Source organism: Corvus kubaryi, unplaced genomic scaffold (genome assembly GCF_017639235.1).
Source record: "Corvus kubaryi isolate FWS band 111438036 unplaced genomic scaffold, C.kubaryi_AGA036_p1.0 129, whole genome shotgun sequence".
Taxonomy (NCBI): Eukaryota; Metazoa; Chordata; class Aves; order Passeriformes; family Corvidae; genus Corvus; species Corvus kubaryi.
This window is the reverse complement of record NW_024580664.1, coordinates 1790254-1934432: the sequence shown is the minus strand read 5'-3', so window position 1 is coordinate 1934432 and position 144179 is coordinate 1790254. Positions and strand designations below refer to the sequence as shown.

The 144179-nt window shown below is 37.6% G+C and overlaps 2 long non-coding RNA genes across 15 annotated transcripts; both read right to left on the bottom strand.

The window, feature by feature from the left end:
- Nucleotides 1-23219: 23219 nt before the first annotated feature.
- LOC121663683 lies at nucleotides 23220-100363 on the bottom strand. Of its 4 annotated transcripts, none has more exons than XR_006015713.1 (7): nucleotides 100233-100363; nucleotides 77099-77237; nucleotides 49627-49830; nucleotides 47213-47397; nucleotides 30140-30237; nucleotides 26936-27095; nucleotides 23220-26843 (listed from the first exon to the last, which is right to left on the bottom strand). It is a non-coding gene; the product is annotated as an uncharacterized LOC121663683 (long non-coding RNA). The 4 variants fall into 4 exon arrangements; XR_006015716.1 differs by having other exon boundaries at nucleotides 47213-47381; XR_006015714.1 differs by lacking the exon at nucleotides 100233-100363 and adding an exon at nucleotides 95391-95764.
- A 921-nt stretch (nucleotides 100364-101284) lies between these two features.
- On the bottom strand, nucleotides 101285-137738 carry LOC121663695. 11 transcript variants are annotated; one of them, XR_006015722.1, is made up of 17 exons: nucleotides 137518-137738; nucleotides 135116-135266; nucleotides 133918-134057; nucleotides 129373-129541; nucleotides 126949-127098; nucleotides 124221-126578; nucleotides 122716-122800; nucleotides 122577-122638; nucleotides 119380-121744; nucleotides 118353-118455; nucleotides 117575-117657; nucleotides 116487-116591; nucleotides 113871-113984; nucleotides 112358-112484; nucleotides 112062-112091; nucleotides 110260-110393; nucleotides 101285-101622 (listed from the first exon to the last, which is right to left on the bottom strand). It is a non-coding gene; the product is annotated as an uncharacterized LOC121663695 (long non-coding RNA). The 11 variants fall into 11 exon arrangements; XR_006015717.1 differs by having other exon boundaries at nucleotides 119380-120280; XR_006015728.1 differs by having other exon boundaries at nucleotides 101285-101434; nucleotides 119380-120280.
- Between the last annotated feature and the right edge of the window lie 6441 nt (nucleotides 137739-144179).

Below are 144179 nucleotides of genomic sequence, written 5' to 3'. Positions count from 1 at the left end.
AGCTGTGCATGCAGGCAAAGCAAAACAAGGAATTCATTCACCACGTCTCATGGGCAGGCATGTGTTCTCAGCCATCTTCAGGACAGCAGGGCTCTATCATGCACAAGGATTACCTGAGAACAAAGTCAACAAATGTCATGATTGCAAGCATCCCTCCTCTTCCTTCTTCTTTCCCCAGCTGTATATGCTGAGCATGATGCTATTTGCTATAGAATATCTCTTTGGTCAGTGGGGTCAGCTGTCCTAGCTGTGTCCTCTCTAACCTCTTGAACACCCCCAGTCCCCTCACTGGCAGGCTGGTGTGAGAAGCAGGAAAGGCCTTGACACTATGTGAGCACTGCTCAGAAGTAATCATAGAATCCAGAATTGCTTAGGTTGGAAAAGACTTTAAGACCATCAAGTCCAACCAGATAATGCAGCACAACACCAGGACACAGTGCACCAAAAACTTTTGGCCATATACCGTAGCTAGGGCCACCTACAACCAGGAACTATCTCCAAAACTTCACAGTCAGTTAAGTCTTGTATCCCACCATACAGTCAAACCTTTAAAGTCAGATGCATTTGCCTGTACAGGTCTCCAATCACTTTGGAGCAGTCATGAATGTGGCTAGGTAAAACCTCTATCCAAGAGTAAAAATGTCTACTGACACTGTTTTCAGCACAAACACAAAATATACTCCCATACTACTACCACTAAGAAGAAAATTAACTCTGTTCCAGCCAAAACCAGCACAACATTTAGGTGAATTTATAACATAGAGTAGAATCATAGGATAGAATCAAAAAATCATTAAGATTGGAAAATAGCTCTGAGATCATTGAATCCAACTGTTAATCCAGCAGTGCTGTGTTCACCTCTAAACCATTTCTCTAACTGCCACGTCCACAATTTTTTTGAATGCTTCCAGGGATGGTGTCCTTCCCTGGGGGGCCTGTTCCAATGCCTGACCAGCCCCTTCAGTGAAGAAATATTTCCTAATACCCAATCAAACCTCCCCTGGCACAACCTGAGGCCATTTCCTCTTGTCCTGTCATTTTTTACTTGGGAGAAGAGACCAACACCCACTTGGCTACAGTCTCCTTTCAGGTAGTTGTAGAGAGCAATAAGGTCTCCCCGAGCATCCTTTGCTCCAGGCTAAACCCCAGCTCCATAAGCCTCTCCTCATTAGACTTGGGCTGCAGACCCTTCACCAGCTCTGTTGCCCTTCTCTGGACACACTCCAGTGCCTCAGTGTCTTTCTTGTAGTGAGGGGCCCAGTAGAGCACACAGGAATCAAGGTAGAGCTGCACCAGTACCAAGTACAGGGGTACAAGCACTGCCCTGGTCCTGCTGGCCACACTACTTCTGATACAAGCCAGGATGCCCTTGGCCTTCTTGGCCACCTGGGCACACATTGGCTCGTGTTCAGCTGCTGTTGACCAGCATTTCTTGAAAGACATTACAGGAGCTTACTGACAGCTGTGTGTGCACTAAAGGGTTACAGCAAGGTTTAGACATTTTAGGTATTTCCAGAAAGAGCTGTGGACTCCATTTTGCAACATACTTAATCCAGTGATCACAGAAGTTAGTCTGTTTTCAGTGCCCATAAACTCTCCTCTGCTGCAACTCTCTATTTGTGCAGGTGAGGTTTTTTTTTTCCTGTGGTGGACACCCGTCCACTTGGAAACATCTAAGCCACAAAACAGCTATCAGACAGTAGCAACTTTTGGTTACTCAGAACCAAGGCTGGATTCAACCCAACAGTGACTGAGAAGCGAGAGATTTGGTATCATCTTATCAATTTTCTCAGCCATCTGGTTCCAAATGTGCAATTTAATTGTGAAATACTACCAAAAAGAATCTAGTAGCATTTATGAAGTATAAGACTAGAACTGCACTCTGAAAGGATAATCCTATTAACTTCAGCATATACATGTTTAATATATACCATTCACAGTGAAGGAGAAACCTATATATCATTAAATCTAATGAAACATAAAACGATGCTCATATATAAATATCACTCAAGTGTTTGATCTATGTCAAAGTAACACATATTAATCAAGATAAAGATAGCAGCATGAGATAAAGAATTGAGTATCTAAACAACTATACAAATCTCCATCAGAGTACTTAACTTTTCACACACAAGGTAGAAAACAGCTTCTCATGTACTGCACTATCTGCATGCAGTGCCATGAACTGTGGCAATGTGTGACAGTTTTCAAAAACTGAAGCAAATAATTTAATAGTTTCCTTCCACCAAACTCACTGCTCTAACTGTTGAGTCTCCCACAAAATTCAGTTTAGAAAGAGCAATTCCTGATAGGATATCCCTTTCAGCCTTCCTTCCTCCACTCCTGCTTATGCCCAGTTTCCAGGTGGAGACATGAAGCCCAGGGACCTACCAAGATCTGCTGAAGATCACACAAAAAGTCTCTAGCAGAGGACTAAGCTGACAGACTTTCTTCCAGCTTCAGTCTTGCATCCTGGCTGGATGACTGCATTACTTCTTATTCTCCTTCTCTCATGTACAGGTATTTTTTATGATACATACTTCCTGATGAGTTTGGAAGCATGGATGTCAGCCTGGGCGGATAGTCCTTGCAGTTATTAGGAAGCCTTGTTAAAGTTAATACACATCTAGGAAAAGGAGGGCTATGATCCTTACTACTGAAATAGTGCTTCAATATTATTTAAGATTTTATTTGAACTTTCAGTAAAATATTAATTCCTATCCTGATCCTAATATAAAATTCTTTATTATGTACTGGTACTGATTTTCAGAATCTGGCAGTTTTAAAGTAGGCAAAATGTTAGGTTTAAATATCCTGAAAATGTCTTTCTAGAAGATAATAATCAGTCAAACGCAAAATTGAGCTTGAAAGGTAACATGTCTATATGGATCATTGCGATTTTGAAGACTAAATCATGTCTAATTAACTAGGGTGAGATAGTAGCTTTTTCCCATCTCGAATTTAATTTAATTGTTAAAAGTCATAATCTATACATTAACCAGCTCTCCACCTGAAATGTGGGGGAGTGCTGCTTGCAGAAGTTTCTAAAACCAGACCATAGATATCAGGCTGTGCAGTTCCTTGCAGCTGAGAAATATGTCAAATGCTGCTCTCTGTGTATCACATCCCTGACATTGGCTTTTAAGGAAGGGTTCAGCCTGAAACCCTTTTGGAGGGGAACAGAAACTTTAAAGGCATCCTCAGAACAAAATCATGTTACACTCTTCACATCTGTCTGTGCACTCGGCAGATGCCACACACCAATAATTTAAATTAAGGCATTTTTCATTTTCAGGCATTGTGATAATTCCAGGGCATTTCCTCCATCGTATTTGTAACCTATTCATTACACCATTTTACTGCATAATGAAGACAAATGCCAACACTTTAGCAACAGATTTGGGTAATGACAAGATGTACAATAACACAGAGTAATGTGACCAGGCCTGCAAGTTCTAATTGAATATTTTTCTGATCCTGCTTCCATTAATCTTTCCTCCTGTTTCATTTTTCTAGCCATTTTACATGTCGCCTGCCCCCTTTCCCCTTTCCCCCTCAAACCACTCTCTGAAAGCTTTTGTGAGAAATAGATTCTGCCTCCATTGTGGGTTCAGGCTTTTTCCTTATCAATATACACGGCTCACTTGCCGATGAACCATTGAGCTTCTGATGGAGGAAGCAGCGTGCATCCCAGGCATGGTACTTAATTGGTATGCTGGCCCATGCAAAGCTATCTGATTGCATTCAGTAACTGGCAGGGACAGAAAGCATTTCCAAGGGAAATAATATCTAGCTGTGAATGTGGAATATGTGTGTAAGAACTGAACAGTAAACACCAGCCTTAATTTTAATATCTCAAATTATGCAAAACTTAAAAAAGATGAGTGCTTCGATATTCAAGCAGACCCCTGCGGGATAGGAATGTTATCATAAGAATATTATAGAAACCAATGTAAAATATCCAGCTGCTGTAGAGTTTAAGGGGCATCAAACGATTTTGAATCACCATTTTCCTCCCACAAATGAAAGTATTTACCTATTAACAGCAGCAAAACTATATTATTTTGCTGGGCAGTACGACCGCAAGCAACATTGCCTTTCAGTTTAAGCTCTGATATGTTAGCATTTAATGTCCCAAACAGCCCTTAAAAGCTCCAAGGTGAAAATGTAAAACCATAATCCAGTCCTAAATGGTCATTTAAAAAATGATCATCCCAAAGCTCAGGAGTGCCTTTATTGGTTTATGAGGCATTCCAGTTAAAATAGTTACACTGGGAATGCAGGGAGGATGATACCTATTTAATTTTATGGTGTTTTTCTCTCTCTCCAATGATAAAAGGTGGTTGGGACTGCAGCAAAAGCCAAATCCTCTTTGCTTTATTCACACAACTAGTCTCACTGACTACAATAGGGCTGTGGAAGGGATTTGGCCTCACCTCTTACTGTCTAAATTCTCTTTCTTTATAAGCCACTTTCTGGTTGTGTCCTACTCTCCAGTGAAACTGTTACTCCTATGCTTCCAGAAGAAATGTGTGACGGATGAGAGATAAGATGTGAAAGCAGAAAAAAGAAACATCCGTTCAGATGAGTGAGTTCAGATTAAAAACAAAACCTTGACAAAACAAACCATCTTGCTGATACAGATTTTAGGGAATTGGTCAAGTAAGATGTGCACAGAACTGTTTAGACAATACCTGTATTGCTCATCCCTTAGGACTTGCATCTCCTTTCCCAGAAATGAGAAGGCAGGAAAGAATTTGTGATATTCAGAGAAAATTTGTGTGCAATTTATATATCATAAAGATTTACAAATGTTCTCAAGTTGATTCTACTGTTTTTTCTTTTTTCCTAAGTAACATGTGACATAAAGAATTAAGTGCTGATCTTGCTGGGCAGTCATTGAAGCCAGGGCGATAAGTAAACACAGCCTGGCAGCACCGCACAGCTCTGTGTTTGAATCCTGCCTGAAGAGCAGCCCGATGAGCTCATGCTGATCACTTTTCACACCTCAAAGCTAAATCTCAGCAGTCTGGGTCAGTTCCTGGGTCAGACACATCCAGAAGCACCTCAGGAGCATGGTGCTGAGAGACAGTGTCTGCCCTGGTTTTGCTAGAGCTGCTGCTGCTGCTATCAAGAAAGACCTTTTCCACTTCAGGTATGTGTCCCCACTTTCTCAGCCTGGTTCCAGCTCTGCTTGCCAACTTTCTTCAGGGTTGTTCCTGAAAATAAAAGTCAGTTCTCTGATGATGTCCCCTCTGAGTGAGGAGGAAGAACTGGCATTTCCTGGCCAACTTTCCAGGCTCCCATTGAAATCTCCACTCTTGAGGGACAGGGAGAGGGTTGTTCTGTAAACTTTTTTTTTACTCTGCAGGTGGCGGAGGAAACCTCAGCAACTTGGGCAGACTAGCTCCTTATAGAGCTCCAGGCCTGTGAGAGGAGGGGATCTTAGCATCACTGTTCTCTGGCACATGCCTCAGGAAGGAGGAAGATATTTCTCTACATGAGCCCAGGCATTCATCCTGAGAGATTGAAAAGCAAGACACGGTACTGGGTCCTTTTATGCAAGCCTGGAAGAAGCACAGAAAGGCTTTGGGAAACTAGTATACCCAATGAACAGAAAAATCTGCTCTGCTTAAAATCAGAAATTTTAATAATGCAAACACACCCCAGTGAAAAAAATTCTCGGAAAAAAACGTTATTATTTCCAGAGCATAAATATAGTATTTTAAAAACCTGCTATTACCTTTTGTTCCAGAAAAGGTGGATTGCTTATTTATTTGAGACCAAGTCCAAATCATCTTCAGTCCTTGCAGATCCCTTCCTTCTTGCAAAATAATAGCAGGGAAAGGTGCAAACTTTAAATAATATTTTAGCACTGGAGATAATAGCAACAAATCTCCACAATGGCATAAACCTTCAACTTCCCATATTTAGGCATTCAGGTTCTTTCAACTAATGGACATCAGGGACAAAGATTCCATAACAGTTCTGCACACATTGTGCCCTATTCTGGGTGTGAGTGCATCCTACACTGCAGCAATTAGAGATGTCAAGTCTAGCTGTCAAGGCAAAAAAGAACAGAGATAAATGGTCACCCTGCCTCACAGCCATACTTCCTACAAACAAAGCACAAACACTGTATTTAGAGCCCTAACATTTGAATAGATTACAATACACCTCCAAATGAAAGTTCCCATAATTAAAAAAAAGGTGACTGAATTTCTCTGCCTCCTTGTATAACACTTTTCTAAAAGACAGAATTTGAGGGAGATTGGATTTGCCTCAGCAAGGCACACTGCACAGTGAATTGTCTGATGCTTCCCCAGTACATTTTGCCAATTTGATCACCAGTAGTAAATTGGGTGAACTTTTGGATTTCAATGCATGAGACTCCTCATGCGTCAGGATGAGATAATTCTGTGACTTGGATGATTACTTCTGAAGGCAAAAGGCCAAAGTTTTCTCCTTGAACTTTACATATGAATTGATCAGCTCAATGCCTTTTACATAGTTTTAGGTACCTCCCAGCTTTGCCCAGCCACATCAAGGGAATACAGTGGTAAAAAGCCATTTTCTTTCTACTTGCAGAACATATTAGCATTTGAGAGAAAGAGATCTATAAAAGACCTTACTAAAATGTTCAGAAAATCCATTAATCCCAGATATTTTGTCCATAGTTCCTTGCAGAGCTATCACAGTGTCTAGGTTATTGACCTATAATCCATTAATACGATTTTTAAGAGTTCTGTTATGGTTACTCTTCAGCAGATGAGTGAACAGATGGATAGGATGGTCACCCCCTTGCTATAACCTTTGCCTAACAAAGCTGATTAATTCAGTCTTTCTAGTTGATAAGGCATCAATTGTGGCTTTGTCTACAGATAATTAACTAAGATACAAGCCAGAGGAGTCAGAGGAGGTGAACAGCAATGTGAACTCTCTAGGCTAAATCCAAGAGATTGGGGTCTAGAAGCAGAGGTGAGGTAAATGATGCTGTAAAGTATATGTCAGCAACCGCCACTGTGTCAGCCCAAGCTTTCGTGAGCAAAGGCAAGATAGAACCCAGCAGATGAGCAGGTGGTGAGCGATGCCAGGCACCATGAGTGCTAGCTGGAGCTCTGACAGGGTACAATACCTGCAGCCCAGCACCTCATTCACTGCTTATTACACTTATCTGCCCAAAACCTTGAAGCCACCTGAAAACAGTCCACCTGCATTAGGCAGCACTGGACGTGGCATAGAGCAACACCCCTGCCTTGCACACGGACATTTCCAGAGCAAGCAGAGAGGCAGAGCAAACAGTGCTATAGCTGCAGGTGCCCAGCAAACCTGTGGAGACATGGTTCTCTCTCTTCCTGTTTGCTTTTATTTGGCTCTTTGGAGCATTTCCACAGGCCTGTGCTGGACCAGAGGCTAGAAGTTCTCCCCCTTGCCTCATTACACATGAGCAGTAGGGGTTGCAGCCATCTACCACACTTAAGACATTCAAAAGCACCCAGACACATAATTGACTCTCAGCTCCTTTCAACCCCAAAGCAAGCTAGCTACAGTCAACAATGATGAATAAAGAAAGAATTCAGTCCTGGTAAATAACCTGAAGTAGAGCAGCTGCAATGGGAAGAGAAGCAGCCAAGTGAATTAAGCCTCCCATGTTCCTTGCTTAGCCTTGCTTTTCTCTTTCTGACCTATAGCTGAATGCAGCCTTTTACCACTGCTCCTCATGGCTTGCAGCTGCAGCACTCTGAGGCTGTCAGGAGCCTTGTAACACTCCTCTGGTCACTAGTAGGGAATTTGCAACACCAAGGCAGGTACACCATGGTGCTGCCTCTTTTACCTGCTCCTCCAAAGGCACATCTGCCTTCCTTGGCATCCTCCCAGCTCACCCTCGAGGCCGCTCCAACACACACCACTGACTTCATGCTTGTAAAGCAGGTGTCCTAATAAAGTACCTTAGGAGTCAGCCTCAGCCATCAGTTTGCAGCAAGGAGATTGACAAAGCAGTAGGTTAGCTGGTTCACTGCCTCACCTTGCAGTGGGGAGCAGAAGGAACACACAATCCATACTTTCTTGGGGAAATGGTGGACAAACTGTTTTTCACATCTTCAGTTTAGAACTATCGCTTTCAAATGTTGCATCTTATGAGCAGCTGTGCAGAGGTTTTCATTCTGATTCTGAATGGAAAAAAATTAAATTCACTGTGCCAGAGTGCAGAGCTTTTTTTTCAAGAACACAGGCTGAAATAATATCAACACTTAAATAGGAGGTTGTGCAAAAGCTTTGGGAGGTCTTCATGCTTAAACACCAAATTGTGATTTACAATCTGTTGATCCAGCTGCGGAATAGTACCATAACTTCCCAAACATCTGCTTTGGGATTGCAGAATTTTGCATTGGGCAACTCCCAGAAATATCTGAGTATTGCTAAGACAATCCATCTCTAACCCCATCTCATGCTCATGCCTCATTAGAGGGCACAAATAGGCAGCCCTCTTCTCACAAATAGGCAGCCCTCTTCTCACAGACTGATTACCAAATTGGAGGGTCTTCTGGGATGGCACCATGTTGAAGCTGGCTCACTGGAAACAATGAATTATGGTTCAGTTTCTGTCCCGAGATATATTCAATACATTTTATTCTCTTCCTATTTAAGGTAAACTACATAAGCAGCCCATAGCAGAGAACAGAAGCCAAGACCAGATTTTCTTTGAGCCATGGTCAAACTGACGCATTGCTCCCATAAGAAGCTATGATTTACCCTCTCTATTATCTTGCTTTTTAGATCATTTTCTTAGAAGCTGGAACACTTAACTTTAGTGCCATGCAGGCAGAGAAGAAACTGAACTCAGGACTCTCTTGTCCTAGATGAGCACTTTGAGCACCTAAGAAATGTATAAAAAGGTGACAGTGACACTAGTACACGCACAATGTTTTACAGTAAGGTACAGATAGGAACAGAATCCTGTCTTAAACAAGTTTTAAAATTCTATATACCTACATATGAACTTACATTCAGGATTGTATATAGACCAAATTTCATTAGGTGGAATTGCAAGGAACATGCACAGCTAAGCATTTTAACCAGTCATTTATGAAAGTTTAGTGCATTTCTGTCTAGCATGGGTGTATCTGCTCTCTTTACTCAAATGAGCAGTGCCACCAGAGAGGCTATTCATGTGAGCAAAACAGCATGATTTAGCTCTGTCTGATTTCTAAAACTTGTAGCAATCATGATACAAGCTTCAAAATCAGGGCCGACTTCAATATTTATTAGCGTAATTACATCTGCAACCCCTCCTAGACTGAACACAATTTTGGTAGTAATTTTCAAATCATTAGCACACTCTTTTAGTAACATCTTATCTCAGCTATTAGACAGGCTGTTCTTAAATTGAAGTCATTAGCAAACACTCTATTACTGTATTGTTTTGCAGTATGCATTTAGGATATTGGATTATTTTGCAAAGTAAATATCCTCTGCATATGAAACGAATCAACATATATCTCTAAAACATAACTATAAAGCTACTTAATTTTGCACTGTATAAAAAGTATTTTCAACTTTTATATGAAGTAGCTTCTAAATAATAGAGTTCATGGTACATGATTAATTATAGCAATGATGATCGTCTATCTGTGCTAAAATATGACAGTTTAATCTTCTAAATCACATCAGGAATGAAACAATTCTGAAACCGAAATATCCCTTTATGGCTTCTAAGTACAGCTCATAAATTACTGTGGCTTTTAAATCTCATCTATATTTCTGCAGCAGAGAGGCAAGCCAATAATATGTTCAAGTCTGCAGTCTTCTTCAAGTAAAATTCTTGTTCATTAAAATGTTTTAGAAGTGTTTTCACAACAACAGTGCCATATATCCAACTTCTCTGGAAGAACGACTTCAAATTCAGTGTTTGCTAGGGTAGATAATTTTTAGCTTTGGGGATTTTTGAGAAAGAATCCCTTGGGTGGCAGATTTGCTGCATGGCACAGGTGAAATCTTTCTTGAGAAACTGCTGCAAGATAAACCTCAGGTGTTTAGTTCCTTCCTTTTAAGCAGCATTAAAAGCTTATAGAAGAATCAAGAGTCTCTTGTCTCACAAATGGCCTGAACTGTGACTTTCTTTGTGGATCACAGCTGCTTACAGCTGCCCTGATCCAAACTGGGGGAGTCCATGCTGCGACCGCGGTAGCTCTGCAGCCAAGTTCAGGGCCCCCCTCTCCCTGTGCACAGGACACTGTGTCAGGACATGCTCTCTAAATCACCTGCAGGCCAATTTTGTCCTCAGTGGGAATCAGGGAAGCTTGCAGAGAACACTATCGCTCAGTGAGCACAAGACAAAAGAAACAAGCATAGAAATTTGGTACTTTCCTTTGGAAAGAATAGTTAACTCAAACATAACCCACTAGAATCTAGATTCTACCTCTAGTTTTACCAGAGTAGTGCTGAGTAATGCCCATATGAATTTAATCTGATGGCACAGGACAGAGCAGCATCATAATGTAGATGTGGTGCATAGAACCAACATCAGACCATGGTTCAGTGGTCATAAAGACCTGGGGTTTCTCTGTAACTCATAGGCAAAAGAAGAAGAGAAGAGACAAGAAGCTGTATCATTGTGTGTGCAACTCTTGGGCTTTTCTGTTCTACAGGGCTGGTGTCAGGGGACCAAGTTCAGCACAGGTGTTTTTCCTGGGTGTCTACGCTGCTGTCGTCATTTGCAAACCTTTGCCAATGCTAATTGTTCCTGAGAAAAAGACTGGTTTAAAGGCAAGGCTGGAAAAGGTCATGCAGCTATGGCAAACCTACTTTCCTCTTACTAAGCTTTTCCTAGGACTTGTCTGCAATAATCAGCAAAACAGCCACACTATTCTATGGTGGTGGGACTAGGCAGTGGGGAAGGTCTTAGTAAAAAAGACAAGAGAAGCCCCAAAAAATATAGCAGAAAGAGTAAAAATTATGGACAAGTTCTAATAACATTTACAGAAGGTGTTTAACCAAGTGAGCCACTGGCTTTTTCTCTACCCTTGCTATAAATATATAACACCAGTGTGAAAAATAATATTCGCTGCACAAGTATTTGGTTATAGAAGTGACCAAAAAATATGTTGTCATAGCAGAAATTCTTATCAGGATGATGCAAGGGAAGTGCTCAGTAAGACCTTGTTTTATAGCTCCTGGAGCTCTAAGACCAGTACTGTGCCTCATGAAATGAGACAAGGAATGACTCTGCAGCTGTCTATCAGAAGGACATCTTCCTACCATCACACATCTGATCCCTTTTCCAAAATATTTTAATGCACATGTCAGGCTCAGTAAGACACTTGGTTGAAAGTTCTGGTTGGATGTAAATTTCCACAATATGAATAAAATTAGGTTTCCTTTCCTCTTTCTAAGCTGAAATGGTGCTTAGGTGTCATACATGTATTTCCAGTTCCCTTCTCCAAGGTCAGAAGAATTAGTAACTTAACGGGTAAATTGGCCAACAAGAAACTCCTCTCCTGAGTTTTCAGTAAAAGAATTCCTCTTCTGTTTATCTCACTGCCTGAAGGTAATTTGCCAAACACAAGAGAAAAAGGGGATTGTTTTTTTGTTCAAAAATGTTTTTTAAAGAAATCAAACTTTACTTCCTGAGAGGCTTTCAATGAGAATAAAATATTCAAAAACAACACTCACTTTAGGGTTTCCATTTGGCTGTGTACTTTTACTTCTTTCAGCAATCTCCTCCAAGTTGTCCCTGATTTGAAAGCAAATGCAGGAGAAGAGGAGACTTTAAAATGTGGGAGAGACAAAGTGAAGCCTTGAGATGAAAAATAGCTGCAAAAAGCTTTTATTTTCTTTTTTTTTTTTCAATCCAACTGCATCGCTATTGCCTAAGAGTTTCATGAGAAAATAGCATAGTTCAGTGTAGTGGTTTAGCCCAAAAATACTCATTACTTACTTATTTACCTTCTGTGAGATAAGAATTAGGAGAAAGAAAAGCAGGCACAAAACTTAAAAGAATATAAAGAAGTTTATTAACAGACCTAAAGGAAGAAAAAAATATTCAGACCAAACCTTCAGAACACTTCTCCTCCCCCACCTTTCTCTCTTCTCCCACTGACAATGTAAAAAGACAACCCTTGAGATTTTCAGTCAGTTTACCACTTCTATAATAACCCTTTTTCAGTTCACTTAGGGAGAGGAGTCTCTCTTGCTCATGCTATGGAGACATAATGCAATACACTATAATGTTAGGTGCCCAAACACAATACAACATTGCTGCACATATGGATATCCTCCTAGAAGGTGTTGGTTATTTTACATTCCAAGTTACTTTTAAGCCTTTTTTTCTCTGTACTCCTTACATCAGCTCTTCAATTAGTTTCACCTTTCATGTTATCTACTTTGACATAAGTTCATGGCAATCCTTATTTATTCCTTATTTCAATGCTCTATATCCATTTGCCCCTATTGAGGACATCCTCTTGAACTCTGAACAGCAGCAGCGGAAAAACAGCAAGTGAACCACAGGGAAACATAAACTAGGAGCATGTCATTCTCTGGAAAACCTCTGCTACTCACTCCCATGTTGGCAGCTCCCAGCATGTTCCCACAAGCAAGCCCTTGTACTGAAACACATTAAAAATTACATTTTACTTCTTCACTCAGTTTTAGGAATATCTTTTCTCAAAACAACTGAAATTTGATGGATTTGAGTCAGGAATTGGAATTCTGTGAATTAATACCAATATGTTTCTGCCCTCTTTTTAGCAGCTCTAGCCAGTGGATTTGGGGAATCCCTGCAAGATCTGGAAGCCTGTCACAACTTCCATCCCTTTGGGTATTTCCTGATTTTTCATAGTTGTTCCCACCTGTCGTCAGTTTGAGAGAACAATATTGTTATGGTATGTTATGATGTCAGAACATTTATGCATGGCTAGAGAGGCTCCCTTTATATATTGCCCTAAAGATAAAATATCAGCTATCAAGGTTTTTCCCAGCTTAATAAGATATACATCTCTTTAGTGTATCAGATGCAATAATAGCATGATGAATATCCACAATTTTTATGGATATTTATATATGGATAAACCAGATGACTGATTTAATCATTAATGAACCATCACGTACAAACTTACTAAGGTTTTTTAATAACATCAGTACAGCATTCATTCTCAGTTAGCACATTTTGAATACCACTGAATGGTGATGCGTATATTTACTAAATAAATTATGTATTCTATATTCCTCATGTTGCTACTTCATGGGACTTCGTTTTCCTTGCTGCACTTTTTGAAATGCCTTCTAATGTCAGTATCTCCTCTGCTATATCTGGAATCCCCTCATTTTTGCTACAGTATGCTAAAAACTGCTTATAATTGTGTAAAAATACACAATTAGACATTTTAGAAAATATACAGTATACATTGCTTTTAAGAACTGCATATTTTTTATCCAGACGATCTGGTGTTCCACCTAAGTGAAACCTGGGACCAGACAATCCCATATTATGATAATATGACCAAGGAAAAAGCATGTTTTCTTGAGTGAGTTGGATGCCTCTGGACACTGATGTCTTTTGGATGATAGGTCTAAACATAGTCAATGCAAAAAAAAATTTCTATGTAACGGAAAGAAGATGCCTCCTCAAATGCACCTATTGTCCTGTCAATTTTAAGGTCAGGTGAGGATTCAGAGTAATCCAAACCATTTAAACAACAAATTTTTAGCTCTAACTTGGTCTAAAAAGAGGTCAGTGGTATTTACATATATGACAGGACTGAGGTGGAAACTCACCAACAGGATTCCTGGTGTGCATGACTGCAGTTTTGGTATCTATTACTAATAAATCACTCCATTTTCCCTCCCTCTGCCTCCATTCAAACTTTCACAGCTCACATGTGTGGAATATGACATGGCAGAATGTACTACTATTGACAAATTACTCAGGAGAATTGTCTGAAGCACAGGTTGCACAGGTGATGAACAGCAACTGTCATTGTTTTGGTGTTATTCAGTTTCCCATTTACATGGAGCAGAATCACAACTGGGAATCTTAATTCATGCAGGTTTCAAGATTTATCCCCTCTCAGTAACAACTCACCAGAAAGTGCCCAGTGACTCTGTCACTCCTCTGTGTCTACAACAGCCACGCCCAGGCAGTTCCCCTCCCAGCTGCACAGAGAAATATGGGAGTTCTGATATCCTGGGGTGACAAGGAGCTCCCAGCTGCCTGGCATGAAGCTGGTACTCAAACCACCACATAAAAACAAGGATTGTAACAGCTCCAGCACACCCAAACTGCCCAGAGATGACAAGCCTTCCAGCTGTGCCTTCTCTTACCAGCCATCAAGAATGAGCCAGGTTTTCAGGAAGTTGTGCCTTGAAGTAATCAGAGATGTGCCAAAACAAAACCAAAACAAACCTAAGCAAGCAAACAAAGAAACCACAAAAAACAAACCACCAAAACAAAACCCCCAAAGAAACCAAAAAGTAAAAAAACACCAAACCTCTTCATTTACAAAAGGGAGGGTTTTATCAGATAGCAATAGCTCCAATGACACAGGGCATGTTGTTTCCACACCTGAGGATCAGATGCATGATATTACTCACAGAGAACAAGTGTTTGCAAGACTTTTGTGCTCTGCATTTGCAAAAGACATCACTGAGGTATCAATGGAAAAGATGCTATCACAGAGTAAAGCAGAGGTACATATTAACATTATTGACTGGCAACACTGAGTGATCTGTTGTCTTTAATACCAGATTTATCTCCCTGGTGTCTACAATCGTAAGAACCTGAAGATCAGCAATGTACAGCAATTGTCACATGGAAAGACAGGATGAAATGATGTGATGTCTTTTTATACAAAAATAAAATTCAAAATCAAAACCAAGCAACCAAAAAAAAACCCCGAAACCCACCTCACAATGGAGGTCGGTTTCTGTTTTGTTGGGTTTTTTAATCTTTAATTGCCAATGTTGCATATTGGCTTGAGGTTTGAATCTTTCTGTAGGTGCTATTCCAAAAAAGCAGTGTCCCTGGAGAATTAATAACATATGATCACTACAATAACTCTTCAAAAGTCCCTTGAGTCTCTGCAATTAACATGTTAAACTGCATTTAAAGGGAATAAAGTACCATTATACACAGAATAAGTAATTTCAGATTACTGAATTATTTGTCTGTACAATTACCCAGATAATTAACTAAACTTTATTAATAAAAGGTTTCCTTAACTACCACTTACTCTGGATAGAACTAACCCATCGAGCTTTTACTCTCAAATACATGCACAACGGAAAATATACCATAAATCTTATAGACATTTAAAAAAACCCTATGTAAATTATATGCTGAGCTGTGCTCATTTTGAGACTGTATTTTTGTTACATAGGGTGCTTTCCTTAACTGAGCTAACTAGAGGCAGATCCTGCAACATAAGAAAGGAACAGAATATCTACCAAAGCATAACCAGCCAAGGTGAATCTTAGGCTTAAGATACAGTGTTGTGATTGAGGAAGAATTACCTGTGACACATTCAAGCAAAATTTCATGCACCATCCTGCCTATATTTAAAGACAGAACCTTTCTTCAGCAAATTTAGAGTCCATCTAAGCTATTTCCATGGTGGTAGACAGCTTGAGTCTAAAATAAGGGTAAGATAAATTGAGAACTAAAATTGACGACAAGGTGGCATTACAGAAAAGACTAAGACAAGTGCTTAAGCAAGGTCTTTCTAAGCAGCATGGCTAATCACACACATGCCACTGCTCTGAGGGCAATGAAACCTGAAGGTCTTGCTCTTTCTAGAGCTGAGGCACACCATATGCAGATATGTGACCCAAAGGGCATGACTTTATCTCTAGAGCCGTGGCTTAAGCAGTCTTACACTAAACAAAACTGCGGTATGATCTCATTATCAGTAAGATGTAAAACCTTTGGGAATTTTGCTTTCTTTCATTTTAAATCAAGTCAGTAATGACTTTGTCTCTGCTACAACCTGCTGCCCATGCAGGATTCATGCATGTGCTTGATATCCTGCCCCAGGTTCAGCCCCATAATCCAGCCGCCCCACATCAGCTGAACTCCAGTAACTGCTGCCAGCCCACAGCAAATTCAAATTGAAATGACTGAGCTACAAAGTCATATTTCCTTTAATTTGCAGCAGACTAAAAGCATATACATGGACAGCTATAATGTTATAAACACCCATTCTGCAGCTACCTCACCCATAATTCAAGCACATGTCTGAAACCTTAACCATTAGGGTACATGAAGAGACATGTAATGTTTTTTACACAGACTCCTTTGCCATTTATAAGTTGCACAATCACATTTTTCCTCCCACAAATCTCACTTCTGATTACATGGTTTGCCAGGAATTAGGCATAGAAATACCTTTGTTTTCTGGCTCTGGGAACCCACCAATTCCTAAACTTCACATATTAACTGTTTCCTTCTGATACATCCCAACCTCAGCTGCACGACTAGTAGATGTACTCTAGACCTGCACTGTAAATGTACTCTAAACCCTTTGACTTCTAAAATCACCCCATTCCAGATGGGACACTGGTGGTGTTCATACTTTCTTATCCAGCCGATGAGTTATTAGGATGCTTAAGGCTTTGCCTGAAAGCTCTTGAAGTCACATCAGATATCTGAGTTGGGATATCTGGAGTGGAAATTCCTCACCCTTTCCAACTGAAGGTGTTCCATTTCAGGTGAAACACTACCTGTCTTTGTAGCCATGAAGAAGGTTTGGTCCAAGTGCCCTTTCCACTAGGTTTGCTATGCAATGTGGGACCTACTATTCATATGTAACAGAAGACTTTGTCAAAATGCATGTAAAAGATTTCTTCTCCCTTCTTTTGAGATTTGTATCTGCCTACACTCCTAAACAGAGAATTGGGCATCTTTTTGTTCTTCTTTGATTTTGTGTACGTTATTTCTTAAGTTTTTATGTTATTTCATAGTGCTATCAAATGAACATAGATACTACCGAGGAACTAATGCAGCAACACAGTTCATTAAGAGTGTTGGAAAGGTTATATTCAGTGGATAGATCCCACACCTCAAAATATCACAGCAATGTTGAAGCTTTTTTCCTTAGGTGGCTTGTGGTTCTGGGGTTTGGGGTTGAATTTTTTTGGTAATTTACCCAAAGAAAACTACAGGCATAGAAAATTTCAACCTGATAAAGGTATTGACAATTGAAAGCAACATATTATAAAAAAGCACTGTGCAACTTTGGCTTCAAGAATCACTACTTTAGATGAATAAAGTTATATATAGACTTACACAGTGTCTTTCAACCTTAGATTTAGAACTGCCTTATAGTAGAGAAATATCAGAAACACGGGTTTTCCCTCAGCGAGAAAAATTGTCAAAGTTGGCAAATCTGGCTACCATACAAATTCCAATTCAAGGTATAACCTCAGAAAAAGATTGCTAATTACTGGGATCCTGCTCCCACTCTTGGGCAGGGAAGCATGGCAGGTATGAGCATCCCCTCTGAACCAGTCGTAATGACTGGAAACAAATGTGGATTCTTAGCCACACAAGCAGAACTTCATACCTTGCAGACACATCTGTAAGTGCCTGGAGATTGAACAGGAGACTAGCGTTTCTTCTTCCCATGGTATGGGAAAAGGAAAGAATCACACCTACATTTTTCTAAGTTTATAACCCCAGTTTTCCATATTCAAAAGGTATTTCTCTGTCTTGAAAAGCACAAGAGACAGAGATGGATCACAGAAAGTTGTGCTTTGCAAGAGAGGTTTTATGAATAGCAAGCAGTGTGTACAATCCCAACTGTTCATGAACCTACCAGAGTTCCAAAAGCAGGTCTGGAGCTCACAGAAACCCATGTAAATATTTTGCTGTATGTTAGAAGCTCCCTTACTGATGCAGGCACATGGAAGGAATATTTTGGAATAGAAATTTTACCATGGCAGTAGAATTCTTACAGCTGTGTCCTCAGGATTGTGTAGTCCCAGACTGCTGTCTACATCTGTGAGGGAGGACACACAGACCCCTCTGAGCGCAACTACCAAAGCAATTTGACTCAACTACACTCACAGTATGAGAAAAGACATAGGCTTAAAATCAGGAGTCCCTCACTGAGCAGGCCCAAGGATTTCTGCCATTAAAATGCTTGAGTACAAGACACTGAAGGTCTCACTTCATCTCTGTGCTTGCTATCTAGCTCCATCAAACTTGTGTTTGAGAAGCAGCAGGGCACAGAACAGCCTATAAGCCTGTAGGTACCCTCATGAGCTGCTTTTCAGTAGAGAGAACCGTGCAGTTATGTTGAAAGTAAGATTGTTTTGTCTGTTACTCATAACTGATGTGAACTGGAGGTAGGCAATTCATTTGCTCACTGATGTCAAGGTGACCATGGCAATTGACCTCCAACCTACCTGGTTATATCTGAACTGTGCCCCAAAGTTGCTGCATGACATTGTCTTCTTGTCCCTAGGTCAGCAGAAAGCTGAACATTGTCACAACCTGAACAAAAACACCCAGCAGTTTGCCCAGCTTCCCACACTCCAGAAAATGCTGGTGGTGGAAGGGTTAAGAGCCTCTCTGATAGCAGACTAGTTGTGTTGAATTCTTCAGTCCCACTGTTGTGAGGTACATAAAAGTGTTTTTCAAGAATACATATCTTCATAGGTTATACTGTCATTTTAAAGAACTGCATTTACACAGTACGGAATTTAAGTTGGAAATGTGACACTCCTAGCAAAAACGTGAACTGGAACAAAAATTACCCAGGGAAGAAGCACCTTAAACCTTTCATTTCAAGGAATCTGTGCTAAGCCTGAACAGAGCAAATAATGAGCAATGAAAGGAGTCTTTGTTATGCCGTGATTTCAAAGCTCTGCCAAAATGTCAAATAATCCATTTAATCAATCAGAAAATTAAAGAATGTGGTAGATTCCCAAGGTAGCTTGATGTTTTAGCTCTGCCAAGTAATTCAGCTACTGCATAAAGCTTATGTCACAATAGCAATTACTTAATAAGGCATTTTTGTCTGTGTTGATGTAAAAATACAGTTTAGTTTTCAAATTATTTGCAGCTGTGTTCTTACTTGGATCAAGCATGCAATACCACAAATGTTTACATTTGTTGCTTCAAGTACTGATTTAATTAAATTTTTATCACAATATTTCCGATTATCTCAACACAGTAAGAAATTGATTTCTTAAAATAGGCATGCATGAGGTCACATAAGAAAAAGGTGACACTATCTGTTGTTTCACATACAAGACTCATTAAACGCTTCAGACACCACTAGCAGAACTCTTATAATTTCAAATACAGGTTATGATGTTTACATTTCAAATTTGGTTACTTATTTCAGGACAAAGTTTAACAATCTTGGGAAACCAGGATTACCATGACTTGAATTCTGGGAATGTGAAACAGTCTACACTGAATATTTTTTATACTTTAGGTTATTTATTTTCTATTTCTCTCAAAGGACAAATTTGATAGCCTTGTTAAAAATGTAGATTTTTTTCTTCTAACAAGCCAAATAAAATTAAAGATCGATTTTGTTAATGTGAAATTAAATACAAAAGTTTCATTAAGGTAAAAAGTTCAATGAGCACTTAAATGTATTGTTACTTAAGAAAACTTGAGTAAACCAATATTGTCTGCCAAAATAATGCTCCTCAATAAAGTTCAGCTGAAATTTAATGTCTTAATTTTAAATCAAATTATTTGAGATATGGTTTTATTATCTACACTTTTGCATATTCCAGAAATTTCTTATGAGCTCTACCTTGTGTCAGTGGCAAGAAACACATCCTATGTCTACCTGTAACTATATGGACGATATCTGTTTTTCTTTTTTATCTTTTAAAATTTGAAATGCTGACATAAAAGAATCATAAACTCTGCCAAATATATACCTACACTTCAGTTTTTAAAGAAAAAAAGCATTCAGCAGAGCAAACAAAGCCTGACCTGTGCTCATGACAGCAGGTGGTTAGTGTCTTTGTGATCCTGGAGCCTATTAGTATGATCTCCTTCAGTGGCCGGATGAATAGGGACCTTCCTTTCAGAAGCCACAGTGAGTTTCACAAAAGCTTCTCTGCAGAGGAGGGCTGGAATGAATCCAGTCATGCAGCTTTCACTAACCCACTGATCTTTTCTTTGGCTCTCCATCTCCACTGCCTACCTACCTCTCCCTGTCCCCCTACATTTTGTTTCCTGGTCTGGTCTTATTGCCAATAGAAAAAGGCTACAATGAAGACAGCAAAAATACCCTACAGAAATGTATTCAAGTGGACCATAAGTGGGGAGCTCCTCAGCATGACTAGAATTGCACTCACAAAAAATTCTGCAGAAAATGCAAGAACTTTGGCCAGAGATTAAGCAAAAAATTTTTATCACCTCTGAGTACTGTTAGTCTCCAGATTTTATCAGACCAGGGCATCTCCTCATACCTACTCTTACAATTTTCAGATGCACATGTGCTTCCAGGGCTGAAGTGCCAAGGAGACACCCTTCCCACTGTATTTTCTTGTGGAGGTAGGAAAAATGACCATAAACACTAAAAAGCATAAGTGAAATAACAATAAAAAACCTATTTGTCCCAAATAGGGGTCAAACTTTTTTTTTCTGTAATGACTCTTGGAATTTTCCTACTTGCTGATGTTCTAAAACTAACCAAGCTAACTCATTCGAAACAACACATAATATTGACCAAAGCTATTGAAAACTTAGGTCGAGCCAAGGTGTTTGATTTCAAAGTTGAAAAAAAATCCTCTCAAAACATTCAGCAGCCCAAGCAGATAATTAGGAACAAGGAGTCTGAGTTCTACCCAGAAATATGGGTAATAAAATAATGAGAGGAAAGTTTGTAAGGATACGTAACATCTTTGAGTAAATCATGTTGAGCTGGAAAAAGATGGGCACAATTCTGTCATAGGTGTCTTTTCCCATGAAAAGAAAGCACTAGTTTTATTTTAGCATAACTGCTGTAGAGTAGAAAACCAGAAACCCACTCATCTAATGTTTGCCAGACAGTCAAGTTCTGGGTGATAGCTTATAATTAAAAAGCATGTCTTGGAGAGGAATGAAAAATAACAAATTGTGTGTAGTATTTTTTAAGAAATCAAGAAAAACTAAGAAAATTAGAAGAGACAATAATTTAAAGGGTAGTAAAGCAGCAGGTTGACAAGGCACCATTTAAACTAATCCTAGGAATTCAAGTAACACAGAAAAATTTGATCAGAAAAACTTTCTCTCTCTCTCTCAGTATAAATCTTCCTACCCCCTAACTCCACAGAACAACACAGCTCCTCCAACTTTTGTCTCATAATGCCATACCTGATTTTTTCAAAACCCACCATGGGGTTGTGGATGAACAATGAACTGATGCTGACACGAGCACGACAGTGATACTGCTGGGAGAATAGGCAAGTGCCAGTCTCCAGAAATAGCCTTTCCAATTCTGTATTTGTGAAGAAAGTGCAAACCTCTCTCCTCCTTCCAGTGGCACAGCCCTCCCAACAATTAACAAAGCCTCTCTTATATCCAGATCAAACAGCAATAGTTTATTCTCCATGATGCTGCCCTTGAAGACTGCATTAAAGCACTAGCTCCAGCAGAAAACAATGGCTCTTGATTTTATATTTCAGGCCATGGAAAACACATGACACTTGTTTTCAGACACTTCCCCGTTTACAGGTGGCACTCAAGCTGTTTGCATTATCCAAGAAAGACTTAGGAAGTCCTGCTTGGATCTGAGATTACCAAGACGCTGCTTGTCCTGAAAGCTGGTATGTCCACTACCTCAGACAGTATTTTGAAGGTGTAGGTAGAACACTGTCTCGCTCTTGACTAAGGCTGTTAATTTATTAAGAACACATGCAATATGGACATTTACAATTCATTAAACAAAGTGGCAACTTTAACATTTCATCTTTGTGACAAGACCTTGCTTTTTCCTGACAACTGACTACACTTTAAACACACACACTTTTTACTCAGTTTGACACTGACAAGAAAAATACTCTCTTTGCCATCATGGCAAGGTGTCACTTAAAATCTGATTCTCAAGTTCTTACAACACATAATTCAAAGAGGTGTATCTGAAGTAATATTTCAGGATTTATGAGAAAGCGTTTTTCTTGCTCAGAAAAAAAAAAAAACCCAAACAGATCAGGTCCACCCTGCAGGCAGAGGGAAAGGAAAATAATTAGGATATGAATAATGAAATTTTTTCAGGAAAGAATAGACTAAAAAAGGTTCTCTGCAACATCTATGGATGAACTTCTACTAGAAAGAAGTATAATCCCAAAGTAACATTCTCTCCTCCACTAACACCTTAAGGTGTGACCACTCCAGGACAGGTCATTGCTCATTAACTCCATGGCTGAACACTTGTGGGCACTTGGAGCTGCTTCTAAGTAGTCAGCGGCGTTAGATCTGCAAACATGCTATGAAGAGAGTTACTGAAGCACATTTAGGTCACTCTAGTGCCTAGTTTCCAAGGAGGAATTCACCTCTGGTGTTATTTCAGAGTACTGTAACTTTTGACTCTCAAAATAATTTGGAGACAAAATACAGTACTGAAAATATTCTCTACAGGTGGGATTGTAGACTACTTTTCAAAACATAGTCTGCAGCAAAGATGAATTGTATTTACCAACAGAACAGTTTAACTGCAATTCATCATCAAACTAGCAGAAATGGAGAAAAAGAGTACAGACACCCATGTTTAAAGGATTTTGTCTCAGGTCTCTGAAAAGTTATCACCAAAGTAGGTATTGAAAACAGGAAGACAATTTTTATCTTAGCCAAATACGAAGTTGAAAAATAAATGCAGTTTATTCTCTTGGCTACACACCCTGGACACTATTGTAAAAAATGAGGAAAATAGTTTTTCTTTTAACAGGAGTCTGAGCCTGAAGGTAATGTGTTTTACATGTTTTTATACTTTTTTTTTCAGATGGCACCATTGGAGCAAACCTGTGTCTACCCTTTTTAAGCCCAAGTAACACTGAAATAATTGCCACACAAAGTCTGTCAATTTAATCATGGTTAAATTCTCCATGTGCTGTTTGATTTAAAGAAGAAATTAAAATCTAAATACAATGGGAAATACACATCCTGCCTGATTACTCCTGAGGCTTTTCACCAGAAGATGACCTTAGTTACAATAAAGTCAGTATTTTTAGCAGAGAAAAAATTCACATCTAAGAGAAATAATAAAGGAGTCAAGTACTAAAAAATCAGTAATGTTTTATTAACATATGCTTCAGAGAAATACTACAACAACAAGTCATAAATAGTTACATCAGAATAAATAACATTCCCCAAAATATTCCCAGAGGAAACTGGTACACAAAAGCAAAGGAGATGGAGCAGTAAGGCAGTATGTGGAATAGCAGCAGTGTAAGGAATTTGTCAGAAATTGTTTTCTGAGCCCAACACTGTCAGCCTTCACCTCAGTTCCAGAGAGAAAAAGAACAAGCACTTTCAGAAAGACATGCAGGCAGAGAAAAGAATTCTTTTTTAATCCCTGGATCACCTCTCAGATTTGCTCTTAAACATGGAAATAAAGAACCTGGACCAGTTGCTAACAGGGCAGACCTTGCTTTGTTTCCTTCCTTATTTCCAAGCATTTAGAAGTTCATTGGGTTTTCTTTGTATTCATTTTAGCATGTGTTTATTAGCTATATTAAATTCTTAGCTAAGGGTTTCATATACAGTATTACCTTTGGGAGAAAATGAAAGATGTAGGAACGATTGAAAGACTGAACACTGATGTAAAGATGGATCATCTTGTTACAAACTGATTTCCTCTCATCAAACTATGTGGGTGAAGGATGAAGAAACAAAATGCAAAAACATGGTAGTCAAAGTGATGACATACTGAACCATCTTCCAATCATTCTCAATAACTCTACAACTACAGCATGCTATCCTGATGGCCCCATCTGAGTTGATGATTTTTCACAATGTATTTCATGGCTTCCATCCCTACATGAGACTTTATTACTATCACATAGGAATAAAAAGCCATAAAACACTAGAGTGAATTTATCTTGATCAGATGCAATACTTATTTTCTTCACATGATTTCACCACCATTCCAAAACTAACCAATGATTTCATGCTACATTACTAAACATTTTCAACTACATTTCAATGACAAGAAAGACACTGAAATGGTTACATCACAAATTAACAGAGCTTTAGCCTTTAAACACAGTCCTACCTATGAGAATCAGAAACAATCACAAGACACAACCATTTAATTCACTGATAAAAGACAGGACACCACAGAAAAATATCACTTCCACATACATCTTTCAAGACATAAGGAAAGACAAGAGACACAAAAGAAACTGGTATAGATAAACGCTATGAAAGCACCACTACCAGCATCTTTTCCCTAATTTTCCTTACTAACTTCCTGGCACGCATTATAAAAAAATCGGACTCCAACACTAAGACACCTTTAAGACATCTGAGCTTAACTGCAGAAACAGAACAAGATTCCCTCCCTATGGCACTGAAACAGCTACTGTCACAGAGCTGCTACCAAATATGACCCTCTCATCCCTACAACCTTTACCTTCTTGGCTATGATAAATTTACTATAGCTGCAAAGTCCCTATTTCTCCTGATGGAAGACCAAATGAGACAAATTATAAAATACACTTATTTTCTAAGCCAGACTATAATTCTGAGGTCCTGGTCTAAACACAGTTATTTATTAGTGTAATTAGTATTCATCTTCTTATTACTACTAATTGGCCAAGTAGAAACACGAGTCTCTAGAGTCATTGAAAAGTCAATACAATAATTTAACTGCCATTTAAAAATAATTTTGCTTGTACACTTGCAAGCAAACTAAGCTGCATCAGAAACATCTCAAGCTAAAAGTCTATGCTTTACCAAAAATATTTTACGTTTTCCCAGCTACGTAAACCCATGGCATGGGACTAGTACTAATTCTGATCTAGTGCTGACACTAGAACTCAAAATTAACTCGAGTTTGATTTATATACTGCTATCTTTTCTTGCCTACCAAATCCTACTTCTTGCATAATATAATGTTGATAGCATAGAAAAGAGCGAGAAATCATTAAATGAAAGGAAGTGCATAAATAAATTCAATTATCATGCATAAAACATGCAAATGACTTAAAGACTGCATATGAAACTCTAGTTTATATTCATTAATCTCAGGTTGCACTTTTGAGGGAGAAAGAGACACTAATCAGATCCAGATTAATGCACTCCCAAACCTTCCTATTTGTTTTTAGGTGAGGGTTAAAATAGATGTATTAAAATAAACACAGCTGCTCACCTCCCCCAACCCTGTTGGTGAAAACTAAAAATTGTATCACAGGCTTGAGATTCTGGGTTTTTCTGAGCTCCTCAGGACTGCCATTTACCCACTATCACTCTTTTTTTTTTTTTATGGAAGTTTTGTCTGTAAACTAGTCCAAAACCAAGCTAGTGACTTGACAGAGAGAGCAGGATGGGAAGTGTTTGGGCTTGCCTAAATCATCCCCTCCCTCTTCTCCCTTCTATCCTGAATGATGATGCAGATGGACCATTTTAAACGGCGTGCAGACAGTCCCTAAAGGGGCTCCATCCAAAGCTGGCACATTGCTGCTGTGCAGCTTCATTGGGTGGGAAACAGGGATTCACAAGTGGCCTTATGCAGTCCAGCTTTGCTCACCCAGCCAGTAGAAACACAACACACAATAGGGCCAAACACCTTTAACCCACCACCTGCTCCAGGTTTCATTGCCCAGGGATTCCCCCCAGCCTCTGCCCAATTATCTGGCTATGAAAACAGCAGCCCCCAGCCTCCCCTTCCCTCTCCTGCTGGAGCTGGGTGCCAGTGCCTGCCACTCACCCTTGCCTAGGGAGTACCCAGGGAAAAGCCACTGAGGACAAGAACAGTACCCACAACAGCAAACAAAGGGGAAGTGGAATTCCTGGGGCTGATTCTGCCCCAGGAGAAAAGTAAGCACATGGAAGAAAAATGCCCAGAAAGAAAAAAGAATGAAAGGTCCCATTCCCATCCACTGGGAGGGGAAGGTTAAATAAAGCAAACAAAAAAGGTCACCAAACTAATTTCACACTGAAACCAATGAATTTAGATTAGAGGCCCAAAGGGGAAAGGTTAGGATGTTATCAGTGACATAATTTCTCTTCCCTTTTGTTAAAATGATTGGATATTAAACCCCTCCAACACAATGGGACACACTTTCTGCAGGGTGGAGGGAAGAATTCAAAATCTTACATTTCTTCAATTATTTTTTACACATTATCCTCCTGAACTACAGACATTACACCACATAAGCACAAAAACACATACATGTAGACTCAAACATATATTCACACATATGGTTTCAGACACAGACTGACTACTGCTGATAGCTTGATTCAAGAGAGATTTTTATTAGGATTAATTTCTGCATGTTTGCAGAAGCTAAATTAGTTGCAATACATAACAACAAGGTTGAAATCTGTCAACAACCTGAAAAATATTCAGAGAGCTATTTAGTATACACTTATAATACTCATTGCTCCTAAAAGAGAAAATGATCATACAGTAACTAAACCCTAAGTAAGAGCTAAAGATATTCACCTCATGAAGCCATTTCTCAACTAGCCCCTTGGCACTTGCTGAAATTATTCGCAGCATGAGCTCTACTTTTTCATTTTCTGCTGACTCCATGTGGGTAATTTCTCTCCTGTGATTAAAAGTGAGCTTGTCAATTCCTTCAAAGCATTTCCTTAGGTTTGGTTGGACGTGGAGTGGATCCTTTGTCTCAAAAAGGATTCCTAAGAGATCATTGCTGCATCTGGAGAAAAAAACCTGAAAAATGATAAAAAATGAACTTTAGAGGTATTTATATAAACATATTTTACACCAACACCAACAGCAGACAGATGAAATGGACTGTTTACCTTGGAAAGAATAGTCTTTTCTTCGCCAGATAATCATTCAAGGCCTTCCTGAATGTCATCCAAAAGCGATTCTGCCTCCTTCAACTTATCCAGCATCTGGGGCTGCGAGATAACCCTCGTGGCATTGGTCTCCTTCACTGACTCCTTCGTTATTAGCCTCCTGGTGGGTGAGATAGAATACAGTGAATGTAATAACCATACTTCACACAACAGGCTCTCTCTTTTAAATTGAAAATCCCCTTATTACAAAACAAGGGGTGTTCTTTTTCTTCTACCTTTAAGTAGGACTGCCACATTCATTGCTTTTTACAAAAACGCAGCTGCTTTTTAAGGTACAGATAAATAGAATCTGCTAGGCGGTAATTCTGCTCAGTCTGAATGCATTATTTTCTAAGTCACTTTAGTGAGACACTTTTTATTATGAACTGGAATGAACAGGGAAAGTCCTTTTCTCAACTAATTATGACTATGCTTTGGTCTGTACTATTAACTTACAATGCCCGATTGGTCAGCTTTTTTTTTTCTTCCTTCAATCAGTTCAACAAATTATCATGCTTTTGCTGGAAAATTAGAGAGCTAATTATTAAGACTTTATGGACTAATGATGAAAATATAAATAACATTTAACAACAGTGTATCAATAACAAGAACACAATCCCTTTGATATGCACAATGCAATCTCCTATTTTAACACCACTGATGCATGGACAGGAGTTACTTTGATTCAATCTACAGTATTTTCTTCTCAAAGATTTGTTAAACTAGGTATTTCCAAACTGAGGAAAAAACGAAGCTGGAACACCACTTTTCATATACCTATCCCTGGAACACTATTATTGTACTCCCAATTTATGAAAATCAGGAAAGACGGAACAGACAGCAAAACTATAAAGACATTAAACCAGAATAACATCAGGACATCTGTTGTTTCCCACGATAAGACAATGTAGTACGTTTGATTTAAAAGACACTTGTGGTTCATTTGGTTTTATTTAATTAGCTACTTTAAGGAATGGATTAGCTTGCAAAGAAGATTTTGACATTCCACAGTAATACCAAAAACTAGCATAGTGTTCTGAGGTGTTGAGGCCTTCAGTGGTCCACAATGACTGGCTATGACAAAGTAAAACATACTCAGCTACATTCCAAGTGGAAAACAACACCATTAGCTTACTGGTTGTCCACACAGACACTCCAAAAAATGAAATGTAAGTATTTACATATCACTACTCAGGTCCTTTTATGTAACGTATACTGTGATAAACGGAATTCAAATAAATAAATAAGAAAAATCCTTTCTCCTTAAATTAATTTTCAAAACTTTTGAGTTGGAAACCATCAGTATGGTAGAAAAGCCTGTCAGCAGAACAGCTGCGTCTGCCCAGCATTCAGGTTTGCAAATTAGAAAGAATCCTGGAAATAAGAACTTGTTCAGTGAAAGAAAACTCACATCGCCACTATCTCTAAAATCCTACTTGTATTCAAAATAATCCCATTCCTATGTATTTCTGCCTGAAATATGGGAGGGTATTTATTGTATATTTTTCAAGCACCTACTGTAAAAACATATATATATATACATACAGCCAACAACAGTGACATTGCTTTGAGAAGCTAAAACTTGCTACTTCCATGAGGTATTTCTCAGTCTTCCATGAGGTATTTCTCAGTCCTCTGATACTTGGTAAACTATGGACCCTTTTGGATTGCTTGTCTCCGTATCTAGAGACCAACCTGAACGCTGGAGTATCAGGAGAAGCCTAATTCATGTAGACTGAAAAGCAGTTGGTTCTACTAAAAATAACTCTACATGTATTAATGGAGCTTCCAAGATGTGAAAGTAAATGAACACATTGACACAAACATTTATTTAACTTTATTTTAGTACCAAGCTGGGTGTTCATGTACACTCTAATGTGTCCCTTCATATCACCTCTGAAACAAGGACACTATTTAGCATATTGGGAATTCAGGTATGTTATCTTTTGCACTAAACTAATAAAAGAATTTCAAAATGCTTATTCCTGCTTGATTAAAAATATAACTGGATCTGTCAGTTTAGCAACATTTCTTTTCAGGAAGTGACAGTAAGGTCAATGTGAGAAATCTTACCAATGTGGGGTACTGTTTTTCCTAAATTAATTTCAAAATTTAAGATATCCTCAGTAATTTTGTTGAGAATGTCATTCTTTCAGGCATAAAAGGCCTTCAGATTACTGATTATCCCACTTTCAACATGGCTAGTATCAATGGAGTACAATACATTTTGATTAAAAATGAACCTATTTCATTTCAGCTAAATCAACTAAACACAGTGAAACAGTTAGATTCCACCCTGTGCTCATCCTCTGCTGAGCACTCCCTGAGAGCTTTTCACAGTAGTCAGGGTTATGGTACAAAGTGATTGAGTGACTTGTCAAACATTACAGGCCTAGTAGAGGCCCATTTACATACAGGAGCAAGACCTATAAACTCCCAGTTTTGTACTTTATCCATCTGACCATGTTTCCCTACACTTCAGAAGAGAGAATCAAAATGAAGATGAATTCAGAAAAAAAAAAAAGAAAAAAACCCAAACCTCCTATCTTTACCAAACCATTTTGTAGCTACTCCTTTCCCTTGCAAATGTATGTAAGATAGCTATATGTGACTTCCAGTGTATTACTTCCATGATTAAATGCAAGTGTTTTACATGTGCTTTTAGATATGCATGCATTTTGAATATTCTGGAGGTCATTCAAGAGCAGATCAGATATATACCTAAACACAGACTTAATATTTCAGGGAAGTGACAGCAGTAAAGCCCAGTTTTTATAAACCTAAAAATAATTTAAGAAATATTTTGCTAGAAATGTTCTTTACCTGTTTCCAGTTTTACTTCATGGAATACAATGAGAAACAAGACATGCAGAAATGGTTGTTTGCCTTTGTCACTCAAATCCTAACTTACTGGGAGGCTATGTCTCTATTGTTTCTGAGCTCCTATCATAAAAACTAAATAAATAGAAATCAATTTAAGACAATGAACTTTAAAATTTACTTTCCCCTCAGTATTCTAAAGTGGCACATCTAAGTCGGCAAAGTTTTAAATAATGGAAGTCAGTGAAGCCTAAATCACACACAATAGTGAAAGCTGAGATGCGAGATGGAGATGAAATCTAAAAGCTAATTAAATTCAACAAGAGCCTCTCAAAGGCAACATACCAGCTTAGCCTCCCATGCTAACATTCCGTTTTGAAGGGTGCAGTAAATGGAGGGCCTTTCATGGCTGCAGATTTCACAATATGATCCACCAGCTAAACCTGAGAGGGGAGAGAAAAAAAAGATTAGATGCATGGATTACTGTACTGAATAGATGCCAAGGCCAAGATAAAAAGAATAGATAAGTTAGGGCTTCTGAGGAGCTAAATTTGAAGCCAACCGGCAAAACGGATTGAACTTTATTACCTCAAGTCACTGAGAAATTCCCTAGACAGTTGGATGTAATTTGAAAAGGTCAGAAAAAAAATTTCCTTCACAGTATTATTGCTTCATGCTTTAAGGGTGTGCGATTGTGAGATGCCAGCTCTAATCATTTTTATTGACTTGCTCTAGAGAGACAGACAGATGCGGAAGGAGTCACGACAGACAGATAAGTCATACCCTACCTTTGTTTCCAGTTTTAAAACATATCACACACTATTAGGTATGTTTTAATGCTAATCATTTCATTTTATCCTTTGTCATATCTGAGAAGAATTTCCTTGTTTCTCTAAGACAGCACAGAAGGGGGAAGGGAGGGAAACTCTGCATAACATTGGAAACCTGCTACAATTTTTTGTATTTGATCTGAGCATTCATTGAATTCCATGTGAATCTGAAATACATAACTGAAATTCAGTAAGCGTAATAGGATTTTCTAGACATTTTTAGGTATGCTCAGTTGATTTTTTTTTCACCTAAAGGGGAGCAGATCTTACTGAATAGATTATAGGAATGACCTTCACAATACTGACAGTACAAGCTTTATTACCAGTGTGGCTGTCTTGGGAAAAAAAACAACATACAAAAAACCTCATGAAGAAACAGAAAACAAACCAACCCCAATTAAAGGCATTTAATTCTCTGACTTAGCATTCACAGATGCTTGTAATCAAATAAGAACATTTGCTAACATTACACTTGCAGTCAATTTTTTTGTCATGCAATTAAAATCAAAAGAGATTTAAGAACACAAAAGAAGAATTATGCAACCCAACCCCTGGAAAATTTTAATTAACATTAGATTTTCTTTTGCTCTTTCTTTCATTCATAATACAAGCATATGCATTCCATGTATCCTGACCCTGAATGCACTGCAGAGGTAATTTTAATGGCCATTAAAGTACAGCTCTGTGACTTTCTCTACTGTATTTTGTTTATGCACCCCTCCTGTAAGCTGACTAAACCTGTTTCTACTTGGATAAGAAAGCCATCTCCATATGGTCATACTCCCTCCCTTCAAGCCCTGTACATCAGAGGGTAACATAAAATTGTAGCAGAAGAGTTGCATATATATATTCGCTCCTCCAGAACTTTATACCTCTGGAAGGAAGTCAGAAACAAACTGCTTAGCTGCAGCAAAGAACAAAAAGCACCAGGAATTGTTCCACTAATGGCAGCTCTTACTTTCAACTGAAATTGACTCTTTCCGACAGAGAAGATGCATGGATGATTTAAATGTGACACTTTCTTCTACAATTTAGGAAGCTGTTGAAAGAAGAGAAGTGCACCTGTATTTATGGAAAAGGGGCTTGGGAGATGTAGTCACTTACTAGATTTGCAACAATTGATTTAGACTCTACTACTCTTACTTTTTTGATCAGATTCCCACTGTCACCTTCAAGATGATGCTGAAACTAAAACAGGAATTTAGTTTTCTAAGATCACAGATGTGTAACTATAGAGGAACCCTCCAGCTTCTGTGGCAACATGACTACATTGCGATTTTCATTCCCATTTTTTCCCAACAGAAGGAGTGACAGAGAAATTAAGTTCTGGCATCCTCCTGACCTAAGCTCAAAGACGAACTCATGTACCCTGTCAATCTTTTTGCCCAAAAAAACCCCTTATTTGTCATGAAAAAATATTTGCTCAAGACACAAACATTTAACGTCGGAACTCAGTTTTCCTAAAATACTCCCACATCAACATATTTTGATGCCATTTTCAACACAGTAACATCATTCCATGTTTACAAGACCCCCACTACCTTTGCTACCGTTCCTTTTTTTTCCCTGTCTCCTCAAGGGCAGCACATGTTAGCAGACAAGTAACTTAAACTCTAATTCATTGTACCACATGTAGAAGGGGTAGATCTTTAAAATGTTCCATAACACGTGTGAGAAGCTGATCCTATCTAATCCTCACAAACAGGTGACAACACTCTCCACCTTTTTATAGCACTTTTTATGATACTGTTTGCCTCCCATGTGATTATTAGCCATGCTGATGGTAAAATTGCACAAAATTCAAAGTATTGCTAACATGAACTGTAACAATAGGTTTAGTTAACCACTGAAACAGTTTGCTCAGAAAGGTGAGACATTTTCAGTTACTTCTAATCAGTATTTCAATTTAAACAATATTCTCACAGTTTAACCGTGAGTTGTTTGGTTAGGTGCAGGAATCACACTTCTCTCCAGCCTTTTAGGTCTAAAGCATTGTGATCCAATTGGAATGCCAGTTGGTGTAACAGGATCACACCAGTAGGATGTCTTATATTCTGTCCTTCTGTGTGTGACCAGGAGACTGCAACATTTATATATTCAATTTGAAAATGAAGATCTCGCAATTCTGTGTCCCAACAATGAAAGAAATTGTAGGTGCCTTTGTCTTGTGAACACTAGATTACTGAAATCCATTCAGCATGTGATGTTAACCAATTCAAAAAACATGAATCCAAACAGTATTTTTTTTCTACTGGAAGCCCATAGCCATAAGAGCTACAAGACAGGTATTCCCTGCAAGGTCTTTCACTTGAATGAATTGTCCCCTTAACTTCTGATACAAAGCCCCGCCTCCCCAAACAGCTGATAACAAAGGAAAATGCCTTTTGTCTGTCCTGACTCCAGCCAGAGTCCCCACAGGACTAGAGGGAGGGCTGCATTGTCATGTTTGTTTTACCAAGACTAGATGTTGCCCATGTATTCTTCAATTTTGTTCTGACCAGCAGACATGCCTAGGCTGTATCCCTAAGAGGAAAAAATCCAATCGAACAAAAAAACCCACAAAAACTAGAACAACAAAAAGCTGGCTTGAGAGCACGCCCCAGACACAATCCGAGTTTTAGATGAGCTCCAGCATCTCTTCAATCTACAGAAGACCATGTTGCTCACATACACAGTTCACACAAAAGAATTAGGTAACTAATTAGGAAGAAATGATTGAGAGATGGATATGAGTATCATTATTAACTCCAAAAAGCAGTGTTAGGTGGTGGCTACCAGTTTTAGTACTTCCATGTGCTCCAACAGGTGCACATTCTTTATGAATGTGCACCTGCTACTGGAAAAGGCTGGTGAGCTTCTTTGTTTGTGTTCTTTTTGGTTATGCCTTTTTTTTTATTAAGCTCAATATAAAAAGTTTCTCAATGAAGACATAGAAAACATTGCAGTATCTTACACCATACTGGGGCAGCTAAACCTGTTTTGATTCTCAGAATAGGTCCCAAATATTGATGGTCCTAAAGGTTTTTTTCCAACTTAATGACTGATTCTTTGTCAGTTAATCACTTAGTAAACATTTGCTTTTTCTTAAAAGCTGCTCTGTGATGTGTGTAATTTGAAACTGTCATTTTTTGCTATACAGAAGAAATACAGCACTCTCAAAAAAGGCTGCAATACACTTAACTAGATGTAATGTTTATGTCTTGAATGGCAACTCATTCTTAAAATAAATTAGACCTTCTTAAAGACATAGAGAAAAACCCCCCACTTTTGGATTTACTATGAATAATAGTATATTTTGCCAAATTCTCTCATGTGAACGCTGATTCAGCTCCCAGCTCTAATATCATCACACTTAACATGCAACAAATTAGGTTTGAGAACAATGAAATGCAATTAAAATACTGTATGTACCGCAGCAGAAAGAGATAACATTTTATGTATGTTTAGTGGGAAGAAAGAAAAAGAAAATCCTTTCTTATTATTAAAGTTATAATGAAGGGGTCTCAAAAAATATACATAGGTACAGGAGGAATTTATAACTGATTTTTCCTCTCAGCATTTCAACTAGCAATTCAGTGTTGGTTGATCACATGGAGAATGAGAATCTAAACATTTGAATAATCAACAGTTGCTATCACTTGAATTCTTCCATCTTTCTAAGATGAAAAGTGAATATATATTTCCAATCAGCAGCTGTTTTAAAAGAATTCTCTGAAACAAAGTCCTTAATGATTTGGGCATTGCACATTGAACTTTAAGCCTTTCATCATTTTTCTGGAGTAAAATTTAAATCAACAGTCAGAAAGCATCTTTCTTCAGTGTATTGTTGAATCCTCTCCAAGTTGTACTTACTATAAATGACTATTTAATAAAACAATGTCAAATTTTGTACATTTTTTTCTTGTTATTAGAACAGGTTTTGGAACCCAGAATAGAATAAGTGAGCAAACTGCCTGGCTGTCCTACAAAAGTATAATGGAGATGCAGCCAAGGTTCTCCTCACGCTGTTTATATATGGTCAAGCAAATTAGAGTACATATAATGCAACACAGACATCACAGGTTCCTTTTTCAAATTTTGTATTCCTAATAGATGAAAGTCCTTTTTTAGGCCTCAGATTTCACTCTCAGTAAAGTCTCTGTGGATTCTACTCCAAAAATTTAATTCTAAAATAATTTAAACCTAGTGGCTTTGGTAAGAAAACCTCTTTTTAAGGCCAGACTTTTTTAACATCTACCATGAATTTAGGCATTCAATCATTTCTTTAACAGAGTTTTGGAGGACTGCTTTTGGCTTTACATCCTGACAGAGCCCTGACCCATCTCCAGCCACATGAAAGCTAGAAAGGAGTAACATGCACTTCCTTTTGGCTGAATTCCCTTTCTTGTCAAGTGAAACCAACCTTTCAATTACATAATATGTACATATAAGTAGGTATATATCTATAAATACATCATATACTACAATAAAGCCATTAGTGAATGGTCAGGACCAAGAAGTCATTTTACTTTGTACTGTACAAGCTAGAGTGGATGCACCTGTTGCCTTGAAAGTCGTCCTTTGAGTTAAAAACTACAGTGTTTTGATTATTTTGTAGCTGTCCACTGCAGCCTTCAAACATTTTAGTATTTTTTCACTTACAACATATTTGTCTTTGACAAACAACCACAACAGTTAAAGTGGTACTATTTATGTATTTATGCCTCTCTTCTATGTCATGCTATTTATAAGTTGTTTTGTTTTTTTTTTTTTTTCCCTTTATTTGTACCAAAATTGTACCTGGAGCCCTCAGCTCCTTCTAGCACAGACTACAACCCAACAAATTCTTCCCTTTCCTCCCTCAAAGGCCTTATAGCTGAATTTGGAAATGAAAGAGAAACAAAGTGACTTGCCTAAAATCTTTCTTTTATCTCTCCCTCACACATCCATGAATTTACAGGGTTGGATTTTTTCTGAAGAGATGGAAGAGACCTCATAGAGAAATATGTTGAACAAGTGAGGAATCAAAGTTCATAATGCAATGAGGAAATGAGGAAAGAGTTGATATTGTGCATAACATTTTGGAGCATGCTGACATTGTTGAAGGCAGACGCGAATTGTATAGGTGCAAAAGGAAAAGGATAATCAAAGTAAAAAGATTTAAAAGTTACACAATCCTAAAAAAACAAAAAAAGGGCTAGGTAAAATAATGTGAAGATTTGATTTTACACATCTGAGAGCTCATGTGCTTGGAAAGAAGTATTTTGTTGCACTGGGAATTTGGCCGAGTTTTCTTCCTTCTTTCCAATAGTACAATTTCCATTCTTACATCCAGAGAGAATATTAACATAAAAATAGTCTCTGATTTAAACAGTCTAATACTGCTCTGGAGACTAATAAGCATACAGATAATTTTCACCTAAGAGAAAAAGAACTTTGTAGGCTGTTTGGAAAAAGACACCAGCAATTGTTGGAAAATGCTCCAAATGCCCCAAAAATGATCAACCAAAGTGGAATTGTCAAGAAAAAGATGAGAGAGATGGTGAGAGTTTTGATAAATTTTCTGTGTGATCTTTACAGTCATTTTGACAGGCTATGCATTTGTACGTGCACACACGTGAGTACGCCAAGATGGAAACACGCTTTATTGTGCAAACAGCTTCCAGACAGGCCTTTTCACTACTCTAAATGTACTTCAGCATATTTTTATCTGGTCTTGCAATTTTCTTTCTGAGAACCTATAGGCTTGGAAAAGCCATTACTCAAAAATACCATATTTTATAGTCAATATTCACCCAAATGAAATGCTCTATGTTTATGGCAACATAAAAATGCCACACACATATTGGTTCATAACCACCACGCAAGCATCATTCAGTGCATACATACAAACTCAGGAAAGAATTAAACTAAATTCAAATACTCATAATGTTTGTTCTACTTCTCAGTTTGCACAGCTGACAATTGAAACATGAAATGGTTCATTAATAGACATTCTAACATAAGAAAACTTACTATCTTACTCTGAGGCTTTATTCATTGCATGGCAGTTCTGTCTGAAACAGGAACTGGCCCAAAGTATGAACCTCATAGGTTCACACACATGCACACTCACACAAACACACACGCAATATCTACCAGAAGAAAGGGTTGCAGCGTCATTGTCATCAATGATGAGGAATGTAGATGGAGGAAACACATTAATAAATGAGGGACTGTTGAGGAGAGGTAATAAGAACAAAGCTATGCGAGGTTTAAAAGAAGACAAGAACTCTCTATTTAATGTTATTGACAAAGAACCTAATAGAGTTACCTAAGAAAGGAGTTTATTCACATAGCTTGAGTCTTCCTTTCTGAGCACAGACATGGAAAACAACACACCAAGCAGAGTATCTCCAATGTGGCAGAAAAGACAGCACTGACCTACTCCACTTTTCCTTCTCTTACTATCTTGTATAGTTTTAGATAGTTGAAAGTAATTTTAGATTAAAAGCAGATTGTTTCTAACTACTGTAAAGAAATACAACAGGAACAATTTAGTCGGTAATGAAGACTAGAGAAAAATTTGGGAAATTTAATTTAGAAGTAGAATTAACAAAGACCAGTGATATAAAAAATAAATTTTTAGTTATCAGCCTTGATTTGATGGAAGTTTTCAGAAAACATAGAGTTACTATACTTGCCCTCTTTATGTACATATGGTGGTTTGAAATATAGACATGAAGTAAATTAATTAATGAAAAAATGAAGGTTGAGGATGAATCTGAGCAGAAGAGGCATTAGAGCATCTACCAGGGAAAAGCATATGGAAAAGTTCACACACAAAGTGAGTGTGATTCTGTGATAGCATAGAAATAGTTGATCAAGTAGGAGTTTGCAAGACTTTTTGAAATCCACACTGACACAAGACACTTAGGAAAAGATATTCACCGTTGGTGATAGCAATTCCAGATGTTTAGAGTAGCCCAGTGGCATAACACACTTTGGTTTTGCCTTTCAAAGGTAGAAGAACTTTTTTCAGGGACACAGCAGTACTCACACATTATTAGAAAGAAATAGCAATTGCAATATAATAAAGACCAAACTAAAACTCACGGTCAGCCTAAAGATCTTTAAGTAGACCAGAAATATGACCAACGAGAAAAATAAAAATTACCCAAATTTTGTACCAAGCACAAGGAGAAAGGGACAGACATGAAAGAGAATCAGGGGAAATGATGAGGTGAGGTACAGTGGCAGTATAGAAACAGAGTGTATGGAAAGAGGGCTTCGGTGGATCGATGCCGTGTTTCTCCCACAGGGTCCCTCGTGGACACGCTCAGGCGGCGCTCTGCCAGCACCCTCGCGTGCACACGATCTCACCTTCGCAGGCAGCCGCGAGCAGCCACTCACACACACAGTCTGTGCACGACCCGCAGAGGCGAGAGGGGTTCTCTGCACGCAGTTCCAAGGGGTTTAAGGAAACCAACACACCCGGAGGAAGCAGGGACAAAGAACCAAGAACGACACGTGCAAGTGATTTTATCCCAAAGGGCTCCGGGGTGGGCAAAGCATCAGAAGCCAATGGTCTGAGGGCCAGGGGGCAGAGGCAAGGGTGAGTGACATAACAGGAGCCAATGGGAGAAGGGATGGGAGGGGGAGAGAGTTAGGGATCAGTGGAATCTTGGTAAAGAGAGAACTTTCTAGCACAGAGGTTTACAGAGAGACCACCTGCAAAGCAATGTGGGGGTGGTAAAGTGGACTTTGCCACTGCAACAAGAGTGAACATAAAAGTAGCAACTGGACTATAAGGAGAAGGGGGACACAGAATCTGGAAGAGACTGGAGAACTTCACTTCTGGCAGGGTCCTGAAGGTATTTTTAAACAGGGACCCTTCACACCAATGGATACTTCGAGATGGAACATGAAAGAGAAAGAATACGTAATATATGCTTCTCTTCTCTGAGGGGAATATTAATTGCTTAATGTTATGGAATGAACTTCAAAAACAGACAACATTTAATTGTGCAATAGATTTAGACTAAAACTGAATTTAAAAAACTCAAGTGAGTAACTGAGCTGTAAGTTATTTTCTGAAAGTGAACATGTTCCTGTAAACTTAAAAGACTACTTCAGAACACATCAGATCTCAAAAACTTAACAATGAAAATTATAATAGAGATGAAAAATGTCAAAAATCATCTATAAAAGCAGAAGATGCTTTTTGACTTACACTCTATAAAAGATTCCCCAGTGCAGCAACAGCAGTCTCCTTGTTTTGAGAAGTTCCTTGACAAGTCAAAGAGGTAGCCTACGGAGCCAAAACTGACACATTAATTGCTTGGAAGACCAGAAGCATTGCTCTGATTCTGCAACCGAAAAAAACCCTGGAATCCACTGGAAACATCCGAACAGAGGGGATGAATCTATATAGTCACTCAACTCATTCACAGAGCAGAAACCAAGACAGCACAGTGCCTCATCTTTTCTTCCAAGTCAACCCTGTATGACAAGATTTACAGTAATGGGGACTGCAAAATAAAAGCCCAAAAGCATTTAAGGAGGAGATGAAGAGAGAATTTCTGCATTAGCAACAGGTTGGCCTTTCTGTTGCAGAAAAAAAAAAGTGAAATTCAACATAAATGGTTAAGTAAGAAGCAAGACAGATAAGTTCAAATCAAAGATACATATAAAGAGTGCTAGAAACCATTTCCATACTTAGATGGGCTTTTCCCTGACCAGAGATGTAACATCACTACATGATGTGGGAACATAAAATCTGCAAAGGTGGTGCTGAGTGAGGAAGAGGAATCCCCTTTTCTTTTATTCCTCCTTGGTTCACATCTGCAGTTCAGGTTAAGTATATTTCATGAGAACCAAATCTTCTGGATACTTCAGATCTTTTTCTGAGGGTGCTTACATCCATAGCTTTCAAATGTGCTTTAAAACATTTCACTTCAAGCAGACCAAAAATGATCTATTTTCCATAGGAATTTGGTGACCACTCACATTTATTGATGCAGAATTTTTTGAGAAATAAAAGCAAAATAGGCAATTAGTCATGACACTATGTTATTTTTTCCCGGCATGATTTTTTGTGTCATTTGAGGGTTGAATACAGAGCTCATAAGTATTTATTTATCATTATTTGGTTAATTTATGCTTAAACTAGTTAATTTTGTAACTAAAGAATTATATAATCTTAAAAATGCTATTGCATCTCTTTACTAAGCAATTCTGTACAAATTTTTAGAATGCATAGTTGGGGCACAGCAGTGTTGGGTGTCAGAAGATACCAAACACACCTTTACATTGTTGAATGGAAACAAGAACCTGTTGAAATGCTAAGTCAACTTTTGCAGCTGTTATCATATAGATGCCCTGAGTAACAGCTGACTGCTGCCACCAAGATTCTGGCCTGAACTTCTGTTTTAAAGGCCAAAAGCAAATACTGCAGTCTTCTTTTGCACTGATTTTGCTCTCAAACAATGGTTGAGTAAAGGTCAAAGTTTGGAGAGATTTTCTGTGCCAAGTGTTATCTTTCTTTAAACCTTTATGTGGAAGTTGCTACTTTATTTTCTATGGAAAAAAAGGCCTTGATAGATTCTTTTAAGCTATGGGTTAATCCATTCTTTCTTTCATGTACCAGTTTATTTGAAAATCATCAACTGCCCAATAGATCTTGTCTATGAATCTTTTATTCCAGAAATTTGCTAGTGAGAGCAATGTCTGGATGGAAATTTTCATGATTTTTTCAAGCTCCATCTTAAAACTAGTTTGGATTTGTGTGTCTTCTGTGGGAACCCAGAATGCAGAGAATATTTCTCTGCCTGTTTTGAAGGGTTTTACCCCCCTAGACAGCACTGTTTTTGGCCTTTGTCCATGGGAAAATTTGCCTAGCCTCTGGGAAGAATTTGAATCTACAATGGTGTGAACTAGGTGATAGAATACTATGTGAGATTATCACTGGGTGAAAAATTTAGAGTTTTTAGCTCTATTTGCATAGTAAATAGATAAAAGCAAAAAACTTCAAAATGGAGGATTGTTGTTCTCCAAACCTTCTTCTTCTACTACTCCATATTCTGCAGTAGAAGTAGTTTGGGATGATTGGATAAAGAATTCCACAGTTCCTGTCTACGTGATTTAGGAACTTGTTGGACATTGGTAAAAAAGTGAAAATATCTTGCGTTTTAAGTTTTCATTGGGTAATTTACCTTTAAAAAGGCTGTGAAATCTTGCTAAGTTGTCTTCTTTCTGCATTCCCTGCTCTGTGCTATGTCTAGGCCACGCCAGTGGCTTGTACTCCTTAGATAAGAAATAAACACCTGTCTGGAGACTGAGAAGCATGAAGTCCCATTCGCCTCCTTTTTTCTCCTGGCAAAAATCTGAATGTCTCCCCCATCACAGAAGACAACAATTAATAATGTGGACAGAGTTATCTTCCTCTTTGCCTTTCTGTGTTCCAGCAGTTGATGCTTCTCTCTCTCTTTCAGCTACTCCTTGCATAAAGAAGTCAAGCTCTATTGAGGGTGGTGAAGTACTTGACATTAAATGGTCTGGTGTAACATTTTATGACTCACAGCTCCTGATGAATGTGATTTATTAGGGATAAAAGCTTTTTCCTAGGTCAGATGTCTGGACTGAAGAGACAGTTCATTATAGAGGATCACTCATATTTAGCAATGTAATAGAAATGAAGTGATTTTTTTATCATAGGTGTCCAAATCTGACTTGCACCACTACTGTTCTCCTCTTCAGCCGGAGTTAATTGTCAGCTGAACAATGAATGTACCTGGGACTAATTTATTTAGGAATATGTTCCATCTGTAAAGCCTCCACTAATGGAGTACAAGAGGCCATGACTAAAGGACTCAGGTATAAAGTTTAAGACCTTAGATAATTACTTGCAGAAAATATCATCAGCTCCACATGCCAACTTAACAAAAAAACCAGAACTATTGAACCTTCTGAAAAAGGGGTATTGTGTTCCCAAAACTAAAGTGACCAGAACAGTTTCTATTCACCATAACTGTGGAATAACAGAGGCAAAAGAAGAAAACAGATTCCAACCAATTCAGACCAAAACATCTGACACTTTTTATAACTATAACCGTAGCTACCTACATTGAACCAGGACCACTACAAATATCTTGAGAACGTTTTTGAAAGAACTTTCCATATAAGATAATTAGAACATTACAACTCTAATTATTATTTTGGTACTAATAGGTACAGTACTTACAACCCTTGCTTTTCATTTTGTCAAGACATTGAGGGTAAAGCTTCTGATGGAATTACTGAGTTTCACATGGGAGGTGACCTCTGATTACTTAAGCTCTGAAGCAAAAGAATAAATGGACTGAAAACTGGACATACGCTGTATGGTGGCTGATCTATATTAAGAACACTTACACTCTAGATATTCTTTTGTACTACTTTAAGACTTATTTACAGTTTTGCATCCAACTGAACTACTAAGAGGAATTAAATGCATAAATGGAATACCTTAATCTGGGCTGTTCTAAATAAAATCAAGAAACTAAATTTTATTTGTATTTCACTGCACAGATTAAAGTGGTTAAAAGCCTTTCCATGACAATCTGATACATGCAGCCCAACTGTCCTCTTATACACAAAACTGATTTTTTTTTAATTCTTGCAAAAGGAGAAATCTCTGTTGTTGCAAAAGTTCTGTTAATGAGATCTGTTATTTGGTTCTATTCCATTTACTATCTAGACTTATTAAATTTGCAAAATAGCTTGTTTATCTTCATTCTGGGAAAGTAGGTGCCTATAATTTGCAAATATGTTGGTCAAAAATAGACCACTTAGATGTTCTTGGCTGGCACATTGTCAATGCACACAATGAGAGAGGCTCCCTCCTCTCTCACACACACACACACACACACACACTTCTTTTTCTCTCACATACACACACTCAAAAATGTATCCAGTGGAGTAAAATATTCACATTAATACTGGAAGTGATGGAGAAGAACCCCGGTCGACATCCCATCTGGTCCCTTGAATTAAATTTAGAATTCATATGTAATATAGACATTTCTGTCTGAATATCATAAAGCCCTGACACATTCAGGCTTTCATTAAAAAGCTCTGAGATGTGACTTGAATAACAATCTGTCTTAGCTAATTAGTATTTTCAGTTTAGCATATTCACTTTCAAACGTATTGCTGTTTGCACATGGTAATTTAGGTAAACAGAGCCCATCCACAGCTGCATCAATTAACACTGCTAATCAAAACTGAATTCAGGTAATTAGGCACATTTATGCAAAAAATGTGTAATTTGTGGGGAAAGCTAGATCCTTCAGTAATATTTCAATAAGTAGGGGTCTCTTTTTGCAAATAAGGCAAGAATATAATGGTAAATCAGCTCTAACATATACATGATACATAGTCAGTCACAAATATCTAAATTAAATCTTACTAATTGGTCTGTATTTTCAGAAATTTGACTATATTTTTTTCAGATAAATGTTTTCTTCAGTGTTTCTACTTGAAAGAGTGGATTCATTTTTGACAGAAGCTTTAGTGATTTTAAAAGTTAATGTTCCCTGAAGTGGTTTTTGAACTGTTGAACATGATAGTCCAACTTTTTCTCATTTTCAGACAAGAAAACTTTAATGAGAAAGGCCTCAAATTAAAAGTTTTATTTCTTCAAAGAAGGTGCATTTTGGTTTACTTTAAAGAAAAGCTAGAAATTTCTACCACCATCCATTTCAAGAATGTAAAGTAGTAAATACTTCAAAAATATTCAGCCTTGACCTACAAAGTTTCACATCCTTCCCTTTCTCTCACCCAACCCAAAATTTGAAACCTTTCAAAAACTACAAAAAAACCCAAACCCAAACATTTCAGCAGTGTAAGAAACTGCATATTCATAAGAGAATTTTAATTTCTATTGAAATGGAATGAAGGAATGTTCATTGAAACATTATACTCCACGAGTTTTCATATGCAGCTATTCAAGTTATTCAAATTCAATTCTCTGTTACACACACTTTCAGAAAGCTACACAAGTCTGATGAAAAAGAAATGCAATTATCAACTTGCAGCTAATTTTCTATGATGAAAAGAAATACCTAGGAAATTGCTTTTTTTTAATAGAAGCCTAAAATCAATCTAGTTTTTTTGTATCTTCTCCCCGATTTTACGCTAACTCTGGGGGGGAAATACGCAATACATTTTGTGCAGATTTACAACATGGAATATAGAGCTTCTGCTAAAAACATCATTGTGAAGAAAAAGAATTCATTACAACTTTAAGGTCTAACCCTATGGAGCTATTGAAATTGCAGTTTCTTTTGCCATCATACGTAATGCAATGCATATCTCACTACTCAGAAACTCTTCTTTATATAGAAAATTGCAGTTTGTTCCCTTATAAAAATATTTTTTAAATGCTGCAGTTAAAATGGCCTTAAACGTTCAATTTTCATTTAGCTATTGGCTGAGTAGCATATTGAAAGAATATTGAAATGACAAGGAAGAAGAAAAATAAAGCCTGTGGCAGGAATAAAATTCTGAACTATTTTCTTTTCAAATAATCATAATGACTACTGCTAATGTTAGAAATGCTGAAAAGATAATTTCTAAACAATTATCAGACCAGCCTAGAAGTATATGCAGTTTGCTATGCCATTCTCACTAGGAGCAATGGTGGGGGCAAACAAGATTTTAACTGCATCTTTTTTCTGGGGTTTTTTGCAAGAGAGAAACAGTCACCTATGTGACATATCACATGCTAAGCACCTTGCTGATCTCTCACGTGACTTATTAAAATTGACATACAGTGACGATCATCAAAACAATCTTATGTGACCTGTCTCTGAAAGAACCTGCGTGCGAAATGGTTTTTCAAAAGAGCAAAGCAGAAGTTGTAATGACTAACAGTGTTTATTTTGGATGTTGTAGTCTGTAGGAAGTGAGGACAGTGACAACATCCTAGCGCCCCCCTCCTCCACCACCCACATTGTTAGTATTTTTTTGGCTAAAGTAGTCAGATATAGTGTTCCAACAAACTTTCCAGAAATACTTTACTACACTGCCCTGTCTCTTCTGCCTGACTACCTCAGTAAATATAAGCAGACAGTTAGGAGAATCTCTTCACTGAACACGTATATATTTAGCATACATCATTACTTCATCATGAATTTTGCTGACGCACTGCCCATTTGAAAATTTGATATCATGCTGGAGTATCGTTATTTCATACAATTTGGAGCGGGTTTTTTTCTGTTTAATAAATGTATGGTAGCCATGATTTCCTTGTCTGTTATCAGCTAATACTATCTCAAAAAAGAAAATGCTATATATGAAGGTTGGCTGGTAAATAGGTGTTTCTGATACATGTAGCTCCATTTTTTTTTCTCTCCTGTATTTCCCTACTGTAAAATATGGAAAATAATTGAGGCATCTTTCTACTAAAAAAAAAAAACTTTAAAATTGGATTTTACATACCAATTACTGTTAATTAAAATATGATGGATATGTATGACTTTAAAAAATCTATAAATACTGTTTTCCTCAATTTAAAGAAAAGTTTTATCCTACTCCAAGCATTCAAGAGCATTCTAGAATTATAAGCAAAACAATAAATATTTAAATTTTGATTTATTTTCTCCATAGAGCATGCAACCCATTATTCATAACATAAAAACTGTTGAAATGCTTCATGTTCCAGGTGTTCATATGGTTAATTCAAGAACATGAATAAATTTTTAGTTTGAGAAAAGCAAAAGCAAGAGCTAAAAGCCAACAATTAGTACTCTACACCTTACATGAGGAGAAAAAGCTCAATAATTTGCAAATGTTGAAGAAAGCACTAGTTCCATAATTAAAAATCAGGCAGAGATCCTTTTGGCAAATGGATCTCTTTGTTAAACATCCCACTAATCCAAGCCTGAAGGTATAATTCAGTACCCAGGAGGATCCCCTCTATACTTTTGCCAGCTGTTCCATTTAGGTCACTCCACCACAAGTTTAGCTTTTATCTATTCCTCACTTTCTTCACTGGGTCCCAGAAGCAGCAACCTATCTCTCTGAAGACTGTTTAAAGTGTAAATGAAAAGACAAGACAGAAGTGAGCTGCTACCTCAGGGTCCTTAATTTCTGAACTGCAATTCCTTGGACTTCCCTACCTTGACAGATGCAATATGAAATCTTCCTAGATGAAGAGTGAGGAGATAAACTAAATACTGAATGCAGATGGCACATTCATTATCATTTTAATGCCTTACAGCTGCATGAAAAAAGAGGAAATTTTACTAGGCAGAAAGTCCACTCAAGACCAAACAGTTGTAGCAGCCCTTCTGCCCTTCAGCCCAATTCCCAGCACTACTGCTGTTGGCATGCAAGAAAAAGCCTTCAAAGAGCCATTTCATCTCTTCTCAGGTGGTCAGGGAGAGGTGGCTTCAAGGAGAGGAAGTAAAAAGAAAGAAAAAAAAAAAAAAAAAACCGAAAAGAAAAAAATCCATCATAGTCTGATCCAGTACAGTGTATGCCAAAGACCATGAAGAGTCCTAGGTGCAGACCGGACGCACTTGCCTCCCTCTTCTGGACTGGCAGGTGAAGGAAAGAGACAGTAATCCTTGAAGGACTTGTTTACACAAGTTAAACCAACCTCAAATAACAAAACTACTTCTAATTTACCATTATTTTGGTGCTTTTAACAAAAACGTAATTTCCTAACAAAAGCAACAAAAATACATGAACTAGATCCATTTATAATGGCTCTAGTCAGTGTAAATTTAAGCCCTCAGAGAGTCATTATAGTGCTCCAGAACGACTTTTAGACAGTATGCTGCTTTATAACAACACCCTGATCTCTTACTCTGCAAAAGTTAAGTGTAATTCATTATAAAACAAATCACTGCCCTGACATTCGTCTTCTAAATAAAAATAAAGAGTCAGACACTCTGGGAGGAATTCCTAAGTGTTCAACTTTTAATGAAAGATTTATAAAAAATGCAGCAAGCATATTGCTGAGGTCTTTCCAATTTAATATTAAGTAATAAAGTTTGCACGCACAGATAGGAACTGTAATGTGAAGCAGAATTATAAAATCTATTGGAAATTAACTTTCTAGATTTTTTAAATGCTGTTCAGGAGCATAGCCACAGCAACTGCGACAACCATCTGCAAGACTTTACACATGCAAGTACTCCCACAGGCTTTAGACAACTACTAAGATCATGTCCTGATCCTACCCATCCAGCATGATGTACTGACTACAGCCTAAGAAGCCACTTGTTCACACTTGTAGGAAGGATGGGAATCACAACCCTAAAGCAGCGCAGCAATTCACACACCTGCACTCACCCTGCACTGGAGGAAGTGCTCTGTCAGTCAAAAAGTACAGTTCTGCAAGCTCATACATCTGACTTTTAAGGATTAGGGAAAAGGAAAAAACAACTCAAAGAACAACATAGATACAGCTTTATTCCTAATTCTGCGATGGCTCGCCCAGGTGAGCAACCCATCTGCGATGAGCCGCCCTGTGAGGCTGGCCAGGGACCCTCACCTGTGTCACGCTGCCCCTGCACAGTTCAGCTGGCTCGAGGTCTGCACGAGCAGATAAAGCACATCCACAGCGACTCGCACTGCTTACCTCACTGATGCTTCCACGCGCTCCTGCCGGTATTCCCGCACGTGAAGGTTCATTGCAGGCAGCTGCTCCCAAGTTCGGCGTCCCCATGGCACGGCTGCTCCGGCGGGAGCGAGCAGAGCAAAGGCAGGTTGCCACTGGCTGGTTCTACCGCAGCCCGGCCGCGCTCTGTCTGCAATCACATCTCACTGAGTGCAAAACGAAAATTAAAACATTTTTTTCTCTTACACTTAGAACAGTATGCTGTATCATTCATGTTTGCATTTAAATTGGACAGAATAATTTACTACTGGCTTTTAATTTCAGAAGGGTTAATCACCTCAGCAAAGGTCAATCAAACTTTAATCTCCAATAAAATTGCAGTAGCTTCAGTCACCTGCAGGACATTTATTATATTCTTATTTCCATGCAAAAGGATGCATCACTAATCTTCTAATTCTTTACATTAGCACATTTGCCATTAACATTTTACTAAAATTATTAATTCCTCCGAAACTATTACAAGAGCTCATTTCTACACATCTCAGAAGATAATCCTGTTAAAAACCAGCCACATCTACTGTGACATTGCTTTAGTTGTCTGCTCTAATCCTCACAATCATTTGATACTCAGCCGAGTTCTAACAATGCACGAAGTCTCAATTACAGAAAATATTACAGGCTTTAGTTTAGAACAACAATATACTGTTTTAGTAACTTAATCTTCCCTATTGTGTGCAATCACAATTCTAATCTATTTTGTCACTATTCACATCATTTTCTATTCAAAACAAAATACAGATTTTTAATTTTGCTTAGCAGCTCTTGAAAAGCAATAATTTACAAGGATAACTTAAAACCTAAAATCCATTACTGAGGATAAGAATAATAATGATGATAGGAATATGTTTCTGGCCTGGAAAGAAGTATTTCCTCACAAAACAGAAGTCTCTTTTGGGGTAACCCATTAAAAAATAAAGAAATAATTTAAAAAGCAGCTTGTTCTTTCAATTTGGTCTACCAATTAAGAACAATTTATCTGCTATTAAATTGACTGAGAACTGCAAAATCTCTGAAAAATTCACATAAGCATTAGTTTTAAATTACCATTGCAATATCAGCTCAAAACGAGAAAATTATTTAACTCTGAACAGAAAATTGTCAAATATAAAAGAGCACATTCCCTCAAAAATGTTGAGTTTAGATAAGCATCAGCTATGCTAGCTACGCAACAATACATTCCTTCAAAGGTCTACTGTAACAATTCCATCTGAATACTCAGAACTAGTTTACCTGTAAAGAGACAGAGAAAAGCAACAGAAAACTCAGGGACAGCTCGTTACAGAACCGAAACACAATGCAAGCAATTCATTTCCCAAATCTTAGAAACTGCTACCAAAAAGTCAAAATTTATTGGGCAGAAAAATACTAATACCACCAAAATACATGGGTTTCCCTTATCCTCCTGCCATGGCCATATTAGCTCCTGTGAGAAAGAAATCTTGTGTCTATTTAAAATGGATTTTTTAGCCATAATAACATTTTGACATACCGTAATGTAAATAAACTGTTCTTTCCCATCCCAATATTTCCTTCTCTGTGTCTCTGTCTCTCTCTGTCTCTCTCCTCTTTTTGTTTTAATATATGGCACACAGACAGACACACGCCCCCGTCACTGTCAATATGCACACTCATTAGCAATATGTCAGGCTGGCATTTTCAACACACTCCAGAGCATAACTGAACTACCACACAGTGCACACACACACACGTTAAAATACAATTGCAGAGAAAAAGAGCTCAGTGGAACAATGTTTAACTTGGAAAACTGGGTAAACCTACAAAAGGAGTAAATGAGATTCTCAGGCACTATTTTACAAAGATGCTGTGAATTCCCAGCTAACAGCATCGATGCTTCTCTCTTTTCACACACACACAAACACAAATATACATCTACAAAAAGAGAGCATTTTAGCAAGACATTCTTACGCTGAATTACAGATGCAAGAACACCATTTTTTCTCTGTTTTTTGGGGGGTTTTTCGTATGCCTTATAAGTTACATTCTAACTTGAAGTAATGTATGAAAGAAATACTGCAAAACATAAACCCAAGCTGAACTACCTGTTCATAGAACATAGACTGTCCTTCCAGCTGAGAAAATCAGCCACGAAACAACTGCATCCACATTTTTTGCAAAAAGCATCTGGCAAGACACCGAAGACCACTTCGAAAGGGTGAGTACCACTAACTACAGTTTTGATTATTCACCTCTTGACGCATTGATAAAACATATTTCAGATTGCTATTGCAACTGCTTTAAAATACAACAGAATAGCTGCATGTGACACCCTGAAACGAAAGGTATCATCAAAGGACCACGTACTTCATTTTTCAAAAGAACATACAGTGGAAAAATGTATAGGGAAAGAAACATACCTTTAGTTATCCCAGTGAACGACTTTTCAGCACATCTACATAGTCCTGCGGCTCCACCAGTACAAAAGTCAACACTGCTGTGCTTGTGATCTCTGTGACAATGGCATCATACTGCCGGCAATTTTTTCGATTAAACTTCTCAGACATGGTAGCAACTTTGTTAATTATGATATTAGCCAGCTGGCAGGTACAATCAATCATCCACTGTAAGAAAGCCAGACAAAGAGACATCTAATCATTGCAACCGGAGCAGATAAATTTTGTTCCTTTCTTATACGTGTCACAGATTTTATCCCTCCTGACCCTCTACACAGCCATCGACTGTCAAATTTAGATTCAGCAAGCTCCCAGTTTTTCTTTATCCCTGCCTTAGATCTGAAACTCCTGGTTATCGGGAAGACAAGCGTCACCAGCTGTCTCAGAACAGGAAGGCAATCAGGTGAATAGTACTTATTATCTCTCATTGCCTTCTGAGGAGCAACAAGATTGATTTTGGACCAACAACACATCCAGATCTCAGGCACAGCAACTAAAGTGTCAAGTCTAGAATGGAGTGCATACATAAAGCTGACCTCAGCCTTCATTAATACTGCATACCAAAAGTTTGAGAGCTGTTCTTTTATAGCTTTGTTTTGTCTTGAGTTTTTTGGGGTTTTTCGATTGTTCTTCTTCCCCTAACAAAACTCTTAAATTTTTTTCTCCAAAGCTGCGCTGGATATTCTCTTATTCCAGGCCTCCTTCCCCCCACCTCAGAAAGACCAGGCAAGCAGACCGCAGCGTTACTCCAGGGACTCTGTTTCACAGTTGGGTAGTCTTAATTGGGCCCACAGAAGCAGTTAGCTACCATTAAAGGCTTCTCTGTATACATCTTCCTCCCAACTAGTCTGATCATACATAAAACCCCAAAGTGAAGCCTACGTGTGGAGAAGGTTAAACACTCAAATACGTTATAAACCCAAAATATAAGAGTATCCTAACAGAATCTGAGCTGACAGTGAATTTCAGCAATGGTCTAGAAAACAGGAATATATTTGGGCTTTTCACTTAGAGCAGCGTTAAACAATCATGCGCTCTTAGTGTAAGACATTTTTTTACAAACCAAATACAATGCAAAGTAGTGGAAGGTAGTTAATATGAAGTAGAAACAAAGGTTACAATAGAACAAAAGCCATCAGAATAATGCATTCTGGTACAAGAAACCCCACCGACTAACTTGATACATTTCGAAATGCCTGCCGACAGCTCCATTTAACAAGAGTATATTAATCAATGAATATAAATTTATAAGGACGTGCAAAAATTTTTAGGATCAGTTTTGGATTCTTGGTACATTGGCTGCCCTGGCACTTGGACCAAAGACTGTTTTTCCAAAACCATATCTCTTCAGACCAAGTGATCTTATGTTTACTTTGCCTTAACTGAAAGCTAGTTTAATATTTAAGGTGTATCCAGCAATACTGTCTCAATCATGAAGATGATTTTCTGGACTTTACAGCATAAAATTATCTGTTTTCACTAAAAACAATACACGTTTTCTTGAAAGTTTTCACATGCAATTTAGCTAACATTTTCACACTTTCTTGAAATGCAAACAGAAAATATCAACAGTTAGAAAATAGCAGCTACCTGACCTTGCTCCCTTGAAATTCAAGTGTTGCAGAGCTTTCTTTGCCTTTAGAAGCCAAATTTTTCTGCTGTGTAACTTCCTCATTTGGAAAGTTTAGGAGGCTGAATATATAGGAATCGTAATGGTGTTCATAACTCATTATTAAACACAGCCAATTGCTTCCTAATATTTGTTGGAAAGGATGAGGACAAGAAATAAATTACATTCTCAAATGTGATGTCATTGTTTCATTAATCTTGGATGACTGAAGTATTCAACCAGCTTCTCAGGCAGATATTGAAGGCTACACCAGTTCTGCTTTGCATCCTATATCCAAATTGTTAACAAATTGAGATCTAGCTCAAGTACCTTCACAAGACATTGTCACCAATGCAATGGCAGACACTGTTAGAAACCCCTGAGTAATTCACTTCATTAAAATATCTACCACCAAGAGAATTTTACTCAGAAGGAAGATCTCCGTGAACTATTTGTTCTCATTTCTATTGCTGTACTCAAATCAGACCTTGCTTTCTTTACGCAGCAGTTAAATATGAAGAAATAGTCTTGATTTTAGCGCAGAGGTTTAAGGCAAGAAGAAATAGCCGAGCGTATCAAATGAATGAGGGACTTGGGAAGGATAGGAAAATAGGATGCTGCCATAACTACCGATTCATTTTTCTGGAAGGTTAACCAAAATCATCAGATACATAAGGCTATCCCCAGCAGTCTCTCCAGTCAGCCACCAGCATAGACCTGTCTAGGTTTCTAAGCTGTCAGAACAGATCTGAGCTGGCAAAACAGAAAACAAATAGGATGGTCTCTGACAGATTCAGATATACCTGACCAATTATTTAAAGAAGCATGAAAGAAGGATCAAACTTGGGACCCCAGCAGAACGTGCTTTTGTCCATTTTCAATAACTGCATCAGGTTTTTCTCTTATTCACACTTTTTTTTCCTTTTCATTACTTCGGAATTCACTGTGGAAAAATATGGAATTTACTTCACCTACCCTCAGCTATAATAAAAAAAGCAACCAGGCTCTTCACTATGATCTCCTCTGACATCACTAGTTTGGACAGCATGACAGGAATCTGCTGAGCATGAATTATTATACCCATTTCCATACTTGGATACTGGTAGAACAACTTATACACTGGATGGATGTACTAGCTCTCTCTACTATCTGTCGTGAATACTGCAATACTGGGCTGAATTCAGTTTTAACGCTGCTTGAATCAGGAGGCTGGACTAGTTCACCTCTGGATGTCTCTTCCAAATTGAATTATTCTATTTATCTATGAACTAAGGCAAAAGCAACATAAATATTAAAAGTTATGAGATTATCCAAATTACAGGAATTAAATACGTAATTTTTTCAGGAGTGCAGGACACTTCCTCTGAGTGTTTTGGCCCTCAATTTCTTAAGCCTTTTGAAAAATCAGCCATATTTGTTTGGGGTTTTTGTCCCCTGCCCATTGAGACAAAAATATTAGAATTACCAAATCCTCCATACATTAAGAGGTTCAGAGAAAAGGAAACATATCAAGGGGAATACACAAAGGAAGTGCAAAAAGACCTCCATGGAAGCAACTAGACAACATAATTGATATAGGAGGAGAAAAGGAAAGTAAGTGGTAAAGCAGGAGTAAACTCAGGGTCAGATAAAAGAAAAATTTCATTAGAATGGAGGGAGATAAAAAAAGGATAGGCCATGGTTAATTAAAAGTATCACTTTAAGAAAAGAAAACATTAGCCATGACCATAGTAATGGTGGTAGAGGCTCAAAAGAGATGTTTATTCTGGTAAAGACAGGATTACTCCAGGATTTCCACAGTATTTGCTACGTTCTTAGAACACAGAATATTGGGGGGGGGTAAAACAAAACACCAAAAGAAACAAAAAACCCTTTAAAATCCCAAAGATCCAATGAAGAAAGAAGTATAGAAAAGACTAGGATCCATTATCTAAACAAAAAAAAACCCCAAAATAAAACAACCTATCCATAAGCTTAACTTTGAAAATGTCCATCTAATAAACCTTCCATTGAACTCTCATAAATCCTGTAAATCTTCCATTCAGTACCTCGTTACAAAAAATTCAGTGAAATTAAGCAATAATATATGTAAATTATACATTTAAAATAATGAACAATGTAATGAAAGGAGCACTCTTCACGTTGCAATCCAGAGGGCTTTTAAATTAACTTTTAATGCTCAGTGGCTGCCAATTAATGAGGAGCCTACATGTTTGATTGTGCTACAAAACACAAACGAGGAGAAGGAAAAGTGTAACACAAGGGCACAAAGCCAGTACAGGATGGTACACTTATACCAGTGCACAGCCTTAAGGGAACACATGTAGCAGAGCCTGGGTCCAAGGACCCAAGCCTGTCTGCGGTGAACCTTTTCCTGAAATCAGGAGCTTTGAAGGCTTGGTGACAGACTGACCCTCTCACTCACTGATTCCCCCCTCATTCCAAGAAAGAACATATGTAACTACAGACAGGGAGCTTATGATATAATTTCTCATTTTGGCACGTCACATGCATCTGAAATAGTCATGGATGTTTTTACTTTTAAATTTTGCTTTAAGCAGTTAGCCTGCAGTATAAACTGCACACATATTCCACTGAAAAGAATGAAATAATAAAGTTGCACAGTGCAGAACAATGTCTGCAAAGGTCACACATAGCTTCTCGAGGGGGAAGCACCATGAGGCAGATGTGAAGAGGCCATGTGTTGTGTCAGTCCTTAGCACAGAATGAACAGAGGTGAAATATTAATTCATTGCAAGGAAAACAATCTTGCCTGTATTCTAGGAACTGACAAAGAAAGAAAAAGGTTAAAAAGAACATTTCTCTACCTGCAGCATGATGAACAGGTCCAGTTTTATCCCACTTTAATATTGTCAGGACACGTGAAGTAAAGTACTTTTGTTCTGTCCTGCTGTGGCCAGATGCAAACAAGCCTGAAAGCTGCAAATGTTTTTTCCTTGCCACTCCCTTTCACCAATGCTCTGTTATTTTGTTACTTACACTAGTAGTCAGACATATCTCTTCTGAAACTGACCATTAAGAATATAGACACTGCATATATATACACCAGCATCCTGCCTTTGACAATGTCCAGCAGCAGGTGTCCAATAAAAAACGTAAGGGCAAGCAAGGAACAATTTTCTTTCTTGATGTACGCTCCCAACTTGTACCCACTTATGGCATGGAACTTAGCACAAAGCCAGGATGGCTTAATGCAACACATTTGACAAGAATTTTAATACAGTTACCTACATAACAGAATGACCCAAAAAATCAGTACCAAGGGTGCACGGTTAAATAACTGACAACATATCTGTAACAGAAATGCTCATGGGAATAAGAAAGTAAGACTGAGCTGAAAGAATTAATCTGTCTTAAACTGTTTGTTTGCCTATTTTTTAAAAAGTTGTTTGCTAAAATTCAGACTAACAATTCTGGATTTGAAGTGGGGCTGGGGGTTGTATCATTCTGTAAAGATGAGGCAATAAAAAACTTGCACTGTCTTAATGAAAAGGCAGTATATAAAGCACCTTCCCAGAGAGCCGCTCACTAGGTCAAGTGAGACATCTGAGCACCACAACTCCAGGAGCTAGTAACAGTTCTTCCCTAAATGCACTGTTTGCACTATTTTACAGGAAACTTATTCCCAGTGTTGTGGTTAAAAAGTCTTTTCTACAGCCTGAAGGCATCTCCTATGCAAAAGTTCTCACCTGCAGTAAGCTGGAACTGGGATGGCAGATACACACACACATAGAACAGAATAACAACTGAATTAAACCAATGCTCTGGAGACAACAAACACAAAATACATTGGAGGAAACATATTGCCATGCTACAGCAACACAATCTCTTTAGATTATATGGTACTTACGTTTAATGTGTCATTTTATCTTTTTCCCCAAAATAAAAAATGCGCTTACAGCTGAAGTAGTCTCATAAAATTATCCATTTTGTCTGAATAAAATTGGAACATGTAAAACACTAATAATGTGGCAGAAACAAACTCTGGTACGTGACCCATTAGAAAGGTTGTAACTTCAATGATTCAATCGAAGTGACATAAGCCAAAACACCAAACTGACAGGAAAATTTAAAAAAAAAAGTAAAATCCAACAACATAAACCACTAAAATTGTCTGATTATAATTCATTAAAAATAAAGTATAGAGTTAATGTAGCTACATTTTGGGTATGGATTCTAAAAGATATGTCTCAAATTGTGAAACTGCCCAACACAGGCCTCCAGGATATTAATAATTTTCTAAATTCACTTAATGATCTTCTTTCAATACAAATAGTTAATTTCCTGACAGATAATACCCTACAACTGATTAATTTCAGAGCAGTAAAAAGGCAACCGCTCCAAAGGCGAATTAAAAAAATTATAACAAGGAGGCCAAGTCAGTCATCATTTTTTTCCCCAAATTCTTAATTTCTTTCTTATATATTTTTAAACTGGTTTTCACATCAATGTCAGTTCTCTGTTATTTTCAGCATTAGATGACAGAGAGCTCTTACAGAGTCTTATGTCAAGAAGTACCTAAAAGAAGAAGGTGTAACAGTAAGAGAAGCGTAGTCTGGGGGTTTGGGAGGTTTTTAGTTTGCTTGTTTGGGGAGAAGATACTTATTGTATCAGGCAAAAATTATCATATGACCTTTTTTGCAGCAACAGTAGATGTAATTGTATTATATCAGATTCAGGTCTCTTCTTACTTTTTCATTACAGAAATTATCATTAGGAACATGTTATCTACCTATGTCACAGTGAAATCAAGCCTAACATAAGTAATTTTGTGAGGCTACGGTTCCTTTCAAATTAAGCCTAACAAGTTCAAAAGTAAAAATGCTGTTCTTTCCCAAAAGTTACTGTTTTATGCTTTTTCCCCCCCTCACTTATAAAGATGGTATTTTCACAAGGATACTGAAAGATTCTCCTGTGATGTGACTGAATGGGTCTTATGTCATTGACCAAAGAAGCACCGCTGGAGGATCCATCTCCATTTTTAAATGTCGGTTTCTCCACCACACAACAGTCAACTGCCCCAGGTTTTACCACACCAAACATGGAAGTGGACGTTCTGCATAAGGAGCCCTCTCCAGATAAAGAGCATTAAAAAAACCCCACAAAAACTTCAGTGTCCAAATGCTAGCTGTTCCCAAAGGGACAAAATATGATGAGTATACGCAGCAAAATAGGGAACAGCTCTGAGTATGCCACACATATAAGATGCTAGACTGCAGTGAAATGTATCAAACCTCTTATGAGCAAAGACTCAAGAGTTTTGCTGCTGTAGACCTCTTTGCTCATTTGAAAATGCTCTTTCCACTCCAGCATTATTGATCATGAGAAAAATTAAACTGCTATTCTCACTTAAAGCTGAACATTGATATAAATATTTTTAAGAACAGAATTTAAACTCTATTGTATAAGTAAAGGAATCAATGATACCATTAGAAAATGCTCTGTTGATGGTGCTAGTGTCAACTAAAAAGTATAATGAAAATTTTTAATTTGTTGGATTCATTTGAAAAAGTGTAATCCCTTGCTGGTTGTCAAACTTAGGATGGGGGTGGGGAAGATAACCCAAAATGTAACTGTAGCTCAGCATTTAACTGAGCTAGAACATGGAATTTTGGATGTCTTTAAATCAAAATTGCCTGGAATAGAATAAACCCACAGTTAAGAAAAAGTATAAATTCTTAACAATTCTTAAGGAGCTGATTAATTTTGAACAGGAATTTAGAAGGGAAGAACTTAAATATATGCCCATATGTCAGCTTGTCGAGGCGATATACCTCAAGTTCTGCATTATACCAGCTCTGCCGACTACTGCTCAATGCCACTGTAGTTAGGTGTCGACACCCAGTAGCAGGCTGCTCCAAATGCCTGTACTGTCACATCCTATTTCTTTGGCATTTCCACTTTTTATCACAAATACCAGGTGCAGTAATCTGTAAGTTTTTAAAAAATTACTCTAATCCCTTTTAAGGAGTCTGATCAAGGCTCCAAAATGCAAAGTGCCAACCCTGAAAACAACATGGCTCTCGGAGTCTTTGCCTGTGTTTTAAATACCCGTACCAACTTAATTATCATAATGTTAAAGCTGTGCAATCAAGTTCATTGAAAATAAAGAGTCGTGCCAAAAGAACAAAGTAAAATTGATGTATTCAAGTGGAAAAAAGTAAAATAAACAAAATAAAGCTTTAGCTAGAAGTTAGGAAGATCATGCATTAAGATGAAAGATGAAACAGATGCAATACACAGCAAAGATCAAAGAGCTCCATCAATTCATTCTGAGAGTCAAAATCCAGCTGAGCATGGGAGCCCTGTCCGCATAATAAGAAAGGTTGACTAAAACATAGGGATTAAACAGATGAGCTGTCTCTAGTGAATGTATGGCACAGGAAGCCCTGCTGAGCCACTTGTAAAGACACTTTGGAATTGTACACCTGCTACTCCACAGTGAAACCTACAGGAAGCCAGCCTGCAAGGGGAAAGAAACCCACTAATGGACTAAATAGCTATCTTTAAGAGGAAAAAAAAAAAAAAAGAGTCCATACAAGAAAACAGCAGCTAACAGATTTGCTCTTTCCCCTCCATTTCATTTATTTACCAAATATTTCCATCACAAATGACTATAAAGAAATTGTTATCACCACCCTCTCGTTCCCTTGCAAGAAAAGAAAAAAGCTTAGCAGTTAAACTATCAACACTACCATCCATATATAGCGGGATCAGCCTAGTATTCTCAATGAAGCTATCTGTCACAATATTACTGGTTTGGAAGCTCTTTTTGTACTCCAGCACAGTAAATGGCCAAATCTCTAATAACTTCAGTGCTGTGGGATTAAGTGTGATGGTCAGTAAAATTTATATTATTTCCAATAGTGATGGCATTTAAAGTAAGTTTATATAAAAATCTTCATTTTTCTCATCCACATAATGGATACAGGTGGAGACATTTCAATCAAAATTCATAGGTAACGGTTAGTTTCTCTTCTGTCATGATTGGTAACATGAAACAAAACTAGAAAAAAGTTAAAGTTGTTAACAACAGGTAAGAAACACTATTCAATTTAGTTAATTCATTCATCAACTCTCATATTAAAGTAAAATTCCTATGACATGCATGTAGACATAAACACAGCCCTCTCACAAAAAAAAAAGGAAAATGTAGGGCTAGCAGTCACTCCATGGCTCAAAGTATCAGAACTGCAGGGGTTTCCAACACCTCTGACAGGATCAGTGCTATGCATTACACCTCCTTGCAAAGAAAGAATAAGGGAAGTCCTCACATCAGAAGATGGCAAACCGTAACTTAAAACAATCAGGAAGCAAAGCCATTTGAATGCATACATGCTCTCAAGTTTAAGGCTTTGCTTTCTGACAGGTGTACAATTAATGTCCACCACGGGCTACAGGTGGTTCTATATTTATTTTTCAAATGAATGTTACTAACCTGCTCGTCCCACGAATGTTATTTACAATCGCGTATTTTTTTCTTGTTTTAGCTGACAGGACAATCTCCTCAAGGATCTGGGCAGAGCTGATATATTTGATTTTCAGGTTATCTACTGCCTGCAGATACAAGCACTTTGATTGTTTACAATGCAGGAGTAATTGGTAACCGTTAAATAACTCCAGAGACTGATTTAAGAGTCCTTCACCTACTGCATGAAAGTAGGGCTTCATCCCACAGTCCCTAATCTGGCTAAATACTTAAAGATTTCACCATGAAAACAGGATATTAAAAAATTAGCAAATGCAATGGTAATTTAATCATCAATCACATACAAGCATTGTATTCAGTTTTTAATGATTTCAATTCAATTTATATTCCAAAGTGGAAATTAAAATAAGAAACAAGCATGTTCTCTCATTGCACTTCCAAAATCAGTTGCAAATATTAATTTTTGTAACACAGTTTAAAGCAGGATTTCTAGTGCTGCTTTCAGCACACCAAGCCAAAATGAGAACATGAAAACAAAATTCAGCCAGTATTCCAATGAGGAATTTCACGTGTTGTTAAATTGGTGATAGATTACTTGTGATTGCATAGGTTCAGGCTGCGGATAATATTTAAAATAACTTTCCAAAGGATTTGCCTGGTCTTGCACAGTCAAATAGAATTACTTAGCTATAAACAAATCAGGCAAAAAGTCACAGAGAGCATTTTAACTATTTTCTGACACCATTTTATGGTCACTGAAGTTTCCTGCTTCACAAAATGGTGTGGAAGCACAATACTGTTATGAACACACTGTTTGTTGATAGAACCCCTCTGAACATAGCATTTTATACTGGAAAACACCAGTGAAATACATCATTGAAGATATCACACATTGCCAGACAGCACCATCATGGATGTAGCCTAAATGAAACACTAAAGCACACTGTGGGAGGCCATCCAGCTACAACTGCAGTGAGCTCACCGTGCCCGTGTCTCACCACAGAGCCCACATTCACCATGCTTTGAGGAGCAAGGTTGAAGTATGCAGCAGGAGATGGGGTATCTCTTGTCATTCTCTGCCCCTCTGGCTCCTTTGGGGAGTGCAGGACCAAGACTTCTCCCTGCTTCAATGTAAAAGTAATGTGGGTGCTTAAGGGCTGATCAGCAGCGGCTTCCCGCAAGAGCAGCTCCACCTGTTTGTGGACCAAAGGACGCACCAGTGGCAGAGCAGCCCCACCTGTGCAGCACCACGGCTGCTCTAAGGAGTCACAGGATCCTCTTCTGTTCCACATGAGTCTAACTGCAACCCCTCAATCTCACCTGGACAGAGCTTTCTCTGCAAGCAGAAAACTTAGGGAAAACTGAGATTGCTCCCAAATCATTAACAATGCCAATTGCCTGACTTCTTGGGGCATAAACATACTTGTTAGCACGCTGTAAATTAGTCAAGTGGAAGCCCAAGCTTTTACAATTTACAGCCAACAGCAAATGACACCAGGGCTCCTGCAAATCCCAGCTGCACATCCTGCAAAAATCACATAAGATATATAGCAGAGACTGAGCCAACTGCTCTTCCAAGTAACCTGGTGGATGTACTATCACAAATTTCACCGCCCATGGGCGAATCACAATATGCTCAGACCAAATCACAAGTGATTTCATAGAGGCGTTTCAAACACTTTTCTCCCAAGAGAGAGCTGCCACCTTGAAAAATTTCAACCTGTTTACCCAGCTGTTTTAGTCCTACAGCTGTCATTTAAAAGGTCATAAACATTGCTTTTTATAATGAGGTAATGATTTACCTTCTCCTGCTGGACAGTTTTGCATGAACTATTGAAGTAACTTTTGTGTTGAAAGTTTACCATTGAAAATTTTAGAACAGTATGTGAGCCACTCAGAAGGTCATGATAAGTCAGATACAGAAGTTATCTCTGTTGTTCATTTAACCACTAGGCTCCTATGCAAGTCCCACAGTGGGACTCATTTATTTGTTCTGCTTTTACATTTGCATACTACATCCCCAGCTCTGTTGCTCTGAATTTTTTTAAACATCTATGTATATAGAACTGGTAGAAGGTAAATAATACATTATCTCACTCTTTCAAGTAAAATTTAAAAAAAAAGCAACAAAAATCTTTTACAAGTTTATAGTTAATGTGGAATTGTAAGAAAAAACCCAAACATTTGGACATACTTGTAAGTATGCTAAACAAGGCAAAAAGTATTGCCCTCACACCTAATTCTGAAACATTTCTTCTTTGTGTCTGCCTCAAACCAGGCTTATGTTTGGCTCAACACTAAATAAGAACTGTGATAATTTAAAACTTTTTATATGGAGGCAGGAGTAAAATTTTCCAAGTTGTGCTGACATGTTCACGTGTGCAAGAGACACAGAATTAATTAGTTTTGCATACTACTCTGGCTCATGTCTACAAGCTTACTTTTCTGAATTTCGTTTCCTAGACTAAAAGTGTAGTTCTTCGTATTTCTTGATGGAGAAAATCAGAGAATAAGCTAAAGCAAAAGAAGTGTCATTTCAGGGACTAGAGTTATTAGCATACCTTTTTTTTCTTTTCTGTCCTAACTTCCAGTTTGTTTGAAAGTCTTAACATCCATTTTACTCTAACCTTGGTTTTTCAGTTACACATCAATCAGAAAAATATATTCTGAAGTAAAAAAAAGTATTAAAATTGATACAAGGTTGTCAAATGTGAGGTGAATTTTAGTCATATCACACAGAGAAAACCCTGCCTTATATGAAAGCATCCATTAACAGGTATTCTTTTTTTTGTTTAAATGTAAGATAAGATATAATAGCACATGCAAACTGTATATGTTGTTATACCCCACGTGAATTTTGTTGCAATTTGCTTTGACACCATGTCATGAATAAACAAACTCTGTGTCAAATTTAAATACTTAAGTTTCATCTTGATACCTCACTGTCTCTCGGTCCAGCTTCATTTAGAGTGGATCAGGTATGAGAGAAGAGTAAAGGAGCTCGACCTGCAGTTTATATCTCCAGCAAAGATAATATGAGATACAAATGAAATTAATCAAAAACAAACAACAAAAAAAAGAGACAAGAACTAAACGAAACCAAAAAAAAACCCCAAACCAACCAATTTCCTATTAGGCTTACAATAGACACTCCTATACAAAGCCCAACCATATTTCCTCAGTCTTCCAGGTTCAACTTCCACTGATCAAGATAAAACAGCATGATAATGTATATGTCATCATGCATACCTACATGCATAGGAAAAACTTTTAAAGTCTTCTAGAGCTGATAGTCTGAGCCCTTCGCAATGGATTACTAGCATTTCTTCAAGTGATTTCAGACACCAAATGTTACAAATGGATTTAAATCTGACTCACTTCAGCAATGATCATGCATTTACTGTAGTTTTTATTATATCAAAAATACTTCAGCTTCATCAGCAACAGATGAATTAATTATTTTTTTTATTAATTCAAATGATCTTTTTTCCAATTTTTTATAAGCCCCAAGGTTCTTTCAGCAATATTGGTTCCTTCTCTGTTCCATAAGATCATAATCAATCTCTATTATTGTCATGAAAATGGTATTTGTCACTTTGCTGAGAAAAAAATAATCAATACGTCTTGCAGAGTAGAATAGGAATTTAATGCAGTGAATTGATGTCTGTTAGAGAAATTTAGCTTGCCAGCAGTTTGGGACAAGCTAATAGAAAACCAAAAAATTCACTGAAGGTTGACAGATGAATACACAGACATGCCACAAAAATTAATATTTGGGCACTTTGTATAGCCTGTCATTTCATATGCTGGAGAGAAAATAGATGTAGACAAGCATATCCCTCAGGAAATCCTTTTGGTTTTTAAAAGGCAAAAGCCTTTAAAAAGCATGTAAAAATAAATTCTTCACCGTATTATTTTTATGTTTATATAAGTTTCTGAAAATTAAGCATTCTGAAACAATCTTCCATGTAAATATTTTGCTTCAGACATCATACTGAATATGAAAACACTGCCAAGTGATAAAATAACACAAAGTTTCTGAGTCAATACTAAATTCCTGATCCTTCTGGATAACACTACACTGCAAAAACAAATCAGAGCATTGCTTCAAAAATTAGTACAGAAACTGAACAACGGTACTGCTCACAAAATGTTCTGGATCATGAAGAAGAAAAAAATGCCCAAATAAAATTTTCATAACCAATACATAGAAGGAGATGCAGCCATATTTTTCATGCCAAATACAATACCCTCAAAGGAGCTGCTAGAATTATTTGAGCCTTATTAAAAGAAAGTTACACTTTAGGAACAAAATCCCCCTTTCTGTCTGTTGCCATCTGCAGAAGCTGTCAAAACACTCCACCTTCCAATTACATGCTTTCTGTCTTTCACTTGCTCTACGATAAGCCTATAATCTGTTTAATTCCCTTGTTTGGTTGGTTTAATGAACAATGCTTTTAAGTAGCAGGGCTTGATAAACCCAGCATCCACAGCAAGCAAGCTGCAGTTATCCCTCCCTCCAGGAGAGCATCAGAACCACTGACTGCAGAGACAACATGCTGGCCACAGCAGGAAGCAGCACAGGGCACCTAGCTTTGGATTTCTGTTGCACCACTTTCTGAATTCCATTCTTCCTATGAAATCTGCTGAGTCTAGGTTGGATATAAACGGGACACTGTCTTCACGGTCCTGCCTGTGGTTCCCAGAAAGCTCTAAAAGTATGAATATCAGGTACCCACCAGGTCAAAGAGAAGCCAACAGGTCTCTAAATGCCTAAGAAGGCAACCAGCTGATTGTTTGTGGTGAAACTTTCATGCTGTCATTCCAGAGACTTCAAGTAAGCCTGGCATATGAGCCCTGTTTTAGTAGGAGGAACAGCTTTTTGTCACATGCAAAAGAGCATTCTTGGGCAAAAGGACAGGATGCTAAAGATGTCAGGAATTTTACATGGAAACACAAATGTTTAAACATAAGAGAACAGAAGGGACAAAATTTAACACCTCCTTGCCTGTAAAACTGAAATAACACCAGGCAGCAGAGGTCTACAATAAGGTGGACATTGAAGAAAATATGCATCTCCTACTGCCCTCACCATTCTGTCATGGATTTAAAAATACCCATGTGAATAAGAACCCCTGCCACTCCTGCACTCCTTTCTGATGGCAATGCTGCTAACCGTCCTTTCTGATGGCATCAGAAACTTGATATAGGAAGTGAAGAAATGTTAACATTACTGAAGTTCTCCAAAAATAGGGAACTTAATCTAATTTTTTCCTAATTTGTAAAAGAATTTGACCTTCAACCTGATGAAAAATCCAGCTGAGTTTCCACCACTGCAAAATTTAAGTTAAACAATAAAAGGAGAATAAGCTTCTATTGAGACTGTGCCAGGCACAATTTTGCAAGCCTAATAGAAAACAAACAGCAACACTACTTTTAAGAAAGTTATGCATTCTTAAAAAACAAAGGATATCATACTCCATAGGAATTTCACAACACTAAAGTAGGAGGTCCCAAAAGCCAACTGTGTGGTCTTTATTTCACAACTGAGTTCCAGCTGCTATTGTACAATATAAGATCATGCAGCTGATGGTATATGACAAGAAGTGGTTGATGACAAGAAATCAGTGTTGCATGACATTGTCAACATTGCATGAGTGCAAACATTTGTGGTTCACCCTAGGAAAGGTAAAGGGTTATTACAGAAGGTGACAGAGTGTTAGTAGAGCTAGTTCAAAATAGGAAATGTTCTGTTATACACTGTCAAGTCTGATGCATCGGATTTGCATGTGTGGTGAGAAAATGAACACACATGTTATGCCCTGGGAGTTACATATGTATTTTTGTCAGAAGTGCAAAGCACAGTTTGGCATAAATGCAAGCCGTTAGAGAATTTATCAGAGCTGTAAGCACTTGCAGCATCACTGGCTCCACATGAATGTATACACTGAATCTCTTTCATGATCAGTTGTGAAGATATAAGCATAAACTCGGTATTAAGCATGGATATTTTTTGTAATCAGTATGGTGGACCCTGAGGGAAATACACCCATTGAATTTTCCTTAGGCTTTCTAAGATAATTTGTATAAGACTGATGATGAATTTCAATAGGTTTGAAAGCTCAGTCCCATTGAGGAAAAGGGTAATAGTTATTTCCCAATTAAACTCTTTCAGATTAGCTTACTGACAAAGGGACATAAATTTGAACCCACAGCATACATTAACATTAGATGAGCTTCTACTGAAGATGGTAAATTTTCAGATGTTTTTTCTTAATTTCACAAATATTTTTCAGTCATTTCCATAAGACCAGCCAGAAATTCTGCTGTATTCATAGAACAGACTAACAAGTAACAGCAGTGGCTTGGAAACACCTTCCATCTTTAATATACTCCCCAGTCACCAAGTGAGAATCATACCATGTAAACATTTCTAGCACTTGTTATTAATGCAAAACCATCTGTAGGAATCTGTTCTACTTTAAAGCCTTCTTTCCCATTTTCTAAACACAATCATAATGTAGTCTGTTTCCTCTGAAACACGAAACATTTTCAGGGTCTATATGAATACTTTTTCCAATAAGACTCAATAAAATTATGATGCAAGGGCATGATCCTCCATCCACTAAAGTTAATGAAAAGTGTACTCTGGTTTAAACAGTACAGAAAGAATGTCTACAACAAGAAATTAAACGCAGCCAAAACTGTGGACTTTCTATCTAACATCTGGCCCCATTTACAAGTATCAGTCAAGAGCATTAAATAAAGACAAATCAAATGCCTTACAAAATGTCTCCAGCTTCAGTTCCCTTGCAGCTCCAATGTTCATTAACATTAACATACATTTGCTTCAGGTGGAAAAGAGTTTTTAAAAAATACCAAGTAGGTATCATCTCGATTTCTCATTTTGCTATTGACCAAGCGATAACAGTTGACTGCTAACTACTGAATCACTACTAGTTGAATTTGGATCTGATCTCTTTTATGAAATAGAAGGCTTTATATCATACAGATTTTCTTCTGAGTAATCTCTTTCCCCTCACTTCATATTTGCAAATGAACTTAACTGATCAGCGGTTCATATGGTATTGAAGAAAAACTTATGACAAATACAAAAAAATCTTCTAATTTCTTCTCAAAATCTTACCTTCATTTTCAAGAAAAACCATCATAGGCACTTTGCATAACATGCCCTTTAAAGACTAATTTTAGTTTTAAGAGAAATCTTTGATAGGATCCTCATTTAGGATTCATTTCTATTCTGGTTTTTGTGAGGGGCGTTACCTTAAACCTGTTTACAGAATAGCAGCAAAGAAAGGTGGTCATTTGTACCCACAGCTTTGAGCAATTAAAGACAGCAGTGATGCATTCTAGAAAAGAGTAAGTTGTCCTAGTTCTGTTTTGTTTCCCCTATGAAGTGTTCTAACACTTCTCATTTGGTTAAGAGATTTGAAGTCAAAGGATCCCCAAACTTGTCTGTGTGCATGTTCATTGACGTACACCAGAACGTTACCTATTTAGATTTTTAAGGAAACTGTCTGCACTGACTAGTTAGAAATGCAGAAAGGCATTTGACAGCAGACAAAATGGGCTAGACAACACTCACACCTCCTCCCTAAGCTTCTCTTTTTGTCTTCACATAAAGCATGTTTGCTGCCAAGGCCAGTCCTGTCTTTTCCTTGGCTCTCTCCTGCTCTGCTCCCTCATTGCTCAAAGGTAAGTCAAGGAAAGGGCCAGCCTCCACAGACACCAGCGGGAGGAACCACGACTGAGCAGGAGGGACAAACTCCATAGGGGGGTTCATCAGCTTCCTCCTTGTATCCATCCAGAGGGACCATCAGTCAGACCTCAGTTCCTCCCAGAGAACAGACTGGTGGAGGAGACGGCCACTGGTGGTCAGAGATAATACCTTGCACGTCATCAAGTTTTTTACTTTCCCAAGTAAGTGATTTCAGATCTTAATTGCTTAAACAGTGGGATGTGAGATAAACCTTCAACTTAGTAAACTTCTTTGACAAAATTTCTGCTTTGTATATTACTGAGAACATGATGATGAAAATAATACACTATGTACACTATAAAATACACTATGTCCTTGAAATGCAGATTTGCATTTATTTAAAAAGTAATTTTGTACAGGTATAATTAGTAATTAAAATGTTTTCAAATGGCTAAGGAATCTAGCAGTCAGGATTAGATTTAATCCTGAGTGACCACAATTAAAATTCAATTGTTCACACTTTCAAAATTTTTCAACCTAAATCTTTTGTGAGTTTAAGTTTGAAAAAGATGAAATTAAACCAAGTTACCAATAAACTTTAATCTACATACTTTGGGAATTTTTTTTATGGATATGTATGCATACACATACAAGCTACGTGATCTTAGGTGAAAAAGAAGTAAATGAAACTTCTCTATTGATGCTTTCCACTGATTTTTATAAGTCAATAGGATAAGGAAGAATGGATCCAAGAGTCAAAATTAAAATTAATTGAGTATTTAGCCTGAAGGTCAACAACTTTCCTGGCCATCTGCCATAGTAGCTGGTGGTATTTGTCACACTGTGCAGCTGCATTGGTTTGAGTACCTACTGTGGACATCAAAGAAGCTGATGTGCAAGGAAAACCCTTAATATCCAGAGACACTGACACTGATCTTGCCAAGCACGTCCTCCAACAAGTCAATTGCAGAACGTGTAGCAGCTCAAGGTTAGTTTATAGTGCACTTGGACAACTGTGTCACTCTAACAGAGGTGTTTGGGATATTATCAAAGTTACCCTGCTGCAAATTAAAGTTTGAGTTAACCTAAGATGGAAAGTTATAGTTCATACAAGACTTAATCATAGTACTTCAGATCATTAGGAATACATCATAGCAAAGAGCAATCTAATCCCAAAATGAGAAAAATACCTTGCCATGGAATTAAGGCTGACTTTATATCAGAAATAAAAAATACGTACATAGGTTTTAAACAGACTAGTGGTTAGTCCAGAACCACAGACCAGAGAAAAAAAGAAGCAAAGAGCTGTTAGCAGGTTAAACAGGGAGATACACAATTAAGATGCCCCAAAAGCCTTAACTTTGGACCATATATCTTCTTAAAACAAAAGAAAATATGTGAATTTACTATTCAATGATGAAATGTTTTAAACTAAATCATGTTATACTTACAGGGCATTTTGATTGGGCAGAATAAAGAGAGGTTAGATGCTGTAGTTCTAAATTCCTGTATTCTGTTCAGGACACTTTTCTCAAGTAGAACTTCAAGCATGAATACATCAAATGTTATGTTTAAATTCCAAACTTGAAATACACATTAAAAAGTTGACTGTTCTGCTCTATGATGGCATCAATTTACCAGTAAATGCAGTTAAAATGATGTCATGAAATGCCATGAACAAAAAGCTTTTCTACACTTTTCAAATTGAATTAAAATTCTAGTGAAGAAGGTTAATACTATATTAAATCACTTTAGGCATTAACTTCCTTCACTTTTCTGAGCACTGGTAAAGCCATCCATTTCTACATGGGCTTATTCAATTTGAAGAGCAAAAGGATGCTCAAAGTTTATATACAGTGTGTGAGAATGGAGTGCTGTCCTTATACCTACCTTGTGATTCAGTTCTTAAATCTATTACCTAACCAAATGTGACATGCTATGATTACTTCTCCTGAAAGGACAAAACATAAACATTGTATCAAAAACTTAACAGTCTCTTTGGTGTTCTGAAAAAGCTGCCTGATCTGTGCCTCAAACATCACTCATATGTTTCTCTCCTGGCTGCAAAGTAGGGAAAAGATGCTGAATTCACAGTTTGACTCCTCACTACTTGCAGGAAGCCCACATGAGGACTTTTGCTTTTGTTTCGCTAATAACAGCACCAAAGACAAGGTGATTGTCAGAAGCTCTAGAAGAGTGCTTTCCTGTGGGCTGTTCTCAGTGAGACTCTGCTCAGACTGGGGGAGCGAGAGAAAGGAGATAAAGACAGAGAAAATGGCAGAGACCAATTAGTCAACACAGCCTGTCAAGCAACCCAGCACTGGGAACCAAGAAGCTGCCTCACTGCACACCCAGCCACAGAAACAGCAGGTGTAAAAAATGTATAATTGGTCAAAGTAAAGTAAAACATAAATGGCGTTTCTCACACAAAGAAAATAAGGAAACTATCTTTTGATGTTGTTGGAAAAAAAACCTGTAAAAAGAGAGGCAATAACCGCAAAGTTGGGGTCTGATTAAGACCCTGAATCTGTGATGCTGACATTATGTGGAATATGAAAAAGACAACTAAGAAAATAGAGTATTTGGAAAAGTATCGGTGCCAAGGACAGCACCAACATATTTGTCTAACTTTCCTACATAGCGATCTTATCACTTTGCTCAATCTACCAAAATAAGCTGAAAAAGCAGAACTCTAAATGTGAAAAGTGGCTGCAGCAAAACCCTGCACATAATGCCTTCTCACAGAAAACTACAATAGGGGAGAAAAATATTTAAAGGCTGGGAAAAGTATGGCAAGAGGTAGTGGTTGAGGAAACAATCTTAAAAATAAAACCCAAAACATAACAGTGTGTGTGTTTTGAAAAGGACAAGGAAAAACCCAAATCCCCCTCTGAACCAATGCTCCAGGGAGAGAACCCCAGTGAAGATAAAGACACAGTCAGGTATTTAAGGACTCTGCAAAAGGAGACTCCACTTCTGTGTGTAGCATTCATTCAGGCAAAATAATAAAATGATGCAAATACACCTGATTTTTTTGGGTTTTTTTAATTTAACCACTGAGAGCAGAAAAAACTGATTTGGGCTCACCCGTAGTAAATACTTTCATTTAAGGAACTAATTTCCATGAAACCATTCTTGGAAGAGGAGCAATTAATTTCAAAGACAAAAAACTCTTCTTTTCTACGCCAAATCAGATCAAAAGCTGTCTTTCTGTGAAAGGTTTTTAAAACTTACTGGACTTAAAATATCCTTCCTTTATCTCTTTACAAAGTCAGTTCTAATCCTGCTTTAGCTGCATGAAACAACAGTTTACTGTTGTCACAGTCATGTAGTAATGACACATGGCTAAGAAGACACAACACTGCTCTCCCTCTATTTGCCTAGTCTGGTCTGCAAAGTAAAAAAAGTGTCACTGTGGATGGATGATAAATGCTGAAATTATGTTCATTTCTGAAGTTATAGAGTATAAATGTAGAACACACAAACATTCATTTTAAATAAAATGCTTTTTAAAATGCTCCCCCTATGTATTCCTCTGCCTATATATTCCCTATTCCCCAGAGGGATACTCCCCATTTCCAATTCTACTCAATGGATATAATTTGAATAGGGACTGACTTTGAGGTCCTCCAGATTTAGAATAAGATAGTAAAACAGCTTTCAAGTATTTTGACTCATTCAAGCATAAATAACAGTCGCAGGTGATTGGTGAAGGAAAATTATGTCAAAGCAGAGGGAAAAAATTAGCTTCAGAAACTTGAAGCTGTTGTTCAAGTTATGCTAAGTACATAACGTGATAGTAAATGTTTTTATACAGTTTCAAAGACTTGGCTTTGTTTGGTACTTTGGTGATTAAAAAGTTAGCCTTTTAGGGCCCTAAATGGCTTGAAAAATATGCTATATTATTTCACAGAAGTATGGACTGAGGCAGTAAAAGAAAAAGAGCATCTTACATCATGGCTGTCTCTAAAATTAATTTTAACATCAAATAGATGCAAAAAACCATACACATACATATTTAAACCACTCTTTAAAAATATCAGGACATCTGTCTTGTAGGAGTTATTGCTCTTGGTGAAAATACTCACAGCAGAACAGGGGCTTCTGATAATCAGTTGAGTCAAAACAGGCCTACTTATTACAAACAACAGAAAATAAGATTATTTCTTACTTCTGCCTTCTAAATTTTGATGGGTTTTTTTTGTTCTCAAACAACAAGGCATTCTCATGCCAGGTGCCCTGAAAAGCTGAAATCCCTCCTGTGACTTTCAATCATAATATCTCAAGCACATTACCAATATTGTTTCTGACTCAAAAATTTACCTACATTAAGTATAGAACTGCAAAAGTGGTATCTCTCATGATTACTATAAAACTAAAAGACACAAGCAAGCTACAAGCATGCAACAGAAGTCCTACTATCCATGATTAACCGAGTAGAAATTAGTATTCTCACATGGTGCTTCATTGCGCACTTGCAAGAAATAATACCAAATAATTCAATAAAGCGGTAATTAAAAACCTGTCTCAATTCTCCTGATACTGTGGCAATCATGCTCCCACAACCTCGCAGCTGAGCACGGAGCGCTCAGCTGCCTGCGCTGCACCGCGAAGAAACAATCCACCCACCGCTGACTCCTGTTGTTTCATAGGGGATCCAATTACTGATAGCGTTCTGACACCAGAGATTAGCTGATTGCCAGTTCAGTGTGCTTACAAAATCTTATGTGTCACAGGAGGCCCTTTACTTGTTTCTGTAAGACAAACAGTGCTTTTTTTTAAATCTATTAAAAACCCACTAGAATATCTTCTCTCTCATGTGTAGCACTTCAGCCCCATCCTGTTGGACTCAAAGCAAATTCCTCCTTTAAAATTGTCACAGAACTAAAGTGTGGTGACAGTAGCAGCAAAAATACACTTTTAATTGTGATTTTCAACGAAGAGTTTTAAGAGAGGCAGAAGCTATATATGCCACTATTTTACCACTCAGAAAGACCGCAAATCTTTCTGAAGTCTGAGATCACAATTAAAATCTTTCCTAATTAAAAAATGTTGATGGAATTTTGCACTGCTCTTTTTCCAAATCTAAGAGCACATTGGAACAAGCACTTGTGTGGAAAACAGTGATTTGGTTTTTTGTTAGAATGTGTTTTTCTAATCTCCATTGCTGTAAATAAAATTCATTAGGAATGTATAATATCAGTCAGTTAAATTCTGTTACCATTCAATGGAAATATATCAGGGGGGACCCAATACTATTTTTCTGTTCCAGCTCTTGAACTGAAACAAAAAGAAGACATGAAAAGGCAAACTACAGGTCAGGCAAATTAATATTTAAGCAAGAAAGGTCAGATACTAAGGAAACATAAGGAAGAAAGACAATGATGAGCAAAAAATACTTCTATTTTCTCACCGCCAACACTAGTATTCTTACAGGCAGACATCCTAATGGCTCTGCTGGTTATTCAAGTGCTTAGGCTGTAGCTACATATGAGATACCAAGAATACCCTTTTTAATGCTCCAATGAACTTTACCATCCATTCTAGAAAACAATGTCTTCATCACCTGCGACCAGGCACATTATATTACTTTGAATACCATAGGATTTTACTGTGAATAACACCTTCTCTAGAGAACAGAAGTTTAAATTGATGTGGGAAATTATGTAATGCTACACAGACTTAAAAAAAAATGGACTTTATTTATTCATATTACAATATCCAAAAAAAAATGCACAAGGGCATTTTACAACCCCCAATTAATTAATTTCCACAAATCTTCCTTAAATAACAATGGAAATTAACCCATAAATTTCTGGGATTTAATTTTACCCAATGACAAGATGCAAATTTTGTTTCAAATTATTAGAAAAATATTTCATTCACAATATATGAACAAAGAATACTGCCGAATAACAAAAAACCAGAGCTAAGACAGTATTAAAAATACATGCTGCATTTTCTTTTAATACCCCTTCCTCGGAAAAGAAAGCTGTGGAAACTTGCTGGTCAAAAGTATATTTAGGTTTTATCGTATACCCTAACAGGAGCAAAGTAAGACACACAATCATAAAACAGATCAAGATAAAGAAGCCAATTCAAAGTTTTTAACCTCACTGTCTCCCAAGCACAGTATGAAAACAGAGCTGACTTAGACAGGGTGGGTAGGGATGCTACGAGCCATCTTTGCCACCCCTCTGCTCACAGCAAGGATCACTAACCTGCCTCTGACAGAAGTTTGCCTAACTCATTCCCAGAATCTTCAACAGGAATGCTTCAGCATCTCTAATCCATCAGCTGCTGTGCTTCATTAACCTTACACTTACAATGGTTTCCCTAATGTCTAACTTAAATCTCCCTCACTAGAATGTAAAAACATTATTATTCTTCTCCTGTTCCCCACAGACAAAAGGACAGTTTAGTACTTTCGTCTTTGCAACAGCCTCTCATGTATTTGAATCTCAATCCTAAACCTTTTCTTCAATTGACTAATCTTTCAAATTGTGGATTTGGGAAAAGTTTTCTAGGATGCTGACCATCCTGGTTGATTTTCTTTGGACTTGCGTGAAAGTCATGGATCAACTAAAGTACGATAAGGAGCTACAAACACACTGTTAACTTCCACAGCGCCATCCTCTCCACTGCCAACATACACAAATGGTACCTGCCTACTGCACTCAGCACTTGCTGAGCACTGCTGTTCTTCTACTAAAACTGTACCTCAGCACTTTTTACTAATAAAACTGTTGACTGGGCAATAAACATATGCCTAACTTCAAATCCCTTTCACCAAAAAAAGCCCCAAACCCAGACCTCATTAATTTAAATTTTGCACTCTGTTTTGTGGTGTGACTTACCCTAGCCTCATTGTATCACCTAGCCAAGGTATATTGTTACTAAAAAATATTATTTCATTAGGTAAGTACTTAGTAGGTTGACAGGCATTTCACATACACCCATTACAAGTTGCTGTGCAAAATCAGGGGGCAAAAACATGAACATTGTGTGTTCGTACACCTGAAAAAATTAAAACTGTTAAATAAGAAATACAAGGAAGTGCATTATCATATGAAGATAACTAGCTCCTTTTGATAGAGGTGACAATGACAGTGAGCTATGAGCTATAGGAATGTTCTAGATCGGAGGGACTCTCTTGCTCCTTAAATCTCTTATGGGTTAGGTGTCATTGCTCCCCTGGCTCTTGTTAAACATTATCAGCTAAACTTGTTAGACAGTGTTCCCAAGGCAGGGCTGCTGGAGCATTGAACCTAAATCATCAAAATAAAAGTGAAGTTATTACAAATTAACCATAGGTGAGTCCTTACTAAATGTTAATTTTAAACTGCATTATTGAATTACATCATCCATCATTAATGAAACACTGAGCCTCTGACTACATACCCTTCACCAATTCAGTGTGTATGGGATTAGGAAGAGTGATTGAGTGATTTTTTTCAATAATACTCTATTTTGATGCTTGCTCCAAGTATTTTACCATCCCATATCACCCTCACAGTGACTTTAGCAGAGTGTCCTTGCTCCTCAAGGTCACCCAGGAACCCTGAGCAGATGTACTACAAAATAGAAGTGTATGTAGGAGAGAACACATTGCAAGCAGGTTTGCCATTCTGTAGCACTAAACATTTCCAACCACTTATCAACTGTAGAGTTGCTATTTGCATTTTGTACCCCATACATGAAAGCACTACAGCTGCCTGTGGCAACAAAGGAAACGCAAAACTTGCTGGAAGAAAATAAATAAAATAAAACCATTTCCTATGGGACAACTCAAAGTCTCACCTCATCATCCTGAGACATCAGGGATTCTGTGTTGCCTCTGTTTTTTATTAATAATGCAGCAACAGTCTTTTAACCACTCTTTCAGAAGAGAAGCTTTTCCTTTGGAGGTGATATGAGTCATGTGATTACCTCACTCATCTGGAGTCAAAGGCTAAAAACTGATAGAGGTTGTCACTATCAACTAGCCTATAATTTGGCACCCAGAGAAGCAGTAATAAATGAGTGTTTATCTACTCAATGGGGAATTTCATCTCACTTTCTGCCCCCAAAGTCATTACCTGCACAATAGGAATGAGCAATGGAAATTCACAACATAATAAACTATTAGAGGCTTACTGCTTAAACTGCATCTTAAAATCATTTTCTGGACCAGAAGCTATAAGCGAACTCTGCTCCACAACATAAGAAGAAACATTTGTTGATATGGTGAAACAAAAGGTATTTGCATCTCCTAAGAAGAGAGAAGCATTTTATACTCCAGATAAACAGTTTCTTCTGTTCTCAGTATTGTTTTCCTTGGTGAAGAAAAACATTAAATAGTCCTAATTTTCTTTTCTTAGAAATCATTTTAATAAAAGAGTGCTACTAAGCAATATTTGTATACGTCTTTTTATCTAACTGAACATTGAAAGATATTTCTATCTTGTTGAAAAAAATTTGTGTGCTCAAAAGGGTAAGTAATAAGAAAATATTGTTCAATTAACTTGGTATACCATTTACACTTTAGTATATTGCCAGTAAGTAAAAAACCAATACTTTCGGCGTAATATCCACTCAAAATCATGCACAGAAACTTAGTCTGAATAATAATTTTTTTTTCTAATATTGGCACCTTACTAGGGAAGAAATGAAAATATCTGTAAATGTAACAGCACTGAAAATGGTCAAAAGTCATATTTTTATTCAGTATTTTTGTGAAATGCATTGTGGTATCATTTTAAAACTAAGATATGGAAAGCTATCAGTTTCAAGCATTACCTCTCCACTGCCTAATCTTAACAACCTAGTTTCTCATCACTGTTATATTTGTTCAAGCATGAAAAACGTATTATTTTTTTCCCTTTTTTCATGTTCTGTGAAGATATTTCAGTCTAGAAATCTAAGATTATCTATTCTAGTACTGATATCACTGAAGTAACTGTGTAGTCATCCTGTGATCCTGTGAGAGGAAACACAGCAAGAAAATTAGGTAGTCATTAAGGGAACAACAGAAGCCCCTTACATAAATAACTGTACAGTAATTCAAAAGAATATGGGGAGAAGAGTTGCTTGAGGCTTATGCTTCTTTATTCTGTAAGCCTTGAATGTATTATCTGCCCAAACCTTGGGAAAGAGACCACCTGGTAACTCCTTTTTAAGCTTAAGTGAAGAAATCAGTGTTTCTGTTTTTCCTAAAAAGAATTAAATTTTTTTGAGCAGCTAATACAGTATCTATGGTTTCTTACTACTTTAAAGTGACTGGACTAAGTAACTCCTTAATGTTAAAATAGGCAAACATCCTAGCTCACCATGGAGGTTTTTCTGTTTGTTTTCTTAAGTCACAGGGGAAACTGGAAGTGAGGACACCATACTTTCTCCAACCAAAGGAATGTAATTACTTCTAAGAATATATTTGGTTTAATGAAAATAGTATGTTTCCTTTCCTAAAGCCTGACATGATAATTTACTCATTTTAATTTTTCCCTGTCTATAGGAAATTAAAGACCACAGAAAGGAACAGACAGCTTCAGAAAATTTGCAGTGAGAATCAAGTCCTCATCCCAGAAGGTACCAGCAACGTGCACAAGGCATACAAGTCCCACCAGTCTGGTTGATTTCAGTCCCCATGGAAAACTCACACCCTGGACTTTCTCAGTCTTGCCTTCAGGTTCAGAATAGAGACAATCAAATTATTTCACATTATTCAAATTATTTCTCAGGCAATGAAGTAAGTTAATTAGACATTTCTCTCCATGTATCAATGGATAGTGTTCTCCACCATGATGTTTACAGATGTCATTCTCAGCAGAGGAGAACACAACCTTTCTGTGCAAATTTCAGGGTGTTCCCACACCATCAGCCTCTATACTCTGACAGTATAGAGCGGGGAAATTTTTTTTTCCCTTTTTTGTGCACATTTTTTGACTAAAGGAATAGTGGATTTCAGTCTCCAGCTATGAAGTGTGCACTTTTCACTGGCAATAAAATTGCAAAAGCTTCACATTGCACCTGAACATAATTGTAATAGCTTAGAAATTAGCATATTCAAGAAAAATATCAGAATTGCTTATGAGGCCTGGCTTATGTTTTATCTGAATTTGACTCATTTTTTATCAAAACTTGGCTTTTACCAATCACAGACTTGTGATTTATCAGAATATATTTATGCTTACAATCAGTGTTCTATCTCTGTGCTCTCTGGTACTGACTATCTGAAATGCGACTTTTACTATGAACTCATCAGAAAGGCTGAGGGAGATATGGGAAGGTGCAGCAGAGAGCAGGAGAAAAGCAGGATGGATCAGACCTCAGCATTTATCTTTGTTGGTGAGCCTGAACATTTACTGTTGCTCAAAGTCTCCAAAGAAGAGCAAAAGGAGCAGAAAAATTCCTGATGTTGCTTTCTTAACAATGATTTCAGGACACACTAATTAATTTTTCGCTGCCAAGAAAGAGGAGTGGACAACCTAAATTTCAAAATCTTCAAATTATCTGTGTGAATCAGAAGGCTGCATTCATGGAGGGCAAGCACTGACATTTATTTTGTATAGTGGTGCACGTCTTGAGAGAATTGCCACTGGAATATTACTCCCACTCTACATGTCAAACATGAATATAAAATCAATATGGAGCCATGGTCCCAGCATTTCTCACGCACCTTTGTTACCCCCCCCAGAGGGTTTTGCCACACTTGGGATTTGGCTCCCCCAGGACATGGAACGAGGCTCACTGCAATCCTTCTGCTTGGCACAGCCTCGCTGCCGAGGGTTGGCAATGGCTCAGCAAGACCCCTGCATCTGTGGAGGGAAAGTGCAAGGTGAGACAAAGGTGATTTGTGGTAAATTTGCTGCTCTGTCAGCAAGTCCTGGGAAACAGAAAGTAAAAAGTGTGTTTTCCACAATACAGGTGATAGCCTCATTTGAAATTATACAACTGGAGTTGCTTTGTGACAAAGACATGTTGCTTTCTGTCTTAAGACATGACAGAAATAAACCCACAAGCTAACCTGTCAAATACACTTAGGCTCACATAAAAGCTTGACTTGATAGATCCCCAAGTTGTTTCCCCAAAAACATAATTTCCATTTGAACTCATAATAAATTAACCTTCATTTCATAGCTGAACTAGTTCTCTAACAGGCTCTACACTTCAGTTTACCTCATGATCAGACATTGTCAAAAACTTTAATTAATCAAAAGCATCACAGTTATGAGGGAAGAAAACCCCAGCAAACCACATCACACTATTGTCTTCTTCAAATAGGCTATAGCAGATCTCCCTCCCTGTTTACACTCTCCTGGAACACTGCTCAGGCAGCTGTTTCTGAGCTCAACATCCCAAAACTGCCAGTCTCAGAGGAGCTTCATTTTCCCAGACAATGTACATCCCTGTGAGTCACTGGTGCCTTTCAAACCTGGATTTGAAAAGATTCCTATTTAAGTTGAAAGGTATTTAAAGGTGCAGTTCTAACACATTTCTTCTGCATCAGGTATTGGTATGCCAACCTGTTTTAATGTATATAGTCAGAAAGCTACAATAGTCTATTATCCTCAACTGAAATTACACCAGCTAAGGCCCCTTCCTACTTCTGGCTGCTGATATACTAAATCATTGCTCCTAAATATGATGACCTAGTGCTCAAAAATACTCTTGAATTCCCATCTGGATCTTGTTCCTGGGTATTTTGCTTTATGGAATGGAGCTCAGTTATTTCGTTCCTTTTTCTCCACCTCAAGTTTCCAAAGCTCAAGGCCAACATTTTGCTGAGGCCCATGAGAGGAAACAACAGCTAATTTCCATGACACAGATGGGGAAAAAGATCATAACCACAGCTCCTTACCTTCAGTGGCTGCAAAAGATACCACACTCAGTTATCCCTGGCAGGATGTTAGTTATTTTCTAGTCCAGTAAGATCAGAGAGGGGACTATTCAGAGAAGCAGCTCCTGCACACCTCATTACTGAAGATGAAGAGGCAAACATGACCCCAATGTCATAGGAAACACATATGGCAATTTCTACTGCTTCTACTGCTAAAACTCAAACCAAAAAACTTGTTATCCTGGACCAGAATATATGCCTATTTTTTAAAACAAGATCTTCAGAAGAAAAGGGATCTCTGTGGAGAGATGACAGCATGTTTGGTCTCATCTGTGGATGCATCCTGGCAGCAGATTCTGTATGGGGATGCCAAATGAACTCACGAGCTTGTGGGGGCCCATGTAACTTATTGCCTTCAGTTTCAGAACACAACATCTTTCAGAACTAACAACTCTATAGACAAACTAAGGAAGGCCAAGGCAAATTCTGAACCTACTGAATTTGTGTTGTTGGGTAATAGCACATCATGCGAAGTCATCTAAAACATGGTGCCACACACCCATTTTCTTACAGCTTGAATCAACACTTGCAATGTTTCTGAAAACATATTGAAACTTTCCAAAGATTTGAGAGGATCTTATAAATCAGTGCACAGACAAGTCTTTTCACCAACCACAGACATGCAACTTTGTTCAGGATGGCTGGTAGAAGAGGGTGAGTTATGGACTTATGACTAGACAGAAGTTTGGCCAAAAGAGCTTGCAGTTATAAAAAGAGTCATGTCTTTTGTAGTCAAGAGAATCCTGTATTATAGGTGCTTGTATGAACAACATCCACAGAAAAAATCTCATCAGAGCTCATTTTATAGGCTTTATAATGGTGAAGAACCAAACAATCCCATCTTGGAATCAAACCCCTGGTTTCAGATAATAAAAGCATTTTGAAAATCAGTATTTAGACACAATTCAAAGGTCAATTTTTGCAAGTTGCACATCCTGCTGAAACTTAGGCTTGCCCCACTACTTTAAAAAAAACACAGTCAGAGAATGAAATATCTCAAGGAAAAATTACTGTATCATGAAAATAGGGAATTTATAGAGATATACGCAACATTTAATTACGTGAAATAATCACCACATATTTATATTAGTCAGATTTTCCAAGAGCTCGAAGCTCCCCACCTAAACCCCACTTATCATGAGCTGAGAAGTTAGCTGTTTCTTATTCCTAGCTAAGAGCCATGGGAATTCCTCTGCAATCTATTGAAAATATCATTTGTCTATATACTGGTATCTACTTGACTAAAAGAAAGCTATTGAAAGAACCAATTCTGCTAGTGTTAATTTGCTACAACTTTTTTGTCATGCATGAACAAAAAATTGCTCTTCTATCCCAATAAAGCAGAAATACAAACTGCAGGAAACAATTCCTTCAGTCCTCATGGAATATGCATTAAAAGGTTCAACAAAAGTTGTTATCTCAGACCGTACATTTACTATTAAATTATTGATGAGCTGCTTCTATTGTCATTTGTACTTCTGTTACCGGAAATTAAAGCAAATACTAAATTTCTAAATACACCATGTCTAGAAATAAAAAAGTGTTCATAGGCGCCAGGATTCCCTGCAGTCCCAAAGGGATTTTCATAACCTCACAGGTATCTTCAAGTCCTAGAATTTGCATTCTGCTTCTCGGCTCAGCTTGCAGATGTTTAAAAATACATGCAAACAGACAATTCGCTTTTGGCTACACATCTAAGAGGTTCAAACATCTGAATTATTCTGTCTGAGGTCAACTACAATTTATGTGCCAAATTAGGTTGAAATCGAGCTGGGAAGAGCTATGAAATACTGAGATCTTTGGTGCTTGGGAACTTGAGGCTATTTCTGACCAATGTGCATCCTCTCAGATCTTCTTCCAGGAAAGGGAGGCATTTTCAGGAACCAAATATGAAATACAAACTTACAACTTATGAATCTGTAGGCTTCAGTCATTTAAATTTTGCTGTGCAAACAGATATAAAATGTGGATTAGAATAGCAAAATTTTGTAAGAGTGTTCCTTGGATTTTGGAATTCTAGAAAACAAAGGATGCACATGCCATCGTATGCACTTGCATGCCAACAAGATTTGCAATAAAGACAAAAAGACATGTTTCCCTGGGCTTTAACAATCTATATCGCTATACTGTTTAACATAACCAGAAAACATTTTCCAGGAACTCGGGTTCAAGGCATCTAAGAGGTATACATCTAAGTGGTATAATTCCACCAAAATGTTGTTATAGTGTATAGATGCAGTACTAATTACATATATATATATATATATACATACATATATATACACACACATACACACACACATATATATATATATATATGTTTCAGTATAATTTAGTCAGTTACCAAGAGAATTAACATCCATCCCAACATATATGGGCTAATTTTTGCACAATTCAAAATTGTGAACTAGTAACTCAAATAAATGTACTATCTTTAAAATAATATTCCATAAATTTCTAAATGATGGAGAATATTTCATATTCTCTCTCATCTCCTGAAATTTTTCAACACAATTAAGGTAGAGCTAAAGAAAACTCAAGTGATTCTCCTCAGGGATTCATGTTTAAGTAAATTCCCAACCCCCAACTGAAAGGCATTTTTTGCTTTCTATTTTCTTGGAACAGATAACACCAATATTAAAACTAGTCTTGGGAAGGGTCAACTTGAAACAGAATTAACCATAAATGAAAACGCTAATTAAATTAGCATTTTTTTTTTCTTTACTAAATATACTGAACTTCGAAGTCCAAGTAGGGATTTTAAAAATCTAAAATAGTTATCAGCCTTCAGTATTGTTAATGTCTCTCCCACTCACCTCATCCCCACCAGCTTCCCAGTCTTACTTCTTCCAGGAACAGAGAAAAGAACAGTGAAAGAACACTGGGAAATGGACCAAGATGCACTTGTAGATATTTGTTTTAAGATTGAAGAACTCAACAGCATAATTCACTATGTGCCAGACACATTTTTCAGAAATAATTAGCATACTAGCATAATCCTGAAATTTAAGCCTCAAATGTGCTTTAATGAGCTGACTCCAAAAATGTTCAAGATTCCCATCCATAAAGAAGCTACAGAAAAAAAAATTAGTCTAAGAAGTGATTTCTGGTATTTTTTCCTCCCTTTTAATAGAAAATCAAACTTCAAATAGATTGGATTCAACCAAAGCCCTCTTTCTTTCCCAGTACAAAATTAAAAAGAAAAAAAAATCATCCTTATCAGGGAGAGAAGGAGAGTCAGAATCTAATAAATCTATCTTGTCTGACACAAAATTACAAGTGTGACGTAAAAATCTAGCTAGTCTGACAAAAAATTAAGCTGCTCCTAGTATAACTTTAAAGAATACAAACCATCTCAAAAGCAAGAGAGGAAATAACAAGAAGCAGTTTCTAGAGGTATGAAAGTGATACCCCAGTTGGATTCATTCTGTAAGCACAGGGTGCGATGATAACAATGTACCTGAATCCCTACATGAGACTCAGAGCTGCATGAAGAGCAGAAGACTCTGGTAACAGATCCAACTTGCCTGATCACTACAGGTTCCTGATGAACACCTATACATTTCCTCCTTATGCAAATCAGAGGAAAAGGCCGAATACTATCATTTGAGAATTTATTTTCAGTGCAACCTTTAAGAAATACAGAACTCTACACAGAAATAAACATCTCATTTCTGGAGAAGAAAAATCCAAGCCCCCTGCAAGAATAGCTTTGCCAGTACTGTGTATGCTTGTCCTTGACCATGTCTCAGACTAGGCAGTTAAGGATGATTATAAAACTAGAGACATGCTCCTCCCACTTTCTGGTTAAATTGGAGATTTAAACTTAACTTGAATGAGCAGCTTCATGACAGCTACATTTTATAGCCACCGTGATGTCTACCCTCCAAGAACCTCACTAATTCCATTTTTAACTTACAGCTTTGTCCTCCTTAATTTCTTTTTGCACTGAGTTCCACAACTCCGCTTCACATTGACAGGAAGGGTTTTAAAACTTGTTCTTCCTGGGCAGCAGAAGAAACATTATCTGGCTCTTCTCTGGTCACCTTCTCCTCACATGTTCTGGTGTAAGGAGAGCCAAATCTGAACTAATTGTAACATAGGACAGGGAGACTTCTTTTTCCCCCCAAATTCTTGTTTCAACCCGTTCACCCTGTGAACACAGCAGTAAATTCCTCTTCTAAAAAACTCTCTCCTTCCAGCACGCTCCTGTCAGGAGGCTTATGACTGCTCTAGCAGTCAGCCCTGGTATGTTATTTTGGTCCACAAGTCTTACTTTCCTGAGCTGACACCTATATCTAGTTATGACTCTGTTTAAATGAACCATAGTATTTGTGAGCATTAAAGTCACCACACAGGAAAGCCCTCTGACCTGCTAGCTGATTCCTTTATCTTAACAAATGTTCAACCTGGCCAAAACTGCCACTTTATACACAATCTCAAGAAAGCTGAAGGCTCAGGGACCTCTCAGAAGAGGTAAAAAACACTCCTCTGAGGTACAGCACATTTGCCTTGAGCCCTACCAAAAAGACTAAAATGGAGGGAAAGGAAATTGATGGAGAATGATAAAGTTTAAAAATAAGACATAATTTCTTCCAATTAGAGAGAACTGATGATAACTGAACCAATGGCCAAGGGAACACATTTGTCTATATTTCACTAGATTCATTAAATCACTTAGTGTGACGTGGAAGATATGATAGTTATAATGAGATGGCATAAAGAAGGGAAAAAATAAGATTGAACAGTAGAAAACACCATCAGTCAGTGAGATTTGTCTTTAAACATTCTCAGAAATGTAAATTGCATTGACAGAGAGGACCATCTCTTAGTTTAACTAAAGATAAGAAAAAAAAAAAAAAACATTTAAAGAGATAATTCCACATGGAGGGGGAAAACAAATTAAATATATTTTCCAACATGCTTCTGTGCGTCTCTTCTAACAAAAGCTGTGCAAATCTGACCTCAGCCTGAAACAATCTCTACAGAGTTGCAAATACTGATGGATGGCTATCATATACTCACCAGGCACACAGTCCTGTGGAACATGGATAATTTGAGGGAGGAATCAGATTAGCTCAAGTTGCTTCAAGGCCCCCTCCTCTCTCTCTGACTCTCTCCCTCCAAGGGCACTATCTCACGTGAGTGCAACATTCCAGAACAATGAAATTGGTAAAGCAACAGAAGAAAAACTCATGAGGGTGGATTAAAAAAAAAAACTTACACAGAAGCAGAACCAAGGCTGCAAAATTGCTTCCTAAATGTCTCTTCCAAAAGAAACATACAGAGAAAATGTTAACATTTTCTCCCCACACCCTGAAGGTGCCCTGCAGTAGTCCTACTGTAAGTTAACACTGTTCCATTTCTACACACATGTGTTAGGACCTATCACATGAGTATCTAAGCGAATTATATCAAAAATGTTATCTTTTTTTCCCTTAGCGTGACTCATGTCAGCTGGACTACTCTAAAAAGTATTAAACATCATTAAATATATTAAATTTAAGCTTAAATTGTGCCAGCAGGGCTAGTTAAGAAAATAAAAGAAAAAATAATATTTTAATTAATTATGTTCCCAGGTTGTGGTGCTGGGTGCTACCCTCACTACTTTCATACAGTCTCAATTATTTCCATGAATGGATAGGTATGTCTACCAATCCTTCTGGCAGCATTTCCACTGCTGTTGCTTGGCGCAAGATTTAAAAGGAAATCCAGGAAAGTCCAGAATGTGCTATAAAAATTAGGAAGTATTTAAGCACCTAGATCACCTTCCCAGGGGACCTTCCACACTTACCTGACTTAAATTTCATGGACTGTCCCTGGAAAGTGCCCTGCTTTCTGTACTGACAGCAGTATAACCCTACTTTTTTTCTGACATCTAAGAGATACTCAAAATAGCAAGTTCTTACCAGCATGGTGCTGTGGAAGACAAATTTTAGGACCAGAGGGATTATTTTACAGCAGTAAAAATCTACTGAAAATTGGTTTTACATATTATGGTACCTACACCATTGCAACATTCAATATTTTTATGAGTATTCTAAACACATACCTGTATATATGTACAAACACAGCAAGCTATAGCAACTGATGTGTTTTGTGGTTGGTTTGGTTGTTGTTGTTTTTTATTAACTAATGATGTTTATAGTCTTAGAAGCTTTTCAACAGTGACAAATACAGTATTTGAAAAAGTCAAATTGTGTATTGCATGTCAAATCTAGCATGCCTCTGGGAGGACAAATCAGCATGTGTTACACTTTCAAGTCTGCAAGCACAACTGTTAAGTATATTATGATCAACAGGAGGAATGCAGAGTACATCAAAGGGAAAAATAAAACTCCTGGTAGATAGTAACCATTTTCTTCTTTTCTGTAAGAAATACTAAGATGCTGGAAATTGCTCATACTTAAATCACTATTAATTAAAATAAGCCTTAGCTACTCCTTCCTCAACGCCCTACTCCTTTTCCTCTCTCTGCTTCCAAAACACAACAGAGAAAAAAGAGATGTCTGTGTAATGGAAACGTACACAACTTCCAACAATTTGAATTTAGAAGTAAATTAAATTTCTTTGGTTTACACTATAATGGTGCTTCAGTTTTGGTAACTTTTTCTAAAGGTTATTTAATTTTTGTACGACACTTTAGAAAAATTTTTGCTAAATGCACAGAGTTCAAATGCCCTCCTTATGCCCTTTTCCAACAAAATAACTTTTCTCATTCAACTTAATCAGACACTGTTCTCTGCTCCCACTTGTCCACACAAAGAGATTTTTTTCTCTAAAATTTCAGAAGTGCCTCTCAGCTGAGGTATGAAGTGCAGGAGTTTATTCCAATTGAACTTTACCTAAATCAACCAACAGTGCTCCCACTTCCCACAAACAGCTGTTTTCTGATCTTTGCCACCACTTTGTTTCTCTGGGGAGTTTTCTCAGCAGCATGACACAACCACATGTTCATAGACATTCCCATCAGATACACAAGTAGCTTTGGGGAGAAAATAAAGACTCTGGGTGCAATATGAAAAATAGAAATATTCCTGCACACGTGACAGGACAGAGAAGGCGGAGACCACACTACCTCTGCCCCAGGTTTCCCTGGATTCCTAAGGCACTGGTCAGAGGGATAGAACAGGACACCTCAGTCTGAGAAGAGGCACAGAGATGCAAAAGGGTATCAACTAGCTGGTTTTCTCATTCTGGTTTAGCATCAGCATGGATGGGGACTGGCATATTATATTAAGTTGTGGAGTTCCCACTTCTCTTGAGTGTACTATTTTTTCTTTATTTTTAATTTCTTGATAGATTTTTAAAAATTGATTAAGAAGCTGAGTCACAATCTCATCTAGCTTCTCTAATCTAAAGGTTAATACAAGCATCCAAGCATCACATTAACATAATAGCAGCAAAAATCAATCCAGCATGAGACTGAAAGCACTAAATTCACCCTTAATTCCAATTACAGCCTGTTGTTCAAGTTTTAAATTTTATGTAAGAAATTGATACAATCATAATTTCCTACCTCCTAAACCCTTTCAGGAGAAAGCAAAAAAAAAACAAAAAAAAGGAAGTAAAACAGGGACTTGGCAAAGAATTCCCCTTTTCACTGATACATGATGACCTTCTTCTAGATCTTTCTTGGAAAAAACTTTATAAATTTTTTCTTGAAATATTCTAATGTCTACATTAGAAGTTAGTGTAGGGACAACGCTGTGAAGGATAAAGAGAAACAAAACAGATTAAAGGGAATAACAACCTAGATCTTGTTTGCAATATGAGTACAACACACCAAAAAGTATTTTGAATGCAGTAAAATACACATGCATTTTGCCACAGCTAATATCTGGTGCAAGTTCACGGCTTAGAAAGAGCCTTTGTGCCATCCTTGAAGTTACTGCATTCAAAAGGACGTAAACAAGAGTGGAAAAATACCTTTAAAATGCATTTCACGTTTTCTTCTAGTCCGAAATTACAATTACTACGCACTTTGTAAGCCTGCAGCCAGTTTTAGTAAACTGCTACTTACAGGTCTTGCATGACAGCCAACAGATGAAAGTGGTGAGTGAGAGCTCTCATTCACTGCTGCTGGCAACCCACTGCCTTTCTGATTTCTTTCTTCAGAAACAAAGATTAGGTGGGGGAAAATAAGGTAAAGGGTTATTTTTAAAAGTCCTTATTTTCAAATCACTATCCAGGAGCTGGCTGAGTTGCGCTCTTATTAGCTGTCTCTCATCTTCCACTTCTGTCTCCATAGAAACCTTGCAGCAGCATCTCCTGCCTCACTAACCTGAAGTTTCAGATTTGGCTGGTGCCAAGCCTGGCTGGGCAAGCTGGGGGAGGATAAAGGCAGCACCCCTCCAGTGCTGAGGTTCACGCTGCTGGCCCCGTCACACAGAGACTTTGCGTACAAAACAGAGAAGTCACCTCTAACCCATTGCACAGACTGAGGCAGAAGGCTCATCCCAATCCTAGCTGCTTCCCTTTTCTCCATCACCCTTGCACAGAAGAATACATGATGATTGGGATTACGTAGCTCAGTATCCCTCCCTTTCACTTATTTTCCAGACTTTGTGGGTTTTAGTTTATGAACTTTTTCTTTTACCTGCTTCAACTTTTCCATTGCTATTATCCCAACTGGAATATACTAAAAAAGTGACATTTTGAGATGACAGCTATGAGGCACCAGGTGGCCAAAACTGAGTAGTCAAATGCAAAAGAAGTTACTACTCTCTACAGACTGCCCAAGGGGACTACTAAAAACTCCAAGATGGGGAATTGCTCTCATCAGAAGGAGAGGGCATGTTCAGGGAGACAGTCCCTCAGAATGGTTTCCCCTGCCAGCCCCAGTTAATCTCATTTCATTTGAGTAAATTGTTCTTAAAATAAAAAATCTCTGCTCTCGGGCACACAAACAGGAAGAAGTGGGTTACGGAAACAAAAACACAATAACAATGTCTAGCAACTTGCTAACAACAAGGGAGACTACGGAAACACTCAGCACCGTGTAAGGGGTAACAAAATGTATCCTGTGAAAACCCCGAGAAAGGAGGGGCTATCCTCCCATGTTTCAGAACTACTTCAACAGTATATGAACACAGTTTCTTCTCTTTGTAGCTATTAGGCCCTGCAGACAGTTTCTGTTCAAGAGATATGTGCACAGTGTGCCAGAACTCTGAACAATCTACAAGAAACAGAACTGATTTTTTATTTTGTTTTTCCAATGTATTAAAGCCTCAACCTCTATATGAAATATGTACTTACTGAAAAATCAAACCATGGGTTACAGAACAGATTTGGAGCTTTGGTGGGTGTGGGTAAGTCTAGAGGTTGCACAATAATACATACACACAAAGAGTAAGTAGTAGATATTCCTTGTCTATTGTTTTCAACCAAATGCTAAAGCAAATTGACAATCCAGATGCGTGTTGCTGTGCAAAGAATGTATCTGCATATTGGTTTTTAGTGTATCTAGAGTTGTGAAGAATTTCTAAATATAAAGAATGTGTAAGGACAAATACTAGCTTTTAAGTCCATTTCATGGACATGGAAGGTGGTGAACAGAAAGAAGAAATGTCAGATTTGTGCAATAACAGTTTTGAACCAATGTGCTGAATGCAGATAGCAGTGACCACAAGTTATTGTCGAGATGATGGTTATTTTCTGTGACATCAGTACACATTTAATCACATTGGCAAAATTTTTTGTCCAAACCATTTAGTAGCTCCTGCTTCCAGAAAGAAATTTTCTAAAACCATGCACTTCAACCTACCAGCAAATAGTTTGTTTTCTAATAAAAATTTTCAAAGGTGTAATTTATGGGGAAATAATACTCAGTATTATGCTTTTTTTTTTTTTTTTGGTGTCTGTTTCACTTCACTGAATGTTAGGTGTGAATTTGTGTTCTCATCATAGAAAGAAGAGCAGTCTGCTCAAATCAGCATTCCTGGTATGGGACAATACAGTTGCCATCTGTGTCAATGCAACAACCCTGCCAAGACACGCCAAGCTCGTAGTTTAATTTGACAGAGAATCTTACAGTGCCCCCATCACACTCACTCTCTTTCAATTTACCATACTTCCTCAGTGACGGAAACCAAATGTTAAACAGCAAAATGAAGGCTGGTTCAGTTTCCAACAATGAGATCATTTTTCAAAGCTATGATTTCCAGCTGAGGGCCAATTGAAGGTCTTGGATGCCTTCATTCTCCATTCTTAGATGCAAAGGCCCTGCCACGACAACAGGAATGTAAATTTTTAAGAAGAAGATATTAAACAGTAATAAACAATATAGCTACACGAGTTATTTGTAGAGATCATGTTGCTGCCCAGATAGTATAATTGCTCAGCAAAATTGAAAAATTTAATGTTGAAAGCTGAGAATAACACTACAAAAATTAATTTCTTCATTCAAGTCAATGCCATCAGCAAGGACTACACTGCCACCATTTTCTGATGCCACAGGCCCAGAGGAAAATGACAGCTGTTATTGAAGATAAAGATGATTTTGTAGAAGTGCTTGAGGATTTACTAGCACAAAATGAAAGAGCAAACTTCTACCTCTTTAAAGCAGAGGGCTGGAACCCATGCAATCAATAACAGTAGACTGAACAAAAGCAGAAGAAGCTAAAGGAAATACCTTGACAGACTAGAAAAAAAAACCCACAGAGGTAAGAGACACCTCTGGAAAATTTAACCTATCAATTTTAGTAGTGCACCTGCAATTTAATCACAGCATGGCACATTTAGAGCATTGAGAATTGAAACTAGAATTCAAGGGGGTCTACATTCTCATTCAGGTTTAAGGGAATAATATCTTTGTCTAGCAGATTGACCTACAGACTGTTCCAAATGCTGTTTTTGCAAGAAATGACACTAACAGTGTGGAGCAAGAAACACCGGATCAGAGCCCTTTCATGATGCAAGTGGAGAGAAGAGAAGCATCCTAATCACAACATTATTTGACACTCAAAATCACCAAGGCAGATGGCTTTTGCTCCAAAAAGTGCAGGAGCAAGAAGGGCAAGGGAGTGTAACAGAGCTGCCTGTCCACAAACACTGCTTTAGCTCCTGCTGAGGGCCCAGGATGGACGCAGCCCAAAGGGCTGAGCTGCACTCTCCAGCCTCGTACCCTGCTAGAGCTGCCTCTCCAATGCAGACACCAGGATGTGAGCAGCCATGCAGTCAGCTGGATCAGGTGATTGATCCATCTGAAAACTAACCCTACAAGGGAAAGAAAAGGAAGATCAGTTTTCAGTTGATCAGCAAAGCTTTACAAGCTCTTTCTACAACAAAGAGGAGACAGGACCAGCAGTTTCTGTGGTACTGCTGGCCCAGGTCAGCAAAGCTGCTGCAATGAAAGGCTCCTGCTCACTCCTTCATGCACACAATCATAGTGCTGCTAACCAGGTGACCCTTCCTCAGGCGCTTCACATCACAGCAGTATTTAGTTTAGTGGAGGACAGCTTGGCCTGCAGTTCAAGTAGATTCAAATTACAGAGCAAGTGGCCCAAAATATCTCCAGCCAAAGAGATGGTAACTACTTCTTCCTTGCATTCTGAAGAGAGAACAATGTGTCACCCTGTACTTGGAGCATGAAAATATTTGATATAATTGGTCAACAGTATGATCAAGATGATTGAAGATGATGAAATTGACAGAGAGAGAAAAAACGAAGTGCTCTTGCTTAGCCAGGCTCTGGTAGAATGTATTGATTTACAGCAAACAAAACAATGTGGGAAATAATATTCAGACAGCCTTGTGGGTATATTTTGGCTGCCAGCTCATTTCAACAAAATGGATGCTATTCAAAGCCGCAATTCTCACAAACTTTAAGTTAACCACACACACATTCTCTCTATATAAACACACAGAAATTAATATTAAGATTATGATAGAGGGTAGAGAATTATCAAATAAACAATAAGAGAGGAACCAAAATTAAGGTTGATGATGAAATCAGAACTGGACCTCATTATCCATGTTTAATTACACAACTGTCTTTTTTCTCTTTTTGATAGGACCCCTATCTCATTAAGTGCACAGGAAGACCATTACTGAGTAATGGATTATTTAATACAAACTACTCTCAAGCATCTTTGGTCTGCAGAGTGATATACAGACAATACCCACAATGAGAAGGAGAGGAGGGATGACACATTGATGATACCTGGGTCAACCACAAGATGTTGAAGGGGTTTGTGCTGTTCATCATCAAATTTAAAAGTCCTCCTCTGTAGGCAAAATAACAACATGAGCCACCCAGACACTGAATCCTCTACAAGACTTTAGTCAATAAGATATCTCAAGAGAGAGGCAAGAACTGTGGAGAGTCATACACTGAGCTATGGCAAATTACACCAGGAAATTAAGAGTAAGAATGCATTAGTAGCTGAACACAAATGCATGTGTGACAACAAACATTGACTGTGATAGAGACAAATATGTGGTGTTTGCTTGTGTGAGAGCAAGAGGATTGCCCCCAGCCTCAGGTGGGTGACTCTGTTGTCCCAGTTGAAGGGAAGAGGAGCCAAGGCCTTTTACCAATAAACCCAATACTGTGCTCAGTATTTATGGCCAGGGGCAAGAGCAGGCTGGGTAAGACAGACGTTATCTGGAAGCTACCTCATTTGGTGTCCCCAACATGTGAACTGTGCCAAAGCTGCCAGAAAGGTCAGAGGAAAGAAAAAACCCCAACACATTTAGTTTATAATTCCTTTGCATTATTTTACTAGTGCATGACCTACTGTAGCCTAGTAGGCGTAGAAAAAACCTTAGCCAAAATTAGGTGTACCTTTCAGAGATTTATTCTTGTATAGTTTCAGCTTCATCCAAAATTCAAAAAATCAGGGGAACTGGTTTTACATGTCACAGCTTGCTCACTCTTGGTACATGTGAGAGAATATGTGTACACGTCATGGAAAACATGAGGGAGAGAAAAGGAAACCAGCAAGATTTATGATTATGCACTTATTTATACATATTATGACATATTCCTTTATTTTGCTTTCAAAGCAAACTGTTAGTTAACAGTTCACATTGAGTATATCCAAAATATATACATGTTACTGGCAAGATTACATGCAAAATCATGCATTTAATAGAGCAAAAATACAGGGGTTTTTCACTCTTTTACCTTTATTTCAATACCTGGACTATGAATTAGCTAATAAGGCAGCTGTTGACAAGAAAAAATAATGATTTTATTCACAGATGACCACTGATTAAAATAAGATTATAATTTTTTCCTGTTTTCTTGCAACAAATTGCAATTTGATGGATCTTACTTATATATTTTCATAAATGGAAAGTCTGCTACAAAAATTAAAACTCTACTGCCAGTAAAGGAAACTTTTTTCATAAGCTGAAGGAACTCCCAAAAAATAGTAATGATTTTTTCCTCTCAGGTACTCCACCAAGGTGGTAACGACAATTTTGCCAGTTAATCCACACTCTTTTATTATGATCTACTGAAACACAAAGAATGTCTGTATTCTCTTCTTTTAAGCAGAATTCTGTAGCTTTGCAGAGAGTACTTCATACTCGCATTTTAGATGACCAAATTGTAACAAGAAGAGTAAGGATATACTGTGCGTCCTGATCCTACAAACCCTTACTCCAAAAGCAATTTCTGCCTCTGCAGTAAGAAACCAGTTAACTTAAACACAGGTGTTCAAAAGACAAAAGATATAAACCCTTCAACAAAGCTTCTTTAATCGCTGTCCTATCAAATGAAAAATTTTCATTAAGATTAGTGAACTAGCTATTCTTTCCTTACATTTGTAGAAACAAATAGTAAACACTTAAATCACATTATAGTAAAAATAACTTACTCTTGATTAGTATTTTTAATTTTTTTTTCTAAGAGAGTTCTCTTTAAAAAAATGGTCTTTTTGTTTGGTAGTGCTTATATTAAATCTCATAAATCTACTTCCAAGTGCAGGACTGATTTAAGAGTTTCTTATTGTATAAAGCAGACAGTAGGTGAACCCTGGACTATTACAAAGCACCTTTACCAAAAAAAAAAACCAACCAACCCAGGTTAGTTCTGTAACTAACATCCCAGACCATTTTTAGCAATAGCTGCTAATAACTCTTAAAAGCCCTGAAGCAGTAGCACAATTGTGAACTTGCCCCAAGGAACTACCTCTGCAAATTCTGCTATCAATCTGATGCTGCAAAGCAGCTCAGTATTTCCAGAAGCCTTTGTAAATTCCATCTCTGAGAATTGATTTCAACAACTATCATCTACTGAGTATAGGAGGAAAATCTGTTACCACTGTAGATTCAAATTTTAAAAATCCACCTCAGGAGGACTAAAAATTGCCTCAGTTAAAATACTAGCCCTCACTGTAGCCTAATATCGAAAATAAGCTATGAAAAGAAATCAGGCTTCTGGAAATACTACTTTTTCTTCTAATACACTAGTTTTAAAAGGCATACAGCTGAAGAAGGATTTTTGTCCAAAGCTATACAGAACTCTATTATATGCAGCTATTCCTTACATTTTTAAAAAGAAAAAGTTTTGGGTTTTTAAACAATACACTTATTATACTGTCTAAGTATAGTAAGTACTAAGATCAACAATTGATCTGATTTTCCCTCTACGGACTAGTAAATCTACTGTAGCAAATTTTGCAGGAGCCATATTAACAACCAGCTTCATATAGTTTTATGTATTTATTACTACTCTATCTAAAAAAAAACCTAACAAAAACACCTAAATAATAAGAAGAAGAAGAAGAATGACCAAAAACTCAGCAAAATATTTTGCTTTTACTACTGTGTATTCCATATCACATTTGTTCAGTGTGTGTGCATCTTGAATGGCTACCAGCAATTTCCATGCAAAAAAATTATTACTCGTATTATAAAAACCATTCTATATTCTCAATTACCTCTTAGAACAGCTTATACTGAAAAAAGTTCTAATATAGATGAAAGACTAAGCACCACGCAGAACCGCACAAGTAGTATATGTCTGGAAGTTTCATATATCTGCTATTACTCGAAAACAAGGAACTTGCCTAGGAAACTGAGAATTTCCTGCAGCTAAGACACAGTTTATTTGAATGCAAATACTTCTACTGTTAGTAATAACAAAGTAGCAGGCAAACAGCATAAGAAATCATATTCGTGACTTTTTAATATCTGTTCAGTGTAAATAAATTCATAATTGATCAATTATATATTCAGGCGGGGAAACACAATGCTAGCGTTTCATTGTCCATGGACACGCAGTCTCATCACCAGAGAGCACAAATGAAATGCTAATGGCAGAGAAGATGAATGCCAATTTCCTTCACTTTGCTCCAACTTTCAGTGGCTCTCTACAATAAAAGATAGCTATTTGTGGAGACTGGCTTGTTCCATACCATTAACTCAGAACAAAACATATTTTTAGTGGGACAGCAGTGTTTACTTGTAAGAACTGATGAATTGTACACCACCATTTATCACTTGTAGACAAAGACATTCAGGCACAATTTTGGACATAAATCAAGGTACATGCTCCTAAATAAAAAAGGGATTGCTTAAGTCCCTAAAACTGCATAGATTGAGGTCAGATTGGCCATAGCAACCAAGAATGGTACTTAGGCCTTCAGTAAGACTTAGCAACCAATAAATGAGCTCAGATCTCTTTTCATCTCCACTGGTGTGAAAGCCAAAATTAAAAAGATTAGATCACGCTGCACCCATCACAATAGACTTCACAGTGAAAAAGTCATTTCTAGCCTTTGATTCACATCCAATAAATAACATTCATCCCTTCCATAATGAAGAACTTTCAAAGTAAATTGAATCTCCATAGTGCTGCTTTCCCTTGCTGCACCATATTTACATAACAATATATCACAGGAAGCTCAGAGTGGATCTTGCAAATGGAAGACATGTCTTTAGCACTGATTACACTATACTCAGCTTTAAAATGCTTGCCATTTAAACATAATGCACTGTAGATTACAATAAATAATAAACAACACTTTAAATCTTGTGGTATGAAACTTTGACAATTTCAATATGGAAATTTCATAGTAAACAGCTCCCTCCCCCTTTCCTTTGAGTCTTTCCATTTGAGGATATCCAGCAAATTCTACTTTCCAGGAGCACTGATCATACTATCTATCTGTCTCGCGTTTCCAGGAAAAGGGATAGTACATTATTTCATTTTTACTGCCTCTTTTCACACTGTTCCTCTTCTCTTTTATATATCTTTTCAAGTACTCAAACAATTCTTTTTAATGTTCCAAACACATCAGTAACCTATTACTCCAATCTCACACAAAGCACGAAGTATTGCTCGTTTTCCTCTCCCTCGAGCAGTAGTTATTTGTAAATAGGTGAAGCTGATCACAGCTGCAGGAATCTAACACAGATCTAAGACGTGAAATCAAAAAACACACCCAGCAAATGTTTGTGTTGTATTGCCACTGTATGCCCTGTATTTCCCATGCTCAGCTTGTCATTATTAAAACTGGATTGTCATTCCCTTCTTACTGCAGGTTGCATAAATTGATGTTTAAAGGAGTGTTCGACAGAAATATATCGAAACAAAAATTCTACACCTAATTAAAAACATGCAGGAATAATTTCAGCCCTCTGCAGCAACAACTCATGTAGATTATACTATGTGAACTCAGCAGGGAACCTCATTAATTTTTAAAACTCTCTGACCCTAGTGCAGTTAAGGGTGTAAAAATAATTACAAATTAGGGTTGAGGGAGCACTGTTTTAATATTGCATGTGGGCTATCAGCTATACAACATTTTATCAGATACGGATATTTATGATAGCTAAGCATAATTTTAACATAGCCAAAATAAATTTTAAAAATGCAAATATCTTATATTTTCAAGTATATAACTATAGTAGCCACCACTTGCACAAAAAAAAAGCCTGTCTGCAAACATTCTCTTAGCACAAAGCACGACAATTACAGATTAAACGCTAGTAACAGCCTGGATACGGCAGTAAACTGAGATATTTCTATAACAAGGCATGTTTGCAATCTACCAATTTCTAACTTATTTAGAAGGCTATAAAATACTTGGCAGAGGGTATAAATAGTCTCTCTTACCTAAAACTTGTCAGAAGAAAGATCCTTCTTCATTGTTGTCACCTCCAGTGCCCCCTCTTGCCACCATGGAGATTGGTTCTGCTATGTTTATTGCTCTGTGCCTCAGTTACAGCCGTGACACTAATCTGCCCGCACAGACCAGCAAAGGGGTGTGTGTGGGTGTGCGAGTGTGTGTGCGTGTGAGAAAAGAGAGCCTGCTGACTTCAGGACTGGGAACCTAAACCTCAGGCCAAGTCAAGGCTGAATGAAAATGATCAAAGCTCTGTCCCTCATCAGCAGAGTAGACAAGATTTCTTTCCCCCTCCCAATGAGAAGTAGGGCTGTCATTAGGGATTCCCACTAAAAAGCCTCTAACAGAGGCAGACCTTCTCCAGACTGCTAGTGCCTGCCCAGCAGCCCGTGCAGAATACAGGTAGCTATTGTTCCTGAGACAGATATGTAGCCAGCCACTCAGACTCTGACAGATCTCAACAAACCAGTGAGCCTGCCTTCAGTTTAACTCTTTATTTACTAGCAGTTCACTTTTTACAAAGATTTCCTTTTGCCCTGGAGAGGAAGGGACAGGGAAGGGAAAAAAAGAAAATCAGTAAATTGTTCTAGCTTTGTTAAGAAAACGGTTTCATGTACATAGGCAGGAATCCTATGCAAATTTAGGAGTACTGACTTTCATTTTGAAATCTCATCTAGTCTGGTGCTGGACAACACAGCAGTAGTACACTCCAGCAGTAAAACAGGATTCCAGTCCTGTAAGGGAAATAAGTCCTACTCTGCCTTCCTCTGAATTTTCATAATTCATGGGGATCTAAAACTGTTGGAATAGATAACATGCATCCTTGCTCAAATAATCTAGGTATTAAGAAACAGAGAAATTTAGTGCAAAAGGTTCAGCAGTCTTTCCACCAGACATACATTTTAAGCATTGACTGAAAAAGAAGTTAGCATCTCCAGGACAAAATTGTGCTAGAGCAAGTAAATAGCAATTAGCTGGCATAAAAAGCAGAGATACTCATTTCAGTCCCATAGCAGTTATATATTTCTATAAGGAGATTTTATTTGCATAAAAATTTCTGGGGTTTTTTTTAAATTTTATATGACATGGAGCTTAAGCATTTATTTGCAATGACATGGTCAATGAAGCTGTTAGAGGAAATATCCTGACATTTACACTCTGTGCTTGACTTTTAGGAAGTAATGCATTTTTATATGAAAAGCTAATCATTCTTCACTCTGGATAACTATTGTATAAGTTCAAGCCAGGTGCAGACTTGAGCGCTAAACCACTTTTTTCCCTTCTTCTGTGTAAGTCAGTCTTAATTCCATTTGAGGCAGATTGCAGTAGGATGTGTATATGCATGGGTATGCTTGCCTTAGGGTGGGTGGCTTGGATTGCTTTAAGGCAAGTTTAAGGTGTAAAGGTTGAAGATTACCAGCAATGTTTTCAAGTGGCAATACAATCAGATTTATAAAATGCAGTTAAAAAAAAAAAAAAAAAATTGAGACTGCTAACACAAGTGCAAATTAGAGAAATGATGTCAAAAGCAGTATTTTACCCTGACAGACTCTATCAACTCAGCCTTCCTACCCATTACAAATACACAATCATTTTATCAGCAACTTCATGCTAAAAACATGCTAAAAAAACTGTGTGTGCTTTAATTTGAAAGTTGCCAGTGGTCACTTTGGAGTGTTTCAAAGCAACCTTTTCTGCATGTTTGAGAATTTAATTACATTCCTACCAAAATGCCAGGCGTTCAGAGCCATTCAAAATTCTTCCAGTGCAGCAAGGAAACAAACAGACAAACAGGAAAGCAAATCAGTTTTATTCAGTGTAACGCCCTGTGTGGCAGAATACCTCTAGTCTACTCAGTGCATTTTAAACAACCAGGACTTTGCATTCAGAAACCTTGTTGCTGTTTAATTCCAGAATATCTCTTTCATATCAATTGGAATATAGTCCTTAATGACAGACATAATCTTTGGACTGTACTTTTTATCATCAGTTTAGGTAAATGCCTGGCATTATATAGGAAAAAGCTTTCAGTTACAAATATATTTGCAATTTAATAGTGTTCTTAAACAAAAAGATTAATTTATTATGAACTCTGCAGCATTGTGCACCAGTTTCCCTTCTATTGAGGAAACTAGTAACAAACTCTTGCCACTAAATGGAATTTTAAATTTCTGGAGAAATATATGCCAGGAAGATCTTGTGCTACTGGTGTACAGCATGGAAAAGCTGTGAGAATGTGGCCACGTTACCGTCTGGAAACACCTACCCTGCCCAGCACGTGTACTCCACTGCCAAAGGGAGACCACCAGTACCATGCCATGGAAAGCCTGCTTTGAAGCCCTGCCAAGGACCACGTGACAAGCTCCTGAGCATGGTCACATTTGATTTCAACCTCTGGCAAGGCCCTGCTAAGTGTTAATAACCCTGGGGTATTTCACCCTGAATCAAGAATCCCACACATCTTCCAGTGCTGTGTTGTCCTGGTATGTGCTCATCTGCTGCTGGCTTGCTATCTCCATGAACACACACGCAATTCAAAAGCAACACAGTATTACTAAATACCCCTTTACAGGAGGATGAGAATGAAAACTTTCTGGAGAGAGCTCTTGTTGGAGCTGGGCACGTCGTGGGAAGACAGAGAAGCTGCCACTTGATATGAAGGTGTGACCTCCTCCTCTTCCTCAGAAACCCTCCCTGCTTTTACTGGAGCAATCCCCAGGCTGTGTTCATGAGGGAAACATCTTTCTTCAGGTTTTGAGACAAGACTGGGGAGGAGTATTCTGTCCAAAGACTTTCAGTCTTTGGAGGTCACCTTTGAGAGAGACAATGGCCACTCTTCCCAGTCAAGTCTATCCCAAGTCACCAGTAATAGATGTCTTGCTGTAAAGTACACATTATGGGATTTATGTAAAGGATGATGTTTGTATACACTGATTAGCCCTAGGGGTTTTTTTTCTCTCTCTCATCTTTTTCTTTTATTTTAAACAACAAAATCCACACAAGCACAAAGTGGAAGGGAAAAAAGGGGCCACTTAAGGGGGAGGAAAAGCAAGGCTTTTTCCATTTTGCTTTTTTTTTTTTTAATTGTACAAGTCATCTACTAAAAGCAAGCATTATGGGCACAACATTGGGTAACTAATCTCATGTACCATGGGATATTTGAACAGTTTGAAATGATTTCCCAAAAAGAGAGCATAAAGAAAGTTAGGTATGTCGTGCATAACAATTCTGCATCTGAGAAATTTGCTTGAGAACAGACCGCTGGAGTCATTTCTTTCAGCTAATCCACACAGCCCCACTTTGGCAAACAAAGGCACACACCAGTGTCACGTATCCATTTTCCTTTGGAGATTCCATTTTAATGATTCTGTAGTAAATATCTTTGTATTGAGAAATTATTCGTACCAGCTATGAAAAAAGCACTGTGTTTCAGTAACTGTCTTAGAGAGGTGAAATGCACATAATGTATTCAAATATGCAACCTCAATTAACCTTTTGCCTCACTTTGCGGACAAACCTATCTATAAAAAGTGAGCTCTCTCGGTGATGAAAAGTCAGTTTTACAACTTCACATTGTTTATGGCTAGTTCCCTACAGAAATGAATGTAACAGGAGGCGATCTTCATGAAGTGCAATTCAAATTTAACTCATTGTTATTCTTGATCTTCATTTCCTTAATATAAAAGCTAGAGTAAAACATCATATAAGAAAGCACTGGTGTTTGTTTTTTTTTTTTTTTAACGAAAACATGTTTATTTATTATGTGGGAACTAGACTTCATTTATCTCAGAAAATACTGAAAAATATAAGATAGCAAACATAAAGATATAAAAATATTTCTACAGAAACCAGTACATATTTTGCTTTGGGTGTAGGCAAGTAAAGTATATAGTTTAGAAAAGAACTTACGATTAACATACATTGAACTATGTTTGCATACTGCAATATAAAACAACCTGGAATTACAGTTGATAAAGAATCCTTAACCTTTCCAAAATTTGGTATGTATATTATTAACGAAATTGCTCTTCTTTAAAATGCTGTTCTAAAGAGCACAACTTTTTTTCCCCTCAACTCTTTCACAGAAACATAATTAGAGTATTGCATTCTCCACTAGATGCTTTGTGAAAGCAAATGTCAGGGATTACGACTCAGCAAGATAATTACAAACATTCTACATAAAGGCATAGGAAACCAGCATCAGAGGTACATTTCACCAGTTCACATTCCTCCTACAGATTACACGTTTGATATGTGATCTGTTGGAGAAAATGAATAGAAGGTGACAGTATCTTCTTTTTTGTTCTCCCCCAATTACTTTAGAGTTAACATCAGTAGAGCAAAGCACTGTTCAAATATATCCTTTTCTTTTTGTAAAGTTTCAGACTCTGAGTCCCAAATACATACTTTGTAAAGCTTCCCTAATGAGCCCAAACATTAGCTAACTAGTAGTACATGAATTATAGCAACAGGGCACATTCACACATGTAGAGTGAATTAAACTATCTCTTTTGATAAAGTTTACTTTTTAAGTCCATCTTGTATCCAGTCCCATATCAAGACAAGAGATAGAATAAATAGAACGAGATATTTTCTTTCTAAAATCTCCAAACAAAAAGCCCACAAAACATACCCCAAACCCCCAAAACAATATCAACACTACCCCAAATGTGTTGAACATAAATAAGATTCCCCCCACACACACACTTCCTTAAGAACAGTGATTTAACTAGGCACACTACATCACAGATATTCCAGTTTGACAATTCACTTGTTAGCAGGAATTAACATTTATCACTTGTTTTCATCACCTTGGATGGATGTGGACTTACCGTTTTAAGCACTGATCCCTGGGAGCTGCTGCTTTTTGAAGGAACACTTTTTGAAGTAAAGTAGCTGGATGGAGAAAGGCAAGTCAGGACTGCCCCTGTAGCTTCAACCTGCCGTGGTTAGTTTTCTTCCTTGGAATTTTTTGATAAAAGCCAGAACACAACCTGATTTATTAATGTAGCAAAGTCATTACAATTCAGAGCTAAAAATGTTATTGGACTTCCCTCCAGCTAGTGCTGTTTAAGCAAGCCTTTAAAAAGCAATTTAATTCCATTCCACAAAGTCAAATTTCCTCCACAGATAATTGGTTTTCATTGTATGTATAAAAAGCTGCAATGAAGCCAGTAAGTCAAACTATATCTTTTCTTACCGTTATATTTTTTACTGAAAGACTGACCTGCTTCTGACAGGATTGCATTGTCTCTGTTTTTCTACTGTTAACCTGGAATCTTTCTGTTGGTAACACAAGCACACACTATAGTAGCATTCACCAGTGTACTATGAAATCCAAATATAATCAAGAATTCTTCTGGCCTCTCACATTTATAGCCAAATAACTTTGTGTTGTCAGCTGTCATAGATTAAATCATATATAAACTTATTCAATAGGAGTTAAAACATTCACACTGTTTTGAGACCTTGAAACAGTCGGAAAATACTTGCCTGGCTTGGGTCATTACCAGCGTATTTGAAAACTGCCATTCTAAAACAAATATTAAAGCCTGGTTTTGTGTATTCATATATAATATACAATAATATGTATTACCCGTGGGCATATTTATATTCCTAGAGCATGGGAATAACAGTGCTCTTCTGAGCATCTTGAAAGATCAGACTTGGAAAGCTTGCACACTAATAACAGCACAACAACAAAAAAAAGAAATCCTAAAGCTATCAAAGTTGGATATGCAAAAATAGGCATGAAATTCATCTATCATTAAAAAACTTCACAAAAGCCCCACACTCATACAAATCTTGCTTATAGCAGACACTTATAACTAAAAACAATCTTCCATCTCAAGCAGCCAAATGCAATAAAAATACTTACCAGATATCTTCCCTTGCTTTGAATTCATGTATTTATCTTTCTTTTTCTTTTTTCTTTTTTTTCTTAACAAGACAAGGAGATTCACATTTAAAAGCTGTATCAGTTACTGTCCTCCTGCTCCCGCAGCTCTTCAGTTGTAGGTACGGAGGAGCCTGGCTGGTATTGTTTTGAGATAAAGAGAATGGCCCGTGTGAGCCAAGATATTGTGTACTGTCTGATGATCTCTGCAGTGTTCTTAAACTCCTCCACCAAGACAGGTATTTTTTTTTGCTGTCTGTTGTCCAAACAGGTTCATCAGAGCTCTTACAGCTGCCTTCATTTTTCAGTTGTGGAGGCCCTATGTGCTGAGAGGAGAGAGGTTTCTTTCTCTCAGTATTTATTTGCTTTTGGATTGGAGGAAGAGGCTGAGAGATTTTCAATTTGAGATCAAAGACAAGCACATGCAATGGGACGAAACACAGTTTTCTCAATTGTGCTCAGAATAGTAGTCCCTGAGTTCCCACATTCAGTGCTCTCAACTCTACAAGCTTCACAGGGTAAAAAAGATGGATAGTTATATATATACGTAGACATACACACACACACACACATATTTTAAATATATTAGTTTTCCCCCTTGCAGCACTGCAGTCTCTCTATTGTCAAATAATAACTGTATCTGAAAAGAAAGCACTTAATAAGGCTAAGGTCAGACTGCTTAGACTTGGCATTTGCTGCGATAACAAATCAGAGATGATAGCATCGTACAGATTTATGAATTTTTTGCCCCCGCAGTCACAAACATCAGACGTTTACTTTATAAAGAAAGCTTTTAGATTCTTCCTGCAGTTTCCATAGTGATTTCATTTTTTCCCTTTTATCACAGATTGGCTGAAGTACTGCTACCCTTTGTGCTTTAAAAGGCTTGTGCTACCAACTGTCGATATAAAGGCACTGTAGCTAAAGCACACATGCAACACAAACTGTCAAAAATAATTGAAATAGATAAATACTGGATGAAAAAGATTTTGGTATTTTCTCTGCTTGTCCTGAAGTGTACAGTAGAACAGTATTTCATCTGAATAAATGTAACTAACTTGAGCCAACCACACTTCTGTTCTATTTCCCATAACCTACAATACTTTTATTAGAGTACTTGTCACACAAAAAAATTACTTTCTTCACAAAAAGTTTTAATACAGCCTACATCAAGAAAAATGCCTTGTTTGTGAGATATAAACTTCATTCATTTTTGGAATCTTCTAAAGACATTGCTTATGCCAATGACATTCTTCCTATAAGAAGTTTATTCTTTTACAGAACATGATGATTTAAGGAACACTTACACTGTTTCTGGCAAAGCAAACAACACTCTCTCTTGCTGGAGAGGTAACCACCTTTCAAAGTAAGCCTAAAGGATTAGTTTCTGTTTAACCCCTCGCTAAACAAACCATCATCTTCTCAACAAAACAGAACTCAGCTAAGTAAACACCTCTATTCAGTTATCATTCCTTTAAAAATGTAATCTTTAGGTTGCAGAATGCAAGAACAGTATTTCCCTATCCCTCTTTTAACCAGCTTAATAGAAACTGGGTGTGAGGTTAACCCCAACCATTTGCTTCACTCTCAGGAGTTTCTATACTTGTGAGTCAAAAATGGTCTAACATTCAAAATACTGGATTCCTATCATGTAGAGAGAAATATATTACAAAAACTTTTTGAGCTGGAATTTTTTCAGGTGATTATAAAAATAATAAGTTTCTTTACTTTCATACAAAAATGGAAAAGTTCACATGGACAAATATCTTAAAAACCCACAGAATATAGTAGGCTTTACCAGATATTCTAATTTAGGGGGGGGGGGGGAAGAAAAAACAGACTACTTCCTTTTGGATGCATTTATGACAATTATTTATTTCCAACGAGATTATCTACAGAAAGCTACCAAGCTCCCTATTTTATTGTCATCTATTTATACAGGGAATTATACAACTGACTTTTGCTGTTGGGATATTAAAATCAATAGGGATCCACAGCCACTAAGTAGGCACTAACTGTGAGCATGAAGTATGTTAATACTTAAATAAGGTTTATTGGAAAAAAGAATTTGCAGCAAGGTGTAAGCGAAGGACTAAATGTAAATAAAAAGCTGAGAGTTACTAAGATTGTGTTGATTACTGACATACACCAAAAGTGGTCCTGGCCAAAACTGGTACAGAGAGATGCAGCAGTTTTTGGAAAGATGCAGAGACAGCTGTTGCTGCCTTGGGACATGAGGGTGGGCTAGATGAGCTCCCTAAAGTCCTGTTACCCCTTGGCAAGCAGACACTGAACTGCCCCTTGTAGCAAACCTGACAGAATCTGAACCTACGCTTCATACCTATTTTCCCCCAGAACACTCTCAAGGACCATTTAATGAGCAAATTAAGCACTGTGTTCAAGTAATCAACATTATCTGACTCACAATGATAAATATTGTCTTTGTGCAGATTTTTAATGCATTGGGGGGAAAAAAAATAACCCATGCTAAACATTAGTGAGCAGAACCCTGACTTTCCAATATGAGTATGACTTTTCACACTCCCTGTTTTAAACATTATAGTTATTTTAAAATCCTGCATGCACACATACCTCAGCACAAACCTGAATCATCGAGGAGAATTTCTGTGCAACAATGCAGATCCTTAAGAATAATTCATCAATAAAAAGAAATATGAAAAGCTTTTTCTCTGAAGGAGTAAGGATAAAAAAATGTCTTTTCCAAAACAAAAATCTTTGAAGTCAGTTTCATCCTGCCTAAAAACACTAAATCATGTTCTCACAGTACTTTATTTCCAAACTTTACATATATAAGATGTTCAAATGGTTTCTGTAAGATTCACAAGGTAACTGACTTTCTGGGGGTTGTATGAAACTGTTGAACTTATCCCCAGTCTTTCCCTAAGCCAACTTACCCTCAGGAAATTACTTTTTTAAAAGGAAAACACAAACTAATTTTTTTTTTTTTTTTAACTGTTAGAGACTAAACAGGGCACTTGAAATGAAGAGTTGACTAACAGGCTACATTAAAAAAAGAATTTCATGCTTCTTTGCACACAGCTCTGCATATTCTCCTTGGAGAAAACTCTTAAATACAGCAGGAATGTGCTAACTAAAGAAAGCAAATATTTGTTGCTATACTCTTTTAGTTAAATCTTTTCTAATATAAATGATTCTTCAGTCATGCAGCTGACGGGCATCCAGGACATTCACTCATTCTCTTCATCAAATAAGGAAAATAGGTCAAGCTCAGAGTGTGACAATCCTTCCCTCATCACAATCTGCAGGCAGACCTCATGCAAACACTGTTTGTCTTTTAGCTTAGGCACTGGAGGCCAACACTTTTAGATCTCACATTTATTCATTAAAATTTGTAGTTAAAAAAAAAAATATCTACAGAGAATTCCCCTTCCTCAACAGTTCTTCAGCAATGAGACCCTTTTTCTCATTCTTCAGATTAGAGTGGGAAGGGGCAGGGGAGCAGAGTACATAGCTAAAGAAAGAGACTATATAATCATTGGTTTCTACATACCAGCCTGCAAACTACCCACAAAAGAAAATAAAAGTATTTTTCCTGGACACATATTCTCCTTTAAAAGATAAAAGAAGCATCCTTCTTTTCACTCATATAATGTTTTATCAATTTTTCCTTCTGGGGAAAACAGTTTGCTTTTTTTCTCTGATTTTCCAAAACCATCCTCCACATCAAGTGTGTTTAATCAAATACTGAAAATCTGCAACCTCCTGTGAGACATGAACTACAAAATGTTTTAAAGTTTGCAATCCTAGTTCAATCAGTCAAAAACTACAGACTTGAATCATAGAATATCTCAAGTTGGAAGGGACCCATAACTATCACCAAATCCAACTCACTGCTCCTCAGAGGACTACCTATAACTAAATCGTATTACTAAGAGTTTCATCCAAACATTCTTTAACTGTCAGGCTTGGTACTATGACAACTTCCCAGGGAAGCCCATTCAAGCGATCAAACACCCTCTGCGTGAGGAACCTTTTTCAAGTGCTAACTCTGAACTTCTCCTGATACATTTTCATTCCATTTCCTCATGTCCAAATGAACTCCTGATTTACTTACACACCAGCTCTAGAAGCCAGTAGTGTATTTTCTATTTGTTTTATCAGGACCAAAGCCAGTAGCATCAGGAATTTGCTATCTTAGGTATCCATCATTTCCTGACAAAGACAACCAAAAATCTCCACTGAGATCTTTAAATATATATTTAGAAAGAGCAATAAGGCAACCTTTTAGACTATCTTTAGGATCACGAAGAATTTCTCTTGTACAGTAAGTGGAAACTAAGAAGTCACTTGCTTCCTAACAAGAAAAGAAATACCAAAATACAGGATGTGCAGCATGAAGTGTCAGACCAGTCATTCAGAGCCAGTTTAAAGCTCCTAAAGTTAAGCACTTACTTCATTTGGGTCAATATTAGAGAATACAGAAGTGCTCTGCTGCTTTGTTTTCAGTGACATCTCAACTTGCTAAAATATGCAGCTATAAAACCATTTGCTGGAAATCTTCCTTAATGAATGAAAGCATGAGATGCATCCAGAAGAGCGTCAGCTCTGAATCAGGGACATAACTAACTGCATATGACAGTTCAGCAGATCATTTACAAGCAGATTTTCCCCTTCAAATAGATGGAGCGGCAGAACTGTGCTAGACAGAAAATCCTTGAACATATTTCATTCTCCATCCTAAAAGGACGGTTTTCAGACATTGCAATTTTTGCTAGAAGACAACTAACCTGAATGCCATTACTGTTGTACCTAACAATTGCACCAGTGTACAAAGGCACCTTCTTATCATTGGAAATCAGCAACTAACCACCAAAAGATAAATCCTTTTTGAGCCATGTCTACTTGAACATGTGTGCGAGCTTATGTATGACCACTTCTGTAGATCATCTGGCACAGCCGTGAATGCAACTATCTAAAGTTACTGCAGTGCATGCACTGAAAACAACAACCACCACCACGAATTTTGGCACATCAGCAAGTACACATTAAACTGTTGTTTGAAGGATTAAAATGAAGGGAACTCTGGTGGGGTTTATTTTATTGTTTTCTATTTATTGTTGGGTATTTACACAGGCAAGTTCAAAAATGTTCCTAACTATGAAAAAATACATTGAAACAAGATTTATTATGATTCTTAGCTTCTGGAAGAATCCCAGAGCCTTGACATGAACCCCAAGGATGAGATGATTTTTAACACTGCCAAAGAAGCTTACATTGTAGAAAAGAATGACACCTGCAACCACATTTTCATCTTGGAGCTTTAGACAACCCTTAGATTAGAAGAATTCATGGGAGGAACTTTCTCAGAATCCCTGAATAAAGTAAGGTTAATTTTAATTAGATACCACAAAGCAAAAAGTGGCCTCAAGAAAAAGTACAAGAGCAGAAAAAGGAAAATTGCATTCAAAACACACAAAACTAACTTTACAGTAGATATGAAGTTTCTCTAAAAAGCTCCTCTTACTGTTCTCTAAACTTTGCAGAAGACCTATTGTTTCTTGGGGTTATATTGAATATTTTAACTTTATTGATAGAATTTTCCAGAAATACCTCTGATATATATTTAAAAAAAAAAAAAAAAAAAAAAAAAAAAAGTACGATCTCTTTGAGCAGGTTTGAAACAAGAAGAGAAAACAAAGAAATGCAATGCTTATCTTCCAAGGAATTCTGACAAATGGATTAAACATGATCAAACATGATGAGGCACAAGTCCAGGAACTCCAAAACTCCAATATTTTACTCTTTGCTCTCCCAACTTAAAAAATTGAATCAATTTCCACTGTGTAATTTATTTTTACTTATGAAATGTTGAAAGAATGCCACATGAATGTGATTTTTAAATGATGCTCTTTCTGTATATCGGAGTCTGAAGAAAATAATTTAAGAAAATATGTGCAGAAAAACATTTTACATATGGTAATACAATAACAACCATATATTCTTCAGACGAGGAAGACCTGTACAACATTTGCATTTCAAAGACTGTCATTCAAGAAAACTCTGATAATGTGCACAGCTCTATGAGTTTTATGCAAGTACAAGTTAGCTTTTTATTAAGAAGAATCCTAAGTGTTTTCAAGAGTTATTTTGTTAAATCCCTTATTAAATTCAGGAGAGGTTTTGTGAAAATCTAAGGTAGTCAATACTGAACCCTCGCTCATAAAGCTGTGAATTAGGATCCAAACTTGATCATTTTAGAGAGCAATAGATCTTTTAAAATAATATTTAGCATTTATTACCTACACTAATTAAGCTTCAACATGCCTGTGAGGCAGACAAGTAAAACCTCATTTTACAGACAGGAACATTTACAGCAGACAGAAAGGTTATGTACATTGTCACTGATTAGAGAGAAAAATCTCTGACCCATAGTTGGAATTCTTTGAGCAAATTGTGAGCACACATCCACACTGTCAAGTTCCTCTTTCAACAACTTACACAGTTTGCATTAAATAGGGAACAAGGAAAAGTTAGACAAATACAGAAATGCATACATATTCTCAAACCCAATAAACTCTCCAGACAAATAATATTAGAAATGGTCAACAGCATGCCTGTCTTACTACCACTTTGTCAAGTTAAAGGAAATACAAGGGTGGAAGGAAAATGAAGAGACAAATGTAAATGTGTGAAATGAAAATGCTGAATCCTGTCTAGATCCATTCAAGGACTTGAGGATAATTTATCTTATTAGAATTCTGTGATTACCTGTCAAAGGTCAGAGACAGTAGAGAAGAGCTCACAGAAGCAATGTTGGATTCTACTGAGTAGAAAAATATCCCTCAGGGAACTAGTTTGCTCTTTTCTGAAGCAATACAGAAAGCATTTGGTGTTCTCTTGGACAGAAAGAACAATCTATTTGTGGTGTTTGTTCCCATCTGAAAGAGTGACTTGATTACTAAGACTTTCCAAGTCAGCTGTATGAAGAGCTGCTCCTGTTGTTAACTTCATTGGGATGTACCCCGTCTAGTGCACACACTGCTGCAGAAGTGATGCGCAGGTGACTGTGCCACTTACAATGACAGATGGGCTCTGAGACGAAGGATCTGAAATACACCCCATTGTGGCAATTTATGTAACACACCCACAGTGGTGCTGTGCAGGAAAGAAAAGATTTAAATGCTAGCATGACAACTCCGTTTAAATTCTTTTATGTACAACCAGATCTGCACTTGCACGCAAAGCTAAACATGCTTCAGATTAACTAATTCTCCATCACGTTTTGAAGACGTCATTGTGTAGAAGGATTGCAAAAACTGGTGTTTAATAAAACATGGGCAATCACCTCTAACTCTACCTGCAGCCCCTCCCATCTCCCAAGGAAGTCTTGTACTCAGGCTGGCAAAACAGTACAATAGAATTGGAAACAAACGAAAAAACCCATGAGGCATCCCAGGTCTTCTGTGTCCAACAGTGTGTATCCAAATATCCCAAAAGAGTGCCTTGAAAATTGCTATTGCAGCACCTGAGAAGTGCAGAGACCTGACCAAGTCTTGGGTCTTCACAGAATGAGAGAGACTCAGCCTGGAAAGAATCTGTACATGTTCTGTTGGTCTTCTCAGATAAAGTGGTATTTGTTTCAGTGGATTCACACATACTTAGGGTTTAGAATCAAGAAGAATATGTCTGGGGTTTTTTGTAAAGAAAATTGAATCTTTTCATAATCTACAACATTTTCTTCTGTTAAAGATATGGACTCATTTATGCCACAAAAATTAAATATGTCAGGCAAAGTAAAGAGATGAAATGGCAAAGTTTTACACAGACTAATAAAACTCAAAGCAGAGACAGGCATTTCCATACTGATTTTGATTAAACCAAATCACAGAAAACAAGTCTCATGCTCAAATATACTTTCCACCTCCTTAGGGCTGTTGTCAATGCCTCTCTTGCCTCCCTCTTACTTTTGTCAAGAGCAAAATAACCACAGAAGTGAATGTATAAAGACAACACTCAATCGAGAGAACTTCAAAGTTTACAATTCTAGCATGCTAAAAGGCAAACAAACATACTTAAGACCAAGATAATTTTACTTTTCTCGTATACTTGTTTGTTTGTTTGAATGACACCTGCTTCATTTCCTCATTTGGTGGAAGAACTTTCAAAGAAGGCAGCAGTGTACTGAGAACATAAAGCCTTGAGCAAATTTGAAGTAACTGGTCTGCCTAGCCAACGTGCATACAGTTTGTAAGATAAACACCACGTAGTTTGTTGATATCAACAGGTAGAGAGTTGTTCCATAGCTACAGAGAGGATGCTTCCTTAATTTGGTCAGAATTAATACAGAGTAACAGTGAGCAACACTGACCACATGAAGGAGTGGAGGAAAAGCATGGCACACAGCCCAGTCCCTGTCTGCGTAATACAAAGACAGTACTCCCTTGATACAACAAATATGTCTTTTGGCTTAGGCTTTGAGATATTTCAAGGCTGGGACTTGAAACATGGTTCAAAGGTAGCCTTAATCTGATAGATCCTGACTCTCAAATTGCTGCTTATGCCTCTAAACCAGTAGAGAGTCAAAATCTCCTCTCAACATTATTCGAAGAAAGTCTAAATGAGATTACTGCTCTTCAGTGCTGATACTTGTATATTCTGAAGATTGATGTCTCAGCTTTATATTACATTTACATTCTATGCATTCATTCCATGGAAATAATACATTAAGTAGTTAGCATATAATTTGGGTGCATATCAAGCGTGCATCCTACTCCCAACATTGGCTTCCCACATTAACATTACTGCTAGACACTGAAAAGATTAACTACATTAAGTGAAATATTCTCAGTAGCCTTGAAATGATCATAACAGATCTACACTGTATCTTCAAATTGCTTTTCAAAGCCTGGTTTCTATTTTTATAATCAATTTCCTAACTAAACTACATTCATCATTATGAAAACAAATCAAGTCATACACACATTTTTGTCTCCTTGTGACAGACATTGCTTGAGAAAGGAACAACTAGTTTCATCCTCCAGTAAACAGCTGGTATCCTTAGATAAGAGAATCTCTGCACATGGCCAAGCTTCCAATATTGTGAAAAAATGAGGCACTAGAAAGAAAAAGACAACAGAAGTCCCAAGTGCTTACATGAGACAACACAATTTATAACCAATATTCATAGCATAACTTAATTATCCCTTTTTTTTTTGTATTCTGTCACTAAACTGCAACCACAGCTTCCTTTGGCATCATTGGATTTGTTCCTGGGAAAATAAAAGACATCACAACAGGAAATATCTTTTCTTTAGTATGAGCAAATCAGAGGAGAATGACTGAAGGATAAACTTAAACAATAATTAAGCTTTGATATGTGACAGTTCACCTTTCATGACTCAGTCATAAGATCTGCATGTTCTGAAAAGTCAGAGCCAAATTCAATCCCACTACCAATTTAGCAAGTATCTCAGGGTAGAACTAGAGTGTCTGATTGTCATTTTAGCATAAATACTGTAAGAGTGATTCAAATTCCCTGCTTAGAAATCTTATCACTGTATTGAATAATTTTAAAGACATGCCTTCTATAAAACAATGACTCATTCAGATATCAAACTGGGCAAATATATTAAACAAAGGCAAATAAATAATAAAACTTGAATGGAGATAATTATTGTTCAAAGTCACATTCTGGCTGATTTATAGGAATGACATATAAAAAGCCAAACAACCAGCTTGCAGTGACCACACAAACACTTCTTTCAAAATAAACTCATGAGAAAAATATCACTTAGTGATGAAACAGTAGAAATTAGGAGCTTTCTTTGTGAATATAACCCCTCTCCCCTTTTAGTATGGGGAAAAAGAGAGAGACAGGATATGTTAAGTGAACTCCTTAAAAAGTTCTTTCCATATCTTCTGCCAATGTAAAAGAAAAACTGAAGAACATGCTACATATACTTAACCTAGACTAAGCCATCACAATTGCTCCTAAATAAGGGACAGAACACTATAATCTCCTTACTGGCTCCCCCTTTTACTTTGGGACACTAGTTGAAAAGAAATCACCAAAGAAGCTGTTGTCCCTTCTGTGCAGTGCACCACACTCTTGGCAAGCTAGGCAGGAACAAAAAGGCAGGCATGGTCCTCCTTCAATTAGGCACTCAGGGCAGACAAAGTGGCCTTCAGCTTCCATAATTAAAGAAGAAAAAGGCAATTGGCTCACAGGCCATAAACACTTGCTGAAAGAGTAGCTAAGATATGAAAAGAGCAGGAAGAACTAAAGATCCAGATAACAAAGCTTCTAAGTAGAAAAAAAAAAAAAAGAAAAGGAACAAAAAAGAGGAACAAAGAAAAATCATGCATATAGAGAATTATCAAGAAGGGCCTTTTAAACCCTTTTTTCTTGTTCCTTTCTAATAAATTCAATTTATTTGGACTTTTAAGCAAGCATAATCACTTTTTAGGGATTCTAGATAATTTTCTGGTTTAAAGTAAAAATTTAAGCTTTTGAACTGTTTACATCAGCAATAATGAATTACACCTCTAATATATCAGTCAACAATACCCAGCCATGATTTTGGCTATACTGTGTCTCATGTCATTCTGGAAGTGCTTTTAAATTGCTATGTATTGAAGTATGATAGACAACAGCTCATAATAGATGGCTGCAAAATGTGTTTTCCACACTCTTCAGGAAAAGGTCATTGTCATCAGGGTCTGCTTGTGGGATGGAAACAGGGATCTGGGACTTTTTGAGTTTGAGTACTGATAAATATCTTACCACTAGAACTGTCCAGGAACACCAACACACCTAAGGCAGAAGGAAAAAGAGTAGGTTACTACTTCTTCAAATTCTGAAGAAAAAACCACCAAACCACATTCTCCATTTCTTTGGGTTACTTATGAAACAAGGTGTTGATTTCACATACTGTAAATCCCTAAAGGACCAGATGTTGCACTGACTGGGTGAAAAAAATCACAAGAATTCACAAGAAAAATGGCATTTTTTTAGGGGCCATGAGAAAATGGAAAGAAGGAGAAAGATACTGAAGTCATGGAGTCATATTTGTTCTTCACCTATGCAGTAATCAGGGATCTTTAAACAGAAGCTGCCTTTACAGACTCCTTACAATGATACACCAGTAGACTCATTTGGTCCAACACTTCATCTGGAAAACACCTAAAGCTCATGGCTGCTGTCATCCTGCAAAAAGATTCAAAAGACTTTATCAGACCAAAAAGCCAGCACAAAGAAATTTATCCTGATCCAACCAGAAGCATCTGCTCATACTGTCTGCCAGTCTGTTCTGCAGACCTAGTAAAAATGTACAGCTGAAGAGACAGACTTAATTTCAAATGCATTAAATCATAGCCAGACTGCCATTTGGCATAATGAGAAAGACCTTCCCCACTCCTTTTCTGTTTATGTATAAAAACGCATTTGTATTGCCTGTCATTATTTAGACTGACTGACCTTGAGGGTTTGTGATTTTCTTGTTTTGTTTCTGTTCCTTTTTAATGTGTATGCAGGATAAAAAAACACTGCACAGTGTGATACATGTGAAGACTTGGATAGGATGAGTTCTCTGGTTTGGTAAAATAGCACATCATGGTTGTGCTGCTGTCTGTGATGGAATGAACTGCTGTTTTAGGCTGCTCCTTCCCAACACATGTAAAAATAACTGATTAATTTATTTCAGTTAATGACACTTATATGTCCTTCTCATAAGCATTTTAACACATGCTCCTCCCACTGTATTGCATTATATGACTGCTGTGGCACTGCAGCTGGAAGGCTGAGCAAAGCTTCTTTCAGAACATTAGCTTTCTGAGAAACAAGCTCATCACCTGTGAAGGTCATCTTCTGTCTGGTATCAAACAGCAGGCAGTGCTACAGAAATCCTTACACTGAGATGAACAAGAAGTATGCACAACACAGTTGAAACCAAAATGATAATGCCTACAAGGACACTGGATTATCATTCCTTAATGTTTAATGATGATTATGAATGGTCATGGTCCCAGAAACCTCTTGTGTAGGAAGAAAGCCGCACCTCATGAATTAGGGTGGCCCGCAGAGAGAAGACTGTGTGTGTATGCACCACACAGGCCATAGCCAGGACTGTACACACTCATCTATGTTATACAGAGATGTAAAATCCTCATGTTAACAGCTCCTCAGCACATTCACAGCCAACAAAAGTGTCATGCCGCATCAAGCTGTGATGACTGGCCTGTGTTTTTCAGAGACCTCCTTGTCTGAAATGGAAAAACACTTTGAGAATTCTAAAGCACACCAGCCAAAACAAAGGAACCAAAGTTGGAGCGAAAGTGTTGTGTACCATGAAACCAAGAGACAGCTATGAGTAACTCAGTTTAAAAGAGAGATAGAAACAAGCACCAGGGGCTAAAAACATGCAAAACTGATGTAGAGTGAAAAAGAACCAATGCCAGGGAACATAAGCAAAAGGCGTTTTAAGTGTCTGTCTGGAGTACTGAGGGTTCGTCTTTCACCTTCCTCACAGTGTGTGTGGTGGTGGATTGGGCAAGGCCTGGCTCTGAAAAGAATTTCTGGACTATGTTGTATTACCTGCAATTTGTTCAGTAGAAAGCAGTTTGAATTGAGTTTATAGTCCCTGGAGATATGCATTGAAATTCAAGCCAAAAGTTATTCCCATGGCTTTAAAGTCTTCTGTTGCTATATCTGAAAGGAGAAAATTTTGACAACTGAAATTAGATCTTTGAGAAAAGATTCACTTTGAGACAGTGAATAAATGTCTCTGAATATAACACCACAGGGGTCCTCCTCACTGACTGAAAGATACCCAAATAGCAGTTCTAGACCTTTTCTTTTCTAGTATTCTTTCTGCTTTCTTTCTATAGAAAGGAAAATTCACCATCTTTAATTCATTAATTTTAGGAAATAAAATGGATCACCTTATAATTATTGAGAAGAAGCAAAAGTTATCATTCCACGTGATGAACGGCAGGGACAAATAGAGTCCTGAGGGCACATTTTTGAACTGTTTGGCCTTCAATTAGCCATTCTTTAATGAACCTCTGGAATTACATTGTTGTAATATATCTTCTTCCTTGACCAATATTAGTAATATTATATTACAGCCTGTTTGCTATTCTTTTCCAGAGGAAACAAAGGAGAAAACCACTTTTCTCTCCTTTCTTTCTTGCATTTCTTAACAAAAATCAACAAATGCAAGTCTCCTCCTCATTATTAGCTACTCTTGGCATTCACATCCATTAGGGAAGGGATTGAGGTCTCCTAATTATTCACTTTTCATATGTTAAACAACTCAGCTTCCCAACTCCCACAGAAACAAAATGACAAAAGAAAGGTGAAATATTTAGGCTGCTATTATAGTTCATAAACCTTAAGACAGGAGGGGAAAATTTACAATTTCAGGGAGCAGCAAAAGTGTCAAATACTGGATGGGAGCTTATTTTCTGAAATCTGAGCAGAAGTTCTGGAGTTGCAATAGGTCTATTATAAGACTTGAGAATGTTAAAGAATTCTTAAAGTTGACTTTTCTCCAGCTCAGTTTTCATTTACCTCTATTTTCCCACACAAGGCATCACCTCCTCCCTTTCCCCTGGGAGCATTAGTCACTAAGATCAGAATTGTCACCAGATCTGCAATGTTCAGATCCACATTTTCTCTTCTGATGATAGTAAATCTCACTGTGTGGGTTTCAGAAGTGGCCAATAAGAGACAAATGCTACTTGGGATAATTTCCCACTGGTGCCAGTTCCCCATGTCCTGGTTCCAGTCTCCCACCATTTCTCAACAGGGAAGGAAGAGACAGTAATTAAACTCCATTTATATTGATAACCTCTCTAGAGACGAGTGTATGACAGAGCCCTGCCTGAGGCACAGAGGCATCCTGCACTCTTTCCCCTGGCCCATCCTGGGCGTTAGCTGCCTGTGCTCATGGCTAGCTCTGGTAACACTGCTGGGTAACCCTGGATTGGCTGCAGGGAAAAGAGCTGCAAGGAACCTGCCTCTGCCCCTCAGCTTAGGAGCTGTATTTAAGCTCCAGCCCTTGGTCTGCTCCCGTGCTATGCTGCAGGCAGACCTGAATCTTGCTGCTTCTTGCTTGACCTCACCTCCACCAGCCCTGGTCTTGCAAAGAGGTTCCTGGCCCGGGGGAGGGATGCTCCCCATGAGCGGAGGCTACAACGAGCAGGGACGCAGCAGCAGAGGGCAGCACACTCAATGCTGAGGACACCTCTTCAGTCCTCAGAAGTGCAGAAAAACCCTGAGAAGAACTTTTAAAAGCCCTTCTACATGGTCTCATCGCCGAGCTTGCACTAGCCAGCACAACTCATGAGCAGAAATACGCAGGGTGTAGTTGAACTATATGACAGTTTTAATCTATAAACTTCAGTTCTATGATTTCTCTTCAGTATGTTGGCAAATAATAATTGTGGCTGATAACAAAATTGCTTGCATGGGGGAGGGTAATGATATGTGAGCTGTGTGTGATGAAAGGGAGGAAGATAAGGCTGCGATGCAGACCTGAGTGAAGCACAGGGTATCAAATAACTTAGCTGCTTATTTCCTTGCTGTTTGCTCTTGTGTCAGAGGGATACACAGCCTAGCACATCCCACTCATGCCTGGTGACATTTTCTGGATGTGCTGTTTCATATTTACGTTTCGAAACATATACACAGTTAAAATTAAGATCACATCAATATCATCCCCAATCAAGACTCAGGAAATGAAAGCCCACTTCTACTAATTGAACTGTACATCTGATCCTTTAATCATTGCTATTAGTATTGTTTAGTTTCTGACAGTGTACAGAAGGCAGTGTATACCTTGCAAGGAAGGGAATTTCTTCCATGCAGAGCAAAACAAATGGTAATATAATAAGCTTTAGAAATCTACTGGGGGAAAAAATCTATTTGTGTAAAGAAGCTGAGCTAGTGTTAGCCTGAGAACATTCACTTTTCCATTTCCTGACTTGAATTAAAAAAAAAAAAAAACTTTTATTAGAAAAATCAAACCAAAAGTTAAGAGCCCTTTCAATTGTGTTTCTCTTGCAAGACGTAGACAAGCACCACCACAGATGAGACTGCTAATCTCCAACTTTGGGTTCAAGCAATGTACAAACCCAAAGAGTTACTCAGTTTTTCTAATTAATTAAGACAGATATTTCAAAAAGAGGGACATCTGCCTTATTATACCTTTATAAGATGTGAAAGTCAAATCTTGTGTTCTTTCCAAAAGAATTTGAAGGAGAAAAGGAAGAGACTTCTGTTCTTATTTTAGTTTCAGCTTCTACTGTATCACTAAGAGAAATAAATACGTGTTTTAAAAACAAACTTTACTACCAGTTTCCAAATTCCACCAAAATTATGCTAATTCATTACAAGAAATTATCTATGAATCACTACAGTACAGCCAATCTGGGGTGGGACAATGACTTAGTAAAAGGCAGCAGTGAAAGCCAGCCTATCTACCTATTTATATCACATTTATCATAATGGCATACATTTTCCTTGGACTATAATTTACTGTGAGTGATTCCCACTTCCCACACCACATGGCAAGGAAGCATTAGAGGTTACGTTTATTTTTTATGGGTTTTTTACCCAGTTCCCTAGTTAAACAGGTTGATGAAGTCAATACTATCTGCCCTGTCAGCCTGCTTACCACCCTCATTAATCACTTTCTGAACTGTTAGTTTTGCTGAAATTTAACTTTGGGGTGGAGAGGTTAAACACACTTTTCCCACAGGTATTCTCAAAAGAGACTTCTGGTGAAAGGGAGAGACCTCGACCACACCCCTAAAGAGGGACAGGCTGTGGCCTCAATGTGTGCACCAGAGAAGCCAACGTGGGAAAGAGCTCAGGCACAAAACCTGTGAAAAGTTTCAAGCAATGTTTATGTCATTCCAAGGCTCCAAAGTAAAATTAACCACAAGCTTAATCAGTAGAAGACATTTCGTAGTACCAGTGGAACTGGTACCAAGGAACTAATGACTGTTATTACTTCACAGGGGGTATGAGGAAGAGAAATGGTCTTCTTACACAAGAAATACTGTGTTTATCACGTAGTGAAAAAAGGGAAATAAATGGTAAAATGGTGCTATTGTAAAGAACTTTGTATTTCTTTTGTGTCTGCTGGAAGGAAATAAAGTCTGTCATACCGTTGATTTTTAACAGCTTTTCATTAAGCACCAAGAGAGGATATTGCCAGCCTATTCTCTCTCCTTCCAATACCCGTTTGCCAAAAAAAGGGAGAAATAGAAAAGCAAAGACACTGTTCTTACCCTTACAACTTAATAAAAGCCTTCTATGCATTGAATGGTGACTGCAGCTTGCATTAGTATAGACGACTAAGGGGAATCCATAGCTAAATGAAAATAAAATTTCAAGAAGTTTTGCCAAGTATACAGCTGAAACTATTTTAAAACTGTAAGAATCCCATATTCTACATAAGAATATATATATTTTTGTGGTTTATTATTTTAGTCCCTTATCTTAATAATTGTGCTCATTTTTAAAAGAAATGCTGTTGCTTCAAAACCCATGTGATAGCATGTGGATCACACAGATTTTTAAGGTTATCACAGAGGCAATGAAACAGTCAAGATGAGATTTTTTAAGCTAAGTTATAACTAAACTTCTACTATATATCAAGAAATCTCACAGGAAGCAAATCAAACTTTCAAAGACCAATATTGCCTGTCAACAAAAACAGACTTGTCAGAATTTACAGAGGCACAAAACTGCAGAAAACAGAGGATAGACGTAAACTAAAAAACAACCCTTTAAGAAATTACGGATAATTTGATGGTTTGACAGTTTAAAATGGTCCTGTGATACCCTATTCTGTATTTAGCAGCTAGTATTATTTCTATTTTAAGTCATTGATAGAAATTTGATTAATGTGTGATCCAAATAGAATCACCCAGCACTGTTTTGTCCTCAGATTGCAAGAGAATAAATGGAGCAGACAGGCTCCAGAGCAGACACTATGATTCCTTCAAGCTTATTAAACCTCTACAGTGAAGAACAGCCCTAAAGCACACAGCAGAGAAATCTTACCAAGCAAGTCTTCTGAGGTGTGTTATTTCTTTGTAAAACAGTGAGTGTTCTCCAGGAAGTTCCACACCAGGCTGCTCCTGCTGCTGCTGCCTGTGTCCACCTCCTGCTTAGGGCAAGAGTTCCTCAGTTAAGGTCCATTTGCTGTGAGACAGGATGTACTTACAGCTGTGTGGTCACCAACCCGTGGGATGCCTGGACTGCTGCAGGTGAGTCACAACCCAGACACATGTCGTAAGCCCCTGAGAAAGGAACTTTTGGAACTGCTGTTTGGGTCATAAAAATGAGAGTATAGTCAGGAGGGATGTTGGCACAATGCACCAGAAGCAGGTGGTCTGCAGTTCCTTAACTACAAAAGGTGAAGAGAATGATGAAGGAAAAATTCTACAGAATATGTCTTGTTTCCTCAGAAGATTCACTTTTTTTTCCTTAAAATGTGTGCCTAAAAATTAAAATATTTATGTTTGCAGCAATCCTGCCATAATAGGCTATTAAATATGAAATTAAATGCAGTTTCCTTCTCTCCACTTTCCCCTTCACTGGCTTGAGTCATGAAGACTGATTTGCCCTACTCACATGGGACTGCCATGGTGCAAACCTTCTCTTTCCTGTGAAGGAAAACCAATGCCTCAACAGTCATACAGTTCAAAAGGTGGTTAAAGGTACTGAGCAAAGCATCTCCATGCTACAGCCCTTCAAAACCCCTCACCATCACTTAAGACATCATAGTACTTCAGTTTTTCATTAAAAAATAAGCCAAAATGGCATATCTGTCACAGTGGTCTCTAGATTGCTGCCTAGAAAAACAGCAAGGAGGCTGCCAGACCTGTGCCTTACTGTGCCCGGCAGAACCATGCTATGGACAGTGAAGGACAGATCTTCAGATGCCTGGGAACAGCCACAACTTAACTTCAAAGGTTGCTGAGATGACAGTAGCAGAGAAAGAGAAGAAAAATCATCCCAAAATGTATCTTGCTGACTTTGGAAGCAAAATTGAAACAATCTTCAGATTATTTCAAGACTGACTCACCGACAACAGAAGGATGTAGTAGGAGTGCAATATGCTAATACAGCATCCCTTTTATTGGTATGCAGATGCACAGAATTACAGGCATAAAGATGTTGGGATGTACCTGAAATAATATATTTTCTCCTGATAAAATATTTATGACTGATCTAATCTTACATTAAATGTTTCTTAATAATGGCAAACATTTGAGGCATTATAATTGGTAAATTGCTAGGAAATGTCATGAAACTAAGTGCTTAAAATGTAGAAATTACCTTTAAGTCATCTCACTTGAATGAAATTATAAAAAATTATGTCTATTCATTATTTTATGTATATTTTATTATAATAATATGGTTTCGTTTATGTAACAAAAAGAACCTAATTAGATCTTTCTTAAATAGATACAAGTTTATCAGTAAGCACATCCTGGGTAAACCATTCCAACTAATGCAGCTATTGCTGCTAATGCCGTGTTTTAATTCTCTCCACTTGCCAGAGGAGTTATTTATCCGCACAGCATGGAAGCTTATTCTCGTGCTTCTTTGACTGCACATGAAAATAAAGGACATTCAAGTAGAGAGAGAGGGTAGAAAATTAACAATTTTAAATCTCAAACCAACCCACATTTTCAATAAAGGGAAGACAAATAGATGAACACACCATGATAAATAAAACATGTGCTTTGACATCTCCTGGATTTAGTAGACAACTTGATTTGTATCTCTCAAGTAAGAGACAACAAGGATACTTGCATTTCGAAAACTGGCACACTACTTAGAATCCAGAATGTTTTTATTTAATTATGATAATTGTCTATTAACATTCTAATGCATGCTAAAACATTAGAAGCTCTTCCTTGCCTTTCTTCTCCCATTATGACAGATAAATTCGTCCAAATTCCCTTCCTTCCGACTCCTTTCTGTCAACACAGATGAAGTTAAAGAAAATCAGTGAGAAAAAGAAGAGGAGGAGAAGCATTTTGTTTTAAAGTGTCACTGCCTGTGTTACAAATTCACAAGTATCAAAATAAATGAGGACAACTGACGAATTATATATGCGATTCACCAGCAACCAATCCCCACTCCCAGCCCAAAAAAATCTTTAGTTCTCTTTGAAAACACTAAATGCTATTTCTACATTCCCTTCTCAAATACACTGTATCTTTTTGTCTTAACACTTTGGCCTGATTTCTGGGGGAAATTAAGCTTAATGAGATCATGGCTTTTTTCTAGGTTCGGTGATTTTTTAACTTGTTGGCCAAATATAATCAACTCTGAGAGTGGGATAGTGATCTGATGTCTAAACAGTATTTGAGGCATTTTATGATATCAGTAGCTTATGGTGGTAAGGTCAGCACAGTTTGGAATACAAACCAACATCTCCTCAAACACACGTGCCTGCTGAAATCCAACAGTAAGCTCTGTCAAAAGAATCCGGAAGAGAAGGGTTTGTGCACTTTTATTTCCCCTTATTCTTACTTTTAATGAAAGACAGCTTTCTTGAATTTTTAACAGTAAAGAAAATGGTAAAACAGCAGCTTTTCCACCAAAATTTTAAGGACAAAATGCTATTCGGTCATTCTGGAATTTCTGTTCAAGTTCTAGCACATTATTATCACAGTTCATGATGTAAGTATTATATTTCTTACTTACTCATGATATAAGTATTATATACATAAGACTGTGTTTTACATATATGAATATGTATATATACACACATTTGCACGTCAACATGTGCCAGTTGAAACATTTCATCTTTTCTTAACTAAAAGGTTTTCTGTTTGTACTATAACATAGCAGTTTAGCATTTCTAGAAACAATCAGATTTTTGAAACCAGTGTGAAAGGAAGCTCTTCTATAGCACTTCTTGCAAGCAGTCACATGTAAAAGACAAGGTGTAATGGGTACAAGTTCCTCCTGAGGAGATTCTGATTGTTCACACAAGGAAAATTTTTCACAATGAGAACAATCAGGCATTGGAGTAACCTCCCCAGAGAAGTGGTGATTTCCCCAACACTGGACACTTTGGCTGGACAGGGTGCTGGACCATCTTGTTGAGACAGTGCTTGTGCTAACAGTGGTTGGACCAGGTGATCCTTGCGAACCCTTCCAACCTGGTATTCTTTGACTCCATGATTCGGAAAAAGTTCCACTAAAGAGGTGATTAAGAACTGAAACAAGCTCCCCAGTGAAGTCATGGTCCCCAGCCTGTCAGTGTTCAAGAAGTGTTTGAACACTCTTAGACATATGGTTTAACTTTTCACTTGCCCCAGGCGGAGCCAGGAGTTGATCCTTGAGTCTCTTCCGACTCAGGATAGTCTATGATTCACTATCATGTGTTCCTGGACAAATGGCAATCAAAAACACACGCCAAACAGATCTTTCTGGGGAAAATAAACACACATAGGTTTGATACACACAAAAAGCAGGAACTTGAATAGTTCACAACACAAAACATACACAAGGAAATGTAATACACATAAGTACATACAAGCCAAAGACCCAAATAAGGGGAATACTCCTATTCCTCATCACACCGTGCCTTTACATTGTCACTCACTGGTTTCAGAAGCACGCTCTTTATTCCACTTTAAGGAATAGTTACTTTTCTGTATTGTTTTCAGATATAACATAATTCTGTTCAGCTCTCTCAAACTATTCATTGGCCACAGGTAGGCAACTCCCTTCTTTGCCTCCTGACATATTATAAACCCACTCTGTGTCCTTTCTGTTTAATAGCAGTCTATATAAAAAGTGGACTCTCCCAGATATTACAGCATATGAATATTTTCCATCAATTTTAAGAAAAAAGAGATGAAAAAAATCTACACAAGCTTAAGGACTGAGATCAGAATTATCTTACATGATTAATATAAAATGCAAACTTCTGTAAATTTAGGAAAGCAACATGAATAACTTTAGATTCAGGGCCCATTTTTGAGGAGATATGGTTTGTTATGAAATAGATAAAGAATAACAGAGAAAATGCTAAAATAGAAGCATTTTCTCAGTGCTTAATTTCCTCTTCAGCTTCCTTCACCTTACAATTAGATAGTAGAACTTACTTAAATAATGATAGGAGATATTATCACTTTAAGTATAAGGAGGTTATAATTTAGCAACACTACTACTCTGTCGAAATTCAAGGAATTTAATTCACAATACACCTAAATAAAAGATCTCTGCTTATGAAAATAACATTAGCAAGCATACTACCCAATAATGAATCCTGGGTTGCACATTTTAAACAGATTCCCAAGAGCAGCAGTGTTGGTTTGCTAAAAAAAAAAAAAAAAAATTCAGAAAACTGTAACATTAATTTTCTTAAAGCAAAATGAATAGACAGCATGAGTACCTTTACCCTGCCTTGGACAACCCATTTCTTCACATGGACAAGTCTAAAGCACCTTGATCCCTCTGTCTCTTTTAATCACTTTTTCCTAGACAGAAAAATAGCAGAAGTAATGAACCGAAAAAAAAAAATTACAGATCTCAAATTAAACAAGAGACCTATTTGAAATAAAAAAAGTTATCCATTTATCACTACAAATTTGACACTACTATGCCAATATGAACTAGAATTTCAAACCTTGTGGTCAATGAAGCATAAAATAGATTGTCAGAAATACTGTCTGAAATATGAATCCACTGAAGAAAAATGCTTGAAAAAACCTAAGAGAATTTAAGATAATCAAAATTGGCCGAATACATCTCTAAAAAGTCTCTAGACCCCTTTTTCAATTCATAAATGGCTTTCTCCTAGTGACTGTTTCATAGAAGTATTAAAAATAAGCTTCTGATTTCTACATTTGAAAACACTGTCCATTTCTGTGGAAAGCTAAATCACTTCTTATCTGGAAATTATTTACTCTGTAATAGAAACTAATAGCAAGATAATAAGCTTTCCCCCACAATGAAGCAATCTTCCTGGAAAATTCAGGAGGCTGTGTTATGAAGGCCATGGTGTACTAACCACGATGTTGTATGAAGTAGAACATCACCACAAAAATTACAAATGAAGAGGCACATTAAAATTAAATTTTTGCAGCTTTAACTCGAAACAGAAATAAGAAAAACTTGAGGACAAAAAAATCATACTTATTATATGCAAGTCGAAAACAATCATCCCTCAACAAACATCTGAATTTTGGTCCCCCTGAATCCCACTGCTCCTTATCATTAAGGACAAAGATGGCTACACCAAGCTGCAGTGGCTCTCTTGCCAGGTTGGTTGTCTCGGCTAGATAACCTCCAAAGGTCTGCTTCCAGGGTACCTGGACAAAACCAGGGTAAGAAGTGCTGTGTACCCCTCTTAGCTCACATTTTGGCCAAGGTGGTCTTGGCTCTGCTGATACTCCTCTGTGGCTGGGCTACTCCTCTGTTTGTGATCATCATTTTGCTATTTAATGAGAATGCTACAGAACTAAAGAAATCCAACCCTAAAATAAGAGCAATTATGTTAAGAAGGTAAATGATAACAGATAACCATTTATCTTTATACATTCCCTAATCAAAATAAGAGTATTTAGGAAGCTTTGAGTTTTTCCTTATCCTTATAGTTCAATAAAAATGATCACAAGCTAATCTGTGATATATTAAATAATGGGGGGGGGAAGGGAATCTGTGTATTCTGACTATATTTTTCCCTGTAAGAATAAACAGAATGGAATAGAATATGAAAAAGACATATTGAAACCTGTCTGGAATTATTTATAAATAAGCCAAAATTAGTAAGGAATGAAACAGCAGCTGCATTCACATTGGAAAAAATCAGAGTCCTCTCAGAACACCCAACTGTGGCTTCATTCAAAACACTGAGTCTCCAACACAGAATTACTGAATTTGTAAACAATCTCTTACCTTTGTTCTGGCCAGTGCAGAACACTGGCTGGTGAGGGAAGCATTCAAATGGATTCCAAAGAAATTGGACTCACTGCCTCTGAAGGATGGCAAAAATTCAGAACTAAACCAACCCCACTTCTTGATGTCAGCATGTGGAGGGATGTATTATTTGCAGCTGGAATTGGGGAATGTCTGACCACTGACAGAAAAAGAGCTGATGACCCAGTAGAAGAAAGGGAATGAAATAACTGTCCTTTCATTGTGCAGCTACTAGAAGGCACTCCAATACTGCAGGTGTTTTCTTGACATATATTTCCCTCCATATCCCCTGCTGCATTTAGTCCCTATAATCACACAATACCCAGAACACTTTGGTCCAAAACATTTTCCAGATATGGAATCAGAAAAGGATGAGTTTAGGCTTTTCTTTCCTCACTGACCCTATCTGGCAAAGACTGGAATCTTTTTGCAGTATTTACAGTGATTCAGAGGCAGGGTTTTAAGACGTACGATCGATGTTGATTTGAAAATCTGAGAGGTGAGCTAGGAATGAGTGTCCCACTGCAGCTTTCAGCCCACATTCAGAGGCAAAGACATCCAATAATTCTCAGCAGTAAGCTCCAGGACTGTAAATATAATGGCAATCTGAAATCTTCCTGAGTTTCCATTTGGTATTCTTACACCGTAAGTAGGAACACGATATTTACCAGTGATTGATATCCGAGGAACATAATCTGTCTTACACGAGGTTATTTATTTATGAAGAGTCCTGCAGCTGTGCCTGGAGACAGAATGGATGCTATGTGAAATGGAATGGATGTGTATACATATGTCCTGTATTTGGTGTCAAACTGTGACCTTTTATCTAAAATTTCTTGGGTGGTGCATCTTCATACAATCTTATGGCAATGGCTTAATGATGCTAGCAAAAGAGTGCAGCCAAGAACTCCTGTCTCCTCTTCCTAGTTCAGATTCCTTCATGGACGGGATTCTCCTTGCACATAAAAACAACTGGCAGTATTTTAAACATATCTTCTCGGTTTGCCATATCTGCAAACAAATCAAGCAGTGAACTCAGGAACACCATACATGAGCAGGCTTAAAGTCAACACTTACTCTTTTGCTTGAACAAAAGACAAAAGCATATTTGCAGTAAAGTTCAAGGTTCATTATTTGTATGAAAGGAAAGTGAGAGAAGATAATGCATGGGTGTCCGTGGCAAAAAGCATTTCAAAATTATCAGCTGCTTAGAGGGCAACTGGGTCCATTCTGAATATTAAAAGCATGTTATTTAAAATGTTATGACCTTTAGATTAAGGGATAATTCCTCAGTAAATTCCTAAGTAAACTGAACTAGCGGCAAGGATTCATCTTCAGTTTTTCATTCCTTTGATGAAAGCACCTAACACAGAACTCTTACACAACCCCACTCAACATATTAAAGGACAATATCCAAAGTTCAGAAAGTTACAAATCTAAAAGTCAGGTAAGTCCTTTGTTTCTGCATCACAATTATTCCTGTGAGAATCACAGGAATAATTTAAACAAATAAATAAACAGAAGGTTTTAACTTTAAATACCACAGACTTCAGAAACATGCCTGAACTCACATTAATATATTTGGCACCTAAGAAATTACCATCAAGCTCCTTCAAGGTGTGCTACTGTATGGGGTACCTTTATATGCACATCTTCAGGCAAGGACTTGATCTCCCTGTGATTGATAGAGGCACTTACCACAACAGAATCATAATCAAGACCCAGATCCTCTGGAAGAATAAGAACAAATAATAATGACAGTAGTGTTTTAATATACTACTAAGCAAGAATCATCTCTGCTTTCTTGAAGTGAACATTTTTTCCCTTGTGATTTACATACATGAAGTGTTGGGGCAAACTGGTATCCTTATAAGCACACTCTGGTCTTCTGCAGAATACCAGACAGAACTGAAGAGCAGTGTGATGAAATAGCATACACATTAGTAAGTCTGGGGTCTTTCATAGAAATATTTTTGCAGTAGGACTTACCTACAGAGCAGAAGGGAGAAGCTTGAAAAAGCAAAGGATGACTTTATCATTTCAAAAAATCAAGAGCCCCAGTGTTTCAGACCGTAACTGTATGGGCTTCCTGAAAATGGATGCATCTGTGAATTCTGGGGGGACAAGGGACTATAGGAACCCAAAAAGATTTTTATGCTTAGAGGTATATCAAATGTGTTGCTTTAGGCCAGTGGGGAACGGCAGATGAAAAGCTAGTGGAGAAAGGCTGGGTAAGGGGCTGAATTTAGGACAACAATCCTACCAAACACCAGAGATTTATTTTTTGTCCCCCTTCTCCTCTGAAGTCCGTAAGACATTCACATTCCCTGTTAATCCCTGTAAAATGCAGATAAAACACAATGTTGGATGCAGACAAACTCCAGATCTTTCAGAATAAAAACACAACAACTAAAAAGATAAATATTAGATGGAAGGAATATACCTATGATAAACAATTCTGTTGATGAAATGCAATTTGTAATCTTATTGGTTGATTTTGGAAAAACATGTTTGTTCAGAGCCTGCAATAAACAACCGAGTGTACCTTCATCAGAAAGTGAAAATCAGCCAACTTAGTTAAGAACTATTCTAAGAACACTTAATAGCATCCAGGTTCAGTGACTGATTTTCTATTTTAAGCAGGAAGAGAGGTACAGCACAAACAATCTGGAGGATAAAAGCCTGACAGCAAAATCTCCACACATACCAAAGAAAATAATGTGCCTATGACAGCTACAACAGCAGCAATTTTCAGCTTCTTACACTGCTCATGCAGCGCACTTTGCAGTCATCCCTCTTGCATAAATCTGTATGTTATAATTTTGCGTTTCAGTGGATTGGTTTGTGTGCTCCGTATCTGCAAATGAGCCAGATAATATGAGTGTGAGAAGTGATTTGTGCTATCAGTGACATCAGGAGTTTTGCAGTTGTAGTTATTAACAGATTTTTTTCATCCAGCAGCATTGACTAAAATCAATCACTCTGATAACCAGGCATGGCATGAGCTGTCCGCCCTGTCATTTCAATCTGATTAATCACACATACACAGACCTTTACCTTAAAGGAGCAATTGTTCACATTTAATCACAAAGATACATTCAAGCATACCATCATAGATTACTAAATTTAAGTGCAATTTATGCCTTACAGTTTGGCAAATACGTTTATGATAATATGGTTTTGGCATATAGATGTATTGTTTCATTCATTTTACAAACATTAAAATCTAAGCTAATGTGTTTCACTTTGAATCATTTATCACCTCAGATTTGAAGCTTTTGAAGCTTCCATTATACACATATCCTTATCTGCAGATTTATCCTAATAACCCAGGTACAAATAAGTTATTAGTTATTATGCCTTCTTCAAACTGTGCTTGCTTGACAGGAGGCATCTTCATCATGGATAAAATGACTTTATTTTACCTAAACATCCTACATTCTATTAACTGGCCGATCTTTTGTTTCAATTTTCCTTTTTAACCTCAGAATAAAGCACAGCTCTTCCATTAAGAGTTATGCAAGACCTTCTGTCTCTTTTGGGTTTTGGGGTGGTTTCTTTGCTTTTCTTTTTAAAAGGAAAGGCATACAAGAGAGTCCTTACACAAGTATAACATTTTGCAAGTAAAAGCAAGCCACTCTGTGAAAACACACTGCTATGCCAAAAAAAAGGTTGGATTTGAGATCTGTTAAACCAGTAACATATTTAACTATGCCAGAAACACCCTATATTCCATATACTTCTTGATTAGGCCTAAGCACACAAAAGCATTGAAGTGTCCTGGGGTCTACCACTATTAAGGAATGTAAGTGGGCATAGGTTTCACTTTCAGTCCAGAAGCCAATGAAATATAAGAATATGCTGAAAATTTGAGTATAAGCCCAAATATTGTGCTGATGAAATTGCACAAAACCATAATCTTTGGCTCTGTTGCTAAACTGAAGTCGTATGCAGCAGAGAGGTTATTACTTGCTATGCATATTAAGTAGGTGGCTCCTTAAGCTTTTAGCTTCTTCAAAAGTATTAATTCACCAACATTTCACAATTGGGTGTGTTTTCTGAAGGGCCAGATCCATATGCTAGGAATTCGTTTTTATTTACTGTTTCTAAACTAGATAATTCTTATGTTTTAAAATAAATACTTTTTCAAAGACTGTTGTACTTAGATCTATATATTAATTGACTGAATAACATTTTTATGTTTTACATTTAAATACGTATTTTTTAAAATATTTTGCTCAAATAAGGCAAAAAACCTATCAGTTAAAAACATAACATGATGGATATAAAGTGAACCTTCCTTTAATTTGGCCCCCAACAGCAGGCTCCTGCTCTGACTGTCCCCCAACTGTATTCTCAGGAAATGACAGGTTGAACAGGTTGACAAGCAACTAAGCTCGAAGGAGGAGAGAAAGCATTGTTCTGCCAAAGAATTTTTTAAACAAAAGCCAAAGTCTTGGAGGCAACCAGAGAGTTGTTTATGTTTAAATAAATGGCAGAGACACAGATTCATGGACAGAGTACAAGCAATTACTCAAAACTGCATAGTGCATTTATTTCCTCAGTCCTGAACTGGGATGCAGAAGGATGTTGCTTTCCACCACAACTCATGCACCAACAGTATATACATTATAAAGCATCCAGAGGATCAATTGTCATTCTGTAATGCAATCAACGGGAGCCAGGCAGAACGTAACTCGGGTGTAATCGCCACCAGAAGCTTTAAGGTAGTCCCCCTTATACAGAAAAGGCTGACTTTTAAAAACATTTCTCCTCATCACACCCTAGAGTATTTTCCAGCGCAAGAACAACTGTTAACCTTATTGTGCCCACCCAGTTTAGCAAAACTCTATCACCTTTGGTCTTGTAATGCACCTTTATCAAGTAGAAAACAGGCAATGAACCACACAGCAACCCATACTTTATGCAGAGTATTTTACAGGGATACACTACAGCAAGTGATTTTTGGATCTTTCTTACGCTCTGGAAAAAGATTAAAGTGATGATTTTGTACATGTATTCATAATTCAAATTGGAAATCCAGAAAAATGCAGCTGCAAATCAGAACATTAGTCCATCTAATACACAGTCTGTTTCCAGAGCTGCTACCATCAAGGAATGTGCAAAATACCTGTCAGTAATAAATGGGGATAGTATCTCAAGTCACAGGTTGCGTCCACACAATTGTCTTCAATAGCTATTCATTAGCCAGTTCTCTCCTGTTTTTCCAGTCCCTTTTTAAAGCAGTTTGCACTTCAGACCATCTAAAAATAGTAGAGCTGCATTCCACAGTTTAAATTCTGTGGTAGAGGGGAAAAAAGAAATTCTGTGTGTTAGGGTCTTTTTCTCCCCTGTTTAAGTCTAGCAGTTCATAAGTCCATATTTATCCCCTCTGCAGCAGTCATTCACTTCTACCAGAGTACTTCCCACATATGTACCTCTTCTGTGCTTAAAAATTCCAGTCTGTTCAGCCTGCCCTTGTAGACAAAGTCATCTAGGTACACTGACTTCATTTTTTTCTGAAGATCGTTTGGTAAAGAATTTGACAAATAGTCTGAAGTTCAAAGTAAATTAGATTTAGAAGTCAAAGACCTGTTATCTATTTCCTACTATACTGCACTTGATTAACTTGATTTGGTTTTAGTACTATTCCACAGAAGCCCTCTGGAAGAACGCTTTCAAACACTTGGAATCTACCACCTCACCTTCCTGTTTTACTGTATAACCTGTTATTAATAAAAAAATGCTAACAATAACTCACTTATTTGATGGAAGAAATTTCAGCCTTTTTTGCTTTTGCCTTTTAAAAGTGTTTTTAATGCTCAGGTTTTTCTGTATTGTCTCCAACATTCTCAAGTCATCGATACAATATTGCACCTAGCATTTTAAATGCAATTCCTATTGCTTATTTAGAAAGGAATACTAACAGGTTTTCACTCATTTATTCTCATTCCTTATGTCTTATATTCTATCTGTAACATTTCACCCTATAATTAGAAAACTGACCTGCTCTGACTGACGACAAAAAGAAAACAATATAGAATACAGGACATGATATCTTTCCCTCAGCCTACTTGAGACCTCACAGTTGGTCAGGAGTCTCTTAAGTTAGGGTGTCCATCTGCAAAAATAAGTAAATAAATAAATATACACATATTGTAGAGCAAAAATGAGTGACTAATTCTTCTCACAACCCACACAAAAAGTAATTTTTGAATGTAGTAATGCATTTTTAGCCTCTTGAAAAGAAACCATTGCTTTTACTACACAAATTTAGTTCAGAGTTTAACACCACAAGACATCACAAAAGCCAAGAATTTCACTGGGCCTTTTCTTTTCTTCCCATCCTGAGTATCCTTCAAGAGAGGAATCAAGCAGGTATCCATTAACAGGGTAGGAAGAATTTCTCTCAACTCACAGATTACTTTATTGTCATATACTCTTCCAAATGTGCCCAAAGTCAGAGTTTTATCTTATCTGTAACTGTCATATTTATTTTTAACTCATTTCCTAAATGAAAGCACATTTAGGAAATAAGGAAATCTGTATTTATCAGAATTGAATATGATGCATTTATATGGTGTGAGTCATTAGTTGAGGAATACTAAATACAGGCTATTGCTACAATCCTGCTCCAGTCTAATGCAAATCACACAGACAACATGCATTTCTAAGGGTGTAAAAATGTTTATTCCCTATTTAAAATATATCAGGAAGTCAATATTTTAACCATCTTCTAAAAAAAATCCTAAGGGAAGAGATGTCTAATTTTTTTCAAATATACTGATTTTCTCTAGAGTCTGGTAAAAATCTCTCACAAGAAAAACAATAAAGAAAGAAGATGATGCTCTGAATTCTCTCATCATGCCCTCATATGCCAAGCCCCTAGACACAAAGACATTTGAAAGGAAAGATGTTAACTGATTGAATACAATGACTAGAGAAAAAACTAAAATAGAATCGAAAAATATTCTCAGAATCTGTAATCAATATTAATAATTGGGGGGAGAGGGAGGAAAAAACATATCCAAAACAGTATTTCAAAATAAGGTCAGTGAGATACTTTTTGTGCATATTGTATCATTAATTGATGCAAATATACACCAAGAAAACCTTTACTAATAATGAAGTAAAAAATACTTTAAAAATTGCATGGTATGTTCTAACTGCTTTGAACTGTCAAGTGAGATGTCAATGGTGAGATAGGTCTGAAAGATCATGTATAAACTCTCCATTCTTTCTTTCTTTTTAATACATTTGGAATTATGACATTACTTAAATTCAACTTCAATAACAGAACTGAAATCAAGATATTGCTATATATCCAGAGGTGAGCAGGCCTTTCCTTTTAGTTACATAGCAGTGAAATGGTCATAATTGACATTTTTGTCACGTTGCTGTGTTAAGTCCCAGCTTGCGCTGGGACTTAAATGCACAGAAATTCAGCTGCATTACACTCCTCTCTTTACCCTACCTACCATTTTACTTTTTGCTCTCTTCCTCTCTCTCTTCCTTCCAGTCTTTCATCATATGTGAGAGTTATATGTTTTTTCCTCTGCTTGTTGACAGGGAAAAAGAGGCTATAATTTCTGCACGCTACCTGGTTCTGAACAAAAATCAGCAAAACTGCAATCAACATCCAGATAAGGTCCTCTAATTTCATTCTGAATATGAGAAGGTTAATTTAAATCACAACACTGCTAATGCTGAAGTTAAAAACAAATAACACACATGCCTCACAAAAATTATAAAATTCTAAACCCAAAAAAGCCCAGAACATCTTATGAAACGACAGAATCAGAGGTGATTTATGCTTTACGCCTAATTCTAATTTTTGTAGAATAGATTGAAGATAGGACACATCAACCATATTCATATTCAAGCCTATCCCTTTAAGTATCACGCAGTCACTAATCAGAGCTGAAGGGGACTGAGCTTTTCTCACAGTATTCATTCTCATTTTAAAATGACTTAATTTTGCACTATTTTATATTCAGAACACTTTTCTTTATCTGGCATGTAACCCCTACAGTTCAAGTAGTTAAACAAACAGCACCTAATTTGATATTCGGTAAAATTAATTTCAGTAGAGAAGCTGATGAAAACCAGAAAGATTTTAGTATTTTACAGATATTTCTCAAGCTTGTCCTTCCAGAATTAAATCTTCACAGCAGTCACTTCATAAACAAGATTCAGGGTTTTTGATGCATTACATACCTATGCAGGAGAATATATGTCACAAAACACTTCTGTGACATATACTGACATATAAGCATACCTTAAAGAAACTAAACTAACAGTTATTGAAAAGCAAAGATTTCATCAGAGAATTGCAGAGCAATTGTGGTACCTGAGGCCAAATGGTGTTCCTGTCCCCACAACATTCACACATGCGTTCCATATAGTGGCAACATTTGCATCACGAGTTATCAGCTGTCACCTATCTGATACTATCAGCTTTTGCTTTTGTAATAGGCCTACTGAAGCTGTATCTACTGGGGGTTTTTTTAAATCACCCCCATCACATGATTCCCTGTACTTTAGTCTTTTCTTGGGGGGCTTTCTGATAATAAGATTCAGCTCATCTTGTCACACTTGAATTGCCCAAGACAACCCTTGCTTTCCCAGGCTAACATTGGTCACAAATCAGAATTGTCAGAATTCAAAGGTAGATGTTTTCCAAGTCCCGTTCAGACATCTGGACTAACAGGATTTTTACTTTTGAAAATCATGTAGAGATTTAAAGCGTCTAAGAAGAGAGAAAAAACTTATTCTACCAACACAAAAGGAGACAATAATAATATCCTAGCTATTTTTACCATTCAAAAAGCATTTTTTTAGTCTTTTATGTGTACTGGGCCCAGCTTAAAGACACATCCTCCCATCACTTTCAGACAGCTTTGCACAGTTCCCAGGAGTGGTGTGAGTTCCTCCCTCTGCCTCAACCCCAGAAGCACTCTGAAAATGTGGTTGTATATGTGTGCAAGTGAGAGCACTTAGTCATCAGCACTTGTTTTGGCCACTCAAGCGGCTTAACCATGCCCTGCTGTATTCAAAACAGCATGAGGGCACAGAATGAGAGAAGCCTGGACTGACTCTACCAGAGAACAGAGCCTCTGAGGGTGGAGATGGCCATGACAGCAGTCCAGAATGAACCCTTCCCCACTGCAGTAACATCTAAGCAAAATCCTTCTATTCAACCAGTTCAGAAAAAGGAGCATAAACTCATCACCCTGAGCTAGCAGAAGACTGATGGAAGTATGCTTTCAGGCAATTAATACATACAGCACTCACACTAAGATCACTAACAGACCCTCAGAGCACAGAAGCAGAAGGCCCAGCTTGTCTCTGAACTGCCCTTTCAGACATACTAAAATCTAATCGAATGCATCAGTCCCACCACACCATATTTATTTCTGGTTCCACTTGTCCAAAAATACAAAGAGTCTTTTTGGCAGGAGAGTCTCCTTCCCCCCTTTCCCACATTGCTTGTCAAACCATAACAGGCTTCACCATGGCAGAAGGAAATGGGCAGTGAGATCCTTCCAAATCTGGACAAGACAAACAGACCCTTCTAGAACTTCCTTGTTTCTCAGTATGATCTACAACACTGGCATTTTGATACCAGTCTCTGACATACACATCTTCTCTCTTGAAACCCACACATTTCACCCACCTTCTCTCTCTTTTTGCTGTGTCTGCTTGGCCAGAGAGCACAGTGCTCCATGAAGCTCCTCACACTATAGGAGGACGGCAGCAACCACAGAACATATTGCAGAGGTTAAATGAAACTTGAATAAATTTTTTCTCTGTGAGCTTTCAGAATAAGTAAGAATTCAGAAGGAAGGAAAAGAGTGATATGAATAAGAACAGTTATTGTTTTTTGAGCATATCTTCTACTACATTTCCATCTTAGAGTAATCCAATCACTATTCTATGTTTCACTGAAGATACGTAAACCTCGCATTCCCATTCCGTTATCAAAGGTGTGGGCCTGCATGGGTACATTGACTGTACTCACTTTGTCCCTTGAATTGGGACACTCTCCCTTCAAGAGCATGCTATCAGCACTACATAGAGACTTTCTCTCAGCAATGGCAAGAAACCATTATAGGGGCTATAAACCATTTGAAGGAGAAAGAGACTTTCCTATTGATGCCCAACTTCTGTACATTCCTTTGATTCCACCCACAAAAACAAACCAAATTGTCCATCCACACTTTGTTTCTTTCACAGGGACACCCCCTTTCCATTGGAGCAAACCTTGCTTTGTTAAGAAACAGCATCTTCAACCTCCAGTTCCTCATGACTTTACTGTACTAACATTCTGTCCTTACGAATGAGAAGTGTCTCCCTCTGAGTCCCTTTTTCCATGTTATTTTTTTTTGTATTGAATTGCCAGCTCAGTAACAGAGAAGCAACTTTATGTACAGGTGTACTAACAAAATCACTCCAGTGGCAGTGTTCTCTCCATATGCATACCAGTGGAGTTCATGTTATGCTCATAAAAATTGCTGGAGTTTTCCTGTATAATTTCCACAGCATCTGGGAAACATACACATCATTTAATACAATAACAGAATAAAGGATCCTCTAAAAACTGTTCCTTAACCTAGTTTATCGTTTGACTGCTTTCTTACTGGTCTTGCTTTTTACTTACCATCAAGGTGGTCTAACCTTGTCTGTGCCACTGGGCTGGTGCCAGATACCTCAACAAGCCACACACAGAGGCACATCACAGCAACCTCCCCTTAACTGCTGCACTGAGTAACAGAGATCAGTGCCCAAACATGCATAGGAGTACTGAGAAGCATGTGACAGCTGTTAGATTTCAGAAAGTTTAGGTGACAACACTTCCCACCCACCTTCCTCACCTGTGTGAGACCAGAGCAGTGAAGCGAGGCCAGCTGGTTAGACCACATTGACAAGATAAATGCATGCCCTTGAAAAAGCCCCAGTCCTATTGACGTCAAAAAGCAATGGATTGGGTCCCCTGTCAGACACAGAAAGCAGACATCTGCTTCACTGCAAATGCGAAGAGGAATTCATTAAGTCAAGCATAGTCTTATTCCAAACCAAACACTATTAACATTTGAAGTGCTTAAAATTTTTAACTAATGGAAATTCTCTTCAATTCTCTTCTTGATTTCCTGTGTTAAATAATGATAAATGTTCAAATCAAGAATTTTATTATTTCTTATTCTTTTATTGTAAAATTTTGTTGAGGCTTTTTGATACTTTCCCTGTGCAGCCCCCCCCTCCTCATTCTATGCATTTCTCCCCCCTGCTGTGTGCATCTGCTGTGTCTCTCTCTCACTTGCTCTCTCCCTGCTGTGTACATCCACTATTTCTCCCCACCACTCCTCTGTGTATGTTTGCCATCTATCTCTCTCCCCCTCCTGCTGAGAGTATTCACTGCCTCTCCCCCTCCCCCAGTACGTGCATCCATCCTGCATCGTCCTCTGCCACTGCAGTGAGCCTTTTCTCAGCAGCTCCTACTGGCATTCACACAAACCTTCCTCTGCCTGCCTTCCCTCATGCCCTCTCCTCTTTTTTTCATCTCCTCCTTCCTGAGCCCCTTATCCCTGCTCATCTTTATACTATTCTCCCTTCCATCTTTTTGATATTCTGGTTTCTTCTGTCTCCTTATCTGCACCACTCTTCTCTCGGTCTCCCCTTTGTACCATTTCCCTCTGATCTGTTCTCATAAATTGATTCTGCAGGAAAAATGGTCTTGTTTGCAGAGGTGTGCAAGCCCGCATTGCAAACCACTCACCACTGTGTCAAATCTGAGGTAGTCAGCTTAACTTGCAGAAGAATCCGTGCTTCCTACCATCACACACACAGGGTAAAGTCTCCCAAAGCACTTTCCAGTCCTTTTTTTTTTTCCTCATATGACTGCACTGCAGGGTTCATTTGCATGTAAAGCAAAGTATTTAAGATATGCCTATGCATACCTGCAAGGCTCTTACTGGCAAAAGAAAAGGATCTATTGTGAGAATAATCCTAACTGTTGCAGTTTAGGTCACAAAAAAACTAAACATGTGCTTTAATTGGTATAAAATAGCTGGGCAGAATCAAATTCAAATGCATCCTATGATTTTCCATCTCCCTTTCCAACTGATGTATAATAACAGTGACTTAGTCATTCAGTGATCAACTAATTGACTCAACTCTCTTCCTTCTCATGAGTAAATTTTATCGACTTGCTCTCATTTCCAATGCCCAAGTAAGTCACTTGAAAAATTTAAGACTGATCACAAAACTCATCCTCCATGAACTCCAACAGTGACACCTGCACAACCCTGTACTTTCTCATTCGGGACTAAACAGCGCTGTCTTTCATTTAGCTAATCACTTCTATTACTTATGCAGATCCCCAGTTTTCCACTTTTGACTATTAATGTTCAGATACTAATTACCAGATACCCAGTACAGTCAGATGATGTAAACCAAACCTGCTTGGTCTAGAAATTCATTAATTTTAGCAAAGATAACCTCTCTGCCTGGCACAATGCACCTTTAGTAAACCCCTCTTGCATTTATCACACTTTGCCTTATTTTCAAGCCTTAAATATTTATATTTTCTGTAAAATGTATCCTATTGTCTTACTAAGGCCTTGTTTAGATTTTTCTTTTTAGAACATACACAATAGATTTACTATATGCCCAAATCTACCCATTTTATTGGTCCTACAATAACGTACTAGTTCTTTTCCAAAGTCAAAGACAGAAATTATGCAATGTTTGGGGAAAAAATTAGATAATTTTCATTTTGCTTCTGCTGCCTTTTACCTACACATCTAATGTGCTGACTTGCACTTATTTAAATGGAAGCCTAGTCTAGTCACATCTCCTTTGTCACTTTTGTTCCTCGTTGTCACTTCCACAGGTACCTATTTTGTTTGGGATAAAAGTCCTAGGTAGCTTGCTGACTGTCCTAGGCCTCCTCTAGAGCATCTTCCTCTCCCACCCCCTGCCTCTGGGAGCTAGAGGGGTACCATGGCACAAGCAGGGTTACTGGGGCTCCTGAGCACCTGATGCTTTCAACCCCTGAAATATGGCAGAGTTTTTTCACAGGCAAGGAAGGCGCTCTCGGTTATGTTATTCCCTGGTGTCTGTGGTATGTCAAACCTAGAAGCACTAACAAAACTACCAGAGGCTGGCATTTGAGAAGGCATATATTCATGATCCTGGCATCCACACATCTAAGTCTTGCTCAGGTTTTCTAGATCATCAGCTGCTTTAAAATAGATTAGAACTACAGTGCTCTCACCTGTTGCTTCTGATGCTGAACTTGGCTGAAGAGTTTGTGCTCCGATTTTTGTCAGTCTTTTATAATTGTGGTACTTTACCAGACAAGTTGGAAATACTTCCACAGCAACTGACAAATTTTATTGAACTGTGAGTTGAAAAGACAGTCAGTAAAATATTCCCTGGTATCAAATTCAATTTACTTTTCTTCCATCACAGAGGTCATTGCTAATCTCCTTTTAAAAAAAAAAAAAAAAAGAAATGAGGCAGAACTTCATATTCAAATGCATGAACACACCTGCTTTGCATTTTGTATTAAATAAGTAAATTTAGTTTTAAGAGTGACTTATCAACATCATTGTAGCAAGAGGAAATTTTGGCAGTTGCACAGAAAAAAATGAATGAAGGATTTAGTGCTTCAAATATGACCTGCGTTTCAGAAATAGGCTCAGTTGGTGAATACTTCTGTGAAAGTGATCAACACAAAAATGGATAACATTGCCACTGACATTTTTATCACACAGTTTGAGTGTTGACACTCCAAAGAGATAATAAGAATGGTCCAAAAGATCAAAGTTCTTGTCGCAGCCTTTCTGCAGGGAAAATTCAGGGAGATGATGGCACATCCATTTATACATGTTTCAATATTTGGAAATGTTCTTTTTCTTTCTTTATCCAAAGAACTTTAAGACTCATCTACATGACATTGTGCTAATGAATAGATTCTACAGAGGATGAGAAAATAGGCAGGTCCATACCTATACATAAAAGCTTAAAAAGAAAACTAGGATATTTCTAATGAAAAGCACCTTAGAAACATGAAAGAACAGTGGGAAAATATTATGGATATTCTTTTACACATAAGAATATCTGCAATATTTTTGTTACCTTACTAAAGTTAAAAGCTCCATTTGTATTTTAAAGAATAAGTTGCTACTATATCCCAACTAGACTAAAAGTAGTTTTATCTTGGTCATCTAGAAACAGGTCAAACCAGTTTGAATTTCCTGTTTCTTTTTGCCAAACAAATGCTCTTCATTTGAGAATAAATTTCCATGCCCTGATGGAATAAGCAGTTCACAGGAGAGTGATCTAACAAAAATGACTGAGGCTCAGGATATGAATGTAAAACTGATTGCTTGACCTGCTCTGTAACACAGCTCATATCATGCATATGCACCTGAGAAGCTATTATGATTTGCACATCTTCTGTCTGAATGACTGCCATCCTATCCGTAATAACTTTACCTGTTAAATCACCATCTGTTTCACAGGCTTTCTAATGTTTATATGTCCCTTTTCTGTCCTAGGAAAAGAACAAAATTGTTTTCCTGTACTGCATGAGAAGAAATACCCCTGCACTCAGCTGGGGAGCTAAGCTTAATAGAGCTAAGCTAAATATCTTAACTATCTCTATCAAACCAAGACACAGATTTTAGCATGAACCTAAATGAAATCCATGATCTGCTACCCCTATAGAGGGCAAGATAGAACAAGAAACACTTTATATATTTTCCTTGGTCCTTCCATCCCATCTGGTAAACTTGCTTAAATGCTAATGTAACCAGTGATAATGAACGTACAAAAACCAGAACCCTGACACATACCAATAGAAATGACACAGCATTTACAAGGATCCCAAGCAGATCCCAGGTCAATGTAACCAGAGGAATTTTGGATACTCTCAGATAAGTTATAAGCTTTGAAAATTATAGGATCTCTTCTTCCCTGAATTATTAACTGGAGTTTAAACAGCTTCCATACTGCTACTCAATTCTTGATTATTAAAAAAATCCAAACAATACAGAAAACCAGACACCCCTCCCAAACTCAATCAAACACCAAACAAAACCAAAAAATCTAAATTCCAACAAAGCTACATTTAACCTAGCCTTGCCTGCAAAGCTCAAGGAAATAGGTAACATGCCCTCCACCATTGGGGAAGTCCTTAATCATATTCCTTACGTTTTTACTACACAATAATAAATGCAGACAATGCTGGCACCTGCTAGACGTAGCTCCGAGACTGTAACCGTCTGCAATTCAGAGGCTTACAAAAGTCTGGCAGGAGGAGGCTCAAAGGGAACCTTTGCAAAAGATGTATCAATATGGATTTGCAGAAGCATTCTGGAACAGTGAGAATTGCTATTCAGCTCTCAGGACCCCGGATTAAAAAGTCAGAGTAGAGATCATAGTGACTATATATAAAACCTTTCACAATGGACAAGATTAGGATTAATCGGTTTGTCCCTCTTTATGCCTCTCCTGGAGATAGTCAGGATCCTTTAGGTTTTGTTAATGCTGAAAAAAAGTGTTAATTAAAATAACAAATACACATTAGAAACCATCCACTCACAAAAGGAGCTTCTGCTATGCTTCTCTATTATTCAATTTTACTGACACAAAGAAAAATTACTTTCCACTAGTTGTTTGTCATAGTCTGCTCCCTTCCCTCCCCATACAAGCAGTTCAGAGAGTTAGCAATATGGTGCCATCTATCAGAAAGCACAGAGGCAAAACAGTTTTGAAACCCTTTTCCTAATGCACATACATGATTAGCAATCCCCTCCCTCCCTCCATTTCCCACACGTACTTCCTGTGTTGGTGAGATTTAAAATTTGCTGGGAACTGTCCCCATATCCATGACGGATAAAATTTTCAAGCAAAACAACAACTGAGCAACAAGCCCTTCCTCTCCACTCTACAGTTCTACCCTCTTCAAACTGATAAAGAGCCTTCAGAGCATTCAGTTGACAACTAAGAGTTGTAGGCTTAATACTCATTTGCTGTAACACTGAACTCTGCTGGCAGAAAAAACTACAGTCCAGGAAACTTGTCTGACCCCAGGCAAGATGGGGCAAAACCACAGAATGGCACAGGAAACACAAGGAGGAGCCCCAGGAGCTCACATGGTCCTTCTCTTGCCCTGAGGCATGGGTACCTACACCTGCCCTTTCCCCAGCCAAAAGCTACCCAGCCTTTCATCAAAGGCTCCCCAGTAGCAACATCTTCACACACATCCTGCAATGGTAACCTCAAGTCTGAGTCACCTTTACTGAAGCCATTAACCAGAAACATTTCCTAGCAGCCAAGCAAGAGTTAAAGCTCTCAAAATTGTGGATGGCAGCAGTTAAAAAGTTGCCAGCACAAAAGGGAGGGAACAAGATGGGAACTAGTTCACAACAAATTTTGATTAAAAAACGATTGAGAAAAAGGAAATCTACACAATAAATTAAAAAAATAAAATCTCAGGGAAGATGAAGAGGGAAATCACTACAGCTCAGAACTTTCTTAACCTGTAAGTTAACAAGAGTTCTTATGCTAATTTTAAAAAGCCAAAGAGCGTTCTCAATAGAGAGTTTCCTGGGAATCTGAAACAAAAGCAAAGCTCCCATCAAAATTCCAGGACCAAAAGCAGGGCTCTGCAAGCTTTGAGATGTTAACCTCTCTTTCTTTTCAAATTCTTTTTTAATTGCAAGTCTAGTAGTAGGGAGAGTATCTTGGGCATGCAGACTTTTATCGTCTCCAAAGGAAGAAAGTTCCAATTGTTCAAGAGAAAGTTGGAAGCTGGCTGTCTTCTCATCTGCAAAAGGAAAGAATTCATGTTCAAAGTCAGTGTCTTCTTGCTATTAAATCAACTACAGCTGAAAAACTCAGGTGCACGAAGCAACTCTGCTCATCTTCCTTGTAGTCACCTTCAAAAGTCACCTAAGATTTTGAAGAACAGGGCACTAAAACAAATGTTCAGTGTCTTTTAAAGTGTCCAGAAATGAATGAGCTGCCAGACTCATCAATTTCTAGAAACCAAGGTGACAGAACTATCAAAGACCCAGAGAAGTAACCACTGTGTTGTCTTGCCTGACCTGTGACGATGCGCAGAGGAATAAAGGACCCACAAGCCTTATTACAGGGAAAGCAGTCTTTGTTCTTGTAGCTTTCAAAACAAAGTACAATGATCTTTTCCAATGCAGCTGAAGCAATTCTATCACCAGGGTCATTTTTTCTGATGTCTGAGCTGCCTACTTCAGAAACACTTCTCTGCCTAAATAGAAAGAGCTAGTGAAAAGACAGAACATGGGTAGCTGGGCTTTTGTCCACAAACCCAGCAGCAATCCTTGTTAAAGGAAAGATGTATACTGAAAATAATAGTGATCGTCTGCATATGGCCATGTTTATTTGCTGTCGGATGCAAGTCCAGATAGGGAGGCAGCTAAGCACACAGTCCTGGTCTATGGCAAGGCTAAGAAGCCCGCTGCTTGGAAGGAGACGACAAACACTTGGAAAACCTGACTCCCTGATATCTGGATACCACTTTTTCTTGGCACTCAATTGCCCTGGTTGTGAAAATCAGCTGGAATGGTCTCATAGGACAAACAGTCAGAAACCTGCTCTACCCTTCCCACTGCATTTCTACCCACTCCCTTCACTGCAATCTTGGCCTTCTTGCTCCTCCTTTGTTTGACAGTTTTCTTCCCCTCTCCTTTTGTTTCTCAGACACAAAAAGAGAGAAAGAAAGATGATGAGTGACCTGAGGAAAGGATCAATCTAGACACTGAGAGAAAAGAGGCCTGACACGGTTGTCAGTAGATGACACAAACAGGATGATCTATAGTTCTTAGTGCCCAGACTACCTGTCCCTCAGAAAAAGAACATTTTAAAAATAATTATTCTTAGAGAAAAAAATTAAAATGTGACATCCAAGCCAAATATATTTGGAATAATTCACATACAGGTTATCTGATAGTAAATTCACCAGCTTTATCTATTTAAAAACAAATTGAGCTCCTTAATAAACCTTCTACTTTATCTGAAAATTTTAGAAAATGTGAATCAATTCTGAGACTAGTCATGTCCAGCTACAACACCAAAACAATAAAATGATTAACTTATAATCAGACCGTCTAGAGGTAAGCTTTTGCTTTAAATGCATGCTAGAGAAAAGACTAATTTAAGCTAGTTTAAATTTGAAACAAGAAACAGGTAGTCAGGGAATTATTATTGATATTTTTTACTTCCTGAGATCAGTAAACTAAACATAACATTCAGAAGGAAATTTTAAAAAGTATACTTTTTATTAAAAGAATTTTTGTTAAGTAGACATATAAAGACAAGAACAGTTACGGTTAAGACTGCAACAAAAAAAATCTGACACGTCAAGGAAAATTAAAGCTAAGATTTCAGCTGTCTTTTTAATCAAAGTATTTTACCTCAAAAGACGTATCAGTTGCACAAAAGAAGTTGAACTGCATTCTGTTCTCAATTGCCTGTCATAATCTGTCAATTCACAGTGAGATAAAACAAAATGGTATCCATAAATGTTGAAACACTAGACCATTTATTAATCAGTCTGCTTTCTGAACAGAGTTTTCTATTGATATATTAGGAAATCTAGTTTTGTTTTACATAGAGAAGCATGTGTAAAGTCAATAGCAAACACTGTAAGAGCAAAAATATTTAATGCTTTTATATACAGCATAAACTGTTGCAATTAAAACAGCAGATGTACAGAGCAACTAAAGTAAAACAGTGCAGCAAGGTATTAAAAATGCTAGGAAAAAAATATCTCACAGATTAATGACAAGATTCAAAACATTGATCTCCAATGTTCTCTCTTGTATATATCTCACCATCTTTACCCTGTAATTCAAATCTCAAACTTCCTAGATAATATTACACATGTACTATGCCTATTCCTCTTCACCTACACCTGGATTTGTATAGGTACAGCTCTCTCTATATCATTTGCTACTGGTTTTGCACACTTACATAATTTATTTCATTCATTATAAGGTTCATTCTACTTTCTTGACAAAGAGGCAGAACTTTTAACGAAGCATGGGAAGCATCACAGCTATTATGCAGAGTAATATGTGTGCCCAGTTGTGTCTGTCCCCTACCCCTGTACTAACAACTACCCCTACTACTCACTTGTGTTTATTAGACTAAGTAAAGTCCCTTCCAGCTACTTATTGATACAATCCTGCTTCTCTATAGGCCACCTGGTAAAATGGGAGACAACGAAGTGCTTTATGTGCTTACTCGCTTAGTTTCTTAAAGATCCCTCACATTTAAAGGATGCTGGGCTACATTTGACTTTCCAAACTAGAAGTAATGCATGATTGTAGGCTGTGCTGAAGCCAAGGATCTCACCAAATTCAGTTAGCCAGTAGCCCTGTACAAATCTCCTTCCCAAAATTTAAGGACTCCCAGGTCCCAGTTGTGAATGGACCCTGCTGTCAAAATTCCCCCTACCCCCCTTTTACCAGCCTTGCTGCAGGCAGTTCCTCCTGTGACAGTGCTTGTGAGGTATCCAGGAAGCAACTTCAATTACATTCAATTTCAGCAGGAAAGACCTCTCAGGTGTAACAAAGAAGATATCACAATACCTAAACTTAATCCTTTTTACCAGATTGCCCTACATTGCTTTGGGTCCATGACTTAGAGTAAGAGGTGACTGCACACAATTTCCTGAGGAGGAAAATGACTGATGTATAACTGGGAAATAACACCTTAAGTAAAAAGTGAAGGAGATAGTCCACCATCACTTTGTTGAGACAAACAGCAATAACCTTTCCCTAAAAGGAAAGAAATCTCTTTGGGAAGAAATCCTGTCACTTCACAACGCCTCCAGCACAGAGAGGATTTTTATTTTCTCCCCCTTCCCTTTGGGACTGCATTTTTCCT